The 144,179-nt window shown below is 38.9% G+C and overlaps 2 protein-coding genes across 4 annotated transcripts in view; one reads left to right on the plus strand and one right to left on the minus strand.

Annotated features, from left to right (window-relative positions):
- Positions 1-8,367: 8,367 nt before the first annotated feature.
- LOC124721409 (PHD finger protein 23A-like) lies at positions 8,368-62,282 on the plus strand. Of its 3 annotated transcripts, XR_007006328.1 has the most exons (7): positions 8,368-8,524; positions 10,120-10,160; positions 16,026-16,121; positions 40,911-41,211; positions 47,017-47,067; positions 50,099-50,313; positions 56,606-56,741. XR_007006328.1 is itself a non-coding variant. In XM_047246357.1 (6 exons), exons 1-6 carry the CDS (start codon positions 8,503-8,505, stop codon positions 56,830-56,832), a joined length of 738 nt encoding a protein of 245 aa, XP_047102313.1. In that variant the 5' UTR covers positions 8,368-8,502; the 3' UTR covers positions 56,833-62,280. The 3 variants fall into 3 exon arrangements, 2 of the variants coding, with proteins under 2 accessions (XP_047102313.1, XP_047102314.1); XM_047246357.1 differs by lacking the exon at positions 50,099-50,313 and having other exon boundaries at positions 56,606-62,280; XM_047246358.1 differs by lacking the exons at positions 47,017-47,067; positions 50,099-50,313 and having other exon boundaries at positions 56,606-62,282.
- A 43,854-nt stretch (positions 62,283-106,136) lies between these two features.
- Positions 106,137-144,179, minus strand: part of LOC124721224 (tyrosine-protein phosphatase 69D) — a 459,889-nt gene continuing 421,846 nt past the window's right edge. Inside the window, exons 24-26 of the mRNA XM_047246080.1 lie at positions 128,549-128,709; positions 128,254-128,389; positions 106,137-106,864 (exon numbers count right to left, since the gene is read on the minus strand). Coding sequence (XP_047102036.1) covers positions 106,790-106,864; positions 128,254-128,389; positions 128,549-128,709 — 372 coding nt within the window. The 3' untranslated portion in view covers positions 106,137-106,789. The remainder of the gene's footprint in view (positions 106,865-128,253; positions 128,390-128,548; positions 128,710-144,179) is intronic.

Below are 144,179 nucleotides of genomic sequence, written 5' to 3' on the forward strand. Positions count from 1 at the left end.
TAAGGATGAGTTACAAAAAACAACTGCAAATACACTTTTGGAATCTAAAGCAGAAGCAAACAGCAATACTGCGTCCATTAAAGGACTAATGTGCTTAGCAGATGAACGATATAAAACACATTTCACAAGTTTTGCAGTAGGCGAGGTGGATAACCTCTACACGCTTTCTCCACAGATTAAAAAATATAAAATGCTAAAAATAAAGTACACAGAATAAAATATATAAAATGTTTTCAGGCTACAAGCAGGCAAGCATTTGATCAAGATACAACAAATATATTTAAAATTAGCGGTGCTTCACTAAAGCTTCAGGACTACTTTACTGGGTTCATACAGATTCTAATCACATGACTGTAGCTCATAAGGATGTCTAGACAGCAGTTGGATAGTTTCTAGGCAAATCTGATAGAGTAGGGCTAGCAAAGTGTTCCTCTGACAGGGTTTTATCCTATCAAAATGGACTATCACAAAACAATCTGGTGGTTGTATTACTGCAGTGGTGGGAGAAGTCAAACGTATGACTTGATAGGGCCTTCAAAAGATAGAGTGAATTTTTCTTTAGTTTTGCCTTTCTTAATTGTAGAATTGTGCAATAGCACCCAGTTAGTTGGCTGATATGGAGGCAGTATTGCTCCTTTACATTTCCTCTGCACTTGCCTAGGTGTAGGCTTCACATTTTTATGTTGGACTTGACTCCAGATTGCTTTAAGCGAGTGTGCTAAAGGCCTTATTTCTATTGGGCCTGCATATGGCAGTAACTTGTCTATTTCAAAGGGGGAATTCATGGGACGCTGATAAACTAGATGAAATGAGATATGCCCTGTTGACTTGTGGATTCTGCCACAAAAAGTTGATTGTACGAAAAGAATGTATCCATCCCAATCATAAAGTGCAAGTCTGCCACGGTGACAAACTTGTATGCTGCCATGGATTTGAGCAATAATACAAGTCTGGAGTGACATTGGTATCACCAACTGGCTTCCCAATCGAGTTTTGAGGTACGTTATATCAGAATGGTCAGTGTCTTGAAAGGAGGGTATAAGATGAACATCAACAAAAGCAAAACGAGGATAATGGAATGTAGTCGAATTAAGTCAGGTGATGCTGAGGGAATTAGATTAGGATATGAGACACTTAAAGTAGTAAAGGAGTTTTGCTATTTGGGGAGCAAAATAACTGATGATGGTCGAAGTAGAGAGGATATAAAATGTAGACTGGCAATGGCAAGGAAAGCGTTTCTGAAGAAGAAAAATTTGTTAACATCGAGTATAGATTTAAATCTCAGGAAGTCGTTTCTGAAAGTATTTGTATGGCGTGTAGTCATGTATTGAAGTGACACGTGGATGATACATAGCTTAGACAAGAAGAGATCAGAAGCTTTTGAAATGTGGTGCTACAGAAGAATGCTGAAGATTAGATGGGTAGATCACATAATTAATGAGGAGGTATTGAATAAAATTGGGGAGAAGAGGAGCTTGTGGCACGACTTGACTAGAAGAAGGGAGCGGTTGGTAGGACATGTTCTGAGACATCAAGGGGTCACCAATTTAGTATTGGAGGGCAGCGTGGAGGGTAAAAATCGTAGAGGGAGACCAAGAGATGAATACACTAAGCAGATTCAGAAGGATGTAGGCTGCAGTAGGTTCTGGGAGTTGAAGAAGCTTGCACAGGATAGAGCTGCATCAAACCAGTCTCAGGACTGAAGACCACAACAACAACAACATATCGTCTTCAAGCACAAAACCAGGCATTGTGGCATACTGTTGTCAGTCAATGTGTTCTTCCTGGACATCTTTTGATTCTTCATCTGCTTGGACTACTCGAACCTTTCTATCGAGGGCGTCTGCATTTTAGTGCAGTTTTTCAGGTTTATGATGTCTTTCACTATCATTCTTCATTAGTTTTAAAGCCTAACGCATCAGCTGGCTATTGGGGTCCTTTAAATTTAACAGCCACAAAAACGCCAATTACCATGATAAATTTCCTCTCATATAGGTAGCATTTAAGGTAGTTAACGTCAGACATTAACGCCAACAACCCCCTTTCTGTGCTACTGTAATTGAATTTAACTTTGTTGATGTGGTGAGAAGCGCAACTAATACATTTTCCTTTACCATTGTGCTCTTGGCTCAAAATAACACCGACAGCTAAGGCCAAAGGGTAGCTCAAAAGTATAACAGTTTCACATTCTTTAAGATAATTCTCATTTGCTCTTCGTTCTGAGTTGCAAACTGAACAATAGATCAGAATTATGTTAAACAACAATACAGCTTCTGATTCTCATGAGGCATATATGTTGGCTACAGTGAGTTTCACATTCTGCAGCCCATTCAAAAGTTACTCCTTTCTTTGATAACTTTTTAAGGGCTTAGACGCAGTTACATTATCCTTCACCAAAACGACAATAACAATTAATTAGCCCCAAAAACGTTTGTAATTTCTTTACATTGTATTCCATTCCATTCACTTATAGCAAATGCAGCAACAGTAGAGTAATGATTCAAATGAGTGAACAGTCTCTGTTGTAATTACATAACTGGTTTATTAATTCCATTTTTTACATATTTCATGCAGGCAGACTGGAACAATAAGAAATACTTTTTAAAAGAGTAAGCTGCCATTTGACTGTGTATTATTACATTTATCTTTTGTACTATCCAGATTTCGGCTTTTATGTCATTATCATTGTCGTTGAGAGTTACTTCTTAAAGACATGTGTTAGCCTTGTTTACCTGCTTTGGACAAAATGGCTCTGAGCACTATGCGACTTAACTTCTGAAGTCATCAGTCGCCTCCTGCTTTGGACAGTCTTAACAAATATAACTTAATAATGGTCTAAAAACCTTCAGCACAGTTCTTGAAAATGGCATAAAAGGCGAAATCTGGATAGCACAAAAGATAAATATAATAATACACGGTGATATGGCGGTTTACTCTTTTAAAAAGTATTACATGCCCTAGGCCCAACGCCAGCGAAAACTTTTTAATAAGGAAATAATTGCAGCTCAGACACATGAACCTAGCGAACAGTGGACCTAATATTGCTAAAAGATGAGTAGATTTAAAATACCTGCTTGTTTGACCATTGAAAGCATTAAGTATGGAACCTGGTTGTCATGTAAAATGGTGGAAAACAAGCTTGTCATGAACTACAAGTTAATGTGGGGTATCCCTAAAAACAGCTAAAAAAGATAAACAGGAAATGCGTTTAGCATAACGAATTACGGGAGTGAGGGTTGGGGGGACAGATAAAACATGAAAGTAATAAGAAAGAGGCATCATGTAATTAAAACTCACCCTAGCAGAAGGATGAGCCAGTGTAATGGTAGATACACAATTACAAGTATCAAACTGAATAAGGAAGAACTGGAGTGGCCTTGCCAACTGTAAACATAGGATCCAGCTATTCATTAGAAAATGCAAGGCTGTATGTGGAAGAGACAGAACCTATGCAATTTGATAAAATTGAAGCTCAATCCACTTCTCCTACTGAAATTAGGAAAATAACAAATTCACTCAAATGTAAAAGCTCACATGTAATTGATGGCATTTCCCTCAGAGTACTAAAATCTTGTTCCCAACAGATAAGTAGGATTCTCAGCCACATATGTAGTACCTCACTGGAATAGGGCGTTTTTCCAGATAGACTGAAATATTCCATTGTTAAACCATTGCATTAAAAAGGGTATAGGTCTGATGCCAAAAACTAGTGCCCAATCTAACTTCTCTCAGTTTCATCCAAAGTTCTTAACGAAGTAATGTATTCAAAAGTAGCTTCACATATTTGTAAAAATGAAGTACTAACAAAATGTCAGTTTTGTGTTCAGAAAGGCTTCTCATTATAAAATGCTATATATGCTTTAACTGGTCGAATAATAAATGCTCTCAATAGCCGAACATCACCCATTGGGACTTTTTGTGATCTCTCAAAGACTTTTGACCATGAGACTCAGGAAATGCTGCTAGATAAACTTAAGTATTGTGGTATGAGCAGGACAGTGCACAAATGATTTAATTCATATCCAACTGGAAGAAAGCAGTAGGTTACAATTAATAGTACAGATAGTCTGCAAAAATCTGCAGAGTCTTCTAACTGGGGAGGTATCAAGAACAGTGTCCCACAGGTTTCAGTCCTTTATTGTTCTTAACATATGTTTGTGACTTGTCACTCTATATTCATGAAGATGCAAAGCTAGATCTTTTTAGTCAACATAAAAGTTTTCTCGGTATGGTACCACATCATAATGTATAAAACTACTGCTGCTGGAGAAAACCAACGTTTCGGCTACGGTTGCAGCAGCCTTCTTAGACCCAGCAGAAGGCCACTGCAACTGTGGCTGAAATGTTGGTTTTTCTCCAGCAGCAGTAGTTTTATACATTATGATGGGGTACCATACCTAGAAAACTTTTATGTAGACTAAACAGAACTAGCTTTGCATCTTTATGAATATGGAGTGAAACGTTGGTTTTTCTCCAGCAGCGGTAGTTTTATACATTATGATGCAGTACCATACCCAGAAAACTTTTATGTCGACTAAAACTGGCCACAGAAGCCTACACAATTATACTAGTGCTTTTTGCTGATGATGCAAGTATAGTAATCATACCCACAAACAAGAATTTGCTGAGGAAATTGTAAATAATGTCTTTCTGAAAACTATTAATTGGTTCTCTGCAAATGCACCCTCATTAAATTTCGAGGAAACACAGTATATACAGTTTGTACAGTAAATGGCATAACATTGTTGATAGGGACTTTGAACAGCTAAGGCAGAATATTCAAAATTTCTGGGTGTGTGAAGTGATGAGAAATTTAACTGGAAGAAACACACTGATGATCTGTTGAAAAATTTGAGTTCAGCTACTTGTGCTATTAGAGTTATTGCAAATTTTAGTGATAAACATATCAGTAAATTAGCCTACTATGCCTATTTTCATTCACTGCCTTCATATGGCATTAAATTTCGGATTAATTCATCAATAAGAGAAAAAGCATTCATTGCACAAAAGCGTGTAATCAGAATAAAAGCTGGAGCCCACCCAAGATCATCTTGCAGAGATTTATTTAAGGAACTCGGGATATCCACAGTACCTTCACAATACATATATTCACTTATGAAGTATGTTATGAATAACCCATCCCAATTCAAAAATAACAGCAAAGTGCATAGTCACAACACTGGAAGATAGGATGATCTCCACTAGTCTGGGTTAAATCTGACATTGGCACAGAAAGGGGTGAATTAAGTTCCCACAGAAGTCTTTGGTCTTTGACCAAATAGCATTAAAGGACTGATAGTTAGGCAACTAGCACTTAAAAACAAACTAAAAGAATTTCTAACTGACTACTCCTTCTACTCAATAGGTGAATTTTTGGATATAAAGTAGTAATTGTAAAAAAGGAAAAAATTATAATTATGTCATATAAGGAAACTTTATGTTAAACTGACATGTTGTAGTCATGATCTATGGAACAAATATTAATGCAATGAAAGGCTGGGTCCACACCTTGGGGCCAACATCGGTGCCAACAGTTTTTCTCCAATGTGTGGATTAATGAAATAGCATTGGAACCAACACTGAGCTCACTCTGTCACTTGTCGGTATTTTGACCAAACATCAAAGACACAACCAATAACAACATTTTACGTATATAGACTGAAGCAGAGAGTGAGAATCTGTACCCAGGCCAGGAATCGAATCTGGGTCTCCTGCTTACTAGGCAGGTGCATTAACCACTAAACTACCTTGGCACAGCGGTTCAGACAACTGCATGGATCACTCTAGCACACATTGAGAGAGGTGGCGCAGTGGTTAGCACACTGGACTCGCCTTCAGGAGGACGACGGTTCAAAACCTGTGTCCAGCCATACTGTTTTAGGATTTCCTAAATCGTTTCAGGCAAATGCCAGGATGTTTCCTTTGAAAGGGCAGGGCAGACTTCCTTCCCCATCCTTCCCTAACTCGATGGAACTGATGACCTTGCTGTTTGGTCCACTCCCCCAAATCAACCAATCAACTTTGGCACGCCTCCCTCCTCGATCCAAATTCTCACTGCCACCCCAGTCTACTTTAAATTCCCCCTTACACACGAACAGAACTACCGAGACTTTCCCTGCTCTGGCATAGCACCTCAACATCGAAAGTAAATGGGGGATCCAGTCTGAAATCCAGGTGCAGGTACTTATGCAAATGAAATGAAATAATTTCACAGACTTTACTAATCACGTACAAATATGATTTTATGTATAAAGTCTCAAACAGTGAGTGAAAATTTGCCACTTGGCAAAGCGGTTCACATAACTGCACAAATTATTCTGGCATGCCTCCCTCCTCTATCCAAATTCTCGCCTGCACCTGGGTTTTCAGAATGGATTTCACATTTATATTCGATGCTGAGGTGCTGTTCTAGAACGTGGAGAGCCTTGGCAATTCTGTTTGCCTATAAGGGGGAATTCAAATTTGACTGGGGTGGCTGTGAGAATATGATTCGAGGAGAGAGGCATACCAGGGTAATCCATGCAGTTGCGTGTATCGCTGTGTCAAGGTGGCTTAGTAGCTAACACATCTGCCTAATAAGCAGGACACCTGGGTACAAAAATTTCTTGCCTTGGTACAAATCTTCACTCGCCACGTCAGTCAATATACATAAAATCATATCTGTATGAGACCAGTAAAGTCTTCGAAATTGTGTCATTTCACCAATGTTAAAAGTTAATTCACAGCCCCGTGAAGATCACTGGGAGTGCGAATCTCGTCACAAACGAAATGTAAATAGTATTACTGTGAGTAAAGCAGCTAACCAAAAACTGATATTATAACAGATCTACAAAGTTTTTAAAAACTTTCTTTGCATCTTCTGTAATCTGTTCATTTCACGTATTGTCGGGAACAGAAAATGATCTCTCAGTTTAGCACATACAGGATAAAGGTAAAATAGTATATACTGAAACAATTTGAGATTGAGATACATCTTGGGAAAAATGAAAATACGTCAAATGAACAGTTAGTACTTAAATCATTTGTGTGTGCCTGTCAACTGAAACTTTTGTCTAAATTCCTAAGAATGTCATCGACTCAGATTCATTTTATAACTTGATTTTTATGTGTTATACTGATGCCGCTAATTTTTTAGTGTCTAGTATTAAATCGTGTCAACACAGCCTTTGAAACGTTACGTTTCAGCCCATTTCGTTGGAATCATGTTTCAGGGTAATTTAAGGTGTTTATAACATCATCAAAAATTTCTCGAGAGTTTTCTTTTTCAGTGAGTAACGAAACATGATTGGTTGAGTACTGACATCGAGAGGTGAGTAATTTATGTGCAAGACAGATCGAATTTCTCCTAAAATTGAGCCTGAGGGACTTCTTGTGAAATTGTACTCCATTGAGATGTGCTCTACATGGTGTAAGATGTTGAGATTCTTGTTTTCCTGTTTATCAGATAAGATTTGAGTCACTTCAAAGCATTACCGTACATCTGGTGCCATATCAATCTATTTTTTTTTTTAAAGCAGTATCAAGTGATTCACTGAATCTAATTTTTTATTGAGGTGGCAGGAGATACCTGTTACTTTATTGCTTTTTTTCAGTGATTCAATGAATTCATTAACTGTGTTCATGGTGTTTTTCCCTGTATGGAATCCATATTGAAATAATGTATAAGTTGGTGAAGTACCAATACATCTGTGTTGCGAGTAAATTATAATAATATTGCAATATAACTGTAGTGTACGAGCTTGTTTGTCTTCGTACAGTCTTATATCATTTATAACTTTCACTACTCTGTACGATTGCTTGAGAATATTCACTCACTACGGTACCTTCTCAGGTTCGTAAAAAGGAGGGAAAAGGTGTTTTAACACACTTTAAGAAAATACATTATGTTTCGTATCACATGCAGTGGAAGACTTATTCATTCAGGCAACACTTCGAAAGTAATTACCAATCTCAAACGTGGCGGTCAGCTAGCAATTGTATATTTCTTCGTTTCGTATATCCCGCGTCCGGCCATCCTGATTTAGGTTTTCCGTTATTTCCCTAAATCGCTCCAGGCAAATGCCGGGATGGCTCCTTCCCCATCCTTCCATAATCCGATGAGACCGATGACCTCGCTGTTTGGTCTCTTCCCCCAAACAATCCAATTCAATCCGTTTCGTATATTGTAATGACCATGTAATTTAAAGTTTTTATCTTGCATTATAGTTAATTTGGCAATAACATTAATTTTAATTGGTATATACTAATATCTCAAAATATATATTTCTACCAGAAATTATGTCGAGTATTTCAGCAACTATATTGCATCTGTGTACGTGAATAATTGAATGACAGCGCACGAAAATGTTTTCTTTGACTTTATGAAAAGCAGCGAAGAAATGCAGTTGTATAGTGCCATTCGAAGAGGAAATTGGTGGGCAGTGAAACTTACGGGCTTTAAGTGTTATTTTTGTAGAATTATGCAGTTAGTTGAATATTTTATGTGGAATTGGTAGAGCAAGAATGACTGATATGATTTTAACTGGTATGTATTTTTTATTTATTTACTTTTTTTTTACCACGTTTGTTTGTCAATATTTGGTAGTGTATATTTTTAAGTATGGTATACTACGTACAGTGAGAGCTCTTTATATTTTGCTATACACGTATTTTCATAACTTATTTGAGTCAAGAGAATCAGTTTGGCGCTCGTAAATCCACTTACGTCTATTTTTTTTGCGTGGTATGAAGACCACTTGGAGGAGTATTTGAAAAAGCGTAACAAATGCTTGAGCATTATTTATATGACATTGAGTTAATAGCGTGGTTTTAATCATTCACTCTTTCATGCTGAATGCTTTACTTTCTCCCGAAATACATTTTACTCATCGTTGAATGCGTAATTACTTGGACCGCTTGATTGCCAGTCTTAAAACCGAATATTTGGAATTGTGTTAGAGGAACATTCCACATTATAGTAGCCTGTATGTGAACACGCCATCGTTTCTGAGATAAGATATAACATCTCTTATGACGAATTTTTTTTGTGAAGAAAGTATGGGTTGTGGTATTTCTCTTTGTGTGTTACTGATAATCATGTCGCTCCCATGTACCCATCTGCAACTATCCCAATGTGCAGTAATTTTAGTTCTTTGTTGTTCCCCCCAACCCCAATTCCTTCAATATTTCCCGGCGTCCTTCCACATTTCTCTGTACTTATTGTGTTCATGCTTGTGAATTTTCACCTAAATTTGAGCTGTGGTTTGTGTTGATTCAAACCTCGCCAGATGATTTATTCTTCAATGGTAATTATAAGCATACTTCTCTTTTTGATCACAGCACAACTACTATGTTTTTTTGAAATAATGAAAAGTGTCAACTTATTGTATCATTATCCTCAGCTCTCGTATGATAACAGGTTTAATAAATTTGATCCTCAACTGACTGCTGTTTTGACAGTATCTAGATAAATCATTGTACTTATTATGATGATCAAATATCTTTCACCATTGTTTGTCAACACAGTTTCAAACCTTTAAATATAATGCTTTGTAATATGTGCCTCTCTGGCAATGCGATTTACTTAAAAAGCTGAACAGAACAAAATTTAGAAGAGTGAATATTTTGAAAGGTGTATGTATAGTCTGTGCTAAGTCATGTCTCATAATACTCAGTGCTAATTAGCCAGTCTGTCTTTCTATATTTTGCAATTTTTTTTGAATACAGATTTCCTTTTGTACACAATATTGTCTTTAGCAGGGTAGTTTTTTGAAGTTTATTTCTGTCATTTCATTCCATTATGAGTCTCTCTAAAGCTCACACATACGTTCTCTGAAAATCCTGTCCTCTTCCTACTGTACTAAATGCCACACGGTTATGTCCTAAAATGTAGTAAAAACACACTTATTGTATTTGAGATTTTTCAATGTTACTTTGGAAATTTGGGCAGCTATTGCCTGAAGTTTTGTGCTTCCAGTCAAGTCATTGGGTTCCGTAAGTCTTCCTAAACAATGTGATGAACCAGAAAGTTAATTTGATTAGACAGCCCAAAAGAAAGGTTATTTTCAATCTCTGTGAAACACTTAAATTTAGTAGTGTATTATTTCTAAGAAACTTTACTGAGTCTTTGATCTGTTACAGGTCCTGATGCTCGAAAGACATCTTTTAAAGATGATGATGAGGTTTGTAGATCATTAGAAGTAATTTTTATATTATGTTTATTATTGAAAGCAGAATATAAATGAGTGTGTGAAATTTCTAACACTAAATTTTCTCTCTTAATCAGTCTTAACAAAAAAAAAAGTGTTCTTGTATTTGAAAGTGTTAAGTTTTTGTATTTTTGCTTTAGTAGTATGTAGTAAGCAGTATCATTGCTCTTGCAAATTCAGATTTTTGAATGATTGTATTGTAACTCGGAATACTCAAATTTCTTTTTGCACAGAGGTTATGTAAGAACTACAAATGCCACTTCTAACATTGCATTACTCTTGTCTACTTCTTACTTTGCTCGTGTTAAAAATTTATAGGCCTACTTATTTTATAATGGAAGTTTGATTTTAGCAGTTCCCTTGTTCAGTTATTTGGAAATCTGAAGTTGAACACAGGGTTAAGGACACAAAAACATTGTAGGAGGCGTGTTGTCAAGATGGGCATATGACCATTATGGGATTGAAGGAGGTTTTACTGAGTCTTATAGAACATTCCTCTAGGATCATTTCAGGTTTAACTTAGTTTATGTAACTTTTGAGATAAATTACACAAAGTCATTGTTTTCCTGGGTTAGTTGCTAGTATTGCATTGATGCAGTGCTCTCCTCCCTTCCATGTGGAATAGTGTAACAGTTCAGGAAACACACACACACACACACACACACACACACACACACACACACACACATTCATTTGTACAGCACCATAGGTTCCAGAGAATGAACTTCAGGATACAAATCTGTTCTTTTCTCGCAGAGCATTTAAAAATGAAGTGTTAACCACAGCCACAACATTGTGTGTGTTAAACTGGACACAATTCACCTTCCATTGATTTATGTTTTAAGCCTCATTCAGAGGAGAGTGCCATTTGTGACATGTACAGTTCCATGGCATAGTCCTGGACTCCAGTCTGTTCACCCAGATATGAGAAATACAGCATCCTAATGAATGTGTTCATTGACAGGTGTTAACTTAAAAACTTCTACAACCTAGCTTCTCATAGACTACCTTGAGAATTTAAAGAAATACACTGTGGAGGACTGAGTGCAAAGTGTGGAATACGAAAGCAGGCGATGCAATGATAGTGAAATTTATCTTTCTGAGACACATTGTAGTGCAAATTGCCTTGTTAGGAAAAAGATATGCAATACATTATTGTGTTTAGTGTTCTTTTATCATTAATAAATTGTATAGATATTGTAGTTGAGTGTAGGCCTACATAAAAAGATCTCTGACAGTTGCGTTGGGCTGGGTGCGTCAACTTCACATACGTATCTTAATCCAGTCATCTAACGTAATTGTGTAAATGTCTCTGTGGCATCGCCTCAGATTGTCGGAGCTCTGTAGGCAACTACTGTTTTTGCCTGCAGCTGTTTGCACTTCGCAGTTGAAAGCTGACGACAGTGCTACCAGCTGTTGGGGATCTTATTACACTGATTCAACTATAGAGAGTAAAGTTTCTTAGTTGTAGAATTAGAACTGTAAGGTAGTCATAACTATTTGAGCAGAGATATTGAACCCTACAAGTGTGAGTCGTCTGAAGAAAGCACTATCAACTTCTAGGGGCACAGGATTGTATTCTGAGGCTCTTGTCCACTTCAGCCGTGATATTCAGAATACTCTCATCTCTCTTACTTCCCTCATTTATATTGTCCTCACGTCTGATTAAACATGTAGAACATTTTGTTTTTAGTGTTGGTAGTACTTTATTTCTGTAGATAAATTATAAAGTTTTTAGAAAAAGTGTGATTGCATGACCTATTACAGCACAATGAAGCAACAGGTCTGGTAAGACTGCCAATAAATTAAATGAAAAAATACAAATTGTTTACATGCAAATAAAATACACGTGTGTTGTGTGATGTACCCAAGGCAGTACAATGTTTGACACAGGATTCGTGTTTAGGAATGAGTTTTAATTCCTGTCCAGCCACTCAGATCGAGGGGTTTTTTTTTTTTTTTTTTTTTTTTTTTTTTTTTTTTTTTTTTTTTTAACGATTTCTTTGACTCAGTTCATGTGCAGGACTCTGCTTATTTCCTTTCTCATGCTTGACATTTTGAGATTGCACTTTGTTTCTAATAACTTCCTTGTTGATGGGACATTAAACATGTCTTTTGAGTAAATTGTTAAAATAGCATTAATAATTTTGAATCAGATTAAATAGAAACCGGTTAATTCAGTAATGTGTTCCAGCACAAAACAGAAGTAGTATCATCAAAACTGATTGTTTTATGGAATTTGGAGTGTTTAATAATATAAAGTGAAATAGTGAGTGGGATATTTGCCCTAAATAAAATGGTAGTTGAACCTATGTGGGGCAAAAATAGTTGGAAGTGGGGTCGGACAGAAGCGTCCGATCCCACGCGTCGGCTTTGACCCGTGACGTAAGGGTGTTGTTGTGTGTGACGTCATGACGGCACGGAGTTTGGTTTGAGTGTGGCTGTCTCCAGTTCTGTTTTATCTTATTTTATTTACTTTTCTGATCTGTTCGTTCTATCTCATGAGATTTTTTAAATTTAAAAACACTTATTACTTATTTTAATTATCTGTTTCCTCCAATTTCTGTTTTAGTTTATTATATTTATCTTTCTGATCTGTTCGTTCTATCCCGTGAGATTTTTTTTTTTTAAGACAAAAAATACTAATCAGCTACTGAAGCATCTTTATCTTCTATGGGTTGCAGGGGTTACGACCCCTGGGGAGGTGGGTGGGTATTCATGCATGGCTGTCTTCACTTACGCGTTGTAGCTACGCAAGGCGTCTAAATTTGTTTATATTTAGTTTGCCCCCCACAAAAAACACCCCATTTCCCGCGCTTGTCCCGTTAGTGTCATTAGGCTTCTTGTGGAAAGTGTGTGTGTTTGTTTTTGTTTCCGCCATATTTGTGACATCATGGGTCAAAGCAGACGGGCGGGATCGGACGCTTCCGTATTTCCTTGGAAGTGATCATATTCTGTTTTTAAAGTAATTACAAAACTTTCAGCTCAGTTCCAGATTACTAATGATGGTGACACTCATTTTAGTTCCTGTTGTAACTGTTCTGTGTGTCGGCAAAGCTAACAGCAATTTAGGCTGAATTTTTCTTCATCCTTTCATCTCTTGAAACATTCAATCCCAACGTTAGTTTTTTAGGCTGCTGTTTCTGTTTGCTGTAGCCATCCATGCTTGCAGGCAGTATAGTGTTGGTTTCTTTGTTTTCCCCCAAACCAGTGATTCAGCTGCCACTGAAGTGTTGGTGTTCTAGAAGTATTCTCTTGTAACAAACCAAGGAACTATATAAACAAAATGCTGTATCCTTTGCCAAAATATATGAAGATTTTTAACAGTTACATTAAAACTCTGGTTTGTGTGTGGTCTGTAACAAATGCTTTCAATACAGCGTAAGATGAGACATGAACAGGCATTTGAAAGTATGGCCATACAAGCTTTGACAGAGGAACAGGAGATATGTCATTGTGATAATAGAAAGCTCTCACAAGGGAACCTCCCCATCGCACCCCCCTCAGATTTAGTTATAAGTTGGCACAGTGGATAGGCGTTGAAAAAATGAATCCAGATCAATCGAGACAACAGGAAGAAGTTGTGTGGAACTATGAAAAAATAAGCGAAATATACAAACTGAGTAGTCAATGCGCAACATAGGCAACATAAAAGACGATATGAGCTCTAGAACGACGTGGTTAGCGTGAGCGGCTGTGGAAGGAGAGGTCCTTGGTTCAAGTCGTCCATCGACTGAAAAGTTTAATTTTTTATTTTCAGACAATTATTATCTGTCCGTCTGTCCGATGCGAGGTAACTGCGCCATAGTATGGGGACGCCACACCTAAACAAACATCGAAACACATGATGTCAGTTGACTACAGTGCACGGAAGAGAAAGTATTCCTGCTAACGAGGCTCCCTGGCTGGTGGTTGACTGTTCACTACTTTGGACGAGAGTGCATTAAATACGTGAGATGTATTCCGAGGGCAATATGAATCCAGCAAATATAGCTCGCGACATCAATAACAATCGCACGGTTTTGCGGTGCGGTCGCAAAACACAGGCGCTAAACTTATTACAGTGAACAGAGACGTCAGTGAACGAACGGCCAGATCATAACTTTGCGAAAATAAAGTAAGTAAAATATTCACTTGATGGAAGACTTGAACCAAGGACCTGTAGTATCACAGCGGCTCACGCTAACCACGGGACCACAGCGCTCCTAAACTCACCCTCTCCTTGATGTTGCCTATCTTGCACATGGACTACTCAGTTTGTATATGTTGCTTCCTTTTTTCATAGTTCCACACAACTTCTTCTTGTTTTCTCGATTGATCTGTGTTCAGTTTTTCAAGGCCTATCCACTGTGCCAACTTATAACTAAATCTGAGGGGGTTGCGATGGGGAGCTTCCCTTGTCAGTAAAAAGTAAGACAGCTAGGCATCACACAACTTTAAACCAAATAGATTAGTGTCTGATAAGTACATGTGCCTTATTGTGCTGTTTTGCAACTCTTTTCAAAATGCTTAATGTATAATCCTTTGTAACACATTTCAGATACTTGTAGAACATCTCTCTTGCAGTGAAAAGGAACATAAGGGTTCAGCGTGTCTGTACTCTCGTCCATTAATCGTGTTTTTCTTTTGACTGAGCACCACCCGCAAGGGATTAGTTGATAAGAAGACAATATTGTTTGACCAGCAAAAGCATTTGACTTAATGTTCTTAATTTTTTCCGCAGAAGTATGGGAAATGTTGTGTAAGGCATGCTAATTGAAACTGGGAATAATTGTGAAAATGGAACACAATCCACAAAAGTTTGAAAATGTTGGAAAGTCACCATTACGTTTGTGCCACGAATACGATCAGGCTCGATTTAACCTGTTCATGCCGGGTTTAAATGCAGCACTGGTACACTAGGTATCAGATTTAAATTGGTGTGGTATGGGCAAAAGTGCAGACACGTTTAAAATTGGATGTTGAATACTGTGCATTGAAATTTCATGTGTGTGCTTACCATTTTTGTAAATTTGGACTGGTTTTCTACTGTGGTAGGTTTCAAAACCTGGTAACTGTAGAGGGACAACAATTTTTGCTTTGACTACTTCTTATTGCGCTGCTGTGGCAAACGGCCCATTTTCAGACTCATCGAAAGATGTCATTGAAAATGTTGGCTGAGTAAGCAAGGACACTGTGCCCTGACTGTGTTCCATCCACCATGTCTTGATGATTTACTTGAAACAGGAGTACATAAATCCAAAATGACACATTCAATGACAGGTTGACAAAAAAAAAGTTCCAGTTTGTGAGGCCTGACTTGACTTGTACATAAGAGTATAAAATACACAAGTCTCCATCCTGGATAATAACTAAATGAAGAAATTATCGTTTAACCTTTAAATACACCATTTAACTGATGTTGAACTCTGAGCATTTGCAGAATCAATTTTTTCTCTCTAATAGTAAAAGACAGAGGTGGTGAAGAAGTTCCAGAAGCCAACATGTAGAGTACACTTTAATAGGTCATTCTTTTTCTCTCAGATCCTTAATTTCTCCTCGCATCCAAAATAATTCTGTGCCATTCATATTATTAATATGTAACACATAATAAAGGATTTTTTAAAAGTGTGGACAGTTGCACTGAATATGATAAAAAATGAAATGTGTAAATGTAGGAAGAGTTGCAGTGTCGTCTTATTTCACATCATTTTCTGTGTCCTCCACCCTTACGTCTTCCAACCCTCACAGTAGTTTGATACTGGCTACTCTTGTAAACCTGTAAATGTTGTTCATTTATTTGTGTGTTGTATGGTAACACTTTAACCAAGACACCATAATATGGACCCTTTGTTGCAGTCGTTGCCTGTAGCACCAAAACGTGCAAGAACTTCAGAGGATTTTTATTTGTTCTGCAAATTTATTTTGGAGTATGAAAACTATGAAGATTTCAGGGTAAGTTTTGCACTGCTCCTTGTGAATCTTTTTCTCCCTTGCTATTTTCTGGTGACCTAACTGAAAACTTATCATTACTAAAGCTTAAAGCCATATTGACTATTAATTGACCATTACTGTTACAGAAATATGAAAAGGGTTTTCATAGACTGCTATAAGTAACAAGATTTGGTGACACATTATTTAATGAAGGAAAATGTTCTGTAATATAAGCCTCATCTTCAGTCTAAAATAGCATTACAGAAACATTTAACAAAAGTATACACCAGTATTAAAGTTGTTTAGTTGGTAATATCTGTGTGTACTTTGTTAAATCCCTTTGTATTGTCATTGTAGCCCAAAGATGAGCATATTGAATGGAAATGTCCATTGAGCTCATTCGAAGTACTGTTGCTTACAGAGAATATCATGTACTTTTTAGTTTTCAACACTTTTCCTTATGTGGATGCTACTTGACAGCTTTAAATTTTGTTACTGGTTAGTGAAGTCTATAAAAAGCCTATGGTCGTATAACTGTTTTGAGCCAATGTGTCAATGTAAAGTGCTCAACTGAAACAGAAATTTGTTACAGGCTTTACACATAAATTGAAATAGCGCTTCATTGTTAGTTCAGTGGAACTGGGTGTTTTTTTGTGTTTTTTTTTTTTTTTAATAAAAAGACAAAAAGAAGAGAGATTTTCATTTCTGATGATAGACAGCTCCACATTAATGCTATTTTATTGTCACTAAAATTTCAACTTTTGTCATCACAAAACAGATAAATAAATTTTAAAAATCCAAATGTACATATTGCAGGTACTTGTTGATTCTAGAAAAGAATAAACTTCCCTCAGAATTAGATTTTCTTTCTTCAGGGTCCTAATTGCACCATTAAAAGCTCAGTTTTTAAATTGGCAACAGGTCAGCAGAAAGGATAATTTGCTATCAAAAGATGCCCTCCGGACGTCACCATTTGGGTTGGAGTATGCTACTGGCATTATATACATGTGAATGCCAACAACACAGAATTAGCTCCGAGACAACATTGCAATTGACTTGACGACCATTGATGACAATATGTTGCAGTGTGTCTGATTAAAGTCTGGCTAATGACGGATTGTTGCATAGTAGAGTAACTTCATGTTTATGTTATGTAATATTAATTTATTTAACAAGTTTCTTGTGGTGGCTATTTTCGCAGCAGATGTATACAAATTAAGTTGTTTAAAAGAAAAATGATTTTATGCCTGCTGCACATAAAGTCCTTTATTTAATTTTTGCACTCTGATATGTTTTGCTGTACTCGCAAGACATCTTCATTGGGTGTTAGTTCAGCATCTAATTCATTGGTTATAAGCCAAACAGCTTTTTCTCGTGTGGCAAACTCATTGGAAGCTTGCAGTGTCCTTTGTGGCCACTCTGTTTACAAAATGTATGACTGTAACTACCATTTTTTGTGTGTAGTTAACCACTTTTTGACTTAAGAGGCCAACATCAGATAATTCACATAAATGGAAGTGTTTTCTGATGAGAAATTAGAATACATAACGTTTTGTTGTGCTCTTGAAAACTTGTTCTATTTCTTTTGTTTTTGCCACAGTCATTGTTTGCCCATTTTACTATTTCATGTTGTGTTGTAAAACTGCTGAAGATTTTATGACAATCCACATTTATAAGTAAATTTTGGTATGGTGTGTAAGGATGCATACATTCTTGTGAAAATGACTATTTTCCTGGTTTACTGATGTCACCTTATTCATAATGTAGATATTTTCAGTGTTTTTTTGTTTATGTAATATATTAATAGGTTTTCATAGAAAATCATTAGGCTGTTGTTCACTAATGACTTATGTCTTCCTTCATAATTACAAATAACATTTTGCTATAAGTTTCATTGAATTATAGTCACATCCAGTCAGTATAATAAATCCAAGAAATTAGTTACTGAAATATACAAAAGTTTAAAGAAGAGTTAGTATGCATGCCTGTGACACTTGAAGCTAAAATACTTCATCAAGGGTGAGCACATTATCATGTGAAGTCGAACATTATTATTCTGGCTGCATCAGTATCAAAATAGAGTTTTAGGAAATGAAAAATTTTCATTTGCATAATAGCAAAACTTGGTTTCAAAATAGTCCATGATACTCATTCCAATCTATGCCCCAGTATGCTGACACTCTGATGAGGTAGACCACTTCTATATATGAAGATAGTAACTGTTCTCGAAAGAACAGGTACCATTGATGACCGTGCAGCTTCTCTAGAATAAATGGATAGAGCGTCTGCCATGTAAGCAGGAGATCCCAGGTTCGAGTTCCAGTCGTGGCACACATTTTCAGCTGTCACCATCGAGGTGTATCAACACCAACTGTCAGCAGCTGAGGGTTTCAATTATCATTTAGACCACTTCTGATAGCAAATGCCACTCCAAAGTAATGCTGTTGATTTTAATGTGAAAGTAAGGCAAACTTTGGAATAATCTTCATTGTAAAATTTTGGGTGCAATACAAAAAAAAGTTCACATGTTAGTAAAATTTTCTGAGATAATCATGTTCATTCTTAAGATCTGTTCCCAGAAAAAATATTGAAAATGGACTCTGCAACAACTAAATTTGACTAACAATGAAATTGATTGCAATTTATCAAACTTTACAGGAATTATGCACAATGATGGACCTAAACCTTTTTTAGAATTAAGTGAGCATAGATTCATAGGGTACTGAGAACAGATAGATACAAAGCTTGAAAGACACAGTCTAATATGAAGTCAGAGATGACGCCTATGAGAATTTGAGTTTATTAAGTTATATCAGATTAATTTAAGCAACAGCTTCACAATCTTAGAAATTGAACATAAGACAGTGAAGAAAGGGGCTTGTTATTTAATAAGGGACTTGAGCAAACAGCAATAAATATTGCAGTACAAAGGGAGCAAAAGAAAACCAAAGTTGAAATGGAATGATTTACTAACAAAACAGTTTCAATGAAATCTGAACTACAGCCATTGAGAGAGACACTGGTGCATCCTGAGGGAAGTACATTGACGAATATGGTCAGTGCAACAGCTTCCAGTAGACCGTGTTAGGTTAATGAAAAATTTATGAGCTTCAAGAGCTAATTTGGAAATCCATACCTCGAAAATAAATTTTCAGCAGTCCTAAAAGGGGCTTTGAAATCCTTGAACTGAGAAAGCAAAGAAGAGGTACAAGTCAGTGGACCATACCTGACCTACCTTTTTTGTGCAGATGAACTTCAACAATGAATAATGAAAAATAATAAGTTTGCAAGTAGGTCTCAAAATGAAGTATCATAAGACTAAAATAATATGCAACCGACACATCAGTAATAAAATAGTACAAAATAACAATGAAGTATAGAATCTGTTGGTGATACAGTGTGTTTATTGAAGTGAAAGGTGGATTCTGTGTGCAGCAAAGGATATAAACACAAGAGTACCTGGAGTGCTTTTGCTTAAATGTTTTCAAAAGTAAAGTTCCAGTGTGTCTGAGAAGGAAAGTTTACAGTGAGTGAGTTACCAGTTTTGTCTTGTGGCGGTGATCCTTGAGCTTTTGAGAAGCATAAAAAAGAAAAACTTAAAGTTGACCTATGGGTGTTGAGTTACTAGGGGAGACAGGAAGACAAACAAATAAATCAGGGAACAGACATAATTTTGATGAAAATTATCATGGGGTGAGTGGAAAATGTAACCATACGATTGAATGATAAATGGATGAAGCAACACTCTACTGCATGTGAAGAAGCAATGAAGACAGTGACTTATTGGAAAGTGAGTGGATGACATTAGAAAACATATTGGAGCAATATTGATTACTATAACTGAATTTATTTATTCATGATATAGTGTATCAGGTCATGTGTTTTATACAGGTACAAACTATAGTTTGAAGACAAAAGAAGGTATAAACGTTCAAATAAAAAAGCAAGGAAATGATTAAGTGTTAGTCAGATAGTCTGTGCATTTCATTGCTTCATTGAGAAGTCTGATTGCTGACCAGAAGAAGAGTAAGCTGTTCAGCACCCATAGACACCTTTCCCCAGTGTACCAAGCCAGGTGGTTCAGTGGTTTATCACACTGGGCTTGCATTTGGGAGGACAATAGTTCAAATCTGCATCTGACCATCCAGATTTAGATTTTCCGCAGTTTCCCTAAATCGCTCCAGGTGAATGCCAGGATGGTTCTTTTGATAGGGCATTGCCAGTTTCCTTCTGCATCTTTGAAACATTCTGACCATGTGCTCATTCTCTAATGACATCGATGTTGATGGGAATTGGTAGAATGAGTCAGTCCGTATTTGTGGTACAGTGTTGTTCAATTGAGGGTGGTCCATACTTTCCATTTTAAGTGAAAGCATGGTGTTTTTTTCTGTATACAGAATAGGTTGGAGACACATTGGTTGAGGAGTTTTCCCACTGTTTTTTCCTTGACTTCAATGTACTAAAATAGTCTGTAAGTAGTTTCATGGGGTTTAAGTATGGAGGGTTTCTGGAACTGTCTGACAATTTACGCACTGTTCAACAATTGGAGGTAAGAGGGGCAAAGGATTACTACGTATTTTAGTATATTCTCTGACAAGACCATGGCCCCATTGTATTTCAGCTGAATGTAGGGAGCCCATAGTTGGACATAGATTTTGTTGTTCCAAATAAACACACATGGTGTGGCTTAGTTCTGAATCGACCTTCTTTATATGGATACTGTTAAGCTACACTGGTACACTGTATTCCACAGTATACTACACAAGGCTCGGCTGGCAGTTGGAAGAGTAGTGGCAAAGGATCTCAGTGTGGTTATATTGAATTTTTTTTTGCAGATGATTGTTCGTGATCAAATTTACAGCAGTCTTTATTAGTATTGCATGTTGCTTAGTTATATCCATGGTCACACAAAGGTATGTTGGAGTTCAGTTGAAGAAAGGAATGGTGTTCTCAAAATGTACCTTAAAGCCCATTTTTACATGTGAGTAACTTTCTGGTCAGAATCAGCTTATCGTCATGGGTGCACAACACGGGTTTGCATGTAAATCGGCAGTCATCCATGTTGTGTGTGGGTCACTGACATCAACGATCTGTTGACTCTGCAGACTGCAGAGTTCTCAAATCCTAAGTATGCTGCAGACTGCAAACGTGCAGAAAGGGAGGACTTGTCTGCTAACATCAGAAGTTAATGTAGTCTCCCATGCTCACTAATAGTACTGGATTTTGTTCTGGTGTGTTTTTTAATCTTTATTTTATTGTTTGCTTTGGTTTCGTGGTACTTTGCAAAAGTTACACAAGAAATTGATGTGTAATATTTTTCTTACTAGAGTTCTCCGTAAAAAAAGACTACCGTATTTACTCGAATCTAAGCCGCACTTTTTTTCCGGTTTTTGTAATCCAAAAAACCGCCTGCGGCTTAGAATCGAGTGCAAAGTAAGCGGAAGTTCTGAAAAATGTTGGTAGGTGCCGCCACAACTAACTTCTGCCATCGAATATATGTAGCGCTACAACAGACATGTTTTGCAGGCACAAAGATAAATACTGGCGCCAAAACCTCTTTGTCAGTAAATAAATTTAAAAAAAAGGTGGGAAACGAGCTTTTTTCTCCGCCCCGAGTTTCGACCACTGCGCTTTCATACATTATCCAACGAAGTAAATAGAAATTTCGTATTTTTCATCTTCTAGCAGCATTTCAATGTACTACGAAAATCCGAGTGGCAAGACTGTTTGGGATGTTTGTCAATATGGGAAACTTTACGTCTTGAATTTTTTCCTACCTGTGAGAAGAGATGGTTGCTACTAGGAACTTTTATGAATTGTGAATCACATGCAGTATTCTCTTCACCATAGGAATAATACGAATATAAACATTTTGCCATGTATTCTTTCGTGTTTGCTGCTGTCTCATTTAAATCCTGTCTGCCTAATAAACTACGAAACTAGAGCGAGAGCACAGCAAACACGGAAGAATACACAAATCATGTCATGTTTATATTCGTATTATTCTTATGCCTAATAGTGATACAGTCAGAAATGAAGCACGGCAATTGACTAGATTTTTAAATCTAAGATGACTAATTTCTGTGCAGAATATAATGTACTAAAGAGGCGTCTGCAAACATTTTCAAACGGAGAAAAATGTTCGCTAAACTCTCGTTCAGAACATCTTCCATCATATGCAGTCTATTATTTGGTTCTTGTTGATCATTATCAAAGAAAGCAGCAGTGTAAGTAACCGCGCACAAGAGCAAGCCAAGCCGCGAGCGGCTACAGGCCATAAACACTCATTATCAGAATGCGACAAACAATGCATGACACAGTACAGTAATGCATTTTCAGCTTAGAGTGACGTAAACACATAACGGCACTTATTAGATCAAAGAAAAATAAGCAATCAATTCAAACCAGACGAAGCACGTGAAGAAGGAAGGGTACCCGTATAAATACAGACGGAGCACCTGACGCATAGCAATGGCTACCTGGTAAAGCTTAACTGCTGAGCTTATGACTCGAACCAAACTACTGTAGCTGTATCGTCATTCATTCGACTTAAATTGTCTCTCATATTGCAATGGACCAACTTTGTGTCGATTTGGAGGTGCGGCCTAAAACTTTTATCTCCCCTTGAATTTCGAGTCTCAAATTTCAGGTGCGGCTTAGAATCGGGAAAATTTTTTTCTTTGATTTAGAGTCTCATTTTCCAGGTGCGGCTTAGATTCGAGTGCGGCTTAGATTCGAGTAAATACGGTAAATATGTGAAAGCAGTAAGGTATTTGTTTTGCAGTGTGGGGACAAAAAAGCCTATACTGTGCGTAAATAAAAGAATGTAAATAGAAACATGTTTTTCAACGAAAATGGTTAAATCTCTTGAATAAGAAATAAAATTTTTGATGTTACCTGACTCATAGGAGGCAAACAACACAAAGGATAAAACAAAAGGCACTTTTTACTACCCAGTAAAAATTGTTTGATCTTTATATGTGTGATGTCTGTTCTTTGACATGTTCTAAAGTTGTCTTCATAATCCTGCTGCTGTTTTTACGTGACGAAAAAGAAATTCTGGCATCAGCCAGTCCAGCACAAATTTTCACTTGTTTCCGTTGGATTTATTTTGGTGCCTAATTAAAGCCAATGTTGGAATTTCTCTTTAGTCATTGATGTGTTTGAATGCATAAATTTTCTCAGGCAAAAAACTGTTCACAGCAGGCTAGAGAAATTGCCGTATGATCTTTGTTAATAACAGCCTCCAAGGATTTTGCTTTTGTCATTAATAGATTCTGTTGTCATTGCATTTTCCTTAGTTATATTACTACAGTCAGATTTTTTTGTTTTACAAAGAGGAACAAGCACTTAGCCACAGCAGAACTGGGGACCAGAAACTACCAAGTGAACAGATACATGTCTCTGCAGCAGCCAGTCAATAATGCCTTTATGTATATCTTTGAGCTCTACTTATAGTACTGTGATATTTTGTAGCAGTAATGTTCGAAAATTGGTTTTGTAGGTAGGTGTGAGACTGGTTCAAAAGTTCCACAAGTTTTCAGGCAAATCTCTCTCATAGTAAATGGATTCTTGAAAATTCTCATTGACACCAGAGGATTGTTCGTGTTATAGACTCTGTGATTGATTTGAAGCAGAATGTTTTTTTATGCATGTGAGCACCAGTGCCCATGAAAGAATGAAATTACGCCCTGTTTGCAGATACAAATTTGATAAGAAAAACATTAGAGAACTTTTCCAGAAACACTTGATTACTATGGCATAGGCTTTGAGTTTGCAAAGTACACACATCAAAAAAAGTTTTACATCATCCTGGTTCCCAGAACTCCTGAAGATATATGTTGACTGTGGATATTGTATCACAGACTGTCCCTTTGACTGTTCAGGGATGTCACTAAGTCCACCCAAAGATGTAAACAACCATGCATGAGCCGCGCCTATTAGACGGAGGGGGTCAGACAGCCCATAAATTTGTCATTCAACCAGGAAAGAGGTACACGGCTCATATTGTCTATAGTTCAACCATGCCTAGATGGCAAATACTGCGGTTTGATCGTGTCTGCATTGTTAATTTGTGCCAGGAAGGGCTCTCAACAAGAGATGTGTCCAGGCGTCTCAGAGTGAACCAAAGCGATGTTGTTCGGATATGGAGGAGATACAGAGATCGACAGGAACTGTCGATGACATACCTCACTCTGGCCACCCAAGGGATACTACTGCAGTGGGTGACTGCTGCCTACAGATTATGGCTCGGAGGAACCCAGACAGCTTGTTGAATAATGCTTTTCGTGCAGCCACAGGATGTAATGTTCCAAATCAAACTGTGCGCAATAGGCTGAATAATGCGCAACTTCACTCATGACGTCCATGCTGAGGGCCATCTTTGCAACCACAACACCATGCAGTGCGGTACAGATGGGCTCAACATGCCGAATGGACCACTCAGGATTGGCATCACATTCTCTTCGCCGACGAGTGTGGCATATGCCTTCAACCAGACAATTGTCGGAGATTTATTTGGAGGAAACACTGGCTGAACACCGTAGACACTGTCCAGCAAGTGCAGCAAGATGAAGGTTCCCTGGTGTTTTGAGGTGGAATTATGTGGGGCCGACGTACACAGCTGGTGGTCATGGAAGGCGCCATAAGAGCTGTATGATATGTGAATGCCATCCTCCGACCGATAGTGCAACCATATTGGCGAGGCATTAGTCTTCATGGATGACAATTCGCACCCCCCATCATGCATATCTTGTAAATGACTTCCTTCAGCATAACGACATCGCTCGACTAGAGTGGCCAGCATGTTCTTCAGACATGAACCCTATCGAACATGCGTGGGATAAAAATCTCTCGGTGTAATTGCCGCATCAATTCAGGATAAAACTCCGAGCTTTCGACTACTACCTCCAAGGTCGTCGTCAGAACTAAGACTGACTGCCGTAAACTAGCGAGGCTCCCACTTTTATATGCAAAGGACGGCTTCTGATTGGCTGGAATACGTCATAGCAACAGCGATATGGCGCGTAGTGAAGTGGTGCCCTCTACTTCCATAGATGTAGTTTCTATCCCGCGTTGCTTGCAGGGCCATCCCTTGAATCAAGAGGTAAAGTGCAGGAAGTTTTCCTCTGTGATTTTTCTTTATCCATTGCAATCTTCCAGGTGTTACTAAGTGCATAACCGTTGTCTCTGTTAAAGTTATTATCGCTAAGTCTAATTTAGACTGCTTCCCGGATCACAGAATCCCGGTAATTTGATGCGTGGGCTATTACTCTCATTTCTTTAAATAAAATCTTATGCTTGTTAGGCAGGCTATGCTCAGCCACCGCTGATATTTCCAAATACCTGTATTTCAGGTGGTGCTAATGCTCAATGCAACAATCGGCAACGGTTCTTACAGACTGGCCCACGTAATTCGTGTCGCATTCGCAAGGAGTACTATAAATTCCCAGCACCCTTAAGCCGAGACTGCCTTTGACTGGGCTCAATGTTTCCTTAATTTTCCTATGTGGTCAGAAAACTGGTTTTATTCCTTGCCTCTTTTGGACTCTGCCTATCTTGCTTGTTGTAGCACCGCAAAATGGAAGCCGCGCTATGTGTTGGTCTTCTTCTTGTTTATGGATGGCATCGTGTCTTACTTTCTTGGACAATACTGATTTAATTTCACTGGCAGAATAACCATTCCTCTTGAAAACAGTCGTTAAATGGTTAATCTCGAGACCGAGGTGGTCCTTGTCGGAAATAATCCTGGCTCTGTGTACTAAAGTATTCAGCTTAGCTCTCTTCTGAGATGGATGATGGAAGCTTTGGCTATGCAGATATAAGTCTGTATGCGTTGGCTTCCTGTACATAAATGGCCCAGTCGTCCATCCGGTTTTCGCTCCACCAACACATCTAATAAAGGTAACTTCTCTTCCTTCTCTACCTCGATTGTAAATTTTATGTTTGGATGTACACCATTCAAATGTTCGACGAACTGCTGCAGCGTGTCACTGCCATGTGGCTAGATTAAAAAAGTATCATCGACGTATCTGTAGAAGCATGATTGGCGGAGGTCAGCACTGCTCAACGCTTGTTCTTCAAAATCTTCCATGAAAAAATTCGCTATTGCTGGTGATAGTGGCGAACCCACGGCTGTTCCATCTGTCATTACATAATAATTTCCACTGTATAAAAAGTAAGTGGTCATCAAGATATGCCGGAACAACTTCAAAATTTCTGAGGAAAAATGAGCAGCCAGCAGTTGTAATGTGTCATCCACAGGTACTTCGGTGAACAGAGAAACCACGTCGAGGCTGACAATGATATTTGGGCCTATCTTCATCTGTTTTGTGGTATCAACAAACAGTTTAATATGATGTGGGCAGTGACCAACTATAGGCGCCAACAATTTAGTTAAGTGTTTTGCAAGTCTGTACGTAGGAGAGCCAATAGTGCTGACAATCGGTCTCAACGAGACATTCTCCTTATGCCTTTGAGGAGTGGGACAGTCTGGACCAACAGTGCCTTGATGCAATTGGGGATAGTATGCCATGACAAATACAGGCATGCATCAATGCAAGAGGACATGCTACTGGGTGTTAGAGGTAACAGTGTGTACAGCAATCTGGACCATCACCTCTGAAGGTCTCACTGTATGGTGGTACAACATGCAATGTGTGGTTTTCGTGAGCAATAAAAAGGACGGAAATGATGTTTATGTTGATCTCTATTCCAATTTTCTGTACAGTTTCCGGAACTCTTGGAACTGAGGTGATGCAAAGCTTCTTTTGATGTGTGTAGAAGACTCAGATTGAAAAAGAAACTAATTCCATATTTGTAGAGCAGTGTGCTCCAAAAACTACTAAAGAGAGCATCTACAAAGGAAACTGCTTGAAAAAAATTCTTGTGTCCCATATTAGAATATTGCTTAATAATGCGTAACCCGTACCAGGTACTACTAATGGGGGATATGGAACATATGCAAAGGAGGACAGCACAAATTGTCACAGGTTTGTTTAACTTCACCAAAATGCTGAAAAACATGAATTGGCAGTACTTAGAGAGATGTCAATTATCCAGCAAAAGTCTACTTACAAAGTTTCAAAAACTCACATCAAGTGAAAAATCTAGAGTGCTTTTTCAGCCCTCTATGTATTGCTCCTGTACATACTGCAAAGAACATGTTAGACCAATTACCTGCAAGGAACATGTTAGACCAATTACCTGCAAGGACATTTAAGTAGACTTTGTGCTATTCCTACATAAATGATAGTACGGCAAGTACTTTCTATATGCACTCAGTGGTTTGCAGACTATGGCTGCACACCTTGATGGCATTGTAATAAACGATGACTGCTACCATGATGATTGTCCTGTTGCCTCTGGTATGCTTTCTTTTCTTCCAAGCTTAGAACTAATTTAATGTGGACTCAATACTATGATGCAGCTTGGCTTTTTTCTAGTCAAGAAAAGTAAAAATTTAGCGTTACAGTGCATTATAAACCTCAAACCTGTAGGTTTGTAGAGAAGCATTTACCAGTCAAGTCATGGTGTTATAAGAAGTTAGATTGCCTAAACATAATAGTACTTTGGCATTGGGAGCTTCCTGTAACTTGTTGGTAATATGTATGTAAATAACAAGTATGAGGTTGACAGAGTCTCACTTTCAAATGAAGAAAAGGCAGTAGTAGCTTCCAGTATTGCAATGAATGTACCAACTGAAGATAAAATGAACCGCTGCTTTGATTCATCTGCTTGATTGGTTACCACAGTGTAAGATTATGGTAATGTGACAATAGATTAGATAGCAAAGCATCCCCATTTCTGCTGTGTCTAGGCACTTGTTAAGAAAGATGGTCCCTCATAACCTCACTTTCACCTTTTGGGTGTGCCAAAGTGCATACCAGACCTCTGTCGCAGCCTCTGCAGTTTTGGTGCCAACATGCAAAAATAAACAACTACTCATGACAGGCGAGACTCAATACAGAAATAAAATGTCATGGATGCTGCAGTAACCTCACTTGACACCAGCAATAGACTGAGACCAAAAGGCACTTGTGTAAAAGGGGTTGAAGTGTGTAATTGGTTAGTCTGTTGCTGACCTCTGGTTGGGCTGAAGCTTTTACTGCATAGAAAGGACAGATCAAGGCTTTATCAAGCAGTTCATCTCAAACAAAAGATGATGGAATGACAGTTACTAAAGATCTCCAAACATTAAAGTTTGCATCACCTGTATCTATTACTAATACAAAATAACTGTCAGTTGGCAGGAAAGAAGATGCAAGGAATGTTTATTTGAAGTACACATTTAAAAAGAGTTTGTAACAATAGGTTATGCTTTATAGTCTTGGCCATTAGAGCACACTTCTTCTGGTAGGTTCTTATTTCCTGTCGAAATTGAGTACTTTCCTTGACTGTAACGTGAGCATTTTGAGCACAAACAAAACTATTTCTATTAATAAATTTTCAAATATCTTGAAGTAGATGTGACTGAAATCACTCTGCTTGTTTAATACAAATTTAAAATTTAAAGATAAAAAAATGGCACATACTTACACCGATCGCACAGTTTGTGTGTCAACAGTAAGATACATACAGCAAAATGCTGTGGTCCTAAGAAATACAGGAGCAGTAAATAATACAATATTGAATCCATGGATAAAATAAGAGATTGGAAATGCTTACATGTGGTTCATATTGCCTGTACAAAAATGATATAGTGAAGCCAAGCATAAAGTGAAGACATGATACCAGAACTGGAGCTGATCAGCTAATGACATGCATATCTTAAAGTAGGTCTCAGGGTGGAGGTGAAAGTACAATAAAATAAAATAAAACAAAACAAAACCGTACACAACTATCATTGTCATAAGGTGTAAAAAAAAAGTAAGTAGACTGTCAGCAGCGTAATTAGTAATATAAAAACTGAATGATAAATAAAATAAGTTAATATCAACACGTGGTGCTATGGGCGGGAAACTTGGCAGCTAATATCCAAACTGCTGTAGTCAGGTCAGTAGTATGCTAGTAGGGAACCTGTGAACAAAAACAAAAGTGTAGTACATCGTGGGCCTGGAACTTATCACCTGGATTAAGTGGAGAGAGAATTTTCAATCAGTAGTGAATATTAAGTATCAGAAAGTGACTTTAGAGGAAAAGGAGTGTGGGCACAGGTATAGTGAAACAACTAGTACTGGAATAAATGCAGATCACAAAAATGTTTTGTGAAAGCACTGTATATATCTTTTTCAAAAAAAAAAATACTGGTCGTATGATACTGCAAGTTTTAGAACAAGTCGTTATTTGGTGTAGAAGTGTAGAAGTAAATTGCAGGGCAGCAGGAAATATGCCCTGTAGACAGTGTTGAGGATGGAGAAGCACTAAACGTGATTTAAACAGTTTTATTCCAGGTCACCAGTGTATGTTTCTGAAGCATCAAGCTCGTATCTTGCACAAAAGTAGCCGTTTCTGTCTTTTTGTCTTTAAAAATAGTAATGTCAACTTATATTTTATAGTAAATAGTATCGTGTGAATGATGATACATTCTCAGATTGTCAGTAGACTTACTGCAATTGATTTAAAAATACGAATTAATGTAACAAGTTGTATTCAGTGCTATTTCTACTTCACTTTATATAGGATTACACCTCCGTCATCATCAGATGGATATATTTTAATTAGTAGACCATTTGTATACAAGACATTTTCTGTGCACCTGTGACACTCTTTGTGGCCGTTGATTGTATTTCCAGCCATTCACTGACGGGGAGAAAAGTCCCAACACCAAAAAATAATTAATGTAACATAATGAAATTGTGGGAATACATTTGTCTAGGTAACATGTTTAAGTAATTAACATTGCAAGTTCACAGGTTAATGTAAGCCTGAGAAAAGCTATTGCAAATGTGAAATGCTGGTACACGAATAACTGATGTAACTGCCAGAAAGTTGAATGTAAGCATGCAGACATGTGTACATTGTGTTGCAAAAGTGTCAGATGAAGCTTGATGTCTGTTGCACTTGGTTGGTCAATACAGGGACAGTTAATTCTGGTTGTTGTTGACACTGAAGTTTCACCTGATGATGTCTCATACATGCTCAGTTGGAGACAGGTCTGGTTCTTGAGCAGGCCAAGCAAACTTGTTGACACACTTTATAGCAAGTAGGGTTGCAACAGCTGTATATGGGAAAGTGTTATCCTGTTGGAAAACACATTCTGGAATGCTGTTCAAGAGCAGCAGCACGACAATTCGAATCGCCAGACTGACAAACAGACTTGCAGTCAGGGTGTGTGGGATAACCAGAAGATTGCTCCTACTGTCATAAGAAATTGTACCCCAGACTATAACTCCAAGTGAAGATCCAGTGTGTCTAGCCTTCAGACAAGGTGGTTGCAGGAGCTCGCATGGCCTTCTTCAACCAACATAGGGCTATCACTGGCACTGAGACAGAATCAGCTTTCATCAGAGATCACAACAGACCTCCAGTGACCTTTTGCTTGACACCACTGAAGTCACAAATGTCGGCTGTTTGGTGGCAGGGGAATGCATGCTTACACGGTGTGTGACTCTGAGCTGTCCGTGATTTATAGCAGTTCATTATGTCACTGTGGTGACAGCTGTTACTCGAATTGCTGCTGCAAACTCGGTACGATGTGCCAAAGCAATATGCCGAACATGTCGTCATCCTTCTCAGTGGTGCCACATGACTGTCTGGAGCCCGGTCTTCTTGTTGCTGTACCTTCCCGTGACCACCGCTGCCAGCAATTAGTTATAGTGGCTACAGTCCTCCCAAGTCTTTCTGCAATATCCCAGAAAGAACATCCAGCTTTTCATAGCCCTATTACATGACCTCATTCAAACTTGGTGAGCTGTTGATTATGGGGTCTTTGTTGTCTTACAGGTATTCTTGACAAACATCAATTCACTACATCTAGTCTCGAAGTTAACAGATGATCACAACCGTTACAGTATGTATTTAAAGGAAACCTGATTTTATTTCTCATAGGGGCGCCACTACTGCCACTCTTACGCGACTGTAGCAAAATGTGAATAGACGTCATGTTTCAGATGTAGAAACATACCTGCGAACTGTTGTTTATCTAACACTATTCCTTATTGGTGTTGGGATATTTTTCCTCCCTGACAGTGTATTTACATCATGTACACTTGCCACAAACTACTTACACAAGACTCTTTATAAAAACTGCAGTTTTGTAAAAAGTGTGTGTGTTGTAAATACAGCTGGGAGAGCAATCTGTAACCACTGAAAGAGTGACACAGGTTAGCCAGAAGTAGTTGTGCTTACAAACCATCTAGACCTAATTAATAGAAACAAATCCATGCGATGACAGTGGTATAATCCCCCAAAACACATTGTGAGTTGAATGGTAAATGTGAATATTTACAGTAATTTGTATTTCCAAGTGATATTTGTCTAATAAGTTCCCTCCTCCTTTAGGGGAAGATAATGATCAGGAAACTTGGTAAAACAATGGCAGAAACAACATTGCTGTTGTGTTGGTATTTCTGAATTTCATAAACATTTCTCATTTACTGTCCTTTACAAGAAGATGAAGATACAGTAGGAAAATTTGAATTAGGAATAAGAAATGAGAGAGGAAAATGACTAATTACTTTCTGTAAAGAAAATTCATTAGCAGTGGGTAACACATTATTTGAACACCACAAAATGAGACGTTACACAGGGATGTCAAATTTGAATAGGGAAAGATATGAGTTGGACTACATCCTGATACAAAAAATTTGAAAATTGCCGAAGCTTATCCAGGAGTGGATATAAATTCAGACCTCAACCTAGCAGTGGGAGAAATGCAAGTGAAATTGAAAAAAGTCTGGAGAGGTAAAGCAAAAGAAAGACTAAACATAGAAAGACTCGGAGGTAGGAAAGGCATCAGATTTGGAAAACAGGTTTATGGAAAAATGGGAAAGAGGTAGTGTTGATGAAAGTATTAGTGACAAATGGATAAAAATGAGGAAAGACTCTTGGGCTCTGCCAAAGAAGTACTAGGGATTAGAGCAGGGCTTCACAACATACGTGCTCGCGGAGCAAGCTGTGAGCAGCAAGGCGCAAGCACGGAGCAGCGCGAGCACGCTACCCCCACTCTCCAGAGAGTGGGGAGAGTCACGTGGGGCACACAACAGCTGCCGCCAGTCAATGTAAATCCGCGGCCACCTGCAGGTATATCACTCACGAATTATTACTGTGACAAATGAAACAAATAAAGGTGAATGTACACGTGCCACATAATTTTATTAGCTTAGTGTATGCCTCTACATTTGTATTAATTTGTGAACTGTTACACAATAAAAGGTGTCACTGAAGTGTGGGATTCTCTGTTATCTTGTACTTTTTGCCCTTTACAATTGCGTCTATGTTCGGAGTAATTGTTCTTGTGCATCGTAGGCGCAGCGTGCAGTTTAAATTTCGATCAGACAATGCGTTTCTCAGGTGCGTCTTGTTACATTTCATTGCAGAGAACAGTTATTCACAAACATACATGGAACTGAACATTGATATTATTGTAGCCGCCAGTTTGTGCAAATGAGGAAATCTATCCTGAGGGAAGTGTCTGTAAAATTCCAAAATTTTTTTCTTGTTCTGAAATTTGTCTCTGTATTCTCTGTCACACTGCAGGTCAATAATTTCTAGTTGCAGCTCAAGACGAATCTCTTAAATATTCACTGAATATGGAGAGGAGAACAGATCAGAATCACTGTCTAGTGCTGTCAGATCTTGAAAGCGTTGATCAAATTCTTCCTTAAGGGCAACTAAACTATGTGATAACGTTCAGTCTTTGTGAACATCTTGCATGGATGATAATTTAGGAAAATGAGCTAGATTTCCTGTTTCCAGCTGACTCACCCAAAGTGTCAATTTCATTTTAAAAGCTCGTATTCGATCTATGAAATGAGTAATTAGCAGATCTTTACCTTGTAGTGAAATGTTCAAAGCATTCAGATGGCTAGTTAAATCTGCTAAGAAAGCGAGATCACATTTCCATGAAGGCTCTTTCAATTCAGGAACACACGTTATTTATTTCCATGAACATATTTATCTCATCTAATAGGCAAAAATTCGATTTAATAATTCGCCACGACTAAGCCAGCGGACCTCACTGTAATAAGGCAGGCAACCATACTGGCTTTCTACATCCTCAAGAAAGCTTTTAAATTGTCTATGTTGTAGCCCATGCTTCCTTATATAATTGGTTGTACGAACAACACTCATCACATTTTTTAGAGTGATACTCTTTGCACATAAGTTTTCCTGGGTGGATCACATAGTGAACGCTCCTTATTTCATTTGGCACGGTCAGTTTTTGCATTTTCTCCTTCAACAGCGCAACTAAACCTGATTTTTTTCCCTGTCATCACTGGTGCACCGTCTGTAGACACTGAAACTAAAGAATTCCACGACAGTCCTATATTTTCAACACTTTCTTCAACACTACTTAAAATATCACCTCGGGTTGTGGTGTGCTTCATGGCTACTACATCGAGGAGCTCCTCCCTCACCTGAAGATCTCTATTAACACCTCTAATAAATATGGCAAGCTGCGCTGTTCCAGTGATATCAACACTTTCGTCCAGAGCTAGAGAATACGCCATAAAATCTTTACAGATATTTGCAAGCTGGCTCTGGAAGTCGTCTGCCATGTCCTGTATGCGACGCATAATGGTCATGTTAGATAATGGCACAATCCAAAACTGTTCAGCTTGGGATGGACACAAATGTTCCGCTGCAACTACCAAACATTCTTTTATTAAATCGCCATCAGTGGAGGGCCGCAGGGATTTTGCTAAAAGGAAAGCAATTTTGTAACTCACTCTGAGAGCTGCCTCAGTTGATTTTCCTTCGTCATCCAGATCTTCTCCGAATAGCTTCCTTTTAAGTTTAATAACTTCCTGTGCATTATCTGGTCCATCACATTTTCCACTTCCGTAGTCTTTCGCGTGGTACGACATATAATGTCCTAAAAGAATTCAGCGTTTTGTGACATACTAAACATTTTGCAACACCATCTTTTTCTGTAAACAGATACAATTCCTCCCAATGGGGGTTGAACTGCGAAAGCATGGTTGGGGTTACACAACGGCGACTTGACATGATTCTTAACCAGCGAAGTGACTGTTAGAGCTGATCGTAGTACTTTTAACGTTACACAGTCGGTGCGAATTCGATAGGCACGCTGCGGTCCTAGTCATACGTGCGCGCGCATTTCCCCTCCCTCCCTACTCCGCGACCTTGCACCTGCTCGTGAGCACGTGCTTGAGCAGACGCGAGTACTCGCACTCGAAAACGGCCAGTTGTTAAGCCCTGGATTAGAGTATCCCAAGGTTCCAGGAAAGAATGGAAACAGAAAACATGTTGAAAAAGATGGAAGTGCGGAGAAAGTGGAAAAATGTAGAAACTGAAGAAAGCAAAAAGAGGTACAGGAAAATGAATAATGAATTAAGAAGAGAAACTGAAGCAAGGGTAAATGGATGAAACAGAAATGCATTGAAATAGAGAAAATGGAGAAAGGGAGAAAGAATGAAATGCTGTATAGACTGGCTAGTGAGATAGTTTTTGAACGTAAAAGAAAGAGGGATAACATGGAAATAGAAAAAGCGGGTAGTACTCTAGCAGAACAACAGGAGGTATTAAACAGATGGCAAGAATATATTGAATGTATAAGGGGGATGAAAGACAAAACAAAATTAATATTGAAGAGGAGCAATATGTGCTGGAAGATGGAAAGGGATTCACCATCTTGGAAGCAGAAGTAGAACATGCGCTGAAGGAGATGAAGAGTAGGAAGGCATGTGGAATTATTTGCCAGCAGAATTGTTGAAGAGTCTGGGAAACAAGGTAAAAACAGAAATAGTCTACCTCTGTAACAAGATATATGACAAAGGGGAATGGCTCAAGGACTTCCTTGCAACAGTTACGATACCAATAGAGAAAATGAGAAACGCAAAAAAATGTGGAGTATAGGACCATCAGTCTAATTTCTCATGCAACTAAAGTGGTGCTGAGAGTGTTGAATAGAAGACTATATAGCAAACTGGATAGGCAGGGGAGCAGTTTGGATTTAGAAGAGGAAAAGGAGCAAGAGATACTATTGTCCTGTTAACAATATAGGGGAAAGATATATGGAAAAAGGTAGAGAAATCTTTGCTGTTTTTATAGATTTAAAAAAGGCTTTTGACAGAGTTCAGTGGGACAAGCTGATTGATATTTTTAAGAGGAAAGGGGTAGATTGGAAAGAGAGATGACTGATACAGAATCTATATTTGCACCATAAAGTAAGGATAAGGATTGGAAATGAAATGTCAGAAAGCAGCAGCATTGGACGAGGTGTTAGACAAGGTTATTTCCTTTCCCCACTGTTGTTTAACGCAAACCTTGAAGAGATTATTGCGAAATGCTTAGATGGATAAATAGGAGTATGTATCTGTGTAAAGAGGATAGAATGGACAAGATTTGCTGATGACATGGTATTAGTGGCAGGAAGTGAGCGGACAGTGGATAACATGCTGAGATACGAATGAAGCTTGTGTGGAATATGAGATGCAAATAAACACAGCAAAAACAGTGTGTATGATCATCAGTACAAGATGCACACAGTCCAGTATTAAAATAGGACAAGTTACTATTAGCCAAGTAAGTGCATTGGAAGCACAACTACTGAAGACTTGATGTCACCAGGAGGTGAAAACTCTAGTTGCCGTAGCATAGGAGGCATTCAACAGAAAGAGGAGACTTATGCGGCAAATTAGATAAATGTCTAAGGAAAAGGCAAATGTTTTGTCTGGAGTGTGGCACTATATGGGGCAGCAACATGGACGCTGAGATGAGAGGATGAAAAAAGGTTAGAACCATTTGAGATGTGGATGTGGAGGAGAATGGAGAGGATAAGCTGGATGGAAAGAGTGAGTAATGAAAGAATATTGGAAAGGATTGGTGAGAGATGTCAGCTGAAGATTCTAAGAGAGAAAAAAGAACTGGTTGGGACATTCATTGAGAAGGGAATGCTTGCTAGCAGATGCTTTGGAAGGACTGGTTTGTGGAAGAAGACAAAGAGGAAGGAGGAGTTACAAGATGATAGACAACATAAAGGGAAGAGGAAATTATGCGAACCTGAAGAGGTTGGCAGAAGACCGGACAGCCTGGAGAACTACCATGTGAAAACCAGCCTTTTGCCAAAACACTAATGATGGTGGTGATGTCCCTTACAATTGTATTAAATGAAAATAGCCTCATCAATTTATGTTCTTCTTTATATGTACCTCTATTCATTCATCATGGAACATTTTCAGTGTGTCACAAAAACAAAGACAACTAGTAAAATAAAGCATAAGAAGTTGCGAAATACACTATTATAAGCTTACATAAGTGAGCGCAGTGAAAAAAAGTTAACTGCCTGTGTTAAAGACAATGAGTCTATTCTCCCCATCGGCATAAACGTAAAAACTTCCTTCCGAAGAAACCTTGACATTCAGTTCTGTTCCATTGAAGTCCTCTGTGAATTTGTGCCATTTGAAATGCATTGTGGAATGTTTCGACATTCTGTTCCATCGAATGTGAGTCAACCATTAAATGTATACTGCACTTGTAATCTGATATTTCCCATCAAATTTTACATGCCGTGCTGTTTGTTTGAGATCACCAATTCCATAAACACTGGCTGTGAACCTACCACCATGATGTATTAGGCTAATATTACATAAAATGTTATCACTTTAACCACACCAGGCCCATACAGTATTTAAAAAGTATTAAGAAATACAACTTAACAAATATCAAACTTTGCTTAAGAAATAAAAATTTTAAATTTAATTCTCTTTATGATAGTAGGATAATTAAAACTAGGGAATAATTTACTTTTCTGATAGCTACTTCAAACTAGTCTTTAAAGCTGTGATGGACTAGTACAAGTTATAAAAATGAATTTCCGTACTGAAGTTTTGAGTTGTTGATTATTTGCACACAATATCATTTTCGGTAGAGTTTCCTACTTATGAAGCATAGTTACATTGAAAATATCATTATTTTTGAAGTATGGACTTTTATGTTTTATTGTGGTGGAGTGAGACAATAAAACAAAACCTTTGACATACATTAAAATGTATGTATATCTTACAGTGCAGAAATTAAAACGTATATATTACTAATCAAGTAATAATATATCTAAAAATGAAGATGATGTGACTTACCAAACGAAAGTGCTGGCAGGTCGATAGACACACAAAATTCAAGCTTTCGCAACAAACGGTTGCTTCATCAGGAAAGAGGAAAGGAGAGGGAAAGACGAAAGGATGTGAGTTTTAAGGGAGAGGGTAAGGAGTAATTCCAATCCCGGGAGCAGAAAGACTTACCTTAGGGGGAAAAAAAAGGACACACACACACACACACACACACACACACACACACACACACACACACACACACACACATCCATCCGTCTGTGTATGTGCGGATGGATAAGTGTGTATGTGTGGGGGGGGGGGGGGGGGGGAGCGTGCACGCGAGTGTATACCTGTCCTATTTTCCCCCTAAGGTATGTCTTTCCGCTCCCGGGATTGGAATGACTCCTTACCCTCTCCCTTAAAACCCACATCCTTTCGTCTTTCCCTCTCCTTCCCTCTTTCCTGATGAAGCAACCGTTTGTTGCAAAAGCTTGAATTTTGTGTGTATGTTTGTGTTTGTGTGTCTATCGACCTGCCAGCACTTTCGTTTCGTAAGTCACATTATCTTTATTTTTAGATATATTTTTCCCACATGGAATGTTTCCCTCTATTATATTCTAATCAAGTAATAATATATTTATAAAAACACAAGCACAGAAAATCAATCACAATATACGTTTAAAAAACTTGACTTCTGAAACTGTTGTTCAAGAGATTGCAAGCAGATACCTAGATTTGCATCCACAATTACGAACAAATTATAGTGTTCCCATGTGTAGTTTATGCAATGTAAGCAATGTTCAGCTCTGCTGAAAGTAATTTATCAAATAAAAAAACTATTAATATTTATAATTACATAGGATACAAGAGAAACACCAAAATAAACATAATTTTATACAGTGCTACTCATTCTACAAGTATTTACTTAAAGATTTGCTTATGTAATAAAAAATAGTGTTCTAGAAGAAAAGATTTCAGAATATATTTAAAAATTCTATTGCTTCCTTGGTAACCTTGTAGATTATCAGAGAGAGAATGAAAACTATTTAAGACTGCATATCGAATGTCTTTCTGAATCACTGACGGCTTTCATAAATTTTTTCATCTGGTGCTGTAGCTATGAACAACACTTTTCTTCTGAGAGGGTTACCTTTGTGCTGTAGGTGCTTCTTTCCTAAGTGATGAGTTACTTCCATAAAATTATAAGACACTGAGTGAGTGGAAATAAATTATGTGGTGGTGTATTTGTTTCCCAAACTAGGAGCTGCACGAACCTCCAAAGCTGCTAAAAGTTGTTTGAGAAGCTCAGTAAGCTGTTTTTCTTTCATTCAAGTTTCAATGTATAATGCTAAATTCTGGAGCATTTTACCCTGTTCACTGACTCCAGTTAATGTGCTACATTTTCAGCTTTATTCTGTTTGTTTTTTAAATAAGTGAATGTACAATGTGTTCTTAAGTACAGGACATTATATTGCTAGAGAAACTTGGAAGCCTTGTTGTGCTATCTGTCAGACGGGGGAAAGCAAATTATTATTTGTGGGGACTTCAATGTCGACTCACTGAAAGAGTGTAATAGGAAGAATGACCTGGAAGTCTTGCTTGGTTCTTTCAATTTGACATCTGTCATTAATTTCCCTACTCTGGTGGTAAAGGACAGCAGCACATTGATAGATAACACTTTTATAGACCAAGATAGGTTTAAAAACATTAAATACTTGTCCTGTTGAGAATGGGCTTTCTGATCATGATGCTCAGCTAGTTACAGTATATGACATAGCTCCATTCAGCAATTCAAAACTACCCTCCAAAGCTGTGCATTCAATTAATGACTCAACAGTTAGAAATTTCAGAGAAAATCTTCAGTAGTTAGACTGGGATGAGGTGTACAAGGAACCCTATGCTAATTTAAAATATAACTTATTTCATGATACACTTGTAAGAGAATTTGAAAACCGTTTCCCCAAGAAAGTAGTTAAATGTAATTATAAGAAACTTTGCAAAAAACCTTGGTTTACTAAAGGAATAAAAATATCTTGTAACCACAAAAGGGAACTGTATCTAACAACAAGAAAGAGTAATGACCCAGAAACAGCCAAATATTATAAAAACTACTGTGCTACATTAAGAAGTCCAGAAGCATGTGCATCATGTCTGAGATTAATACCTCTGATAACAAAATCAAAACAATTTGGAATATTATTACAAGGGAGACAGGACAACCAAGAGTACAGGATGACAGCATCATCATCAAAGCAAATGGAAACTCGGAAGTCGAAAACATTTTGAATAATCATTTTTTAAATGTTGTCGAGAAAATAGGATCTAAATGTTCATTAGAAGAAGTGAGACAGTTAATGGAAGAGGCCTTACTGTCACCATTTGATACAATTGAAATTCCAGCCACCTCTCCTTCTGGAATTAGGAAGATGATAAACTCTCAAGAATAAAAGCTCACGTGGAATTTATGGCATTTCCAGCAGGATAATAAAAGCTTGTTCCCAAGAGATAAGTGGGATTCTTAGCCACATATGTAATAGCTCTCTGAAGCGGGGTATTTTCCCAGATAGACTGAAGTATGCCATTGTTAAACCACTGCATAAAAAAGGGGATATGTCTGATGTCAACAACTACTGCCCAATCTCTCTTCTGACTGCCTTATCCAAAATTCTTGAAAAAGTAATGTATTGTAGAGTAGCTTCACACCTTTGTAAAAATAAAGTTTTAACAAAATGTCAGTTTGGTTTCCAGAAAGGTTTTTCAATGGAAAATGCCATTATACTTTCATTAATGAAATATTAAATGCTCTGAGTAACCGGAAGTCACCCGTTGGGATTTTTTGTGATCTCTCAAAGGCTTTTGATTGTGTAAATTGTAGAATACTTCTAGATAAGCTCAAGTACTGTGGTATGAATGGGACTGTGCTCAAATGGTTTAAATCATACCCAACTGGAAGAGTGCAGAAAGTTGAAATAAGCAGTTCACATAATATGCAAAAAAACTGGTGATTTCTCAAACTGGGGAACAATCAAGAATGGGGTGCCACAAGGTTCGGTCTTGGGTCCTCTGCTGTTCTTAATTTATATTAATGACTTGCCATTCTATATTCAGGAAGATGCAAAGCTGGTACATTTTGCCGATGATACAAGTATAACTATCACACCCAACAGACAAGAATTAACTGGTGAAACTGTAAACGATGTTTTTCAGAAAATCATTAAGTGGTTCTCTGCAAATGGGCTCTCATTAAACTTTGACAAAACACAGTATATACAGTTCCACACAGTAAATGGAATGACCCTATTAATAAATATAGACATAATCGAATTAATGATCTTATCTGCAATGTTCAGCCTTATTAAAAGAAATTGACAAGATCCCTCTGCACAGAATAAAAATTGGAGGTATCCAAATCACTGGGGATTATATTGACTCATGGATATTATATCACTGTTTCATGTAGTTCTTTACTTAAAGAACTATTTTATGTAATTGTATCACCATATTTTTTATTTTTTTATTTCAGTATAGATGAATGAATCAGCTGATTGGTGTTATAGCTGTTGTATGTAGCTGTAGAAAAAACTTTATTGTTACTATTGATGAGTATTGGAAATGTGTTTTAAAATCATTGCAGGAAGAATCAGACCAACAGATAATAAAAAACTACACTTCATCACCACTTGGATCTGGAATTGATCAACGTAGTGGAAGGCAGAAAGTCTCTGCAACTCGGGCCAGTAGTTCTAGACATGGTGTTTCAGCGTATAGTTCAGATAAGATTAATGACTATTCAGTTACTGACTCGAGGTCAAATACATCTCAATCACCAAGTGATGAATCTGGAGCCAGCTCTGAGGATAGCCATGGACGTGAAAGGTTTCCTTCAAGATCAAGTAAATCTTCTTCGTCCACCAGTGACTCAGGTGATGAGGAGGGTAAGCTATTTCTTCTCATTTTCACCTCTTGGTCCCACTATGCCATGTTTTGATTTTTTAATTTCTAAGATGATTTTTAGGTTTCCAACCATAGATATCAGTGCTAAATAAGTAGTTGTTCACACTCTTTCTACAGTAGTGTACTTTTTAGACCTGACGTATGGGCATTAAGTTACAGTTACTAGATTTAATGCCTTATAGAATGCTTTGCTGCTATAGCCTGTTGACAGTTGTCATGCCTTCTTATGAACTGTAACATCAGAATGACTGTAGCCCCCCCCCCCCCCCCCCGCCGCCTTCCCCACCACAAAAAAAAAATGGATAAACATTGGCTGGCTAAATCTGTTCTGAAATTGTCAGTTGTTTGGCATGAAGTGTTTAATTTTTGGAGAAGTGAAAAATTCTGTCATTGATAATTCTGGAAATAACTTGTTAGTTTCAGGATGTCAGGGTTGTTTTAAAAAATCTCTCTCTCTCTCTCTCTCTCTCTATCTGTGTGTGTGTGTGTGTGTGTGTGTGTGTGTGTGTGTGTGTGTGTGTGTGTGTGTGTGTGTGTGTGTGTGTGTGAGACCCACCCACTGGGGGGGGGGAGGAGGGGGGGGGTGTTTATGGATCAGTTGCTGTAAATGCAGACTCTTAGCTACATGAGGCCTCGTAGGATGGGAAGCAGCTATCTCAGTGAAAAGTGCTAAGGTTCTGGATTGGAGTTGTAATTAAATCCTGTTGTGTCACACATTAACTGCTGCTGAAAAAGTAATGCAGATAGCATAATTTCTCTGAGAAAAAGTTGTAAAAAATTCACTCCCAAAACCAGAAGATGACATTCTCTGTCAGATACTGTGTTATTTCCCAAAAACAGCCATTTTTGCATTGCAGTGTGCCCAGTGAGCTGTTACAATGCTCCCTTGTGTATTTGGCCTTACATTAATTGAAATACCCCAGTAAATTCATTGCCATTTGTGACCAGCATTTTTCATTCTTTGCAGGAGGCTAGAGTTCGTGCTTTCAGCTTACCTGTGAATGTATATATATTGATCAAAAGCTTTGAATTAGTTGCACTCCTGCACATTTTTAAATTAGAACAGAAGCAAGTACCATTAATGTTATGTTAAAGGTCATAAACCAACAGGCGTCACACAGTCAGTGTCTAAAGTCGTCGTCTTTCTATATGTGGTTGTGGGTAGCAACATTTCGAAAATACTGGACACTTACATCTGTGAAGTATTAATTTTTGTAACTAGTTTCAGCCCATGCAGTATGCCTGTAATGTTTAGACTGTTGTTCTGAGTCTACATCTGACTGCCTGGCCGCATGGTTTCAGAAGTGTTGTCTCTGAACTGCATCAGAAATAAAATACTACTTTCACAAAGATTGCCAGCTTTCCTAAAAACTTGTGAACCAAAAACAAAAGAGTTCATTGTGGCGTAGTTTCATGAAAGTAATTCTGACTCTTTGATGAATTGTGTAGTTGATAAATAGTAAACTGGCCTGGATGTGTCCCTAAGAGAGTTTTGGTGCAAAATAGGAATAATTGAATTTGAAATGTGTTATCTAGGGGAATATATAAGTAAAACATTGTGTGGTGTACCAGACACCAGAAAGGTACAGAAAAATGAGAAAAAATTGAATACCTTTATGTTCAGGCCATTAATTGGGTTCAATTTTTCCTTTCAGTTTATATTCCTGTTACTGGGTTTCTGTGCACTTTGTTGTAAAAATAAAGACTTTCACACAATTTTGTTCTCTCTTCTGTTTCCTGTTCATTGTGCTAGGAATTTTTTACAGCTTTGTAATGTGAGTTTATATCTGGAAGTTGGAGGGACAATTTAAAGTGGTTGGAGCTGTACAAAAGTAATGAGAGAGTGTTGACACATTGTAGTAAATGAAAATCACTATAAATACATTCCCTTTTACATTTTTCTAAGCTACATAAAACATTATGAAGTGAAAAAGAGCGGCCATGAAAACCTATAATATGGGCTGTTGGTAAGCAGTAGATCATGCACCACGCTTAAATTCCAGGCCTGTAAATGCAGACACCACTGGGATCCCCCTTAAATATTATATGATAATTTGGAAAGCTGAATGGGCAGCATGTCAGTCATATTGATAATGCTCACTACTTGAAATGCTGCATGCAGGAATGGCCCAAAACAAGCTGTGGGTCATATACAGCGTATTCCATTTATCTGATGGCTACATGTGCGTTGCAGTAGATGCTGCGCAGTGAGCGCTCCGTTGGCAGGCGATCAGATGCCGTGTCACCCATCTACTGTTACAGTTCAACGTGACTACATTTAAAATATAAGCAAATTAATTTTGTACTCACCCAAGTCATGCAAGGAGATGCTATAACTGCCATTATTTTCCATGCATTTCTGACATCTACTCAAGAAATTATTAATCACACGATGTAATTCTCTCTGAGATATTAAATTAATTGACTCTCAGATATTATCCTTGAGGTATTATATCATGAGAGGATTTGTTGTGTAGACTTTGTCCTACAGCGCACACTACAAATAAAAATTGCATGGAGTTAAATCAGGACTTCTGGTGGGCCAGATATTGTTACTAATCACTCTTTCTGCAAACACGTCATGAGTAGTGTGCAAAGAAACATTAGTTGTATGAGCCCTTGTTTAATCTTGTTGAAAAAATGCGAAGCTTCGTTCTTTCACTCAGTTCATTAAAAAAAAAGGCTACAAATTTTTTTGCACTTATCTTTCACCTACAACTCTGTCATTAAAAAAAATTGGGCCTATTCTTGTGTCACCACTAACTGCGCACCACACCCCCTAGTTCCTGGACATGAAGGGGTTCCTCATGAAGCACAACAGGTCTGTCTTCTCTCTAATATCTACAGTTTTGGGAATTAACATACCCATTTAAATGAAACCAAGCCTCATCTGAAAACAGAATGAGATAAAGATCCATTTGACTGTCATACACTTGTTTTAAAACCCATTCGCAGAACTTAACCCTGTGCGCAGGATCACCATGTGGAAGTTCTTGTACTACTGATACGTTATAGGGTCTTAGCCCGAGCAGCTTAGCAACTCTTTGTACAAGGTTGCAAGATATTTGTGTTTGCTGCGAAAGACGTCTAAGAGACTTTTTATGGAAATTTTCCGGGCAGTATCCAGTGTCATTGAGACAGGCTTCTGCGAACACTGCTCGTCATCTTTTACACCTATTATCTTGAACACTTCCCATTTCACAAAATTTATTCACTAATTTGCAAACTGCGCCATGACTCGGAACTCAAACACTGGGAAAGTTCTGCGCAAACAATCTCCGAATAGTACAAATGGACTCTGTATGCACGTATGAGTCATAAACACACACTCACTTTGGAATTGAATAATTCACTGCTGCCATTGTTGCATTCGCAAACTCCACTGTTACACTTGTGCTGCCTGTTTTACTGCTCGAATGACATTGGCCGATAAGGCGCGTATATCTGTACGGCCTTCAGGCTAAAACCCACAAGAAAGAGGGGGCGGCATTGTGCAGTTCCGCGGATCCTATTCGACTGGCAGGCGTGGCTTCCGTGGAGTGCCTGCAATATCCCAGGCAGGCAGGCAGTCATCAGATGAATGGAAAACCCTGTACGTGAGGTATTATTCCCAGCATACATTGTATTAGCCTGGGGTGTCTAATTTTCTGACATACAGTAGTAGTTAGTTCCATAGCCTTTGTCATTTGGACCTTTGCTACATTTCTTATCTACCATTTTTCACCATTTGATTAAGTCTGACCTGCAGTCATTGATTTCATATACTAAAACTCATAGTGTTCATGCCCTCTTTCCAGCAATTATCAATTTGTTATTGAATTGTCTTCTCAGGATTCTTGTTCAGAAGTGCAACAGTTTTGTATGATGGAGATTCCTTCAACGATCCAGTGCTTTCTAATGATTGTCCCTTTTCCTGGATGTTTATTATTTCGGGGTGTAAAAAAAGTGTAGTGTTTACCTTTCCTGCTTGTTGAAGGGACAGAAACCAGTAATGTCATATCTGGAGAAGCTCCAAAAGCAAATGATTGTAGTCTTCGGCATCTGAAGTCACTGTTCATAACTGTAGCTTGTAGAAGGAACTGTGCAGTGATTAAGCATTTGCTGGAGAATACTGGATGCTAGACATAGTCTTGGCTAATATATATGAGGGTTGGAACTAACTATTTATTTGCAGCTTGTACAAAGTAGATATGTGTTTCAAAGTTTTCTGGCCTTCAAAGTAGTCACCAGCATTGTGTGAAACTTGTTGCCAGCGATGTGGAAGTCGTAGGATACTCTTAGCAGTGCTAGTTGCGTTGACAGTTTGAACGATGTGGTCTATTGCCCGACAAATTTGTAGCAGTTCTGAAGCGAATGCTGTGAAGTGTTTCCTTCAGTTTAGAAATCAAGTTGAACTCACGAGGGCTTAAGTCAGGGGAGTGCAATAGGTGGTATAGCACTTAGCAGCCACAACAGTCAAACAAATCAGTAACAGCTTGCACTGTACGGGCTTGAACGTTGTCTTGCCAAATGATGGTCAGGTCCTGCAGAGAGTATCATCACTTCTCTCTCTAAGCTGGTTGTAGGTAGTGTTCCAAAACTGAACAGCATAGAGACAGAAGTGATGACACTTTCTGCAGGATCTGACCATCATTTTGCAGGACAATGCTCAAGCACATACAGTGCAAGCTGTTACTGATTTGTTTGACTGTTGTGGCTGCTAAGTGCTATACCACCTATTGCACTCCCCTGACTTAAGCCCTCGTGAGTTCAACTTGATTTCTAAACTGAAGGAAACACTTCACAGCATTCGCTTCAGAACTGCTACAAATTTGTCGGGCAATAGACCGCATCGTTCAAACTGTCAACGCAACTAGCACTGCTAAGAGTATCCTATGACTTCCACATCGCTGGCAACAAGTTTCACACAATGCTGGTGATTACTTTGAATGTCAGTAAAACTTTGGAACACACACCTATTTTTTACAAACTGTAAATAAATAGTTGCCACTATTAAAGCTCCAACCCTCGTACAAACAGTGGAGTATGAAAATCTTGAATATGCAAAAACATATATAATATTAATTTCTCAAACATTCCATCATCTGGAATGTTCTGCCTTCAGCTGTGTATCAGGTTGTCTTAAAACACATGTGCCCTACATTGGCCCATTAATATAATGATATAAAACTGTGGCTTGTCACTGAAGACCTTTAAAAGAATGTAATACTTAACCAGTGTTCTACAACCATAGGGGCATTAAATGTTATCTTGTTTAAGGTTCAGGGACTCTGTACCTGTAGTACAGTACATATTTCTCAGACATCCAACATGTTTTTTTATAATTGTTTTGTGATAACTTTCAGTGTGATTACAGAAAGTTCCAGTGGTACCTCGTAATGGCATTTGCAGCAATGTGGTGTAAGGAATTAAACCAGTTGTTTTAGTGATACTGCAGTTAGACTGAGACCATCACCTACCAGCAATGGAGTGGGAGCACATGGGACAAATTAAATCTCAAACTGTGTCAACACTCCCAGAGTTTGTTGTGGTGGCACATTACTGAAAGTGTGATGTGCTTTATGTCTTCCAGTCTCCCACTGTAGGGTTAGTAAGTGCTGGTCTTTGTTTCGCCATTTGACCTGTTGGCAGTCCAAATCCTGAAATTTTTATCTAAGAAGCAAATTATGTAAGCTAATGCTTCATAATTGTTAAACATACACTGAGGAATTCATTATTGCTGTTTCATATTCTTGATAATAAAAAAAAATGTGGGATTTATTTTTTGCTTGGCTGTCCAATTTCAGCCAGCTCTGCCTCAGCCCAAGACCGGATGCGGAAAGGAATTCATTTGTCGGGTAAGGAGTAGCATAACTTCTTACCAGCAACTCTCTCTCTGTCTCTCTCTTTTAGGAGTTTATTGGTTTCTCTTCAAATGGTGTTTGTTTCATTGATTCCTGTGCTCTATGCACATTTTATAGTTCAGTTAAATGCAAAGGAGAGTTATGCATTAGTGTGTTCAGTGCTTTTTATAATATTTCTGTGTTGCTGTAAGTGTTCTCTCTCAGGCACAGAAAGTGTTAAAATTTGTGTTACATGGCATTGTGTATTTTGAGATTTCATTTTCCTCTTCTTTGAAGTTTCATTTATTTTACTTTCTGTGATAAATGGTTTATTAATAACCAAGATGCTTATTTTCTGCAATTTTCTTCCTGTTTTAAAAAAGATCTCAATTTAAAAAAAAATAGTTTCCAGTGAAAAATCCATTGAAACTTAAGATTAACATTCACTCTTTATCCTCTGTGGGCTGTATGATGATAAGTAACCTACATAGGTGCCCTTGCTTAATCTCCATGCTGCTGTCATGTATTTGCATATCTGAGTCCCACTTTTTACTGGCCTTTACCCTTTCTGGACTTTACCCTTTCTGGACTTCTATTATCACCCTCACCCCATATCTGAGTTTATATGCTTTTCCTTCTAGGGTTCCCATGCTCTCCTGGGCCCATCCACACTCTTCTCATGCAGCATTCACTATTGGTTCAGTGCCCTACCTCCCTCTTTGCTCCTCCTTTAGGTTCCTCCATAAAAAGCCCAACTAAAAGGGTTGCTTTACACCCACTTCTGATCACAGTGGTCTTAGTCCCATTCAAGGGCTTCTTTGGACACTCCCACAACCGTACCCTTTGACTATTTGGACCACACCACTTACTCCACTGTACTTTACTAAATTGTTACAGCATACTAAGTCATTGAGAACAGTTAGATTATAGCGGTGACAGTGGTTGAACGGTGCACCATACACTGTGATCCAAAAACAAAAGTAAATTGCTTCTAGGGCCTCATATTTCCACGGAACACTTGTTTGAAATCTTGTCGGATCTACTTTTATGCGAGACTTTCAGTGGAAGTTAAATTACTGTGTATCTAAACTATTATACTCTCGAATCTTTCTCATCAGAAAATTTTCATTTAATATTATCATTGTGACAGTACATGAAATTAAGTAGATTTGATTGCTTCGTATTTAACACTCCATTTTACAGATATCACGACAGCAGAGGTGGTGGTAGCTTGGGGCTTGCATGAGACAGTACTTTGGTATGATTTGCAGAAGGGAATTGCTACAGGAATCAGTGGAATGAATTTTTTTAGTGAGATTCTTATATTAATTACAAATAGAAATTTACAGCTTTGAGTAATATGCTACTTTTGTTCTTTAAAATGAAAAGAGCTAATAATTGCTTCTTCAGCAAATAATAAAAATAATTGTTTGTATTACAAAGAAACTATTTGTTGTGGCAAATTAATGCACAGGTGTTTTCTACTTGAACCATATCCTTACCCTGTGACAAGGTTCATCATAATCAGTGTACTCAGTGGCAGTAGACGAGCAGTTTACAGAGCGATGTTCTTCCATTCCACCACAAACTACTGTTAGGTCTACTCTGAAGGAGAATACTGATTCAGATTTGTGTACTTGGCAAATATTTTGGTTAATGGTGGTAGCAGTCTTCTAAGTTGAACCCATTTGAGTCCCATAATTCAGCATTCATTCAGTCCAGTGCTAAAAACATTTCAGTGTTTGTGTTTTTCTCTGAGGGTGTGCAGGAGCTCTGCTGATCTTGACTTTTGGTGGAGTGTAGGAACATATGTCGTAAACTGACTGTTCATTCACTGTCACTGAGTTAATTTATCTTTAATGAAACTAGTCACAGGGAAGGAGGGTCGAGTGTGGTCACATTTTCTTTTACATTCAGTCTTAAATCATTTGACACGAATTTCTATGCTTGTGATAAATAATTTGAGGTCTATGACTGCATTGTAATGAATAGTGCTGATATAGTGACAACATACTTGCACTCTGCTGCTTCGCGTTTGTACACAATAGCTATTAATTTGTGATTGTGGGTTGGGTGTTTTAGATATTTTCATGTGCATGGATCATATTCCCCATGTATATGATGTAGAATGCCTTTTTATGTATGTATTGTTTTAATATGTACATTTGGAAATGTTGGTTAAATTTGTTTTTAAATTTTGTATCTCAACATGGTTTCCCTAAATTGCTGAAGGCAAATGCCAGAATAGTTTCTTTGGAAAGAATGCAACCAGCCTCCTTACACATCTGGCACTCCATATATCATGGTCTTATTAATGGATGCAACTGTAATTTTTTTTCTGTATCAATATTTTCACTTGTTCAGATGTTTTAAAACAAGAGTGGGGATTGGGAGGAGGTGTTACAGCTGTTGTAAAACAAGGCGTTGTTAAAAATATCCTTAAAGAGCCCAATTCCTTTCACATGTGATTGTCAGTGCATATCTGTAATATTGTATTGTGCCTTTTGATGCTTAGTGGACTTTGTAGTTACATCAAGCTTTCATTTATTTCCTGTATCAGTATAATTGTTGACTTAATTTTATCGAATTCCATTATTAGTGATAGTGGTAAATTTGTGAAGATAGTTTTATTTATTAAGTGAATCATAATGTGCCAAAGGAACAAGGTTTCATGGTAGTTGAAAACTGCATGTTTCTTACGTATATAGGTGGTGCAGTGTTTGCACTGACTAGTGGAACGTGACAACTGCTTACTCAGATGTCTAGAAAAACTTGTGCAAATTATAAATCATGTTATTTTCTAACATGTACTTGTGAATGCCTTTTTTTTGTGAAGAATTTGCCACATTTCAAGAAAGATAAAGTCTAGTTCATGTCATGAGCATTTTTGATGAAATTGCTAGATGATACGAGACAGTTCATATTGGCGTGATCCCATGTAAAACTTAGCCTGAGACTTTTTTAAAACTTTATTTTTAGTTACATTTATGTCATAGTTTAACTAGTCACGAGTTTGTTCTATATTGTATGTCTGCTGTTATTACAGTAACCAGTCCTAAGATTGGTTTGCTGCAGCTCTCCGCCCTATACCCGGGCTGCTGAAACATGTCACATGAGAGCTTGCGTGTAGGTGGCTACACTGTGATTGTGAGGTCACAAAAGCTGCTACCACACACGCCCACAGCTGATAGCTCTGAAGTATGTTTTACACATGTAGGCTACAATCACCGTGCATATAAGTCACGGAATAATAAAGTATATGTAAGTATAAAAAAGAACATGTTTCTGACAATGGGGGAAACAGCTACAGAGTAAAATGTTTGATAGTGTAATATGAAACCATGAAATAACCAACAACCAAGAAGTTGATCCGAATTGTTACTGTAATAGCTGTGTATAAAAGTCATACAATAATGTAAACCTAAGCATAACAAAGAACATGCTATCCGCAATCGTAGAATGAAATAAAGAATGAGGTGCATAGCACAATTCCATCCAGGTCTCCATTACTGTCACCTGAATTGGCACCAAAACCATTGCAATAATAATAATAATAATAATAATAATAATAATAATAATAATCATCTGTTCATTGTCATTTATAACAGTGCTTTATTTATAATACTGCTTCTGTAATAAGTGTACCAACGTGGTCTACTTTTTCCTCCATTAGGTGGTATCTGCAATAGCAAGACCTTCACTTGACAGCTTTTCCACTTCTGTTACAGTCTTATTTATTATTATTTCAAATGTAAACCTTGAAAACATTCCAACGAATTCAGTTGGGTTAAAATAGCAGTGATGAGGCGGTAGCCTAATTACCATATGATCCTGTTCCTTTCAACTTCATCTACAACATATGTAGACATCACAGGCTTATTTTGTTTTACTATTACAAACATTGTCAGGACACTAAACTGTAGCAACAAATTTTTAAATCACCGCAGAAATTGTGGGTGGTCCATATACTAATGGTTGTCACAGGTTTTTCTTGATCGAAAAATTAAGTCCATCATGCACAAAACCATTTGAAGAACCTGTATAGGGACAGTTAAGCTGGCTCCTCTTACCATTGTCTCATGAGTGCTACTATTTGCAGTATCATCTATCCAGCATTCATCAGCTGCCCAGTATTGACCCGGGTTGTATCTGACCATGTAACTGAATGTATATCCTTTACTACAATTTTATGTAAGAAAATACTGTGATCCACAACAGCATGAGAGCTTCTTTGAGCAACAGTTTTCATCGGTCTATCTTTTTATAGCAGAAGCCCATGCTCTTTGACACAATTTTAAGTCATATTTTCCATCCCTAGAAAAGTTTACACATTCTTCTAAAGAACTTCGCTAATGTGGGATATACTTTGCAGCTTCAATATCTGTAAATGTGCTGAGGACCTGCATCAGTTTGGAACAAATAAAGATCTGTAGCTAGATAATGCTTTGTTGTTTTCTTTCCAGAAATACTTAAAAATACACTCTTTTTTCACAGGGGCTTTTTTTCCATGCGGTTTACTTCAGTATCCTGCAGGTTTTGAAGCAGCACCCTTTTCCTTATAACAGTTCTTTGACTAAATCCTAGATTTTTTGAGGCATGCTCTAAAACTTTATCAGCAGAAATTGATGGATGCCCATGAACAGAAATAAATTCTTTTTCTTTGCCATAAAACTCATGTGTTCTTTATAATTCCAAAGCCCAACTATCAACTGTACAGAGGCAGGCAGTTGCATAGAAACATACAGTGTTTACATAGAAGGTGACAACATGGTAGCCAGAACCGGCTTCTGTTGCTCTGCTCTCAACTGTATAGAGGCAGGCAGTCACATAGAAATGTACAGTGTTTACATAGAAGCTGGCAATGTGGTAGCCAGAACTGCCTTCTGTTGCTGTGCTGTAATTAGTGCAGAAGATGCATTGCCTCACATTCCTCATTTATCAGTCATACCGCCAACTGTAAGGTGCTTGTGAAGTGACCTTTAAGTGATATGTTTCAGCAGCCCATTTTTAGTCTTGACCTCCTCCCCCCCCCCTCCCCCCCACTGCTCCCCACATGTGAGTGCGCACACACACACACACACTCTCTCTCTCTCTCTCTCTCTCTCTCTCTCTCTCTCTCTCTCTCTCTGACTTAACAATCAATCTGCCCTATCCACCTATTCCTTTTTTCAGTCATCTTGGGCCATAACTCTCACCAGTGATCAGTACCTCTTCACTGGTTATCTGATCTACCCATCTAATTTTTGACATTCTTTTGTAGCACCTTATTTCTAAAGCTTCTATTCTCTTTCAGTATGTACTGTTTATCATTCCTGTTTCACTGCAAACGCTTACTTTCAGAAAATTCTTCCTAACCCTACAACACACCATCAATGCCACTCATATCAAGTGAAATGGGCTCAGTGTGTTTAGATTATTTAAGATTTTTCCAAATGCTTTTTAAATCCATTTGGAGACACAATACATTTTAATATGCGCAATGTACTATTCGAATAGCACATTATTTTGAGGGTGTGAAAAATGATTGAAAGGGTCTAGAAGCAACCTCTAAGTGATCTGTTGAAGGATCTGACGATACTGTGTATCAGGGAAAACATGCTTCAAATGATCATTCCTGTCATATCCCTGAATACTGATGACTCATCCTGTGACCCCTGCGTACAGAACAACACTAGTCATAATGTTTTGTTATTATATGCATACTGTTGTCTGTACCATGAGCGTGGCTAATGAGTGTGAACCTATTTCATTTTTGTTGTGTAGTGTAATAAGCAACTTAAAGACCTTATGAGACACTGTCTTCCATTATTTAGCCTTACTTAGGCACTTTTGGGAGTGTTCTGTAAACAGTTTTTCTAGTATTTAATGAATACCTTATTGCGTTGTATACATATTTGTTAGCAGATAGATTATTCTTTCCCATTAACTGTTATAATGTATCAGCTGGTTAGGACTTGAAAGCTGTTTGTCATGCAACTTAAAAAAGAAATAGATGTTCGTACTTGACTGACAGAATGTTGAAATGAAGTAAATACTGCATTTACTCGAATCTAAGCCGCACATGAAAAAACGCGACTCGAAATCAAGCAGGAAAAAAAATCCCGTATCTACGCCGCACCTGAAATTTGAGACTCGAAATTCAAGGGGAGAGAGAAGTTTTAGACCGCACCTCCAAATCGAAACAAAGTTGGTCCATTGTAACATGAGACACAACTTAGGTCGAACAGTAGTTTGGTTTAAGTCGTAAGCTTAGCAGTTGAGCTTCACCAGGTAGCCATTGCTCTGTGTCAGGCACTTTGTCCATATTTGTACGGGTACCCTTCCTTTTTCATGTTCTTCATCTGGTTTGAATCTGTTGCTTATTTTGATTTGATCTGATAAGTGCCATTCTCTTCGTTATGCGTGTTTACGTCACTCTAGGCTGAAAATGCTTTATTGTACTGTGTCGTGCATTGTTTGTCGCATTCTGATAATGAGTGTTTACGACCTGTTGCCACCCGCGGCGAGGCTTGCTTTTGTGTGTGCTACCGCCGCTTACAATAAAAAAGGAGAGGAATTGTCTCATTAGACAAACAATGGCAAGAGACTGCTATTTGTTGTTACACTGCTGCTTTTTTTGATAATGATCAACAAGAACCAAATAATAGACTGCGTATTATAGATGATGTTCTGAACGAGAGTTTAGCGAACATTTTTCTCCATTTGAAAATCTTTGCTGATGCCTCTTTAGTACATTACATTCTGCACAGAAATTAGTCATCTTAGATCTAAAAATCAAGTCAGTTGCCGTGCTTCATTTCTGACTGTATCACTACTCTGCACAAGAATAATACGAATATAAACATGATATGGTATGTATATTCTTCCGCGTTTGCTGTTCTCTCTCTCTAGTTTCATAGTTTATTAGGCGGACAGGATTTAAATGAGATAGCAGCAAACACGAAAGAATACATGGCATAATGTTTACATTCATATTATTCTTATGGTGAAGAGAATACTGCATGTGATTCACGATTCATAAAAGTTCGTATTAGCAACCATCTCGTGTCACAGGTAGGAAAAAATTCAGAACATAGAGTTGGCCATATTGACATACATCCCAAACAGTCGTGCCAGTCAGATTTTCGTAGCAGATTTTTAGTGATGACTTCAAATGCAGTGTGTGTTGTTGTTGTCTTCAGTCTGTAGACTGGTTTGATGCAGCTCTCCATGCTTCTCTATCCTGTGCAATGCAGATTAGCAACACTAATAAAGTAAGAATGAAAGTAACTTAGAAATTAAGTGGCGAAATTTAAAACAAAATTTTATTAGGTTTGTAATAAGTCTTACATGAAATGTTTAAAATATCAGTCATGATTCTGAATCACTATAACTTGTTTCTTTGTTGTTTATTTCTTCATACAGAGCATCGTCCTCCGTACCATCTAGTGCATCGAATATCAAACATTTTGTAAATGCTTGTTGCAGTGTCTGATTTGGAACACACTTCCATGCATCATAAATCCATTGGCACACTTCAGACAAACTTGCGCTTTTTACACGTCCTGTTGGTGTCGGTTGTCTGTCGCTTTTCGAAAGCCAGTCTGTGTACATGCATTTAAGCTTGTCCTTAAATGTTTTATTCAAACAGACTTCAAGTGGTTGCAGAATTCTCTAATTTTCATTTTACTGCAGGTGTTGTATGGCCTGCATATGCATCTACTACCAACAAACTGCGTTAACCAAGCATTGTGCCAGGACGGTGATTCCACACACACCTAATCCATTCCAGCACCATGTCCTCTGAAAACCACCCAGTTTTGTTCGTTCATACAATTAGATTTTGGAAACACTTCAGATTTCGCTAAAGTCTTTCACTTGAATGGGGGTAATTTATGTCCATCTGCTATGCAAGCAAGCTTGACGGACATCCGCTGTTTTTCACCCCCTGATGTAAGAACACTTATGTCTTTCTTTCCTTTGACAGCATGTCAGAATTTACAGGAGTTTGGTCAGCATTTCCTATCTGACCAAGAAGGTATTGCATTTCTGTGCGCCGCCTAATCATGAAGTGCTGAAATTCCACAAGTTTTTCTTAATAATTTTTCAGCAGCTTCTGTATATCTGAAGTTAGCCTCTGAAGTGAAAGACCCCAGCGCTTCATAAACAGATCAATCCAGCTGCGACTAGCCTTAAAATTTTCAATTTTTTGCTCTCTAGCAATTTCACGTGCCTTAATTTTTAAAATTTCGGCTTTCACAGGCAGGAATTTCTGACACCGTTCCTTAACAAATTCATTTAAAATCACTTCTGGTGCATGATTTCGGCCACACTTTGGCCCACTAAATGCTTTCCTGCTACTTCAACATTAAATTAATTTGTCTCTCTGCAGTCGCCATCGCCTGACGTTCTCATCAATCCCGTATCGCAGACCTGCAGCACAATTAGAACTTTGTCCCACAAAAGAAATAACTCCCCTCTTGAATTTGGCACTATAATGGAAGCGCTTGATTATGGTTCACTAACACCAACAAGCACTTCACAAAATTCCACAAAGCAATTGGTGCCGCTACGTGAAATCTTAATGAGCCCCAGAGTATCAACTCGTGCATAAATCCTGAAGTCTTGTGCATTGATGATATTTTTGTGCAAAGAAATTTATTTTTGTTTCAATGAATATTTGAAAGACTGCTACATTCGAAGATGAACAATACGGAATTTCTATTTACTTCGTTGGATAATGTATGAGTATGAAAATGCAGTGGTCGAAACTCGGCATAAGAAAAAAGCTCCCCCCTTCTCTCTCTCTCTCTCTCTCTCTCTCTCTCTCTCTCTCTCTCTCTCTCTCTCTCTCTCTCTCTCTCTTTTTTGACGCAGAGGTTTTGGTGCCAGTATTTATCTTCGTGCCTGCAAAGTATGCCTATGTAGTGCTACATATATTTGATGCCAAAAAGTTAGTTGTGGCGGCACCTACCAACATTTTTCAGAACTTCCACTTACTTTGCACTCAATTCTAAGCTGCAGGCGGTTTTTTGGATTACAAAAACTGGAAAAAAAGTACAGCTTAGATTCGAGTAAATACGGTAGTACTATCTCAAAGACAAATCAAAATGCAGAAATGAAGATTTGATTTAGATTAAACAGAACACCTAATGTTTGTAGCAGTGATATTGAAAAATTAGCAACTGTAGGCACACTGAAATAAATGAAATTTTGATGAAACCATTTTGGGGTATCAACCAAGTAACAGCATTGTTTGTCCGATAGACTGATAACCTCAAAACACTCAATAATTGAAATTTTCCAAGAAAGCCTTCATTCTCTTAAAACTAAATTCTTTTTTATTTGAATTGCAGAGCTGTAAGATTTGTTATGAAGCTTTGCTAGTTTTATTAATTGTTGTCTTTGTCTGTAAAATTAATTGGTTATCAATATTTTGCTCTACTGGTGATTGCCCAAGCTCAGAAGTTAGTGATTACTATACTGCCACACTTTTCATTAAAGCTTTCTGCTAGCTTTTGTGTTGGTTGCAGAGTATTAAGTGTTAATAAAGAAAATACTGCTTTTGTTTCAGACAAAAGCTCCTATGGGCTGATAACATGCTTCTGTAGGAGACCTTATGCAGGCAGACCTATGATAGAGTGTTCAAAGTGCCTTACATGGATGCATCTATCTTGTGTGAAGATTAAGAAGTCAAATATTCCAGAAGAATTTTTCTGTACAAAGTGTAAGAAGAATAAGAAGAACAAGAATAGTGGTGACTCGGAGCAATCACGTACAACTTTATCGAGATATAAGTGAAAAAATAAATAAATAAATAAATAAAGAACAGGGTTATAATAAAGACTTGGAAAGCCTCGAGTTACAATTGCTCGACAGGGACTTCTTGTTTTGCAGCTGTGTGTGTGTGTGTGTGTGTGTGTGTGTGTGTGTGTGTGTTTATATGGATTGAGGTACAAATTACTTGTAATTGTTACAAGAATTAAATGGTTTCCACAAATTTGAGGTCCCTTTCCAAGCTGGCTTGGAAACTTGTCAGCTTGGTGATTTTGTAAGCAGATGGTAAAAGTGCTGATCATAAAAGTTATTTTGCGTCTAGGCCATTACCAATTAGGTCTTTCAAGTGACTGGAATGACAAGAATCATGAACACTTAATGTAGCAATAAAAGGAAACAAAAACCTTTATTTGAAATCTGGCTGTGTAACAATGTTGTCATTGTTCTTGTTATTGTTGCAGTTGTTGTTTTTGTACTATTATAAGGATCACCTTTTAGTAAAGAGATTAACATATTTATACCAGCCCTGTTGCTATCTGAATAAAAATCATGTCCTGGGATTTTAAAAAACTGCGAGACTATTTATAACAGCTGCTTGCTGAAGTGATGCACCAGTTACTTTGTTTTCTGGAAGAACTGAAGTGCAAACTTTTTCTATGCTAGTAGTAGGCTATAGTAATTATAAACTTTTTTAACATTGGACCAGATCGTTTGCTCAGTGTATTGCATATGTATATGTATTTTCGGTACTGTTGTTGTATCAGGAAAGTAATGACCTGTCAGTTAGTTGCAAATGGTATTATTATTTGTTTTACAGGGTGCTAAAAGCTGTGAAAATGACATGCATTAATTTACATATGTGTATACCTGAAAATAATGGGAAAGATCAATGTGAGGAGATTGAAAAAGATACTTGAAATGGGGTCTGAGTGGACAGGAGCACCATAGATTTAACAGGAAATGAAGTACTGCAGTCATTATATTTGTTATTACATTACTAAAAAGTGTGCTGAAATTTTAGTAAAACCTCACAGTGGTATTTTGGCCAGTTCAGAGTGATTGGAAGCGAAACTGTCTAGTGTGTGTATAGCAAAATTAATAAGTTAGGCTCAAAATTAATAAATTATGCTGCACCTTATGTCAAAGAGAGGTTGAAATGTGCTAGGCAGGCAGGTATGTACTTTTGACAGTAATTCATTTGACATGATGTGTAAAGATGATTCACTCTACAGTTGATTGTCATATATTTGCAGCTGTAGTTACACAGAGAAACTGCAGAAGTAAAAAGAGAGAACTAAATTATCGGGAACAACTTTTTTTCTGTATGAAAAATCAAAATAATCAGTGGAGAAGGAAAAATATAAATTCTAGAAATAATCAGGTTATAACCATAGTTATATGTCCCAAAAGTATAGTTCAGTAGATTAAACTACAAAACAGGAAATATTCAGCACAAGCCAGAATAATTGCAGTTCTTCAGTTAAATGGAAAACTGGCAAGTAAATATACCAAACACTGCTGTCAACATTGGTAAAAAGTTAAAGGTGTCATCGCAGGTTTCACTCGGGTAGTTTTCTCTAAACTAAGCCATTCAAGCAATGATCTCTACCTAAACTGCAGTTTTCTGAACATTCCTGCCAAAGGTACTCATGATTTATTTCTTGCCTAACTGCAACATGGGGGCCATGTAGTGTCAATAGAATGGAGAGGAAAAAAAAAAAAATAATCTGATTCTAAACCCGTGTGGCTGTTGCAGTTTTCTGCTAGAGACAATGGCCTATCTCTGCACGATTTCAAAACTATTGTGTGCTCTAGACATTGAGTGTCTGATTAGAAAATTAGTTCTGTTGTATTTCACTTATACTTCACTCAGATGTTGTGGTCCTGAAAAAAAAAATGCTGTAGAAAATGCTAAACTTCCTACTATATTTGCCAGATATTTAAGTATGTGTAATTAATAGCATTGAGTGTCATAAATAGTGTAGACTCCTGTTGAATGCTGTTGAGTGTTTGCTTAGACATGCCACTGCAGATCATAAAAACTATGAATTATGCAAGTACTCTTTAAGTATAAACTGATATTAAAACGTGGAGCAACACCTAGCTTGGAATTTAAATTGTATCTGATGTGATGCATTGCCTACCAGCATTTTTGTTTTCACTCTGTATTGCTTTTAAACTTTTGCGTGCACTAGTTGTCACTTGCTCCATCCCACTACAGCCACCTAATGCCTGAGTGCGAAGTACTGTACAGTGGAGTGACAACCAGAGAGCCCTACTAGTCATGGTATGTTGAAGGTAAGGGAAGAGGAGAGGGCAGGTGGACCCAGCTGTCCAGTGTGTTTTTTTTTTTTTTTAAATCTTGTTCAAGAACATGTTGTTCTACATGAAAAATAGTACGTAATTTCAACCTCTTGCACATATACGCCCAATATTATTTTAACAGTATTCTTGGCTTGATATACTGTAGCTATATACACACCTCAAAATCAGAATGTATAAAGCTAAACAACTGAAGAATTATTATGAATTGAATGATATTTGTTTTACAATTTAATCATGACAATCGTATTTAAGAATAGTGCCTCTTCTGAAAATGTACTTCACTTTAACAGAACCAGGCTTAAAATCCAAAGAAAATAATGCGCAACAGTAATAGTCTATCCTGCTTCTTTAATGACACACTAATTCATTTCATTCATTTACTACTACATTTGTGAATGGCAACATAAAAATATTCGAAGCAAAGAGATCTCGGGCACCAGCTAAAGGTGAGAAACAATGCACTTCTACATGGAGAACAAGCATGTTACCAACGTCAGAACAGTATTTTACAAACCTCTGCACTGTACAGTACTTCGCGCTCGGCTATTAGGCAGTTGCAGTGGGGCAGTGCATGTGAAAGTTCAAAAGCTACACTTTTAGAAGGTCATAATTGCGTACTTTAAGAATTATGGTCCGAATTTTTGGCATAGGAGCAATTCCTGGAGCTGACACCTTGCAAGTGTGCTTCTTTTCTCCCTAAAATATGAAGTAAAGTTGGGAATGTTTCCTTGTTAGTGATACATGTGGTCTATTTTGACAACAGATATACATCTGCAAGGTGACAAATAATGGATTCCAGGAATAGTGTTGCAAATGCTTGTCAGTTTCAGACAGGATATGTACTACAGCAAAGATACAAAGCACACACAATATTTCTGGATCACTAAACTTTCTGTTACTATTTACAGTTACAAAACTGTGAGATTGTAAAATTTATACCTTATGTGAAGGTTGGGAGTGTGTCTTGTCAACTACTGTGATGTGATAGTTCCGTGCTTCTGATACTGTTACAGCCAGTTACATAAGAGTTAAAACTGGATATAAGTAAATAATCCTTGATTACAAACAAATTGAATGAAACTTTTCCCTAATTGCAAAATGATGGATGATCAGCAAACAATCTGCAGGCACTTTCTAGGTGAGGCAACTCTCACACCTTCGCACTTTCACCCCTCTCTCACTTCTGCAGATTTCAGTCTCTTGGTCTTCTTGAGTCTACCGAGTGAGGTGGCACAGTGGTTAGACACTGGACTCGCATTCGGGAGGATGACGGTTCAATCCCACGTCCAGGTTTTCCGTGATTTCCCTAAATCGCTCCAGGTGAATGCCGGGATGGTTCCTTTCAAAGGCCACAGCCGACTTCCTTCCCCGTCCTTCCCTAATCCGATGAGACCGATGACCTCGCTGTCTGGTCACCTTCCCCAAACAACCCAACCCAACCCTCTTCTTGAGTCTCAGATATAGTCGAGTCCATTGGCATTTGTCTTTCTTGTCTTTCCACTCTGGGCAATATTCCCAGCTTGACACACTAACCCCATCAGTCAATCCATCCAGCCAATCTGCAGGCAGGTGGAAGTTCTTCACTCTATAATACCAGTGTTGTCCGTCCAAGTTGTTTAGGTATCGTGGCATCCAGGCATCCCTCAAAGACTAATTTGTTACTGAACCACTTTAGTCCTAGATAAGCAAATCTCCACACTGCAATTTCCCTAAAGTGATGATACTCCAGCAAGGTATTCAGGGATCTCTTTGCAGGTAGGAAGAGACAGTACTAATCAACCACAGATGTCCACTGGTAGTAAATGCCCGCTAGTTTAAGTGTTACTGTAAATTGAGGACTATTTTAAGGACATTGTCTGCCATCACACTTTTGATGGCATGCTAAACACTGAACAAAAATACTTAGTAAACAGCATAATTAAAATTAATCAGAACAGCAAATTGGAAGACTTGAGAGGCTGTTGACTTAGATATATTTATTGGTTCCACTGAATTGGACGAAGGATGTGTAATATTGACATTGGGGATTACTTCTGCAGGGAACTGTGAAAAAATGAAAAGAAACCACTGTGGGAAATTATCTGGGGGAAGGGAAGAGGTGTGAAATGGGAAGATGTCCAAACAAAACAAATGTGACGATTAAGCAAGCACTCTGTACTGACAGATGGTGTGAGTTGGGAAATGTGTATATTTGAGTGATGAAATCTTGAGGAAAAGACTTGGTTTCATCAGATTTTTTTAAAGAGTGTTAGTGCTAAGTAGATAAATAATAAAATACTGCCATTAAATGCCGGTTATTTTTATCTAATATGAAGTGTATATCAAAATGTTTTATTAGATCTGGTGTTATATTAAATTTCCAGTTTGAGTAAATTTTGTAGTACATAACAATTTTCATACTGACTATGAAGAGAAGAAAGCTGTCATTAGCAACCTACATCCTGCTTGTTGATGTAATTTGATTTTTATAAGAGACTTAATGATGGAAACTATTTATAGGAGATGGAAAACTGCTAAAAATATTAGTTCAAAACAAAGGCAATAAAAGCATAAAGAATGGAGTACAATCTTTGTAGTTTATAAAGGGGTGCACTATGATGCAAGGGCCGGTTTACCTATTAATTCATAATTTGCATAAATTCAACAGCACATTAAACATTTTAGTAGTAAAGAAAAGATTATTTATTGCAGTAGTTCTGCAAATTTTATTTTGTGTGTGTGTGTGTGTGTGTGTGTGTGTGTGTGTGTGTATGTATATATACTATTTCCCAGCATTTTAGTGTATTCACTCATATAAATATGTATATACAAAGTGATCTCAGTTGGTTTTAAAATTCTGATCATGATGTTTTAAATTTAATTTTATGGCTGTAAAAATATTCTTAACTTCAGATGATGATTACTATTAATACAATTAGATGCTTTTTAAAATGTATTTTATTATAATTTTCCATGAATGTTATTTTATATTAATCATGAATGTCACATTGTATTCATTCTGCACTCCAGAGTGGATGATGACTGTTATCTCTGACAGTGTACATAGTTTCCACTATAAAATGCAGACTATTTTGCTGTAAAATTTTGTTAACATCAGTTTCTTTTCCTGAACCTGGTTACTTAAACAGTAATACAGATATACAAAAACTATATGAGCATGTTTCTGGACCAGTGACAAATGTAGGTGCCATATTTGTCTTTGAATTAACTGAAAACAATTACAGTGGGACATTTGTATGAAGTTATTCCTGACTTTCATATTAAATGCATGGTCTCTCTGGTTCAATGCATTAATTGGTTCACTGGGTTGGAAGACTGTTGCAGATTATTTTGTAGACTTCTACAGTGTATTTGTAAAGTCTCTCACAAGGATTTCCATTGCATAAATTCAACTCAACACTGCACCCTGTGTGGTGAATAGCATTCTGTAGTTGTTATCAGCATAAAAGAAATCCTTATCTGCCAAGACAAGTGATGCAAACAGAACAGTTCTGTGACATACAAATGCATTTCAGGTGCACATGTACATTCATGACCTCTTGAAGAAAAAAAAAAAAAAAAAAACACAAAACACACACACACACACACACACACACACACACACACACACACACACACACACACACACCTAGCAACAACATGTAGTATCTTGAATGAGATTTTCACTCTGCAGCGGAGTGTGCGCTGATATGAAACTTCCTGGCAGATTAAAACTGTGTGCCCAACCGAGACTCGAACTCATATCAGCGCACACTCCGCTGCAGAGTGAAAATCTCATTCTGGAAACATCCCCCAGGTTGTGGCTAAGCCATGTCTCCACAATATCCTTTCTTTCAGGAGTGCTAGTTCTGCAAGGTTCGCAGGAAAGCTTCTGTAAAGTTTGGAAGGTAGGAGACGAGGTACTGGCAGAAGTAAAGCTGTGAGTAACGGGCGTGAGTCGTGCTTCGGTAGCTCAGTTGGTAGAGCACTTGCCCGCGAAAGGCAAAGGTCCCGAGTTCGAGTCTCGGTCGGGCACACAGTTTTAATCTGCCAGGAAGTTACATGTAGTATCTTGTTTTGTCCTGATGCCTCTGGCTATGTCTTCTGTTGTGGAGGGTTACTTGGGACGTAACAGGAGTAATTCTGATCCATGATCTCGAACACTACAGCAGCTCGTGAATATTGGTAAAAGTGATCAAACTGATGGACACTTCATAGCACACGAAGTTAGCTAGAGCTGAAATTTGAACTACTGGCGATGTTAAGTAGGAGCCAATCACATTAGGGTGTGTGTAGCACACAGGTATTGAAGAATTAGCATTTATTTGACACTCAGGATAAGACTGCTGCCTCTGAAATCTAAAGAAAACTGCCATGCCACTTGTAGGACAACAGACATAAGAAAATCCAGTTGACATGAGGTAGAGTCAAGGGTGGAACAACAGTGACAAATACTGTGATGTTACGTTAGTATTGACAGATTTGCTCATATCACAATTTTTCTTGTTATTGCATTAATTTCATATTTTATGGAGGTTAAGTAAATTAAGAGAACAAAAAGTTAATGTTTTAATAAAACTTCTTTACCCTTAAGACACAGCCTGTGGCTTTTCATCACTTAATGTTTTGCCCAGGGGCCTTGGATTTCAATTACATAGTGCATTCTGCAAATAAGGGATTGTATGAGATGGATACTTTTTTCTCGCCTCCAAAGGTCATCACGGATTATTGATGCATGGTCAGGCCAGTTTTCTCTTGTGGTCATTTCGTCTGCCAATACACTTTCAATGAGCATTCTTTTCTGCAAACGATTGCTGACAGTTGTGCAGGTTTCATTTGTGTCTTGCAGCCAGGCTCACCTGATGCACGTCCGCCCAGCTGGATCATAAGACTGTACAGTACAGATAAGAAAAGAGCTCAGTATACTTGTTTTAAACTCACCAGTGAGTTTTAGGGCATAATTTATGAATTTGCCGTCTGTGTCCACGGGGTCAAATCGGGAGTCTCTGCTGCTGCCCATTTAACAGAAAACTCGTCATTTGAGTCTGTCATTGGGTAAAAGTGGATTTGTCCCATGTAGAAAGGAGAGCAAATACACAAGTTTCCAAGTGTAACTGAGAACTTGGAGCATTGTCTGCTACATATGCTACCATTGGGAATGATGAGTGTTATATGCCAATACGACGACTGAACGGTCAGCAGTGTGTGTGTCCCACCCCCCCCCCCACCCCCCCCACCCTCCTCTCTCGAACTGTTACAGTGTTTATGATGACAATTCAAGCAAACCTGATAGGAGTATGAAGTGCATTGTCTAAATTCTGATTATTACACTAAATTTACAATAATCCTCAAAGTTCCAGAAATGAACGATAAGCAATACAAATCACTGTTAGTCCATAAATGCAAGTTGCCATGACCAAAATAGTGCACTTTATGGCTGCAGGGACATAGCAGTAACATTGCTCCGTGCCTAGCTTTCATTTAACAGAGTACATGTTATGTTTTCTTATGGTTGAAGTGAACGAACTAGAGTACAACCAGTTTGTTTGCACTGGATGAAATTTGTATGTTTTTTGACTGAAGTGCGGAGTATAGCATGGAACTTACTCAACACATCTCTCTTCCTCTAATGGAAAACATTTGCAATTGTATGCACCGCATCACTGAATTTTCATCTTGCATCCTACAGTCTCATGAAACGCAGCTTCACTACAGGCCATCTGATCACAACAGTCGGTCATTTCACCTTGGTTGGTTGGTTGGTTTTGGGAAGGAGACCAGACAGCGTGGTCATCGGTCTCATCGGATTAGGGAAGGATTGGGAAGGAAGTCGGCCGTGCCCTTTCAGAGGAACCATCCCGGCATTTGCCTAGAGTGATTTAGGGAAATCACGGAAAACCTAAATCAGGATGGCCGGACGCGGGATCACCTTGTCAGTGCTACTTTACAACAGCAAGATTGTGCACTCAGTTTCCGTACGACTAGCCTTACATTCCCGCATGCTTCAGTGCAAGCATCGCCAGCCTGTCAGGTTAGTTGTACACCTGTGGCCTTTGTTGACTTTGCTTCTGCGTGTGTATGAAAATCCTCTAACATATCCTCCTTTAGTATTGTTTCATTAAATAAGCAGGGGCTGGTTGGCGACAGTTTCAATGACTACTTGAATTCATTTGATACTTCCTTTAATGCCAGTTTATACATTCTTTACCCCCCCCCCCCCCCTTTATGGTGTCTGCATTGGTGTTTTTTAATGATCAGGATAGTATATATCAGAGCATTAACAAATACATAATAACTTCATTCTAGACAGATTCCTCACATTAATTATACTTCTTAATTTCCAAATAAACAAAATCAAGCATACATTGATGGGATTACAGACAGTGAATTGTTGTAGGGTGGAATCCCTGATAACTGCAATGTAAGAAGCTGTTGATACATACTGGTACAAGGAATCGTATAGCATTTTCACCCAGTCAGGTTCATAACATGACAGATACAAGGTGACCTGCAGCACATGCAATAAGCTGGAAAATTTAATTTGTAGGTGGAGGGCACAGCACAGTGAGTGGGTGAGCTGACAGGCTTGCAGTCGGGCCAGCTGTACTAACCTGCTGTTTATGGTGTGGCAGGCTGCATTCGGCTCATGAGCCCAGTGGGATATTCTGTGGCCTGTATGGGACAGCACTTGACATAAAATGGACAAACTGTGCTTGGCTACTACTGGGGCTCCAGCCTTTGCAGCACCTCTTCCTTTTCTGTGCTGCATATCAATACTTCTGCTATGCTTTTTCAGCCACATTGGGGAACTTGTCTGGGATATTTCTGGGAATGTGTTATGAAGTTTTAATAGCCCAACTTCAGAACAGCCCCTCATCTGTCTTTTCTTTCCTTCTTTGTTCTCCATCACACCATTCACCCAGTTCAGCGTTTGAGGTTCCTCTATGCTTCTTCTTCCTCCCTGTGCGCTCCTTGAATACTGGTCTAAGCATTTGACACGTAATGTGTAATTCCCAGCCCTGGGTTGATAGGTAGGGTTCGCATGTACCCCCTGGTGTAGGCCAAGCCCAGGAAGGGGTGATTGCCTTGACCTGTGAACTTACCAAATTGCTAACTGGTTTCTCTGTCAGAAGTTCGGGAGGTGTGAACAATCGGTTAAGGCAGGTGGGCCACACTTCGAGGTCCCCCTCCCCCCAATCAGTTCAAAGGAGTGCACCATTAGAGACACTGTCAATCGTGGGGAATTTTCTCGCAATGAGCCACTCACCTTCATCTCAGTCTCCATCTACTAAACGTAAATGGAATAGGCTACAGATTCAAAGACTCTCCCAGTCGCACCTTGGTTCCTTATGGTATCATGTGCTGAAGATGGTCAGTCCTTTTCTACAGTTAATCCGTTTATTATTCAGAAAGGTGTTGATGCAATTGTTGGCCCTCTGAAATCTTGCTGTCATCTACATAATGGGATTTTGCTTTTGGAAACCAATAGTGATTTTCAAGTCCAACAACTGCTTAGAGCTTCCTCTATGGCTATCCTGTTCATGTTGAGACCCTTCGAACACTGAATTCTTCGCGTGTTGTTGTTTACACCCGGCTGCTTGATGGTCTGACCGAGGGAGAAATCCAAACTTACTTCTCCGATCAGGACATAACTGCAGTACATTGTGTAATGAATAAAGTTGATGCTGCCTTAGTTCCTATGCACACTCTTTCTCTCACTTTTGATTGAGTAGTGCTTCCATTGAAAATCAAAGCAGGCTATGAAGTCACCACAGTCCAACTATACATTCCAAACCTGATACGTTGCTACCAGTGTCAACATTATAACCACACACAGACGACCTGTAAAAACACTGCTAAATGTGTTACTTGTGGCAGGAATGCTCGCGAGGGTGATTGCCTGCCTCCTTCACCCTGCTGTATTAATTGTAATGGAGACCATACTGCCTCATCCAGAAAACGTCCCGTGTATCTTGATGAGTGGGCTGTCCAGGAGATCTGGGTGAAGGGAAAAGTACCTTATGCTGTTGCTCGCGCAAGTTTTTGGCTAGTCGAAAGCCCAGTGTTTTACCATGTGGCATTTACAGCACCATACTTGCGGTGCTTCATTCCACGAAGGTCATGGCCATACAGACTTGCGACCTCAAATTCAGCACTGCAGTTATCAAATCGACCAGTATCACGGTAGCATACCCATCTCTTCCTCTTCTAGCTGTGCACCAAACCACCAAATCTTCACCCCGGACAGTGAAATCCCATGCTTCACAACCAGCAGGCCGGAAAGGACAAAAGGAACACTCCTGCGAAGACTTCTTACATCCCTCTTGCCAAGAAACTTCGGAGTCTTCATCTGCCAATCACAAAGGCTCGTAAAAATCAAAGAAAGACAAACGGTCTTCTCCTTCTGACTCGGAGATCCTCTTCAATGGTGTCTGCACGTGATACACTCACCTGGTCAACTTCCTTTCCGCCATTACACACTGCCAACTGTTATTCTGCCCTGGAATCTGCAGGCCAGCCCAGAGATAATGCCGATGACTCTATAGATCTCATGGAACAGGATCCTACAGCCTCTGCACCCTGTAGCAGTGAGTCTTCGAAGGTTGGCACTCTGCATTTGCCGAAGTGACAAACTTTCATTTTTTCCCCAACTCCACTTTCCATGTCATGACTCTCCTCCAATGAGATGTTCACAGCCTTAGATCTGACAAGAAGGAATTACAACTGCTCTTGGAATTGCAGCATCTACATGTTTTCTGCCTCTAGGAAACAAAATTGTCTTCACGACCACTTTGTACCTTCTCATTTCTTTCTGGTTTGCTTTGATCTTCCCCCAGAGGACGGCATTCCATTTCATGGGAGAGTTGTGCTGCTCGTTTGGGATGACATCTGTAGTCAAACCCTCTCGCTGAAGACCCAGTTACAAGCTGTTGCAGTCCACTTTTTCCTTCTTTGTTTCACCTTTTCTCCTTGTAATGTCTACATCCCTCTGTCATTTGGTGTAACCAGGGCAGACTTCCTCCAGCTTATTGGGCAACTCCCCCACTCCTTTTTGTTGCTCAGTGACTTTAATGCACACCACCCCCTGTGGGGCTCCTCCAGAACCTGTCCGAGAAGTGCCCTCTTGGCTGACCTTCTCATTCGACTTAATCTCATCTGCGTTAAAACTGGAGCACCCACATTCCTTTCGGACTCCAAGCACACCTATTCCCATTTGGACCTCTCGTTCTGCATTGCTCAGGTTGCCAATCGTCTCGAGTGGTCTGTTCTCTCTGACACACACTCGAGGGATCACTTCCCGTGTGCTATCCATTTGCTGTCTCCTACCGCACCTACATGTAAACCCAATTAGAGGTTTTATTCCCCCCTGGCGACCAACACTGAACAGCATTTCCGCAGTTGTGATGCCCAGGTATGCTGCAGAACAACCCATTCCTTGCATTTCTTTTTTACCATGCCATGTCCCAGTACCTTGGTGGGCTGAGGTGTGCTGCAATGCAATTTTTGCATGGAGATGTGCTGTCTGCAGTTTTTAACCATCATCCTACAATGGCGAACTGTATTTGTTATAAACAGTTGCGTGCACAGTGTCGTCACATTCTTCAAGGTAGCTGGATTTAATTTGCTAGTTCTTTCAACTGTTCCACTCCCTCTTCCATCATGTGGGCCAACCTCCGGTGGCTTTCGGGGACCAAGGCCCATTCCCTGATTTCCGGCCTGACCATAGCAGATTATTTCATTGTGGACACCATTGCTCTCTCCAACACCTTAGGCCGCTATTTTGTGGAGATTTCGAGCTCCACCCACTATTACCTAGACTCTCTCCATCACCAACGTGTGAATCATGAATGCTACAACCACTTTTACTATGAGGGAGATAGAGCATGCTATCACTTCATCCTGATCTTCTACCCCAGGGCTGAACAATGTTCACATTCAGATGTTGCAGCACCTTTCTCTTGTGGGCGAGCACTTTCACCTTCATATGTACAATCAGATCTGGGCAGAGGGCACGTTTACCAGATGCTGGCATGAAGCCATTGTCATACCCATACCTAAGCCCGCTAAGAACAAACACCTTCCTTTTAGTTACTGCCCCGTTTCTCTCACCAGCTGTGTTTGCAAGGTGATGGAGCATACGATTCATGCCTGGCTGGTATGGTGGCTCGAGTCTCGCAATTTACCAATCACTGCACAGTGGATTTCGAGCAAGTCATTCTGTAGTTGACCATCTCGTCACTATGTCATCTGCAGAAATACCAGACTGTGGCCATGTTTTTTGATTTGTAGAAAGCGTACGACATCTGCTGGAGGACTGGTATACTTCGTACTCTCTACACATGGGGCTTCCGAGGCCACCTAGCCGCGTTTCCTTCAGAAATTTGTAAAAGATAGTTTTCAAGAGATGTGTGGGTCATGCCTTGTCGGACATCTTTATCCAGGAAAACAGGATGCCTCAGGGCTCTGTCCTCAGTGTTATCCTCTTTGCTATAGCCATTATGGGGGGCTGTAACAGAAAATGTAAACATTTATTTAAAAAATCATTATAGCTGTATTTATTAATGTACAAATCTAAAATTTTGCATGTGTAAAACAAAGGAGCTGTGTTTTAAGGGAAAAATATAATAAAATATGCAGGATTAATATTTTGCCAGAAATTAAAATTTTTAATTTGTCTTTTTTTATAAAAAGCCATAACTCAAATTCTAAGCATGCAATTAATCTGAAAATTTTGTTGTAGTGTCCTGAGAAGGTTATAAGACCACTGAACTAAAGTTACTAATTCATGGTACAAATTGTATCATTCACAGAGTTTTTAATTTTGCACATCCAAAATCAACTTTTTTTTGCCCCCCCCTCTGCATACAATCATCTAAAAATCAGAATGTAATTGCAGGATCTCATATTTTTTAGTTTCAGGGAAACAGCAACACATTGCGAACAGTTCCTGAAAATTTCATAGCATTAGCGTGTTATACTTTTTGAGGAAAGGGTTCTAATAGTGTTAAAAATGTAAAACAGAGAAAAGAGGCTCAAAGATTTTCTACTTATACTTCTACATGTAATAAGCTTACCTTAATTTTAAAATCCTCCATACTGATACTCATCATCTTCCAGGTTTCTCTTCTCTCTTCTTCGAATCTGCCTAGCCTGTATTTACAGGTAAGACATGATCTGTTAGCTTTGTTGACCTTGCTCTCATCGATGGTGTAAAATGCTTTTGTTGTAAACACACCAGGCTGTATACCATCTCCCTTCAGCAGTTCAATTCGCCCATTATTTCCACTATTGTCACATAAAACTGCATCATAGACACCTATTTTGCGTACTTCAAGTCCACAGAATGTCCTTTTCGAGCATCTAATCCAAATTAAATTATTGAGGCTTTCATTTGTTTTTGTGTCTTTCTGTGAAGAAACTTCCTCAATAAATCAGGGTTTGCAAGAAAGCTGAATGTGGGCTTAATTGCATTCCTAAGATTCTGGTAATGAGTGTTTATGTGAATACATCTCATTTCTGTTGTTAAACTTACACCAATTGTCTTTTGGACACAGATTACGCATTGGGGTTTGATCAGTGGATAGTTTGTGGAAAAATATTGCCCGCACAGCACACCTCATTGCCTCTAAATTGTGTGTGTTTTTCCTGATAGCTCTCCCATAAAATAACTAAGAGAACCGGTTTCTTTCAGGGTCAGCCTCCCTCTTCCTCCTAGTGGTTTTCCATCCTCATCTTTCTTCTCTTTCAGCAAGCATCGAAACTTACTACCAAGCCTCTTATGGATGTGGTTAACACATTCCAACTTTTCTATTGTTTTATTGTATGGATTTTTATCTGTTGTAGCTTTGAACAGACGAGTCCCCGTCACCAAGGTATTTAGTATATCAAACACCATATTGGTCCTAAGATCTGGAGAACACCTCACAACTGCAGCAGCCTCCATGCTCCCACTTGAGCCACTATAATTTTTAGAGCATGCTACTGCACATTTGTGGCAGTATTTAGACATAATTTCTACTTCTAAAACTTTACCTGAGTCAATACCAATAACGGATGCAACTCCATACAGAGAAGTGTGGCCCGTTTTCATCCAGGTCCCACCTATCCACCAATTCCTCCACTGCTTTCTTCATAGAAACTTTGGCAGTATCACATACAGCATCAGACATTTCTTTATTTATTTTATCAGACCTTGCACAAGGTGGAGGCATGTTCAGAAAACCACACAATAAATTACCTCCTTCCCTGCCCTGTCCAAGGCCTATCAGAGCATATGCTAACCTAAAATTGCTTTTATAGGCACCAGTGTCAGTTTTTTCAGAAGAGGAAAATGAAAATTTGTAGTCACATGAATTACAAATTAATTTAAAATCACAAGCTATTCCCACTCTTCTTTCTTCAACAACAATCATGCATTCCATATTTTTACAGCCAACACATGAACATGATAACTTTATAGCCTGGCCGAGAAGCTCTAAATCAGTAAGTCTGAGTCCAGTGGAATCCATATCATCATCATCATCATCCACGCACCTGTAGAATTCTCCTGTTCCAAGTTTTGATGCTGTAGCTGAAAGCTTATGTTCTTCATTTCGAGCTGTTTCCTCTTTTTTGTTGGTAAACCGATTTCCCTAAAATATCCGTTTCCTAAACACAGTTTTTACCACCACCCATTATGCGTAAATCTTGATTTCCACGTAAAGGTTTGCGAATTCAACCGTCCACCGACCATTGTGTGTTATTATTGTCAAAATGTAAATAAACCACATGCAAGAAAGTTTTCAGGCGAAGATACAGATTTCAGCAAGAGATATAGATGTCAGTCAAAGATATCGAAAGAAAATAGCTTTCACACTTACAAAACTTCCGCTGAAGCAAGCAGTTTCCCAAATGTCGGAAAAAGGTGGGAGTGGCCACCAGTGCCGAGTTAATCAGTTTAACAATTTAAAGACATTTCTGAAGCTGCTATCGAAATAAAATTCACACACAACATAGATTGAACTGTGTAGATGAAGAAAATAATATTTTTGGATCAAAACCCGTTACATCCTCCCTTAACCCTGTTATGGCCTGTCTCCTCCATGCATTTCTGGCTGCCCTTTTTGTTGAGGATTTTGTAATTTATTGCAGTTCTCCACAGACTTGTCTCCTTGAGTGGCGTCTTCAGCGATGTGTCGATTATCTTTACTTATGGAGCATCGACAATGACTTTCATTTTTCCACTGACAAAACCAGTGTATGAATTTCTGGTGCCACAGTGGGTTTCCTACAACATCTTTACATCTTCAGTCTGTTGCTCTTCCGTTCACTGAAACTACGAAATTCCTGGGGCTTGTGCTTGATTGGAAACTTTCTTGGCCCTCTCACATGTCTTGCCTGCCTGCTGTACCCAGTCACTCAGTGTCCTAAGTGGTACTTTCTGGGGAGCAGATCAGACCACCCTCCTCCATTTGTACTGATCTCTTGTCTGTTTGAAGCTAGACTATGGGTGTTTTGTTTATATATCTGCACGTCCATCCAGCTTACGCCATCTAAAAACAATCCACCATCGTGGAGTCCTTTTGGCCACTGGTGCCTTTTACAGTAGCCTGGTTGAAAGTATCCATACAGAAACTGCCAAACTACCACTGTCAAACTGGCATGAAGTTCTATTCAGCAGATACGCATGCTGTTTGTCTGCCATGTCCGGCCACCCATCCTATTCCTCCTCCTTCAATGACTCCTTTGTCTGCCAGTATGGGGTGCGTCCCATTTCTGTTACCCCTTGGAGTTCACTTTCTGCTATTATTCCAGCAGCTTAACTTCACTCTACGTGTCACTTTCACAATGGTTGTGAACCCGTCACCTCCTTGGCTGCATGTAGCAACCTGTGTTCACCTTGGACTTCACTCACTTCCAAAGGCATCTACTCCAGATTTGATCTAATGCTGTAAGTTTCTTGACCTTTGCTCAGAACTTCCTGATAGTACCTTTGTGTACACTTATGGCTCTCAGACTGACCATGATGTCAGGTGTGCCTTCATCATTGGCACTGACAATTTTTAGTATCAGCTTCCGGAACATTGCTCAGTGTTAACAGGAGAGCTATTCACCCTCAATCAGGCCACGTAGTACATCCAGTAACACAGGCTTTTCATCCGCTCCGATCTTTTCTGTGCCATTTAGAACCTCTGTGTGCTGTACACAGCCCATCCTTTAGTGCTGCAGGTCTAAGAAAGGTCCCACTTGCTCACTCTTGAGGGAGCCACTGTGATGTTTATATGGGTCCCTGGTCACATCAGTCTGATCGGAAATGAGGCTATTGCCAAGGCTGCAGTCCTCCTACCTCAGCCCACTAGTTTTTCCATTCCTTCTGACTATCTCCGTGTTGCCTTCTGTCAGCAGGTGGCGTTGCTTTGGCATCACCACTGGTCTTCCCTTGATGGGAGCAATCTCTGGGGAATTAAACCTCCTCCAATGGCTTGGCCGACCTGCTCTTGCTGTGAGGAGAGTATTTTAGCAAAGTTACATATTGGGCACTGTGGTACCAGTCATCGCCATTTGCTAAGTTGCCCCCACCACTTTGTGCTCATTGTCATCACCCTTTGATGGGTCACCATTTCTTGATCAAATGCCCTTTTCTTAACCACTTATGTTCTAATGTATGTTTGCCATCTGAGTTATCAGCTGTTTTAGCAAACAACACACGGGCTGTTGACCGCATTTTACTTTCTATTCGTCGTAGGAATATGACAAAGGACATTTAATCTTTAGTTCGGAACCTCCATTGTCTCTACAGTGTATTTTGTGGATCTTCCTCGATGAGGGAATCCATGTTCTTAGCGCTTTTTCCTTCCATCGATTGGGCTTAACATATAGTCGTTTTTAACTCCTTTTCGTATTAGTGTTCTAATGTTCTGACATGGGCTTGTATGACCTTAGTTGTTTTTGCGCCCTAAAACAAAACAAACAATAAACAGGACAGATTGAAACCTGCACAGTGCATGACTAGCTGTAAGATGCTTTGGAGAGTGATCCTCGTACAGATTCATCCTACAGGATATGTTTACAAACTGGAATACTATGGCTATATTGGGCGGCACCCAGTTTCCCTCTGATTGGTAGTCAGTTTTCCATACCAGTCAACCTGTAAAATGAAGTTGCATCATCTTTGAAAAAATAATTAGGCTGTGATGTGTTCACCAGTTCATCCTAATTGAATGTTGTTATGCATTAAAGTCCAGTTCTAACATGCCTACAGGAGTCTCGTACATCTAGATATCATCTTATGTGTTGTCAGACAGTGCACTTCAGACTGGTACACTATTCCGCATCCTCTGTCACCATTATTCTTATCGTCCCCAAGACTGCGCCGAGAGCTGATCATGACAGTGGTGGAGGAATCTGCGATGCATTGGTCAGGAAAAGGTGCTGCTTTCTCACCTGGCCCTGGGTTGTGAAGGTGATGGTGACTGGAAACATGCAGCTAACTTTTAGTGAAATATCTATGTTTATAATAGTCCTTTATTCATTTGATACAGACATGTTATTCCAGTAGGTGGGAGGCTGTTGCCTCTCAATGACGCAGTTGACTACAAATGGATCACGTGCTGAGGTCGGCAATTGGTATTCCACGAGACAGCACATTGGCAGCAACAGGCACAAGTGTCAGTGAAGCCATCGAGGGCTAATGCAACTGTGTGATATTGTTGATGTGTGACAGAGACAGCTCCTGGCAGCTTTTCTGCCTCGTGGCTGCAGCATAGCACACCAATAACAGTGTTTAAACTGTAGTTCGCAGCTTGGCTGAAGATGAAGCTGTATGCCCACTCTGGGTGGTTATCAGGAATGATGAGGACCAACAGATATACTGGGAAGCTCCTAGCCCATGCCCAAACATGGGAGCTACAAGGGAGGTGGTCACTTGGCAGGTGATCGAGCAGTGCAAAGGCACCAAGTTGTCTGCATTTGATCCCCAGCTCAGGCGGATGCTTGCAGCTACTCGAGATGAAGTACTTGGAAGGTGACTGCATGCTTCATCTGGCACTGCAGTGTTCTACACCTCTAAGTTAATAGATGATGAAAACAGTTCTGTTTGGCATCGCATACTAACCCTGATATGGTTGTTCCCAGAGAATGTTGGTTAGCCTCTGAGAGTGAGAGTCTGATGTGGTGGGTATTTATGAGAACCTGGCCAGTACTTCTCCAACAGCAGCATTCCCAGCCCAGGAGAGAGAACAGGCTTTAGTGACCAGTTAAACAGCTCCTGCAAGAGCGTAGCCGGAGGTGTAATATTGTCCAGCTTTACCCTTCAGAGGTGCTGGCTAGCTTCTTCTGCTGCTAGCATTTTCCACTTCATCAGCTTTCTGAACAAGTGCTCTTTCTTTCTAAATATGTCTTCTTGTGAAATCTTGTCTTTACTTCAGGCTGATGCTCACTTCCCTCTGGATGACTGTTTTGCTGAGCATTGCAGGAGCAGTTCATCGGACCCAACAGAGTCATGGTGTGACAGTCCTCCACTGGAAGAAATCCATTCTCTGGATTGTGACTTGTTTACATTTATGGACAACAAATATGTGACACAGAAATACAAGAGCTTCTTCTTCATCTACTTCTACATAATTACTTCGCAATTCACCCTTCAGTGCCTGGCAGGAGGTTCATCAAGCCACCTTCATACTATTTCCATTTCGCCAAGAATTCAGTCACTTTGTGAGTTGTCATTGTTCACGTTTGTGACCCTGACATTTGTGCAAACTATTTACCAAAAATACAACACACTAAAATTCAAAGATAACCACTACGAGAACTCGGATATAACAAGGAGAAATGCCTGTAGTCTTTACAGCAAACAACCAACCATCTCCATTCCAGAAGCTAATATGCCTTGATCCCATGTCAGCTACATGTTACCAGCACTGACTGCATCCAAGGCAGCTTATTGCCTGACAAATTACACTGCTGGCACCTCACTGGTCATAAATGTTGTTCCCTTGAAATTGAGTCAAATCCACAGTCCTATTGGTTTCAAAAATCGTGCCTACAGATTCCTATGCTCACTAGATCTCACTACTGTTGCAGTACCCAAGAATAGAAGAGGCCACAAAAATAGAAAGTTCACTCACCACTCTCATATCGTCCAACTGCAACGCAGAGTTGGTGATGACATCACAGTTGAAGCATTCTCTTGACAGATGGCAGCAGTTGACATTGACAACCAGAATGTTGGCATCAGACACTTCTGACACCACGATGTTGGGGCCAAGAGCTGATCATGACACTGACAGAGTAGTCAGCCATTCATAGGTGAGGAAAAGGTGCCACTTTCTCGCCTGATAGTGGATCATGGAGGTGATACTGACTGGAATCACTTGGCTAATCCTTAGCAAAACATCCCTGTTTACAATAATTCTTTATCATTTGATACAGACTTGAGATTGTACCAGGTGGGTGGCTGTTGTCTCTTAATGACATAGTAGACTGCAGATGCGCTGTGTAGTCAACAATTGTTGACTCTGGAGATAGCACATGTTGACAGTGACAGGCAATCGCACCAGTGATGCCACTGAAGGTTGACGCTACCATGTGCCAATGTTCATGTGTGACAAGCGCAGTGCCTGGCAGCTGGCGTGTCTCGTGGTTGCAGCTTACCCCACCAGGACAGTGTTTAAACCCTGATACCAATCATAGCTGAAGTTGAAACTGTATGCCTGCACTGGGCACTGATAAGCAATGATTAAGGCCCTCAGGAACCAGTGTACAGGGCCAGGGAGACCAGGCAGCCACTAGCCAGGCTTGAACATGTGACCTACCAAGGAGTTGGTCACCAGCATGAGAGAGGCACACCCAGCAGATGCCTGCAGCTGCTTTAGGCAAAGTACTTGGAAGAGGACTGGATGCTTTATACGGCACTGCTGTGGTCATCTCAGAGTTAATAGATGATGAAGGTGGTGTTGGGCATCATGTACGCACCCTGGTACTGTCGGGTACAGAGAATGTCATTGATCACCTGATAACATCTGAGAATGAAGGTCTGGCATTGGAGGTATTTATGAGAACCTGGTGGCCAGTATTCCTACAACAGCAGCATCCACACTCCAAAAGGGACAGCAAGCTGTAGCAGTTGGATGTTGCCGCTGGCTGACGACGACTTCATTTGTTCTGATTTTCTTGTTTTGTTAGCTCCTGTAGAAGCTAAAATATTGCCCAGCTTCACCCTTCAGAGGCGCTGACTAGCTTCTCCCACTGCTAGCTTCTTCCACTTAATCAGCTTCCTGAATAAGTGCACTTTTATTCGGAATACATCTTCTTGTGTAACAGCGTCTTTACATAAGCTATCACTCACTTCCCTCTGTATTACATCGTTTTGCTTTGTGCTGCAGTTTGTCACACCCAGTGGAACAAGATGACTGATACGCCAGAAATAGAACTTAGCTGCACAATTTACCAAAAGATAAGTTCTTACTAATTATCACCTTATTGCAGTTTAAGTGTGTTGTTGTGCTTTTTAGTTTACTGTAAAAGTAGCGCCATGTGTGACAAATGTGGATGTATCATAGTTTAGTTAGTATGGGAGAAATATGCCAGAACTGTGGTCTGGTATTCCAGTGATTGCAGCAGGGAAGCCCATAAAGTGTTGGATGAGTCTCTTCCATGAAGTTGTCAATTATGTAGTTGAGACAAGAGAATCGTGGAACAGGGAAGAAAGATTTGTGTCCTTCAGGCAGAATTAGAAATTGCATGTTTTGAATTAGGAAAGTGGAAGGGAGGAAGAGACGGTGGAAGCTGACAAAAGTTGACAAGTAACAGGCAAAAGGAGCAAACCTCAGAAATCCTGTTTCAAATTCCAGTTAGCAATCAGTTTGACTTGTTAGCTGAACTAAGAAAAGTGCCTCAACCAGTTCTTGAGCAAAGTAGGATACAGCAGACCCATAGGACTGACTTTAAAGCTAGGCTGATAGAAAAATCTCATAGAAAGAAAACATTCCTGCTGCTAGGTAACAGTCACAGAAGAGGTGTAGGCCAATTGCTACAGGAAACATTAGGTATAGGATACCAGGTCGCAAGCACTGTAAAACATAGTGTCAACATTAGCCAAGTGACAGAGCACAGAGGGGTTTTGTGCAGAGATTTTGATGGAAAGAATCGGGTACATATAGTAGGAAAAGCACAAAACAGCCTAGCTAGCAACTTAGAATATAGCATTGAAAGCAACCTGGAGGAAATAGCAGCAGCAATAGCTCACTCGTGCAGAGTTTGTGGAGATTTTAGAGTGCTATGACCAGCCCTGAGTTAATATGGCCATCAGCCACATTAACAAAGAGCTGAGAAGACTGCTTTTGACTGAAACAATGTCTCATGCCAGTGCTGTGCCAGTTGCTGCAGTTGGGAGATAGGGTACACAAAACCAAGGCCTGCACCTGAATAAGAGGGGCAAGAAAACATTGGCTGAGTATCTTTCAAAAAAATTTAGGCACGCAAGACAAAATACTTGTTATTACTGGGAGTCAAAGGGAGCACATTCTTTCAGGTTAGAGTCGTGTTACAGATAGAAAATATTGAAAGACATTAGATCAAAACAGGACCATAATATTTATGTAACAGTTTCTAGAAAAATAAAATTAACTTGTTTTATCAGAACATTAGGGCACTGAAAAACAAGACAGATAAGTTTCTTGTATCCCTAGAAGATGTGGAAAATTCTGAAGTGATAGATGTCATGTGCCTCTCTGAACATCATGTAAATGCAGGGATGGAGAAGTTAAATATCAGGTATTATTCACTAGCATCGTTTTCATATAGAGTTAACATGGAAAAAAGGGGGGAGGGGTTGCAACGTATGTAAAAGTTGGATGCACAATCAAAAATATTGAAACAAATAGTTTTTGTGTACATGAGAACCTAGAAGCATGTGCTTCTGTGCTGTTACTGCATATTACTTCTGTGCTAACTGTAATAGTCCACAGAGACCCTCTACAAAATTTTCAGCTCTTTATGAGACATCTAGATGCATTATTGAGCTATTTGTCAGACAAGAAGAAACAGTAGTTTGTGGAGATATCAGTGTAGTTTTCTTAAAATATATGGGCAGAAAGAGAACTAGAATCATCATTCGGTTGTTTCAGTCTCATTTCAATATTCAGTTTTCCAACCTCTGTGCAGCAAGATAGTATGACACTGGCTGATATTTTTACAGACAGTGCTCGGGCTAAAACAATGTGTGACCAATTGTTAATGAGCTATCTAATCGTGATTCTCAATTAATGGAACTAAACAATATGGCATCTTACAGTCCTGAGGCAGCTTTTTACAAAGCAGTGAGCTTATTAATAAACAGGATACAATATTTCAAGGGTAAGTTGAATGAGGTGGTATGGAATGAGGTTATATACTGTAGAAAGAGATGCTAATGTCAAATTCAATTTATTCCATAGTAAAGTATGTCAAAATTTGAAAATTGCTTTCCTAAGACATTATCCAGAAAATCCATTAAGAAGACAAGTAAGCTGTGGATAACTAAGGGAACTGAAATCTCATGTAAGAGAAAGATGGAAATCTATATAAAGGCTAGAACGAGTCAAGATCCGGCACTAATTACATACTACAAAAAGTACTGTAATATTTATAGGAAAGTCATTAAAATGTCAATTAGTATGTACATCCTGACATAAATTAGTAATGTGGACAATAAGAGTAAAACTATATGGGATAATGCCAAATAGGAGACAGGACAGTCAGTCAGTGCACAAGATACTGTAACTATTAAACTAAATGACAATGTTATGATTGACAAGTCACAAGTACTTTTAACGATCACTATCTAAAGGTAACAGCAAAAATTGGGTTAAATGGTTCAGTTGAAGAAGCAAGAGAATATATTTTTAAAAATGTCATTCCACCATACTTTTAGCAACTAGAAGTAGCACCAACATCCTTCACTGAAATTAATAAATTCTAAAAGGCAAAAGTTCATATGGTGTTGATGGACTTACAAACAGAATTCTGAAAAGTTGTTCCAACTTAATAAGTAATGTCCTTAGTGATATATATACAGCACCACTGGCACAAAGAATTTTTCCAGGCAGGTTAAAATATGCAATGTTAGACCTCTTCATAAGAAAAGCGACTAGAAAGACTTAAATAATTATCACAAAAACTTCCTTATTGACACTTTTTCCAAAATATTTGAAAAACTAATGTACTCAAGAGTAGCCTCACACTTAAGTAGAAACAATATATTAGTATATCACAGTTTGGGTTCCAGAAGTGTTGCTCAACTGATAATGCTATTTATACATTCTCACATGTTGAATAGTTCAAACATTGTTGGAAGGACAGAAAATTTTAGTGACTGACGAGAAATTGCAAAGGGAGTCCCACAAGGGTTCCATTGTAGATCCACTCCTGTTACTTCTACACTGATCAGCCAGAACATTATGACCACCTACCTAATAGGTATCTTTGGCACAGATAAAAGCAGCAATGCAGCATGGAAACAATGAGGACTTGGTAGGTTGCTGGCGGGAGTTGGCACCACATCTGCATACACACAAGTCAGCTAATTTCCGTAAATTCCAGGGGAGGGGCAATGAGCTCTGATGCCACATTCAATCTCGTTGCAGATGTGTTCAATCAGATTCAGGTCTGGCGAGATGGGTGGCCAGCACATCAATTGAGACTTCATCACACTCCTGGCCTTGTGAATGGTGCACTCTATTCTTGAAAAATGCAACTGCAAACAGGAAACATGATCGTCATGAAAGGGTGTACGTGGTCTGCAGCCAGTGTACAATACTCCTTGGTTGTCATGGTGACTTGCATGATCTCCACTGAATGTTCCCCAGAGCACAACGGAGCCATGACCAGGTTGTCTCTGTCCCACAGTACAGGTGTCAAGGAGCTATTCCCCAGGAAGACAACAGATTTGTGCCCTCCCATCAGTATGATGTAAAAGATATCAGGATTCATCAGACCTTGCAACACACTGCCAATGTCCAGTGCTGATGGTCATGTGCCCATTTGAATCGTAGTTGCCAACATCATGATGTTAAGACTGGCACATGCATGGGTCGTCGGCTGCAGAGGCCCATCATTAGGAGTGTTTGGTGCACTGTGTGTTCACACAGACTTGTACTCTGTCCAGCATTAAAGTCTGATGTTAGTTTTGCCACAGTTCGCTGCCTGTCCTGTTTTACTAGTCTGCCTAGTCTACAATGACTGACATCTGTAATGAGAGGTGGCCACCCAAACCCATGACGTCTGGATGTGGTTTCGTAACGTGTTGAAGACATTCACCCCAGCACTCCTCAAACACCCAACAAGTCATGCAGTTTCCGAAATGCTCGTGCTGAGCCTCTGGGCCATCACAATCTCTCCTCAGTCAAAATCTGATTGCACACCTTCCCCTTACTACACACGGCCAGCACTCTCGTCGATACTACATGTGCCGTGTGTGTGTCTGACTACCAGTCATTCCTCGCTAGGTGATGCTGCTGTCACCTGGACAGATTTGCATCAATAGTAGGTCGGTGATCATAATGTTCTGGCTGATCAGTGTAGGTATGAATTACCTTCCACTAAACATTCAACGAGCAGAACTGGTACTTTTGCAGACAATAATAGTGTTAAAATAATTCCTATTAGAGAGAAAAGGACAGAAGAGATTGTAAATGGTGTTTTCCAAGGAATGACTAAGTGGTTCTCAGAAAAATGGACTCTTCTCGAATTTAGAAAAACACACTATATTCAGTTCTGTACAACAAGTTGTCATACCAACTATTGACATTGCACGTGGGGAGGAGTCAGTAAATGGAGCAGAATGCTCCAAATTTTTGGGTGTACATTCTAATGAAACCTTCAACTGTAAGTTTCTCGAACAATAAAGTTCAGCTGCTTTTGCTCTTTGTATAATTGCTGATCTTCAAAACAAACTAATTAACTTCCTGACATATTTAGCATATTTCCTGTCAATGATAACTTAAGGAATAATTTTCTGCAGTAACTCGTTACTTAGAAAGAGAGTATTGATTGCACAAAAGCAAAGAGTAAGAATAATGTGTGGTGGTCACGCATGGACATTGTGTAAGTACTTGTTCATGGAGCTAGGTATTTTAACTGCACCTCACAATACATAGATTCACTAATGAAATTTATAATGAATAATCCATCACAATTCAAGAACAACAGTGAGGTCTATACCTATAACAACAGAGTGTAAAAATGACCTTTATTACCCATTATTAAAGCTGTCAGTGGCACAGAAAGGAGTTCAATATGTAGCAACAAAAATTTTTGACAATTCTTCCAGTGTCATAAAATTATTCACAAGTAGCAAAGCAAGTTTTAAATCTAATCTAAAATCATTTCTTATGGACAAATCCCTGATTCCATGGATGAATTTCTCTTTAAAAACTGGCGGCCTACATATAATTAAAAAAATTTAAGGTAGTTGCATGAATATGACTAAAAAGGTGTTCATTAATCAGGTATACATATCCTGTAAAGTGACTCATTCCTCATTTTGATAAAAGAATCATTCAAATGATTTGTAGAACTTGCAACTAACTAACTAGCTCATGAACAGTGTTAGTGCTAGGATTTTCAGGCCCTGGGTAAGCGTTCTTATGCCATCTCCCAAATTTCTTATTTTAGACTTTAGAGTTTTGGATAAAGTCAGAAAATTTTAATGCAAAAAAATTATACACCATCTTTTTTCAAGAAACTTTTTAATGCTTGCAGTTTACATAAATTTGATAGTTTACAAATTTATATTTTCTTGCTAGCATTTTTAGATGCAAATTCTTATTTTTTTATGGTGGTATAATCTAAGAGTGGGCTAATTCTCACACTATTGCCATCTCAGCCAATCCAGCAAGCCACTTTTGCCCCATTGTATTTCTCACACAATTCTTAACTCTTGCAATAATACTGAATGACCAATTTGCCTGGGCACCAGTAACAGGCAAAGTGTAGAAAATTTGTAATGCTAGCATTATATTTGGAAATATGTTATTACAATTGCGCTACATCCATACAATGTATATTGTTACCGGATGAATAAAGAGATAGAACTGAACTGAACTGAACTGAACTCAACTCAACTTATCAAGAGATTGAGGAGGTGCACAGGGGGGAGTGGCTCAGTTACAAAATTAGCAGCATTAAATTTCTTTAACTGCAAAATTTCTTCTTTCAAATCCTGCTTATTAATGACTACATTTTACAAAGATGCCATGCTTTCTTCACACACTGGTAGTATAGAATGTTGTCTGGGCTTACATAGTTCCATAGGAAACCGAATGTGTCCATCATGTTGTGTATGGTGTCATACTTTATAATTAATTTCCTACAATTGTATCTAGAATAACATTAAAAATGTTTACTTTAAAACTGTCCTCTGGGCTCAGGTTTAAATCTTCTTCTGGTGTTTCATCTCTAAAGTGTTTTCTTTTGCCAAATGGTTTCTGGGTGCTGCGAATCATTACATTCAAGTCAGGTGTTAGCCCAATATTGCCTGCTACCTTGAAACTTTCTGTGTAAGTAGTACCCCAATTATTTCTCAGTTAATTGAATTCATCCACTAGGGTCTTAATAGTGACACTATCTACATCTATTTTGGCTTCCATTGCGTGGAGTATTGTGTATCTTTATTGCAGCTAATACTTTGTACCACAATGAAAACATAGAGAGACACTGAAATGATTTCGACTGCTTCCGAAAGCCTTTTAGTTCAGTACATGCTTCCACACTCAAATTTAAAAGCAAATTAAACCACTCTTTGTAATCCTAGCAAATGCTTAGCAAATAAACACACATCATCTATCCACACAGACCACCTCATTCTGATAGCCCATGAAGGGACAATCTCAGGTTTTCTTTTAAAACTTTTCATGTTTGGGGACTGGAATGAAAAGATTGTGTTTCCAAATAATTTCAAAAAAGTGACTACATCCATCCAACTATCTGCAGCATGGACACCACAAAGATTTAATAAATGAGCACTGAAAGGAGAAAAATTGCCAATGAATTTTCTTTTAATACTGTTATATGCACTTGAGCTCCCCGATAGGTGCCAGTCATACAGCTCCCATTGCCATAACCATGCCCACAACAGTCTGAAAGTTGTAAACCATAACTTTTCAGCTCATCACAAATCATTTTAGTGATTGACAGACAACTCTTCTAGTCAGTCAACAAAGTTGAGAAAATATTCTCTAATTCTTTATTGATTTTTCATCAAGGACAATGTGGCACAGTATAAAAACATGTTGCTTTGTTTAGGTTTCATTGGGAGCTCCCAACCATAACAGAAAATTATTTATTACATTTTACTTCTGCTAAATAGTTTGGTGAGCAAAGTCTCCAGGTATTTCAATTAGTTCATTCTTGATATCGTGCAACAGATAATGGACTGTGCATTTTCCTCCTTGTTGTGACACTTTGACTTTCCTTAAATGTTATTTCATAACTGGATCAAACTTCACCAAAAGCTCTACGATGCCCAAAAAATTTCCACTTCTATGATCTCCAGCTAAGTCAGCTACAGAATTCATCTCTCAAAGCTGACTTTTTTCCATAAGGAAAAGAACCACTTTCATAATGCAATGCAGTACTTTGGTCCAATACTACCCTTCTCTAACAGTGTTCAGTCTACAAGTATTTCTGTGGCTGAACTACTAGTTAGCGAATTTTCTAATTTGTGCATTTCACATATGATGTTTTGTGGCCAGTACTGGTTTCATATTAACTTCCTTTATGTTTTAGCTTCTTCCAGACTCTTGGAAATTCCTGACCATAGCCTAGAACCAAATTGGATTTTCAGGCACCTGTACATCACCAAAACAATCAGCAAACAAAGCAGAACAATGCATGTGTTTTTTCTCTCGAACCAGACCAGCCCCCTTTTGAAAGTTTCCCATTTTTTTTTTTGAAAGATGTGCTCAAACACATTCAAGGGGGCAGATTTTTTGGACTTTGCTTAGGTCCTTGCCTAAAAGCTGCTTCTACCTCTCAGCAGCTGAAGTCCTTTTTTTCACACCACAGACTGATACTGAAATCTAAAAAGCTTATCATTCATTGTTGATCTACCTGTTGAAACAGTTTTAGTTTCAAGAATGGTTTTGTCACTGTCACTTGCTCTAGTACTATCACTTTCACTTTTTTGTGTGCACTCCTCCTCAATGCAAATTCCACTTTTACTGTTGCTTCTCTAGTGATTGAGGTGGTCTTATTGCTGCACGATTATGCTACAGATGTTCCTAAACGGTATCTTTTGTCCATATTAATATCTGTAAAATTTTGAAAAAGGCACTAGTTTCTGCATGACAAGGTTGCTCTTAAGTACCTACAACACAACAACTTAAATCAGTTATAAGGGGAGCTGTCAAACTAACAATTCCCCATGTCACCAAGAATCCTGATCCTGCTCACTATCAATTAAGAAAGTCTCAATATCATCTCAAAGCCCATCTGGCTCCACCACACTGCTGAATTAGTGATTGACACAAAGGGTAATGACGTCTGTCTGTTTCTGTAGCATTGTTTTTTTCATTCTTACACTTTCATTTCTGATAACAAGATGCAGCAGAGTAATAATTTTTTCCACTTGGGTCATTTGTTTCCATTATAATAAAACTCTTAAAACTGTGTGATGAGACAATACAAAATCGTAACCTTCTACACAGCCACAAAATAATGGAGAGTGTGCCAAGCTATTCAGCTCAACTGAGTTTTGAGAACTGCTTAAGAGTAATGACAAGCTACAATACAATACAAAACAAAATACAACAAAACAAATTTTTACATGTCCACACTCGCATGAATTTGGTGCTGTAATCTTGGCTTGTCAAAACTCACTTTCAGTTACTGGGCCTCTACAGCACCTCGTAGTAGAGGCCGGACGGCAGCAGCTTGGCCATTTGGCTGTCTTCTCAAGTAAACAAAAATGAAGGAGTTAACCATTTTAAAATGACTGGAACATAAACATTTTTGTCTAGAATGGAATCCTAATGCTCTCAAAGGCAAAAATCATGCTGAAATGATGAAAAGTAGAAAGTATCAAATATAGACTGAGGTGACAAAAGTCATGGCATAGCGATATGCACATATACAGACGGCAGTAGTATCACGTATACAAGGTTAGGGCAGTGCATTGGCAGAGCGGTTATTTGTACTCAGGTGATTCATGTGAAAAGATTTCCAACATGATTGTAGCTGCACGATGGGAGTTAACGGACTTTGAACACAGAATGATAGTTGGAGCTAGAGCAATATGACTTTCCATTTCGGAAACCATTAGGGAATTCAATATTCTGAGAGTCACAGTGTCAAGTGTGTGTTGAGAGTACCAAATTTCAGGCATTATATCTCACCATGGACAACACAATGGCCGACAGCTTTCACTTAATGACCGAGAGCAGCAGCATTTGCATAGAGTTGTCAGTGCTAACAGACAAGCAACACTATGAGATAACTGCAGGAATCAATGTGGGACATACAATGAATGTATACATTAAGACGGTGTGGCTAAATTTGGAGTTAATGGACTATGGCAGCAGATGACCAACGAGGGTGCCTTTGCTAACAGCATGGCATCACCTGCAGAGCCTCTCCTGAGTTAGTGACCACATTGGTTGGACCCTAGACGACTGGAAAACTGTGGTCTGGTCAGATGACTCCTGATTTCAGTTGGTAAGAGCTGATGGTAGGGTTCAAGTGTGCTGCAGACCCCATGAAGCCATAAACCCAAGTTGTCAACAAGGCACTGTGCAAACTGATGGTGGCTCAATAATAATGTGGGCTGTGTTTACTTGGAATGGACTGGGTCCTCTAGTCCATCTGAACCGATCATTGACTGGAGACCATTTGCAGCCATTCATCGACTTCATGTTCCCAAACAATGATGGAATATTTATGGATGACAATGTACCATGTCACTGGGCCACAATTGTTCACAATTGGTTTGAAGAACATTGTGGACAATTTGAACAAGTGATTTGGCCACCCAGATTGCTCAACACGAGTCCCATTGAACATTTATAGGACATAATCGAGAGGTCAGTTTGCGCACAAAATCCTACGTTTTAGGAGGTATTCCATGACTTTTGTCACCTCAGTGTAAAACTTATGGCTGTCAGTTAATTAAACTTTTTATGTATTTGATGTTTTATCTCAGGGGTAAATTAAAAGCTATTCAACAAAAATTCATTTTAAGACACTTCATTCTTTTATTAATGAATATGCTTTAAATGCTTATGTTATTGCCATTTGGTACTAGTCAACAAAAATTTTAAACTTGTCAAAATAAATGCCACAGCCCAATCAGTATGCAAAATCAAAACTTAGCAAGGGACGTGAATTTTAAAATTCGTACATTTGTACTCGTATGTGTTATGTTAGATACATGTTTAATATGGCTATAAAAATACACTTATTTCATAATTAAAATGTTGTCCTCACTTTGATTGTAAAAAATTTCTTATATTTCCTGCTGTGCTCAGGCTTTTTGTTTTGTTTCCTTTTAGCTGAGAACTCAGGACAGCAGGGCCTCGGCTCTTGCTTATAAACCTCCCCCCCCCCCCCCCAAAAAAAAAAAACAACAACAACAACAACCCGACCACTGGCCATGCTCATGAATGACAGAACTCACAAAGTGAGGTGCTTCAGGTATCTGACCTTTAATTGTGTACTCCATTGGCTATTGTAGAACTAATAGTGTGTTTTCAGATGTAACTTCATACGTTTGGCTGTTAGTCTATTTTGCACCACATGCAGGACAATGTCTATCACTGTAAGCTATTTTTATAACAAGATTATCCAGTATGATCTACTTCTGCTAAGGTGGTCCTACAAGGAAGTGATGCAACTTAGTCTCTCTTGAATGTGTTCCGACAGACCTTCAGGTTGAAGCGGAATGTAAGAATGCAATGCACAATTTTCTCATTCTGATAATGGACAGTTACTTCAGCTGTAATAGTTTCGTATGACATTTAATTACAAACATTTACACTTATTTGTTTATTTACATAGTTTACGCCCACATTGGAGCACTAAAATCAAACATAATACAACAGAGTCTATAATTATTAAGTTAAGGTCTTAGCAGTCAGCAATTTGTTCGTATCTCAAAACTTTTTATTGTTATATAAAATTTGGCAGGAACTACCTTGAGTTTTCAGGGCACCCATAATTATTCTTACTATATTTTCCAGATATCGGAAGTGCCACATCAGTGAGCTAATTTCAGAAGATGCTAAAAGAAGCACATGATTTACAGACTATTGCTTTATATTGTGTGAAGCACATGGGAGTTGTTACCTGTGGAAAAGTGTGTGCAGAGTTTTTTAAAAATTTTTGGGCACTAGGAGTAATCATATGGAATCAAATAACACTACATAACCACCCCCATAACACTGGGAACTATTATTAAGTACTGTACCATCTGATGAGGAATAGCTAGGCAACATGAAGCCGGTAATGGGAAAATAAAAATTATAACATCACTAAGAGTCAACTGCTTGCTGTCATTTCTGTAAACCTTTAATAAGCACTATAACTTTTGACCAAAAATGCTGCTGCCCAGTGCCAATAAATATGACTGCCGTAAGAAGTCTACTGCAGATAATTTTTATAAGCTGGCAGTAATGTAGGCTGTGGCAGTTACAGAGAAACTTCTCTATCACCTAAACAGTTATTTGCTGCCTGTGCTAGTGTTTAGTAGTAAGAGAAATGCAATAACTTCCATCCACTGTTTGAGGACACTCACCCCATAAGTTTTTATTATGATTCATTTTGTGTGTATGCCAAATGCAAGTATGTTTAAGAAACAATCTCTCCCCAACATGCCAAAGATAGAGTTCTGCCTAAAAATATTTTTTCAACATATTTCATAGCAACAACCCATCTTTAAACACCTCACGCCCCAGTCCTATTTTCCAGGCATTGGGTGCCAATCGCCACCTAGTTGTTTTCACATTGCAGACACACTTGCTGTCTATAATCTGTAAGTAAACTCATGAGCGAGCAGCACTTTTGGTGGGGAAAGTGGGCTTTCCCAGAATAGCCCCACAATGACACCAGAAATCCATTGCCCAGAACCTGGCTAGCAGTATAGTAAAGTATGTAGGTGTTTACGTTGATTTTGTTTATGTGATTTCATTTAGCAGCATCAGGTATTTTAGTTTGTATGTTTAGTGATATTCTTAGTTATTCATAAGTGATGAAAAAGTATATTACATAGCAAGAAAATTATGTTCTGCATGAAATAGTTGACACATAAAGAACTGGTGGCTAATATTACCAGTCCCAATCCAAGTGCTGCTATTTACACAAAATAGGACACATAAGAAAGGAATGTGAAAATAAACCACATGGTTCACTGAAATCACCTAGAAAGAGCACTAAGAATTTACGGAGGAAACCCACCTTTACAAAGGACTTTACAAAATCGACAATTCGATTAACAATGGAGAACTTTTACATAAAGCAAAACATAGTGCTGACATTGCATAAATTACTTAGGTCCTATTGCTGTAAGACAAGACTTAAATTTTCCTTAGCAGAAAAATATTTTGCACGGGTCACTACGTGAAATGGGGTTTATATGGAAGAGATCTGTAAGTTAAAGAAGGATCCTTGTAAAGAGAACCAATATAATTGACTCGAAATGCAAATACCCAATGCAAGTAAGGAAATCAAGGCAGAAAGGTCTTTTATATCAACAATACCTGGGTGTACAACAATGTTAATTGAAGAAAATGTTGGGTTGACTGTATCATGGACAATGTTACTGGAAGCAAAAGGACAACTGTGGTGAACATTGGATCTAATGTGTTTTTGACTAATGCACAGTTAAGTTATAAACTGGCTTGTACAATAGTGGACTATCACAGCCAAATGGATTACAAAAATTTTCAAATTGGATTTCTACAAATGTAATTTTGAATCTGCCATCCAACAGTGTTGCTGTTATGGACAATACTTCGTACCACAACCCTTGAATAAAAGGGAAATTATATACATCATCAGTGACTTTTCCAATTGTGATTTGGTGATCATTGATAGGCATTTCTCTTAGTTTTGCCATGATTTCATTAGATGATGTGCAGGAGCTCCAGCGTGCTCATCATCTTCAACATCTTGGCGGCTTTCTTCAAAATGCTTGTACCACTCGCACACCTTTGTTTTACTAACAGTGGACTCACCAAAAGCAGTAAGCATCTTGTGATGTTGCTGGGTAGGCAGTGTGGGTACTTGCCTGCTATATCTTGAGTTTACTGACAGACTACAGTTTCTGCTGCTGCACATCACTTAACTATTGTATGATATTTTTCCATTGAGAATATCTATTGTAAGTAAGGTGAATACTGTGCAGTGAACGTTTGATAGAACTGTGAGATCTATAATGGATTCATCAAGAACTCTAGTCAACTGAATGTGAAGCAGTGAAGAGTGAGGAACATTAAAGTATATAATTCACCATCACAATCAAAATTTATGTGAAGAATGAAATAAGTTCCATATTTATTGAGACTAGCGTATGACAATTACTTATTTTATCACAAGAAAAATAACTGCTTGATTAGATTGTGTGAAATGTCAAAGCAGTAAGATGTAATGCACTTTTGGCCTCAAAAAACACAGCCTGCTCACAGTCATATCACGACGACTACCACAAGGCCAATGGCAGAGAGAGCTAAGGTTCAAGCCTGATGCCTGTGTGACTGCTGGTGGCCATATACTCCACTATATTTAGTACAGTATATATTTATATTTCTTCATTTAGTTGACACCAGTGTACAGGAAATTAGGTGCAATATCTTGTTCAATGTTTTGAACTTCACATTTTGCAACCTAACATACCGCCAAAAGATAAACTGTACTAAACAGAATGGAGTGTCTGACCACTGGCAGGCACACCGTGTCAGGCATGAACCTTTGCTGCATCCAGCAGTGGTCTTGTGACAGTCACTTTTCACACTACCACAAAAATATGATGTGTGAAGAAACTCAATTAACAGACTATCCAATGTTGTGGACCAGTCAGTCGAATATTGTACTTATGTTTACAGAAACATGAACTCAAAACTGTGTAGATTGATGCAATTATGAGGGAATGAATAATTCTGCACTTTCAGCCATGTGTACCTCCAGATCTACTCCCAAAGAAATAATACTAATTACTCTATTTATTACTTCCATAATTTGCTAATTTGCACATAAGTGTACAAGTACAAAAAATAGATGAAAATGAGATTATACCACCACCTTTTTGGGAATATCAAAAATATATGTTACAAAAGGGTATGCAGTTATTTTAAATACTTTATAGTATGATTTTGAGCATTTTGGGTTAACATGTATAAGTAATACATAAAACTTTCAGGCGGAAGGCTATGGCAGACTTACACCTCTTATCCATCCATTTTGTAATATGAAAGGAAGGTACATGTCTACATCTTCCCTTCTGACAAATTCCAGGCAGCCATAGGGACATACAGTATTATTGATAGTGCATTACTAGTGGATCATAGAGGTAAGGTACTTAGTGTGGTTCAAGACTCTGTCTGTGAAGTCATCGCACACATTTGCTTTTATTTTAATAAATGCTCTGTCTTATTCTTCATTATTTCAAGTGCATGAGGACTGATTAGAACCAGGAATGAATGGCCTCAGAATTTCTATATGCAGGAAGGTGATGTCACCACTCAATGAGGAGAAACAAGCATGATCAGTCCACGAGATAAGGTTCAATGGAACATTTTTCTTTTGTCTATGTGGGGATTAGTATGTTATTGAAGCAATACTCTAACTCAGTCCCCATCAATTTCAATTGTCTTAATGTGTTTAGACACTTATTTCTCCTCACTAGTTTCAAGTCTAGCTCCCTTATTTCCAATTACAAATGAGGAAAGTCAATGACCATGGGGAAGAATTCTTATGGAAAACTATGAACTGGATAATTTTCAAAAGAAAAACTGGGGAATCTTGTCTACAAGGAATCTTTGGAAGTGACCCAGGGCTTTAAAAGGCTGGGCATTTGGTTGTGATGCACTAAAGCCACACTACATTTTTCAGGCTGTTTCTGCAATCACTAATTCTGGATGTTTTCCATTCATATTATACTACCCCAGTGTAGACAAATGCTGTCAGGAAAACTCTCTCACATGACACAATGGACAACTCAAAAGATCATGAGGCTTACTGAGCTCACTATTGTGAAATTAGCCTGCACAAAAAACTTAATTAAATTTTGGTTTTTGGGTTGCTGTTCATAATATTATTAGATTTCTCAGAACCAACCAGAGCAAAAATAATGAATGAATACTTTCTTCCATGAAATAAAATAGAATGTCTATTAAGAAGACTTCATACCACAAGAATCATCCACTTGTTCCCACAAAACCTCCCAAAGTTTAAAATTGGACATTTGTTATCTTTAGGATAGGATCTATTGGTATCGAAAAGTATAGGTTTTGAGTATCGATCAAGCACATTGTAAACAACCATAGAGAAATCTCCTTACCCTGCGACAGTAGCAAAGGCCTCTTTAAATCCTTTGGGCTCGCATTCACGGGAACAATTGTTCAAACCCGCAAACAGCCATCCTGATTTAGGTTCTCCACGATTTCCCTATATCGCTTAAAGCAAATGCCAGGATGATTCCTTTGAAAGGACACGACTGATTTCCTTCTCCATCCTTCCCTAATCTAAGCTTGTGCTCTGTTTCTAATTACCTTGTTGTTGATGGGGCATTAAACACTAATTTTGTCCTCTTTAAATCTCTCTTGATTTGGTTAGAAAAATAAACAGACTGCTTACCTGGAGAATAGAGGGCAAGATTTTGAAAAATAAATTTATGCACAGAAAAAATCCTAAACCTTAAAACCATTCTTCAAATTTGCAAAACTAAACAGACAGTAAAACTTAATACTTTCCTTGCATATAGATTGTTCAATGAAATTTCAGGTGAAACTGCTCCATGTTTGTGACTCGTTGCCATGGTATTTCAGTGCTGTCTTCAGATGTATACTGTGAAAGTACACTGTGCTCCCCTATTTAGGACCCGGCCAATACGCGCATGATGTACCCAGTTGTCATGCAAATGTAATGCTTGAGTGCACGTGCTTCTGTTGCCAAGTCAGTGTGCTGCACAGAGCGCCCTCTGTCAATAAAATTTGTTTTATCGATATCAGATCAATCATCTTCACACAGTAAAATCACAGAATGATGCTGGTGGCTTCCCTGAGCCTGATGATTCTCTATGACAGGATTCCATGCAGTACCTAGCTGGGAACTAGTGTCCCGATTGATAAGGCGTCAGACAGTCATATTTTCAGTGATTCATTGATGGAGTAGTTCCAAACGTTTGACATATGGGTCACAATTATTGTATCATTGTGTTTCGTTGAATGACCTCTAGAACCACTGTGTTCAGTGCTAGCAGGCTTGGAGGAGGTGGATATGCTACTGGTGTTCCACGATGTGCTGCTGAATAGTGTGTATCATTTGCCCTACATAAAATTTGCCACATTTACACAGAATCCCATAAACACCTGCTTTGCAGGGTTCTAAGTTGCCTTTGACAGATCCCAGAACTGCAGTGATTTTTGTTGGGCAACAAAAGATCACTCTAACTCTAAGTTTTCTTAATACTCTGTCTATTTTTGTGGAAACATTTGCAACTGAAGAATCATTCTTTTCCTTGTTATGTCATTTGTACATCTGTAGTGCTCCCGGTACCTGCTGAGATAAATATATGTTGTTCACAAACACAGTTGGAGGTGATCCAATTCTGCTTGCAGGTTATTGCCACGTGAGATGATGTGGGCTCAGTGAATCGAGGTTATCAGAATGCCCAACGTTTGTGTCATATGGTGACAACTAGTATCCTGTAAGTACAGCTCAAGTGACTGCACACTGAAAACTGCCTACACCGCACAAAGATGGCCAGAAGATTCTGCACCGAAATATTGTGGCAGCAAGTTACAGAAATCTAGCATTTTGCCTGAAATTTCATGGAAAAAAAAAAAAAAGTATCATCAATAGGAAAGGGAAGGGTAAACTGGCAGGGTTGTTAGCGAAACCCATAAGGAGGGACACGAGTACTTATGGATGTACCTCTTTTTTAGACTAATATCAGTGTCTAATGAGAAGTTCAGGCAGACAGGTGCTAAAGAGGTCCAAAACTCACAAGATTCTCACAACAGGAAAGTGAATAATAATGTTACCATATTTAATCAAAATATTGGTGGATTAAAGAAAAAAGTAGATTCTCACAAAAGTAAAGTAAAAAATAATGTTACCATTTTTCACCAAAATATTCCGGGATTGAAGAATAAAGTAGATGAGCTCCTGGTTTGTTTAGATGATATTGAATCTGATATTGTAATAGATATACTATGTCTGTCTGAGCATCACATTGTGTCTGATATGCAAAAGGTAAATATCAGTGGTTATAAACTAGCTGCACATATGAGTAGAGAGAATAAGGTGAGAGGAGGCGTTGCCATATATGTCAAAAGTTATCACTGTGTCAAAAGCTTAGATACAAAAAAGTTTTGTCTAGAGTATCATACAGAAGAATGTGCTTGTCAACTTCAACTGAAGGAGGGCTCTTTTATAATTGTAACAGTATATAGATCCCCCTCAGGAAACATTTATTTATTCCTGGAAAACTTGGATGCCTTGTTGTGCTATCTGTCAGATAGCGGAAAGCAAATTGTTATTTATAAGGACTTCAATGTTGATTCACTGAAAGAGTGTAATAGGAAGAATGACCTGGAAGTCTTGCTTGGTTCTTTCAATTTGACATCTGTCATTAATTTTCCTACTTGGGTAGTAAAGGACAGCAAGCACATTGATAGATAACACTTTTATAGACCAAGATAAATTTAAAAACATAAATTCTTGTCCTGTTGAGAATAGTCTTGCTGATCATGGTGCTCAGCTAGTTACAGTATATGACATAGCTCCATTCAGTAATTCAAAACTACCCTCCAAAGTTATGCATTCAATTAATGACTCAACAATTAGAAATTTCAGAGAAAATCTTCAGCAGTTAGACTGGGATGAGGTGTACAAGGAACCCAATGCTAATTTAAAATATAACTTATTTCATGATACACTTGTAAAACAATTAGAAAAATGCTTCCCCAAGAAAGTAGTTAAATCTAATTATAAGAAACCATGTAAAAAACCTTGGCTTACTAAAGGAATAAAAATATCTTGTAACCACAAAAGGGAACTGTATCCAACAACAAGAAAGAGTAATGACCCAGAAACAGCCAAATATTATAAAAACTACTGTGCTACATTAAGAAGTCCAGAAGCATGTGCATCATGTCTGAGATTAATACCTCTGATAACAAAATCAAAACAATTTGGAATATTATTACAAGGGAGACAGGACAACCAAGAGTACAGGATTACGGCATTACCATCAAAGTGAATGGAAACTTGACAAACAACAAGCCGGAAGTTGAAAACATTTTGAATAATCATTTTTAAAATGTTGTCGAGAAAATAGGATCTAAATGTTCATTAGAAGAAGTGAGGCAGTTAATGGAAGAGGCCTTACCGTCACCATTTGATACAACTGAAATTCCACCCACCTCTCCATCTGAAATTAGGAAGATAATAAACTCTCTCAAGAATAAAAGCTCACATGGAATTTATGGCATTTCCAGCAGGTTAATAAAAGCTTGTTCCCAAGAGATAAGTGGGATTCTTAGCCACATATGTAATAGCTCTCTGAAGCGGGGTATTTTCCCAGATATACTGAATTATGCCATTGTTAAACCACTGCATAAAAAAGGGGATATGTCTGATGTCAACAACTACTGCCCAATCTCTCTTCTGACTGCCTTATCCAAAATTCTTGAAAAAGTAATGTATTGTAGAGTAGCTTCACACCTTTGTAAAAATAAAGTTTTAACAAAATGTCAGTTTGGTTTCCAGAAAGGTTTTTCAATGGAAAATGCCATTATACTTTCATTAATGAAATATTAAATGCTCTGAGTAACCGGAAGTCACCCGTTGGGATTTTTTGTGATCTCTCAAAGGCTTTTGATTGTGTAAATTGTAGAATACTTCTAGATAAGCTCAAGTACTGTGGTATGAATGGGACTGTGCTCAAATGGTTTAAATCATACCCAACTGGAAGAGTGCAGAAAGTTGAAATAAGCAGTTCACATAATATGCAAAAAAACTGGTGATTTCTCAAACTGGGGAACAATCAAGAATGGGGTGCCGCAAGGTTCGGTCTTGGGTCCTCTGCTGTTCTTAATTTATATTAATGACTTGCCATTCTATATTCAGGAAGATGCAAAGCTGGTACTTTGATCAGAAATCGGTAGCTAAGGTAGAATATTCAAAATTTCTACGTGTATGCATTGATGGGGGGTTGAACTGGAAAAAAACACACTGAGGACCTGCTGAAACGTTTGAGTTCAGCTACTTATGCTATTAGGGTCATTGTAAATTTTGGCAATATACATCTCAGTAAATTAGCTTACCAAGCGTATTTTCATTCTCTGCTTTCATATGGCATCATATCCTGGGGTACCTCATCATTGAGTAAAAGAGTGTTCATTGCACAAAAGCGTGTAATCAGAATAATTGCTGGAGCTCATCCCATATCATCCTGCAGAAACTTATTTAAAGAGCTAGAGATCTTCACTGTAGCCTCACAATATTTATATTCACTTATAAAATTTGTTATTAACAATCCGAATGAATTCAAAAGCAATAGCAGTGTATATGTCTACAACACTAGGAAAAAGGATGATCTTCATTACTCAAGGTTAACTCTAACTTTGGTTCACAAGGGGGTAAATTATGCTGCCACAAAAGTCTATGGTCACTTACCTAATAAAATCAAAAGTCCGACAGATAGCCATATAGCATTTAAAAGGAAATTAAAAGAATTTCTTAATGGCAACTCCTTCTACTCATTAGATGAATTTTTGGCTATAGTAAGTGGGTAATTTCCCCAACTCCAACAAAAAAAATATCAAGTGTTATGTAATATTTTGTGTTATGTAATATCTTGTATAGACACCTTTTATTAACCTGACACATTCCACATCATTACGAAGTGTCGCATTCATGATCTATGGAACAAGTACTAATACAATCTAATCTTCCAAAAACCATAAGATGTCATGATGTACCTAATAGATATTTGCCCATCCACTCATTACTAGCACACACTATGGTGATGATTCCCGTATTATATCTATTAGGTACATTATGTACGTAGATTGTGGACTGTGGGTCTCACAGGAAGCATGCAAGGGATAAGTCCCTGCAGTCGCACTATTCATCTGTGTCCTCGGTGGCTCAGATGGACAGAGCGTCTGCCATGTATGCAGGAGATCCCGGGTTCAAGTCCCAGTCCGGGCACACATTTTCAGCTGTCCCCATAGATGTATATCAACACCACCTGTCGGCAGCTGAGGGTTTCAATTAATTGTCACAAAATGAAAAGTTAAAATTTTGGGAGAATTTTATGTACCATTCAATGTCAAGACAGTGATCAGATGAGAATGGCTTATACTCACTACTCTTCAATTTAGTTCTATAAAAAGTGATTAGGAAATGACAAGATGCCTCCAATACCAAATTCACCTCTGTTTCCTAGTGTTTGCTGTTGACACTGCAATACTCCTTTAATAAAGAGGTTCAGGCCAATCTTCTATGTGAACAAGTTCAAATATTTACCTAGCCAGGCTAAACTTCCAAACTTAGAAAAAAAGGACAAAATTACAAAAACTCGCCTGTAACAGATTTAATAAAAATGTCTATCACAAAAAACCAATCTATGACATTTAACAAATTTATTAAAACAGAATTACTTTATACGTATGAAACTATGGTACTTGATGGCAAATTAAAAACAGTGACGACCCAGAAAGCAAAATTCTGGGGGGGGGGGGGGGGGGGGACAAAACACAAAACAAACAAGCAAATTACACAAAAAAAATCACAAATACAACCAGAAAAGGGCAATTGCAAATAGAATATGATAGAATATTCCTCCCCCCCCCCCCCACCCCCTCCCCATGACCCATGGACCTTGCCACAGTGATGTAGCTTGTGGGTCTCAATGTCAGATGTAGATGTAAATGTAACCACATCAGAGAGGTGTCTGTGGAGATGCCATATTAGCATATAATTCCTGAAGAGAGGGTTGGGGTTGGGTTGTTTGGGGAAGGTGACCAGGCAGCGAGGTCATCGGTCTCATCGGATTAGTGAAGGATGGGGAAGGAAATCGGCCGTGCCCTTTCAAAGGAACCATCCCGGAATTTGCCTGGAGCGATTTAGGGAAATCACGGAAAACCTAAATCAGGATGGCTGGACGCGGGATTGAACCGTCGTCCTCCCGAATGCGAGTCCAGTGTCTAACCACCGTGCCACCTCGCTTGGTCCCTGAAGAGAGGCAGCAGCCTTTTCAGTAAATATAGGGTGCAACAGTTTGAATGATTGATTGGTCTGGCCTTGTTATGTTAGTACCAAGAAGGGCTGAAAGCAAGGGAAAGCCACAGCCATTTTATTTCACGAGGACATGAAGCTGTATGATAAATAGTACAAACAAAAAAAGAATAGAAGAGTTGGAAATGTGATGCTACAGAAGAATGGTTAAGCTAGACACTTTCATAGTGAAGAGGTACTGAATTAAATTGGAGAGAAAAGGGTGTTATGACACAACCAAACTAAAAGAAGGATCGGTTGATAGGATACATCTGGAGACATCGTAGAATAATCAATCAGTCAATGGAGAGGGGGAGAGGGGAAGAGGGGGGGGAGAGAGAGAGAGAGAGAGAGAGAGAGAGAGAGAGAGAGAGAGAGAGAGAGAGAGAGTGTTTTAAGTACTTCAGCACTAAATAAATCTGTCTTCACTTCTGGTATATGAGCCATTGGCAGCTGTAGTATCAGATACAACATGTCAAAATTGTGTGTCATCAATTGGTAAATTTTTGAGGTATCAAAGACATCTAAATCACTATTTGGTTTGAACAAAAAATGCTTTAATAGGCATGGTCCTATTGGAGATAGTTTGTTGTTGCCATCGTACAACCTTTGAACTGACCTACCCAGCCAGTTATGTGGACACCTGCAGTTTAACATGGGTGCTACTCTGCATTTTTTGCATTAACAGAGTTCTAAGAAGCGATAAGTAACTAATAAAAATCCTAGGACTAACCAGTGATTGAATCTGAGACCTTTGGAACTGGAATCTGTCACTTTATCAAGCACACTTATAATGTATACAGTAATTTCATATCCACTTTAAAGAACACAGATAAGCGCTGAGGAGAAAATGAAAAAGATGCACAAGACAACAATTTATTTAAAAAGGTACATATTTTGTCCTGAAGTATATCGTGTTATTATGACGACTTAGTACAAGATACCTTACTGCCTTAGCTGTACATAATCCTGTTGCTCCTGCAAGTTGTTTAAGGTCATCTATTGTAATGGATCTGGGAGATGTGTTATTTTCTACCGGATTTGTCGATACCAAATTGTAAATGTTTTCTTATATTTTTGTCAGAATTTTTTTATTGTAATTTGCCTTATTATATGCTAATTTACTTATATTTTTGAGAGTGACAGCATATTGATTACTATTAGTAAATGTGACAAAGAATATCAAAGAGACTGATTACAAGTGGAAGCTTGTGTGTTGTGTAAAATGTCTTTGATGCTGGAGTCGTCTTTGACTGTATTCAGTCGGCAGAGAACTCTTGGTGTGTGTTGACGGTAAAACAATGTGCAGGACGCCGTCATAATAATTTGGAAGTGAACAGGAAAAAATGAATTATGTTACTACTTTTTTTATATAAACTTTAAGAAGGAACCACATTCGAAGAAATGGTATTTGAAGCACCAAAAATGAGGCAAACGCATTGAACCAGGTCATTTCTGCAGCCGACGAAACTGCATTGTGGAATCATACTTCCACTAGACAACTGAAGCCAAGACAAATATTGCCTTGTAAACATTTCACGGAATCTTTATTTTACCAAACACACTCAAAGGCAGTTTTACTCTTTTTTTATATATACACTTCCGGGGAAAAATATGATACACTTAGAAAGACAGCATTGATTTTGATCTGATGACGGCATGTGCCACCTGGGGGATAGTAGATGTACTGATAATGGCTTCATTGTCATCTGCCAACAAATAGTGTAGTGGCATATACACTGAAGTGATAAAAGTCATGGAATAGCAATGTGCACATACACAGATGGTGGAAGCATCACATACACAAGGTGTAAAAGGACAACGAACTGGCAGAGCTGTCATTTGTACTCAGGGCATTCGTGAAAAGATTCCCAATGTGATTATGGCTGCATGGTGTGAATTAACAGACTTTGAATAAGGAATGGCAGTTGGAGCTAGATGCTTGGGGCATTCCATTTTGGAAATAGATAAGGATTCAATATCCCGTGATTCACAGTGTCAAGAGTGTGCCGAGAACACCAAATTTCAGGCCATTACTCCACACGACGGACATCGCAGTGGCCAACAGCCTTTACGTAATGACTGAGAGCAACGGCATTTGCATGGAGTTGTCAGTGCTAACAGTCAAGCAACACTGCATGAGATAACAGTAGAAATCAATGTGGGATGTATGACAAACATATTCATTAGGACAGTATGGCAAAATCTGACATTAATGGGTTATAGCAGCAGACGACCAATACGAATGCTTTGCTAACAGCACATTGTCACCTGCAGCACCTCTCCTGGGCTCGTGACCATATCAGTTGGACCCCAGACGACTGGTAAACTGTGCCCTGGTCACATGAGTCCTGATTTCAGTTGATAATAACTGATGGTAGGGTTCAAGATGACACAGGCCCACAAAGCCGTGCACACATGCTTTAACCAAGGCACCGTGCAGGCTTGTGGCAGATCCATAGTGACGGGGGGTGTGTTTACATGGACCTGACTGGGTCCTCTGGTCCAGTTGAACTGATAATTGACTGGTCATTGTTATGTTTGCCTACTTGGGGACCGTTTTTAGCCACTCAAGGAATTCATGTTCCCAAGCAATGATGACATGTCACCGGGTTACAACTGTTCAAGATTAGTTTGAAAAACATTCTCGCTAATCATTTGGCCACCCAGATTGCCCAAATGAAACCCATCGAACATTTATGGGACATAATCAAGGGGTCGGTTTGTGCACGAAATCCTGCATGAGCAACACTTTCACAGTTAAGGATGGCTACAGAGAGAGCAGGCCAGGGGAGTTCCAACAACTTGCTGAGTCATTGCCACATCAAGTTGCTGCACTGTGCAGAGCAAAAGGAGGTCTAACACAATATTAGGAGGTATTCCATGACATTTATCACCTCAGTGTACACTGCCAGAAACAAAAATTAGTAGAGCTGAAAAGATTATATCAATTTTGATATGATGATACTATATGCCACCTTGCGGATAGTAGCTGTACTAATAATGGTTTCAACATTGTCTGCCAACAGATAGCACCGTGGCATAGCTACAAGAGTGCCAGTTATGTCCACCATTTAACAGGGAATGCTTACAGCCAGAAGGCTTATTGTGGTGCAAATTTCTGAAGCAAGCAGGCAACCATGCCACGGAGACACACTTGTACTTCCTACAACCAACTAAGCGAGTCTGAAAGGGTCAAATTGTGGCCTTCTGGGTGGTGGGATGGTTCTTTCAGAGAACTGCCACACAAGTTGGATGTGCTGCATCAGTTGTGTAACAATGCTGGTATAGTGATCACATGATCATTCTCACACCCGTAGACTAGGTTCTGGATGTCCATGCAGCACAGACACCCAATCAGGACCGTCGTATTGTAAGGGCAGCACTGGCTGACCATACAGCTACCACAGCACAGGTAAGAGGGCTTGTGAGCCCAGACGTGTCAACACGAACTGTTGTGAACCAGTTATTAGCACTGGGACTATGGGCACGTACACCTCTAGCCCGTCTTCCACTCTCGCCACAGCATTGACGTGCATGTATCGACTGGTGCCATCAGAGGATCATTTGGAACATGAAATGGTGTACCTTGGTCTTAAGCGATAAAAGCAGAGTCTGCCTGCATGCAAGTGATGGTCATTTGTGCCTACAACACAGACCTGGTGAACACTGTCTCGTAGAGTGCATTTGTCCAAGACACACAACACACACTGGTCACACCCAGGCCTTATGGTCTGGGGTACAATAATCTACAACTCTCATTCACCTTTAGCATTTCTGAAGGGGATGCTAACCAGCAATTGGTACATGCCGAATGATGTCAGACCCATTCTTTTGCTGTTCTTGCCTCTGAAACTCAATTTGCTCTGCAAGACATGCAATAACTTCCCTGGCTCCATTTGAGCACGTGTGGAATACGATGGGACAAGAAGTGACTCGTGCAACTCATCAATGGACAATCCTTACAAAATTACATGATCAGGCAAGCAGGCATGGCATAATGTATCCCAGGACAGTATTCACCAGCTGTACAATTAACTGGATACCACAGTCAGTGTCTGTATTGCCGCCTGTGGAGGCCATACCACATACTAATATGGGTGTTTCAGCATGGGCCAATAACTGGTACCTCAGAATCGCTTGTGCTATTGGTCTGTAAATGTAATCATTTCATGTGCTCCATATACACTGTTGCATCAGTAAATCTGGAGCGAATTGGAAATATCAAAAAGGGTGCACTTCTTTTTTCCTCTCCCGGCAGTGTATTTTGCTGCCCATCCAGTTGTCGCCTTCAATAGCTTTAACTACAAAAAAAAAAAAAAAAAAAAAAAAAAAAAAAAAAAAAAAAAAAAAAAAAAAAAAAAAAAATCATCAAATGGTTCTATGAATTCATTATTAATTTGTACTACTTAGTTTTTGAGATGTTGGTTAAACATTATTTTAATTGATTTTCATGCGTACTTTAAAATGTGAGCTATTAAGCGGTTCTATTCATTAATAAAGTGTCTCTGGGAACTCCTTGCTTGATTCTTCTTTCACTTCTAAATTAGTAATTAATGCTCACTGCTATTCTACACTATTGTTCAGAATCTGCGCTGTGCTAAAATCACTTATGAAGTGAACTATTTCTTCTGCCTGATTAACAAGTTGACTGCTGTGTGGTTGCTGGTGCCCACAGCAGGTGGCTCTGCTGCACTGCTGGTGGCCTCGTTGCAGTCATTGTGTTAAACTGTAATGCATTTTCTACAAACATGGAGATAAATAGAGCGAATATCTTGTACATTTCAGAGAAGAGGTCTGTAGTTTCTTCTGCGTCTTGTCTTTCTCCGTTTTTGAGTAGTAGAATATTCACAATATTGTTCCAGTTCTGGTGTATTCTCCTCCTCCAGAGATATTCTCTAAACACATTTAAAAGTTTATATTGAAACACTAATTTCTCCAGGAATGTTTCATTCCTGTACACATCAAATGGCTTTATAGCCTCACCTGCAATTATTTGTAGAATTCTGTCCTTTTAATTATTAACTTTGGGTGTTTCTGGTTCATCTCTTGAGCTGTACAAACATTACAAGAAATCCTGAAACTCTTGAACAATTTTCTCTTTATCGACAGTTACTGTGTAGTCTACCATCTACTGATGGTCTGAGGTGTCTACCCAGTGTAAGCCTGTGTTTGGTCTCAGTCATAAACTAAATGTTTTAATTTGTTTCTTTTCTTGCATTTTCAATATATTCCTGCAAATACTCTTCCAAATATTTCTGAACAGTTCTGTTTAACTGAGCATATTCTGTCATGTTCCAATTACTGTCTGCTCTCATCTCCAAGATTTGTATTCAGCTGTGCAGAACATCCTGTTAGTATGTGATTACTGTAAGGTCTACAGTGGTTTAGGACTTACCTTGTGTATAGCTCCATTTTTGTTTGATAAAACATGAGCAGTTTCATTTTCAGTTAAATTTGGTACATGAAAAGTCAATCTCTCATTTTTTTAGTGTATGTGCTGGTGTCTTCTCATACTGGTACCATGATAAAAATTAATCACTGCAGAACTGTTTTTAGTTTTATTTACCTTTAAAATCACCTCTAAAAACTGAAAACAACTAAATGCAGTTGGTATGTATTCCCAACAAAAATTAAAACTTTAATATAGTACATGGGCAAAATGACCTATCAAAGACCATATGTGTGTTGTGTGTGGCTAATTTTTCATCAAAAATAAATAAATATATAAACAACAAATGAAATGGACTGAAAGAATACTGACTTGAGATAAAAGAAGCAAACCAAATGGAATGAAAGTAACTACAATGAATGGCTTTACAAAAGAAAAAATTTATTTTTATTGGAAGTGAAAAAAAAAAGAATGAAAGAATGTGTCAAAGATGTGTGTTAATGCAAAAAATATTTGAAGTGTTTTATTCAGTTACAAGTATCACCAAATACTGTGCAACAAACAGTAGGCCCATTTTATAAAAAATTGTTTAAAACAAAGCACAAACACTGAGTTTCAGACTTTATGTAGCACATATATATGATTTTGAATTACACATTAAATGTCTTTTTTATGAACAGGAAAACTAAACATTCACGATACAGGATCCTTACATGATTCTTTTTTCCATTTCTAAAAGAAATAAGCAGACATTCATAACAGAATAATGAAAACAGCATTTTATGCACAGAAAATCATTCTGGTAATTAGCATGACACATGCTCACCATCAACAACAATCAAAGGAACATGCTGTTTACTATGTGCAATTTATGGATGAAGGTTAATGATTTCAATTTCCAATTCAGTTTGATACAAATAAATACATTTTCAGATTACAGTTCAATTAAGAAAATAGGAAATAATTCACAGCATGAAACTTATTCCTCAGAGGCAATAAAAATCACTTACAGTAAAATTTTTTTTTTTTTTGTGACACCAGTACATTGCTTTGGGTGAGGTGAAAATCTGGAAATCTCTCCAATCTTGAATAATACAAAAAAATATTTTTTCAGTCAAAGTTTATGATTTCCTGATTTCAACATATTTTTTTATAAATACACATCTTCTGTGAACAGTGCTAAGGTCATTTGTAGCTTTTAACAAATTTGCATCCCACTCTTAGATTCAAAAATTATGTTAAGCATGTCAGTTACATTCACAATCATCATACTTCTTTCATTTCTTGACTTTTTTTTTACACAATTTTACAAAAAGAAAGCAAATGTGGCATCTACTCATGATATGGTAGTGCATTATGTCACAGACAATGCAGAGCACCACAGATTGTCTTATTTAACAAAATATATAAAAACAGCAACAGCAGTACTGCGTGCACATTTCACAATTTCAAGATGGTTTTCCATCTTTATTGCTCAACCAACAGAAATACTGTGGCTCACTCTCTTATTTGCAAATAAAAAAGTTCTATAAACCTATGACTTTATCTAGATCTTTGGCAAATATCTTAACAAAAGTATAATGTGTCATTCTTTCCTTTTATGTAATGACAGTGAATTACAAAGCATTGAATACGACAGGAAAGCAAAGTACCTGAATATGCAGATGAGCTCAGACTGTTGAGAATTGTACAGCTTTTTAAATTTTAGGTTTCTCAGAGGAATATTCATTCTTACACACCACATAATGTCTAGAAATATTAGAAGCCAATATAGAGAGCAATCAATTAATTATTGTAGATATATTGCAAGTAACATTAACACTGCAGATCATTTACAAAAAGGGCAGATACTCTTCTTTAATAATGTAATTTAATATTTCTAAGAGGGAAACACATTGTATGTTTCCTTCCCCTTTCATAAATGTTCTGTAGCCACAATCTCACTATTCCAGTGTTTTCTGTTGCTTCTTTCATAAGCATCCAAACTGCTACTATATCACATGATGCAGACATTGACATCACAAGCTTTTCATTGTACATATAACTTTTCATAAAGAAGCCAATGTCCAATATCTGTACAAAATCTTCAGACTGTTCAACTTCATTGCTTAAAAGTAGTTCTTGATATATGTTTCCTCACAAAATGTGCAGTATGTGTGGGGGGGGGGGGGGGAGGGGGGGGAAGAAGGGAAATGAAATAATGGCATGGCCCTTTTCCTCATAAAACAAGTTTATAACTCTCTCCCTTTTTCTTTGAAAACACACACACACACACACACACACACACACACACACACACACACACACACACACAGAGAGAGAGAGAGAGAGAGAGAGAGAGAGAGAGAGAGAGAGAGAGAGAGAGAGAGAGAGTCACACTGCCATCAAATGCTACTGTATACCTACACAGTAAAAATTACATTGTATGCTAAGACAGTTCAATATCCGCCACAGTATTTCAACCTCATTAATTGAAACAAATTTGGCGAAGTATTGTACATATATAGAAGTATAAAATACTGATACTTCCCATTACAGTACCATTGTTACAGTACAAAATAAATATTTTTGCAAATAAAATTATTTTTAACTGAAGAACAGTCCTTGAAACAACATAATATGTTATATATATATATAAAATTTCATAAATTCATATCAAAGTCACAAGCAGTAAAATGCTAGATATTTTACAAAAGTGTTACCTCCACACCAGCAGCTTTCTTTAAATCTACACCGAGGAATTAAAAAAAAAAGCAATGGTATAAAATGGCAGCAATGGATTTTCTACACTTTTTGCAGCAGGTACAATGAGCAAATCATGCTCTGTTGACCAGTTCATGTTTCATCACTCACTAAATTATGCAAGTCAGCATAGTTTACTATGGCACGATGGAGAAATTCATACTGAGCCTGAAATCAATTAACAGATAATCATACAAACAAACAAAATAACAGTGCATAGATTATAAATAGATGTGCAGTTATTTAAAGCTGTAATTCTAGACAATAAATTAACTTGCTTTCAACATAGCCAGTCCAAAATATTATGTTGATTTTCTGACAGATACCTGAGTACAGGAAAGATTCATCACATCTTTTGAAGAGAATACTATTATGTTCTCCAGCAGACACAGTAAGCACACCATTGTCTTTTGAGTACAGTAACTTATTTACTTGCTTACTAGAGTGGCCTTCAGCTGGTGCAAGCCTTTATAGTTCACACCGCTTGGGTGGCTTACGGGTCAGGTGTCTTAATTGTTTTGTGTAGGTGATTGTCATGAGCGTAGTACAATGTAGGGTTACATTCTTGGTATTGTTAATTATGATAATGATTATGATGATGATGACAATGATAGAAAAGTGAAAACCAGTGCTGGCACAGCTTACTCCTCTTGAATAGCACAAAAGGGTCACCAAGTGTAAGGTATCCACCTGATGACAGTTAATGAACAGTGTTAAAAGTTCTCATTCCGTGAGCCACTGCAGAGAGGTTTGGAATTTATTTTAGGACATGGACAAGTCTGGTAATCATGAATTTTATGCCACAGCCATTTCTCCCTTTGCTGGCCAAATATTGGCCTATTTTCACAATCGGAATTTGAAAAACACCGTGGATAAATTCACACTAGGCAAATAACATATTGTCCCGTGGTATCACACGAAACTGAGGCAGCTGAATTGGCATTTACCTACTTCTGTTAAAGATATAAAACTATACCTAAAATTTTTAAAGGTAGACTGATAAGTTTCATTCCTCTCAGAAGTCTAGATTGCTTTTAAGCGACCACATCTGCATTCTTGTTCAATAAAGGTTTTGAAGAGAAAGCATTCATTCTGTTGTTACAAAACCACAGTAACATAGACTGAAACTGTCAAGTTGTTATGTGTCATAAATAATCTTTAATCAGTGACTATCTATCTGACATTTAAATAATATAAAAAATATGTACTCTCTCTTATTTTCCAGGCTATACATGACTGTAACTGAATATGCTCAATTTGATAGGTCATTTGTGTTTCTTCGTGGGTTTCTTCCCTAAAAATATCAATTCCACAGCTATACTTATATTTTTGTATTTCTTTGTTTGCAACCAGTTTCAGGGTTGTCACCGCATTCTCATTCAAACAAGAAAATCTGTCATGCTGCAACCTGGCATCATCACTGCTCATAGTGATGCGAAATGTTTGCAAAATGTTGAAGTCATAATAGCACACTTAACATGTGATGTATCTGCAACAGGTATTTGGTAAATGATTGCTAGTGGTGTACAATTTGAACTGCAGTGATTTTATATGTTTTAAATGAAGGAATTTCTGAAGAAGATAATATTTGCTGATTGTGATATGTGTATGGAGATCTGTGTACGGATACAATTACAGTAATAGAACTGGACAAAACAATTTAACCCTTGCAGTGCTATAGGCAAACTCTTTGCATTCTGTGCTGAGTCTGCTTTTGTTATAGCTGTACTGCTCACCAAATGCTTGCGCCTGTGCTGACTGATGGTGTTCCGACCAAAATGAAATACCTATCATCAAATTTTTCAGAAACTATAAAGTAAAAATATTAAATTTTTGCACATGTTAGAGCCTGATATATTCACTTGATAAAAAATGAATTTCTTTTCATTATATGTCATACTCACTGGGCTGCATCAAATCAAGTGAAACATTGCACGAAATTTTTAAAAGTTGGCAACATAAAAATTGATTGCATAAACTTTGCATATGGTTGATTGTAGCTCACACATTCCAGTGAATGAAATTTACATAATATATCAAAATTTCATTTAAAACTGAAAGAAGAAGGATATCTCATTTTGTTCTCGAGTCATAGGATTTTATATCCAAAGGATGGTTGCAGGCGATACGCTCATTCACATCCCTGTGCATCAGGGATCATGTGGTCATAACAGTTGTCATATCTCACAAATAATTCAAGATATTGAAACAAGGTTTTCTGGAAATGATAGCGCACAATGAGGCACATATTTTGTATGATAAAGACTCGAAACTTTTTATTCACCCAGATATGGAAGTAACTCGTCTGCAGCAGTGAGAGGTCGGAGGCTCAGGACACATTCAGATATCCATTGCACTCTACGAAAATCCAAACAATGTGCGTATACATATCCACAATACCTGGGAAATGGTATAGTTGGATGTGTATACATGCCCACAGCAGTGAAAGGGTTAAGGATGGAATACTGCATGGTTGGTCAGCCTAAAGCAAGACTGATCTCCCTCTTTTAATACAAATGAGGGCATAGAGCATATGAATGTACTGAATATGATAAACAGGTGTATGTCTGAAAGGAAGTTGTATACACCCTCAACATAAGATACATAGCTCCTGAAGTGCAAATCACATATTCAGAACATCAAAAGGCTCTAACAAATCATTTATGAGCTTTGTGCAGGCAAGCATATACCAAGGATAGCAAAAATGGCCATAGCATTTTATGTGTAATTTTATACACTGACCACCTTTGACTTTCTTAATAGTTATAGGATTTGAAGCTCAGAGACAGGACATTAGTTTCCTAAAGTAGTACGATGCATTTCCCATAAAACCTCAAGAAAATCACCTTTGGAGATTAGATTTCCAAGTGCCATCAAATAAAAAAAAAACACTTTGCGCTTATTAATACAGTAACTGGCATATCAATGCAGAACATATAAGTCCCATAATCATAAAGTCACCAGTTTGCATTACAACAGTAGCAACTTTTTTTAAAACTCTATGTTTATTGTCAAATGGAAATGTTTGTTAACAAATACTGAATCATAAGTTTTTTTAGTATAAATACTGTCTTTTTATTTTTAATTACTAGTCACATGAGAATGCAGGTATTCATAACAAATTAAAATTTTGTACAAAAATGTGTGACATTAAATAGAAAATAAAATACTTTATTATTTCTAGAGGCTGAACATTATGACATATATTCTTTGTGTAATAATAAGGCATTTTGCAAGTCTGCCAAATTTTAATTTATTTTAAACTACCACTGGGATTTAACTGTTATTAAAAATGTAATTCTTATTTTTAATCATTATTTCAATTTGTTAACAAACAGATAATTTTAATGGAAATATGAAACGTGGTAACTGTTTGCTTTACGTGAATTTTGTGCTCACCACATCAGTGGTAGGTGTACAATGAGTGCTCCCACTGACGGAGTTGTTCACTTAAATATGCATGTGAATTCACTAACAGCCATTCCTTGAAGCCTTCAGACCACATCATCAGATACAGTGTTTGACTATCGCATATTGTATGGTTTTTCTCCTTTCATATTCATTCTGAACTTGAACTTGTATGTTTACAATGACATTGCTGTATTTTGGACTTTGCACTAAACTAGCTCTCTACTGTGTGTTACTGAATGCTTGGAATTACCATTTGTTCAACAGGTCACTGCAGTACTGTGAGCCAAGTTATACTGAACTTTTGCTACCTATGCCTTGCTTAGTATTCCACCAGCAGACATTCCAATGTAGGCAGATGAGCTGGCATTAATAGAACTGCAGAGCAGTTCGGAAACCTGCCATGGAGGATGCATGGGTCATGTCATATGGGCAGACCCACAGATGGAAGTGTTTACTTGAAGGTAGCAGTAAGCACAGCAGGCCAGTGGTCCAGCAGAGTTGAACCACCACAGACCTAGTTTTGCGCTCATGGCGAAAATTGTCGTGTGCTGTCATTAGCTGCCCACACCAGGAGTGTGCTCAGTATATCATTGTGCATGTATCTATCTGGGGCAAGATACTCCGCTTCCCATAGTCAGTTTGAATGGTGAGCTCATTCCAGTCACGCGGTTCTGTTCCTCAACTGTTACCAAGTCATCATCGTCATGTTAAGTACCCACACTGACTGTGTTTACTAGCAGTGTTGTCATATCTTCTACAAATACTAAGCCAAGTAAGATAGTAAAGTGGCAACAAGGCCATTATTGATGCTGAAATGGAAATGAGAACATTATTTGTTGTGCAGCTATGGATGCTGAGTTTTTGAAGCTGATGCAACAGAAGATGCAACTACAACAGCAGTAACGGAACAGTGGCTTGTCTGCAGGTGTGTTTAAAAAAAACACCCACACACACATTTTCAGGTGGCGGTGCCCCACAGCTCTTATATATTTGAGAAATGTCATATTACTGTCTTGAGCTGCTGGTAAAATACTTTATTTATACAACCAAATTCAGTCTGATCATCATCGGGTTGCTATACACTGAATAAAATAATATGTAAGTAACATTACAGGCTTAAGCTGTTATGAATTTGTTAACTGATGTAAATGTCAACAACAACACACACATAACGGAATGTTATGTACCCACATAAAATAGAGAGAAAAAGTAAAATCAGGTTTGTCACACTTCCACATCTAGGAAAGGTATCTGATAAAAATTAATACATTTTTTGTAAAACTAACATCGCAGTGGCTTTTCATACCAACAACCCTATCAGAAATAATATAGGGCACACCATTGATAAGACATGCCAGTTAGACCAGTCTGGAATGCATAGAATTGAGAGTAGTGACTGTGATAACATTTACATAGGACAAACTCTATGTAAAATACACACCATTTACAAAGAACATAGTTGCAAAAGCGAGAACAATCAGTCCACATTCTCTCAACACAACAAAAACCATTCTGTTTCTAATATAGAGGACAATTTATAATTGCACATAATCAATAAAGGTAGCCATATGGATAGTCTAGAAGAACTTGAAATTTACACACAGTTGCAAAAAAGCCATTGTGCTGTTTTCAATAAAAAAAAAAAATATCTGAAAAAATAGGAATTTCATCTAAAATGTTAGAGGCATACTGCAGACAATGTATTTCTTCCCATAGATATACTAATACACCTGGCCTTAATGGTACATTAGTACCACATTACCCCACTATTTTTCCACATGGTAGGCTCAGTGACCTGTTTTTAAGCATAAAATATCTGTTTTTATAGCCCCAGTATTGTTTTTTATTCATTTTATATGCCCATAAACTTAGCTGCTGTATCTTGAACATTACGTTACCTCGTTGCATACAAGTTAAACACAGTTAGGCTTAGAAGCTTACCGAGTCTGACATACTATTGACATGCCGTCAACATGAGAACTTATTTATGTTGCGATACTGGCAGCTGACCCTAAATAACGAAAAGTGTGAGGTCATCCACATACGTACTAAAAGGAACTCGTTAAACTTCAGTTACACGATAAATCAGTCTAATCTAAAAGCCGTAAATTCAACTAAATACCTAGGTATTACAATTACGAACAACTTAAATTGGAAGGAACACACAGAAAATGTTGTGGGGAAGGCTAGCCAAAGGCTGCGTTTTATTGGCAGGACACTTAGAAAATGTAACAGACCTACTAAGGAGGCTGCCTACACAACGCTTGCCCGTCCCCTTTTAGGATACTGCTGCGCGGTGTGGGATCCTTACCAGGTAGGACTGATGCAGTACATCGAAAAAGTTCAAAGAAAGGCAGGACATTTAGTATTATTGTGAAATAGGGAAAGAGTGTCACAGAAATGATACAGGATTTGGGCTGGAAATCATTAAAAGAAAGGTTTTTTTCGTTGCGACGGATCTTCTCACGAAATTCCAATCACCAACTTTCTCCTCCGACTGCGAAAATAATTTGTTGACACCGACCTACATAGGGTGGAACGATCACCACGATAAAACAAGGGAAATCAGAGCTTGTACGGAAAGATATAGGTGTTCATTCTTTCCGCACGCTATACGAGATTGGAATAATAGAGAATTGTGAAGGTGGTTCGATGAACCCTCTACCAGGCACTTAAATGTGATTTGCAGAGTACCCATGTAGATGTAGATGTAGACCACATGGAAGTGCACGGAGAAACAGTTAGCAGATCTTCATGGCAATGCTCATACACAAAACGAGGAACTAGAATTGGCAATGTAGAAGCGAAATACTTTGGCAGTGAGCTCAGGTACGTCAGTTGGAGCAGATGTACAATGGCAGGTAATCCGTAAGTGAAATTGCGCATGCCACAGTTCCTGTCAGACAAATCAGAGCTATGGTTTAAGATGCTTTAGTTAACATTTGAGCAAATGAGGTAGTGGTTGACACACATGAAGTTTGCTGTGACAGTGAAAGCATTAGATGACAGAGCAGCTGCAACTGGCACGGACATCATTCTCAGGCCCCCAACAGATCAGCAATATATATGTTTAAAAAATGTATTAATCAGCAGAATGTGACAAACACTAAATCAACATCTGCAGCAGTTGTTGAAAAGTAAACAAATGGAGGATAGTATACCTTCTGAGTATTGGTGACACGTGCAAGGTTCATTGGCGAAACAGACTTACAAGATACAGCACTGTGATGCACACGGTTGGCGCAGTTGCCCGGAACGGTCATGGCAGCAGTGGTGATTTGTGAGGAACAGGCTGTCCAAGCATTAATAACAGTGGCAGACAAGTTTCCCCAACGATAGATTATACGCAAGTAGCATGTGTAACGATGGTAGCAGATGGTTGCGTGCACCAAGAAATAGCAGCAATACAGAAAGGCCGACAGGTAGATTTGACAAAACAACTGCAAGAGCTTACAGGGAAAATTACTATGTTGCAAAGGCAAGTGCCACAGTTATTCGAAAGTATGAGGAAGTCATCTATGTGAAAGGCAAGAAACAACAATATTACCAAAGTAGGTCGACGAGTGGATGTGTTGGCATCACCAGCGGTTCAGTGATAGAGTGACAAAACGTACAACACCAAGTGCATACACAAATGGCAGCAGCGGCCGATAGTAGGTGTAAAAGGCTTTGTTATATGAAAAGAGTGCCTTCAGCAAAGGAATGAGCACAATGAGTGACACAGTAATTTGATCTGATTATCTACTCTGTCACAGAGATTGTATGTCAAGGACGTGAGATCACGCCATTATCATCTAACTGACTCAGGATCAGATGCTAGTGCACGGCCACCCGGGGACTGTCAGACTGCAATCGCATCTCTGTGAACACATCTGTTGTTGTTGTTGTTGTTGTTGTTGTGGTCTTCAGTCCTGAGACTGGTTTGATGCAGCTCTCCATGCTACTCTATCCTGTGCAAGCTTCTTCATCTCCCAGTACCTACTGCAACCTACATCCTTCTGAATCTGCTTAGTGTATTCATCTCTTGGTCTCCCTCTACGATTTTTACCCTCCATGCTGCCCTCCAATGCTAAATTTGTGAGCCCTTGATGCCTCAAAACATGTCCTACCAACCGATCCCTTCTTCTAGTCAAACTGTGCCACAAACTTCTCTTCTCCCCAATCCTATTCAATACCTCCTCATTAGTTACGTGATCTACCCACCTTATCTTCAGCATTCTTCTGTGCACCACATTTCGAAAGCTTCTATTCTCTTCTTGTCCAAACTAGTTATCGTCCATGTTTCACTTCCATACATGGCTACACTCCATACAAATACTTTCAGAAACGACTTCCTGACACTTAAATCTATATTCGATGTTAACAAATTTCTCTTCTTCAGAAACGATTTCCTTGCCATTGCCAGTCTACATTTTATATCCTCTCTACTTCGACCATCATCAGTTATTTTACTCCCTAAATAGCAAAACTCCTTTACTACTTTAAGTGTCTCATTTCCTAATCTAATTCCCTCAGCATCACCCGATTTAATTTGACTACATTCCATTATCCTCGTTTTGCTTTTGTTGATGTTAATCTTATATCCTCCTTTCAAGACACTGTCCATTCCGTTCAACAGCCCTTCCAAGTCCTTTGCTGTCTCTGACAGAATTACAATGTCATCAGCGAACCTCAAAGTTTTTATTTCTTCTCCATGGATTTTAATACCTACTCCAAATTTTTCTTTTGTTTCCTTTACTGCTTGCTCAATATACAGATTGAATAACATCGGGGAGAGGCTACAACCCTGTCTCACTCCTTTCCCAACCACTGCTTCCCTTTTATGCCCTCGACTCTTATAACTGCCATCTGATTTCTGTACAAATTGTAAATAGCCTTTCGCTCCCTGTATTTTATACCTGCCACCTTCAGAATTTGAAAGAGTATTCCAGTTAACATTGTCAAAAGCTTTCTCTAAGTCTACAAATGCTAGAAACGTAGGTTTGCCTTTTCTTAATCTTTCTTCTAAGATAAGTCGTAAGGTTAGTATCGCCTCACGTGTTCCAACATTTCTACGGAATCCAAACTGATCTTCCCCGAGGTCCGTTTCTAGCAGTTTTTCCATTCGTCTGTAAAGAATTCGCGTTAGTATTTTGCAGCTGTGACTTATTAAACTGATAGTTCGGTAATTTTCACATCTGTCAACACCTGCTTTCTTTGGGATTGGAATTATTATATTCTTCTTGAAGTCTAAGGGTATTTCACCTGTCTCATACATCTTGCTCACCAGATGGTAGAGTTTTGTCATGACTGGCTCTCCCAAGGCCGTCAGTAGTTCTAATGGAATGTTGTCTACACCTGGGGCCCTGTTTCGACTCAGGTCTTTCAGTGCTCTGTCAAACTCTTCACGCAGTATCGTATCTCCCATTTCGTCTTCATCTACATCCTCTTCCATTTCCATAATATTGTCCTCAAGTACATCGCCCTTGTATAAACCCTCTATATACTCCTTCCACCTTTCTGCCTTCCCTTCTTTGCTTAGAACTGGGTTGCCATCTGAGCTCTTGATATTCATACAAGTGGTTCTCTTCTCTCCAAAGGTCTCTTTAATTTTCCTGTAGGCAGTATCTATCTTACCCCTAGTGAGACAAGCCTCTACATCCTTACATTTGTCCTCTAGCCATCCCTGCTTAGCCATTTTGCACTTCCTGTCGATCTCATTTTTGAGACGTTTGTATTCCTTTTTGCCTGCTTCATTTACTGCATTTTTATATTTTCTCCTTTCATCAATTAAATTCAATATTTCTTCTGTTACCCAAGGATTTCTATTAGCCCTCGCCTTTTTACCTACTTGATCGTCTGCTGCCTTCACTACTTCATCTCTCAGAGCTACCCATTCTTCTTCTACTGTATTTCTTTCCCCCATTCCTGTCAATTGTTCCCTTATGTTCTCCCTGAAACTCTGTACAACCTCTGGTTCTTTCACAGTTTATCCAGGTCCCATCTCCTTAGATTCCCACCTTTTTGCAGTTTCTTCAGTTTCAATCTGCAGTTCATAACCAATAGGTTGTGGTCAGAATCCACATCTGCCCCTGGAAATGTCTTACAATTTAAAACCTGGTTCCTAATTCTCTGTCTTACCATTATATAATCTATCTGATACCTACTAGTATCTCCAGGATTCTTCCAGGTATACAACCTTCTTTTATGATTCTTGAACCAAGTGTTAGCTATGATTAAGTTATGCTCTGTGCAAAATTCTACAAGGCAGCTTCCTCTTTCATTTCTTCCCCCCAATCCATATTCACCTACTATGTTTCCTTCTCTCCCTTTTCCTACTGACGAATTTCAGTCACCCATGACTATTAAATTTTCGTCTCCCCTCACTACCTGAATAATTTCTTTTATCTCGTCATACATTTCATCTATTTCTTCATCATCTGCAGAGCTAGTTGGCATATAAACTTGTACTACTGTAGTAGGCATGGGCTTTGTGTCTATCTTGGCCACAATAATGCGTTCACTATGCTGTTTGTAGTAGCTAACCCGCACTCCTATTTTTTTATTCATTATTAAACCTACTCCTGCATTACCCCTATTTGATTTTGTATTTATAACCCTGTAATCACCTGACCAAAAGTCTTGTTCCTCCTGCCACCGAACTTCACTAATTCCCACTATATCTAACTTTAATCTATCCATTTCCCTTTTTAAATTTTCTATCCTACCTGCCCAATTAAGGGATCTGACATTCTACGCTCCGATCCGTAGAACGCCAGTTTTCTTTCTCCTGATAACGACGTCCTCTTGAGAAGTCCCCGCCCAGAGATCCGAATGGGGGACTATTTTACCTCCGGAATATTTTACCCAAGAGGACGCCATCATCATTTAATCATACAGTAAAGCTGCATGTCCTCGGGAAAAATTACAGCTGTAGTTTCCCCTTGCTTTCAGCCGTTCGCAGTACCAGCACAGCAAGGCCGTTTTGGTTAATGTTACAAGGCCAGATCAGTCAATCATCCAGACTGTTGCCCCTGCAACTACTGAAAAGGCTGCTGCCCCTCTTCAGGAACCACATGTTTGTCTGGCCTCTCAACAGATACCCCTCCATTGTGGTTGCACCTACGGTACGGCCATCTGTATCGTTGAGGCACGCAAGCACATCTAATAGCACATCTAATAGCAGCAAATAGGTCACCAATAAATACTTAAGTGGGTTTTAATTTGGAGGAAGATTTAGGCTTTTAACATAGTTGCAGGTGGTATTTTATGCTCGCTGAGATAACAGAAGCCATATTAAGTGTGGATTTCTTGCGCCACATGAAGACTGAAGTAAATTTTAGCAATGCAAGATTAAGAAAGATTGCTAAGTAGTCATGGGTATATGTGGACGAAGCATGTCTCACCATGGACTGCAAGCATGGTGAGGTTGTACAAGGTGAAAAAAGCAGCACAATGGCACTTATGGTGAATGTGCTGCACAACACAGTGCACCAAATACATACTGCGCCCAGTCATCCGGTATTGCAACAATATTGAAGATTACCCCTGGATTGTTTTGCAGCAGCCATGACTGAATTTGCAGGTTTGCTTAAAGCAGATGTGCTACATTGATCTGACAGACCGTGGGCATCACCACTGCACATAGCAAAAAAGAAAGACGATACGTGGAGGCCTTGCGATGCCCGTAAAAGTCCCAAATTGTTACCCACTACCCAACATCAGGGTTTTCACCAATGAGCTGGCAGGAGCGACAGTATTTAGTGTCATTGACTGAAAAAAAGCATATTACCAGATACCAGTTGCAGAAGGAGACATACAGAAGACAGCTCTCGTAACACCATTTGGGTTATGCGAGTACATCTGGATGCCACTTGGCCTCAAGAACATGGCACAGATGTGGCAGCAGTTTATAGGCAAAATGCTAAGAGGGTTGCAGTAATATTCTGCTTACCTGGGTGACATCTTAGTGTTTTATGAGTCAAAGGAGCTGCAAGGCCATTTTAAGGAGAATTAACAAATTCAGCATAGTGGTCAATGAGGCAAAATGCATGCTCTGACAACAGCAAGTGATGTTTCTGGGGCATGCAGTATTGGCAGATGGAATATGGACCCTTATAGACGAGATGGCCATAACTGAATAAATACTGCTACCATCTGATTACTGACAGCTTAGAAGGTTCTTATGGGCAGTAAATTTCTACTTGCAACACCTGACAAGAGCGGCTGAGGTCCAAGCACCGTCGACAGGAGCACAAGCAGAAAAGAATGCGAGTGGCTTAAGGTCCCTACAGTGGACCACAGAAATGCAGAAAGTATTCAAATTTGTGAAGACATATATACAAAAGGCAGTTCTGTTTGCATACTAAGTGCTGCAGGCAACACTGTCTGCAGTGATCGAAACACAGATTATGTGGAGTGCGTATGACGTGGAGCTCTTGGGAATCTTTGAAGCTATGAAATATTTTTGTGTCTGCATAGAAGCCAGGGCTTTCACAGTTTATACCAACCCCAAACCAATAATGTTCACACTCAGTAAATTGTAGGACAACTGTTCCCCATGACAATTCCAGCAGTTGGAATTTATTAGACAATGCACAACTGACTTGTTTCATATAAAAGGGGCTGAAAATGTTGTGCATGATTTTTGGTTCAGAGTAGAAACAATTTCCCAGACAACCGATTATAAAGAACTGGCAGCAGCACAGGCCACAAACCAATAACTATGATAGTTCCAGCATGGCAACACTACTGGACAGCAGCTTTGGCGGCAAGTATGGCCAGCAGGAGTAAAGGTCAGCATTTGATGTGACATATCTTGAGACAAACCTAGATCCTTCATTCCTAAGGAATCACAGAAGACTATCTTTGATAGTTATAGTGACCAGAATCGGATACAACATAGAGACACTGGCTGACCTGTCAAGGGTGTCAACAGTGAGTCACCAAAAATCACGGGACAACAACAACAGCGATGGACAGCCAAAAGAGACAATGTGGAAGAATGACAAGTCTGGAGAGTGAGCCAAATCGAGAACCTAGATGTAGCAATATCAGGAACAACACACTGATGAGTACAATGAACAACCTGAAAGCACAGTTGGAACACAAATGAGGTCTGGGTTCTTGCGCAGCTGTGTGTGGGATTCACCGTCACGTGAGTGAAGTGCACACAGTGCACATCAGATTGTTCTTTTGTTTAATTACAGCTGCCTGAAGCATATTATTTCATGTGTATATGGAATAAGGCTAAGCAGGATCATTATATGCTGATATAACTATTTGTCCACGATAATGAGCATGTTACGTCTGTTATACTGTATGTATTTAGACATTTTGGCTTGGCATAAATTATATGTATCTGTATGGCCTGTCCCATAAAAGTTACTGTATGATGGAAACAGTATAAATATGAATGTGACAACATAGCTTGTTTCACACTAATGCCAATGAGTACATGTAAGGCAGTACTTGGATGCATTTTGTTTTCTGTCACAGGAATTGTGATCGTAAAATACACAAACTGATATGACTTTCCTAGGTTCTTATCATAGCAGATGACACACAACTTAATAATCATAAGTTTCTAGTAACTATCAATGTACGCAGACATCTACGACCATCTTTGACTCTACCATAAACAGCGATCAGCTGCCCAGTCGCATCTGTGTGGTATGAATCTGTTCACAGTGTTACTGCATATTACAGTTTTAACATGAACGAGTACAACCCCTAGCATAGTTTTATAGATTGACAATGTAATTTATATTACAATATGATAACAAGTAACTCTGTACAAATGTGAACCATTTACATCTTTATGATATGTGGTTTTCATAATGAGTCACATTACTGTGTTATGGCACAACTTTATTTTTGGTGTGTCATTGATGGTTTTATCAGCTGATGTTATAATTTTTTATTTTGCTAACATGATGGTTGTAATACATTTATGTGTGTCCGTAACATCCCATTATGTGTGTGTTTTACTGTTAACATATACATCAGTTAACAGCTTTGTGAAAGTTTAAGCTTTTAATGTTACTTCTGTATTATTTCATTTGGGATATAGGAACCTGAAGATAGTCAGACAAATGAAACTGGTCGTATAAATGAAGCCAGCAGCTCAAGGTGGTACGATGAAATTTTTCAAACAGCAGCAGCAGCAGCAGCAGCAGCATCACCTATACCTCAACTATTCACTTGCTTCAATGAAACAAGGTAGAGTTGGGACATTTGCCTGTGTTGTTCTGTCCTCCATTTCAGTGGAGTCTTATACTTGGCCCTAATTGTCAGAGTGATGTTTTACTGTCTTCCAATAGCAAATTGTACAAAGTAGTTAAAAACTATAGCCAGCCACTCTCTCTTGCTGGTAGTTTGAGTTTCTCCAAAGTTTTTGGTTTGCTGCCAAATTATTATGGTCACTCATATCATAGCAGTTAGGCTGGAATTCGATCAATGTGTTAAGCAAAGCAAGCAGCTGGGACTGCGAACTTTACAGTGTTTAGCACGAAAGTGTAATTTTTCTTGTAAACTGTGAGGTGCACCTTACACTGATTCTCTAATCCATGATGCCATTATAGACATGTCACCACAAAGGTTTTAGAATTATCTGTTCCAACATTGAATGAAATGCTCAAAATTGCTAAAGCTCACAAAGTTACAGCTTCAGCACAAGCTTCCTTTCACAACAGTGTTAGTGTTGAACAGAACCGACCATTGCATTCCAAACCGTATGCAAGAGGTGCATGTGCGGGCCACATTTGAGCTGAGGTTTGGCCTGTCTCAGCTTTATTCAGTCCTTCTCTGAAGTACCCGGTACAGTGCGACATTTCATGTAGTATTACAGTGTGTCACTATTTGGTCAGCCCAATTCTCTTCAATTCAGCAAAATCATGGTGTAACTGCTGTTTACCCTTCACTATCTATTGGTGGTACAAAGACTGTTCATGGGTCCAGTGGGTGTTTGCACAAAAAGATGCTGTCTAGCAATGTATTGTCACAAGCATTTAAATATGAATGGAAATGAAGGTGAGAGGGATGGGAGTTCTTAATATCTATTATGCAGTTGCATAATCGATGGGTACAGCAAATTTGCTATGCAACGACATTACAATACCATGCAGAAAGAATTTAAAAATTTAACTGACACTGAAAGAGCAAAATATTACAATGATCAACAGACGGTATTCTTGTTATGTACATTATGAAGCATTTTGTGCTAAATTTGCAGGCATGGAGCACGAGGAGAAATTTGTGGTACCAAAAGCAAAATTTCTGAAGTTACACACATTATTCCATCATCAGTTGCAAGAGTTTTTGATAGAATTGAATGAAGAGTAAGTATGTTGATTAAGTCAAGGGGCATGTACGGAATGATTTTTTGATTTAAAATTTGCTTTTGTCAAATTTATAAAGGAAAAAGCAATGCAGGAATGAAAATTAGAACATCCAAAACAGATTGCAGGCCTTACATTTTAAGTGGACTTGACTGCACACTGCCCACAATAATAAATCACAAAGTGAGAATTAAATTATTTCTGATTTGATGGGGATGCACTTAAAAAGAAAATCGCATTGTAGTAGGGACAAATTCTGACAAATACAGTCCAGTCCCTTAAGCTCACTGGTGCTAAAGAAAATGCGAGTTTTTATGACTTTATTGTAGCCATGAAATAATTGCAAGGAAAGTTTTCAAAACTTTTGAGTCAGTCTTAAATATGTTTCCAAGGTAATTTGCTGTTTCAGTTGAAAGCGCCTGTGCATGTGCAGATGTAAGTGACTGACCTGCATGATAATTCCCATTTTAAAGACAAATGCTTTTAGGTTAAAAGTGTCCAGGACGTCTACACTGTTTTCCCCAGGTAGAATTTCCACATCCGCATGAACAGTTTGCAAAAGTGCTACAGTATTTCGATCAACATATGTTTGTGTCAGACCTTTTTTCGATAATGAAACTAAATAAGTCACAATTATGTGGCAATCTGAGTACAAAAGTCTGTGAAATTGTCTATGTATGTCTATATCCCAACAGTTTGTACCAGATAAAAATTATACTATGCCTTCAGCATGCCAATTTTTTTTTTCGTCTATGTTGTTGAGAAATACGAAACCAAGTGAAACCCATTGCAGCTGCATTGCTATCTAAATACAGCATATTCACAGTTTTCCCCCTCTTCCTGCTCAGAGAGCACGGTGCAGCAGGCAGCAGGCTCAGTACTATGACACGCGAGCCAAAGCACGATTTGTGAACCAAATTTCTGGTCCACCCAGGTGTAGAATATCTTTCCAGCAGTACACATTGTGTTCTTCAATCTACTGATGACAATCAGTCAATATCATCTGATTCACAGAGCACCTGGCCATCTGGTATGGCAGGGTACAATAGTTACTACAGCAGTTAGCAATACATTCTCCTCATTGTTGGTAGACAAGCATAGAGAAATGTGCTTCATTCGCTATAGTTCTGTCCTAAAGGGAACAACAGCTCAAAAAAATATTTTCTGCCTATCACCTCCTGAAAAGCCAACCCAAATAAGTTATGTCCAGAATGCATCACTAAGTGCCAACAATATCACTGCTCATTCTATGACACCAGTTACTTAGCCTGTGGCATGCACGGACACTTGATGAGTTTTGCTGCGGCCAGAAATCAACAATGCTGGCCACTGCGTTCTGTAAGGCCAATATCCTTGTTGCCATGTAGCCCACTGCTGTAACTTACATTGAGGCTAAACGGCATTGGCATAGAGGTTAATTTCCAGCTGGACTCAGGAGTGGCCATGTCCTTAATAAATCTGGAGACATATCGCCTCACTGGGTCCCAGTGCCATTTGCTGTATATAAGCAAGTTAAGGTAGAATTGGACAGGTTTCAAAATTCACAAGTCATCTCACTTGTATTTGCAAGTCAATGGGCGCCATCACTCATATTCATTAAGGAGCCAAACAGAGCTATTAGATCATGATGTGATTTCAGAGTCATGATAAACGTTAAATTACATGTGGATCTGTATCCAATTCCTAGGCCACAGGAATTGCTAGTCAAGTTGGCCTGGGGCCATTTGTTTTCAAAAATAGATCCGACTGATGCCTATTTGCAGTGTCCAATCAATGAGGAAACAAAATTGATTCAAGTCATTAACACACCTTTCAGCATGTTTAGATACACCAGATTACCACTTGGAGTCACAAGTGCTCTCAGTATTTTTCAGCAGTATCTCCAACAGTTAATTCAGTACATCCCAAATTCTTACAACTTTTCTAGGCATTATTTGATAGGATGCAAGCCAATACACTGCATTTTTTATTCACCAAGTTTTTTTTTCTTTTCTTTTTTTTTTTTTTAACCTATCATTCAGTATCTCAGTCGTAACTTGAGTTTGTAAAAGCAAGCTTCCAAGCTACCAGTCCCAAGGAACCTAAAATAGTTGCAGTCATTTCTCAGGAAAGCAAATTAGCATGCCAAGTTCATTCTGCAAGCAGGGATCAAATTTGTTTGGTTAGAAGAAAACAACAAAGCATTTTTGAAATGAAAGAAATGTCTTCAAACAGCTCCCTCTTTTGATACATTTTCTCCATGCAAATATCTTATTCTGGTGATGGACACTTCAGATTTTGGAATTAGTGCTGTCCTATTGCAAACGCACACTGATGGCACAGAGCTGCCAACTGTGTTTGCCTCCAAAACATTGATCGCCACCCAATATAATTAATCAAAAATTGAGAAGGATGCGTTGACAGTTATTTAAAACATCAAATGTCGTCGTTCTTTTTTTTTTAACACGGGATGAAATTTCATCTAATCAGAAATCAATCTCCTGAAATCACTGTTTGGTCCACCCACATTCCAAGCTCCCAGGTAAAGTGGCACTGCAACTGCTCAGCTTATTAGCAATTATACATACGAGATCCACTACAGGCTTTACACCCAGCAAGCCAATTCAAACACATTCTCTCACCTACGATGGGCACTAGATGCAGACTTTGAAAGGGAAAAAAGTGGTGTGTTTTGGATTAGATGTATACATTAACACATCCTTGACAAGTTTCCGATTACAACATGGGAAGTAGCAGTGGAATGTGTTATCAACTGTACAATGAGGCTGGCTGTAAAATATTCTAAGGAACACAGACTCAGCATTATAAACATATTTTTCTTTGCAGGAAAAGATCTATGTAAAAGACAGTGTCCTCTTACTAGCTACCAATGACTGCAAATGCCGGGCTGTGATTCCATCTAAGATCCATTGTCATATTCTTAAGCTACTCTACACTCCACATTGGGGAATGTGCTGGATAAAGTCATTAGCATGGAGTCACCATTATTGACTTGGCATCAACCCTGCCATTGAACATACAGTTCAGAACTGCCACTTCTACTCTGTATTCCTCAACTCCTGTGTGACAATAAAATTTCTGACCTCATCCTTAGTACCCATGGCAAAGAATTCACATTTTGCTGGACCATCCCACGGATCAATGTGGTTTCTCATTGTCAACGCCCGTCTAACTTCCTTAAGGTTGCACACATGGCTACTACAATAATGCTGGCTATTACCTTTGCTGCAGAGAGGGTGCCCACCACTTTTGTCTCCAACAATGGCCCTAAGTTTACGGCACCCACATTTCAGTTAAGTGCAACATCACTGAACATCTGACCACAGCTCTGTTCCACTCAGAGTGGAGCAGAGTGTGGCTGGTCAGAACATACACAAAATTATGGCAATAGTCATTTAGGAGGAAGCATTCACTAGGTTTCTTGCCACTTATTGGCCCGCCCTCATCAAGGAATGCAGCCTGGCTGAAATGCTACACAAGTTCAGCCCGCTTGCACTATTCGAATGCATATCTTCTCAACTATAGTACTGGTGCTACTGTATGGGTCCATTATTTCAGCTAGAAGCCAGGATGAACCAAGACATCATCATCAGCAGCAGCAGCAGCAGCAATATGGGGAGACAGATGTGATCATGTTGTCTTGCACCAAAACCAGTTCTGATAGTCCACCCGCATCTGCATACATACTTCACAAGCCACCATACAATGCACGGCAAAGGGTACCTTGTATCACAACTAGCAATTTCCTTTCCTGTTCTACTTGCAAATGGAGCAAGGGCAAAACAGTTGTGTACATGCATTCATACGAGCTCCAGTTTTTCTTATCTTGTCTTCATGATACTTATACTAGTGCTCTAAATTTTCTCAACAGTGTTTCACAAAAAGAAAATTGTCTTCCCTCCAGGGATTTCCATTTGAGTTGATAAAGCATGTCCGTAATATTCACATGTTGGTCAGACTTCCATTTGAGTTCATAAAGCATGTCCATAATATTCACATGTTGATCAGACTTACCAATAACATCTCTAGCAGCACACCTCCAATTTGCTACAATGGAATCCTTTAATCACACCTAAAGGGTTTCACTAGTGTTCTATATGCAGCCTCCTTTATAGATAAGCTACACTTTCCTAAAACTCACCAACAAACCAAAGTCAATCATTCACCTTCCCTACTAATGTCCGTATGGGCTTGTTCCATTTCATATAGGTTTGTAACATTACACCTAGAAATTTAACTGATGTGACTGTGTCCAATGGAACACTACTAATACTATATTCGAACATTGTAGGATTGTTTTACCTATTCATCTGCATTCACTTATATCATTCACTTACTTTTTCTACATTTAAATCCCGTCCACATCATCCTGTATCCTTCTACAGTCACTCAATGATAATACTTATCTGTATACTACACCATTATCAGCAAACAGTCACCCATTGCTGCCCATCCTATCCTTCAGATGCATCCCCTGAGGCATTTCTGTTGGTACCTTTGTCTCTGATGAACAGTTCCCATTCAGAACAGTGTACTGGGTTGTTTTACTAAAGGAGTCTTCAAGCCACTCACGTATCTGAGAACCTATTCTAAGGGTGACAAGCAAGAAAGGATAAGGCAAGTTTTCCTTGAGTGTTGCCTTTTAAATCTGTGCTGATTTGCGGACAGAACCTTTTCTGTTGCAATGAAATTTATTATATTCAAATCTAGGGTGGTTTCGCAGGTCCCTTCTCATACAGGGGAGTCACCTGCACTTTTTTTACAGTTGCTTGGCACTTTGTGTTTCATGAACAATTCATGTCAAATGCAAGTTACTGCTAATGTGCCAATGCCAAAGAGCACTCTCTGTGAAACCAAACTGAGATTCCATACAAGCCTGGTGACTGACTTGATTTCAACTCCTTCAGTTGCTTCTCAACACCAGGGATGCCTTTTTCTATGACCTACGTACAGGCATGTGTGTGATAGTCAAACATCAACAACAAAAATATTCTTATCTAAGCTTCAAATTATGCTAGAAGACCTTTGTTGGGAAAAAAATAAAAAAGTTGTAATAGCTGCTGATTTTAATATTGATATCACATGTGATAGTAGTCACACTTCAAGTTTCACTGACTTAGTAAACAAACATGGTTTCAAATTGAATTTCTTTGAATCTACCAGAGACAATGGGCAATCAGCAACATGCATTGACAATGTTCTAACTAATTATGTATTTGAAGATGTGTATAAATATTGGCTGGATCTACGTATTTCAGATCATTGTGCATTGTTCATTGAGCTGCCACAGACAGACAGGAACATTTCACATATGAGAACCCATATGAGCAGGAACTTTAGCAAAGAAAACTTGCTAACATGTAGTGAGAAGCTAAAACATGGCCTTTTGATTATTGTAACTCAAGTGACAAAAACTTTGAGAAATTCCTAAATAGTTTTCTTGGAGACTTTAATGAAACATTTCCACCTAGACTCTGCAGCAGTAAAATAACAAATACAGTAAAGTGGATTACCCAGGGCATAAAAATTTCCAGTGTACAGTAAAGGCAACTGCACAGAGAACTAAAATATAATGAAGATATTGATTTCATTAAATATGTTAGACCCTATAAAACCATATTTAAAAGAGTTGTCAAGGCAGCAAAACAACTGGCAACTAACAGGCTAATTTAAAATCATAAAAATAAGACAAAGGCTGTGTGGTCAGTCATTAAATCTGAGTTAGTTGTTAAAGCCTGTAACCAAGAAATTCCAAAAATTGACACTGAAGGAAACACTATTGTAAATCCAACTCAAATACCAGAGTACTTTAATGAATTCTTTATAAATGTAGCAAAGTCTGATGTAGATGTAACAGATTATCACAACAAAGTAAGTCACTTTGGCCTAGGCAAAAACTGTGAAAACTGTACAAAATTCTCAAAAGTTTCTGTGGAGGATGTAGAAAATACTATTCTAACATTAAGAAACAAAAAATCTGCAGGTTGGGATGGAATACCCACCAAAGTTATTAAAGTGGTACACAACAGAGTTGAAAACCCACTAGCTCAGATAATAAATCAATGTTTTGAAAAGGGCTGTACCCCAGAGGCACTGAAATATGCTGAAGTCAAACCACTCTTCAAGAAGGGATCAAGAGATATCATGGAAAATTATCGTCCTATCTCGATTCTCCCAGTTCTATCCCGTTGCACAAATACAAAACTTCATTGCAAAATATTCTGTTATTCTAAACAATCAATTGGGTTTTCAGAAAGGGAAAAACACCATTGTTTCATTGAGAAATTAAGTACATTGTTAGACAAGAGAAATAGGGTGGCAGGAATTTTCTGCGACCTCACAAAGGCGTCTGATTCCGTAAACCATGCACTGCTTGTTTACAAACTTGAAAAGTATGGCATTAGCGGCAGTGCTCTACAATGGCTTAAATCCTACTTATCCAACAGAAAGCAAAGAGTTAGCATTTCTTCAAATGGCACATATTATTTTTCTGACTGGAAAAAAATATCTCAGGGTGTTCCACAAGGCTCCATATTAGGCCCAGTCCTAGTTCTCTTTTATGTTAATTACTTAGCATTAAGTATCAGCTCCCCATCAGTTCTGTTCACAGATGATATTCCTGTCTTAGTTGAAGATCAGGACTCGGAAAAAATTCCCAAATCTGTGATCAATACCCTCAGTGCGTTATAGTGGAAAAGGAATACACCATTATGCTAATGAATTGGAAAGGGAATTCTAGTGGTTACTTGCTCTAAGATTTTACACTGTCTGACAAACATCATGCTTACAAGATTAAACATATGTATCAAACTTTTTCTTTTTACTCACAAATGTCTGCAGCATTCCATGTCGCTGTGATCTAAGCTTTCGTGTTGTTGTGAAGATATCCACCCTCTTTTCAGTCCTCAGTTGCTGTACCAATATACTCAGTGCCACAAACATAGAACTTCTATCAGATCCACAACTAGTTCAGAGAGAAAAATGATGTTACTTAATGCAGTCAATATACTGCTGACAACTGCACTACTAAACTTACAATGAAGGAGTGCAAATCAACAGACATGGCATTTAATTACAAACATAACATGCTTGTAATCAAGCCAACAAACACAGCTTAACATACCTACAATGCACAACTATGGGAGCACTGCCCCCTTGAGATTCTTGATGGTTTTGAGTTTGGTCAACCAATTCTATGAGACCACGTGTCACTTCCGGTACTTCTCCCTCAACTGTCGGCCACCCATTATATTGGAACTGTGTCACTACAACCGTTTCATCAGTCTGGAAAGAAGAAATATTGAAAATTTTAGTGCTGTACAAAGCTCGGCAATATGAAGATTATTGCCACCTAATGATAACTCTTACAGGCAGCAATGTATTATGAAACTTGACAAGACCAAAGCATTACATAATATAAAAGTCAATTCAAAACATTTTCATGAAAGTCACATAATTTTAAAATTTTATGTAAATTCAAACTGATATGAGATAATAAAACTGGCACTAAATGGTGGTTACAGAGCTTTCAATGATAGATGGAGATTTAATCTATGACATTCTCAATTTTGGATGTTGCACATCATCAGTGTAACACGAACTGACAGTCAGCAAAGTAGCTTACAGTTAATGATTTTATACCCTTACTAGCCAAGTACCTGGTGTTGCCTGGGTATGTATTTATTCCAATCTTCTATCAGTCCATCTCCTCCTTCCCCTGATCCCCCCCCCCCCCCCCACTCCCTGTTCAGCTCCTTCACCCCCACCTTCTCTATCCATCTCCTCCAACCCTCTGTCTCTCTGTCCATCTCTAACTGCCTCTCTCTCTCTCTCTATCCATCTGCTGTCCATCTCCCCCCCCCCCTCCCTCCACTTAATTCCCTCTCCTTCTCTCCCTCTCTCTGTCCATGTCCATCTCCCCCTCTCCCTGTTCATCTTCTCCCCTCCTCCCACCCCTCAGGACAGTGGAGTATAAGGGTATATTACCTCCAATACGTCCATGCCTAATAATATGACACAGTGCTCCCACAGACCTTTAGATTGATGCTTGTTTGATTTACTGATGTAAGTATAAAAATTTAATTTTTATTTCAAATTCTCTGAGCCTGCTTTATAACTACCTTGTTTTATTTTGTCATATTACTATTCTCTCTCACAAACCAAGTAACTATTTATTTAGTTACTGATGCATGCCTCAGTTCTATGGCTACTGATTTGCATCAACAATAGTTGCAGTGTTGGCTGTGGAACTAGAGGTTGCAAGGGCATGATTTTAAGGAGTGTGGCATGTGATAATGAGAATAAGGAAGCACAGTGAGAAGCGGATGAGTCAGTACACAACACATGACTCGCCACAGTGGAGCCAGGTTGTGGACTCCTGGGAGGGCAGAAGTGACCCAGCTGATTGAAGAGGAGAAAACAAGTCACTGTGGCTGGCGTCTAGAAAGGTTAGGCAGTGCAGAGCAAGAATTACTATACCTAGATTCATGGTGTCATCATCAAGTATCGTTCCTGGAGAATTTGTCAGCTATTTATTTTAGAAAACACACATCTTTGTATGCCAAAAGGCTCAGGTTGCAGGGAATCTTGGGTTGGTTTGACTAGAAATGTAGCAATCTAGGTTATGCTCCTCAGCTGTGTCTTAGAGGGCAAATGTACAGCTTTGAGACTAAAATTAACAAGCGTTGTACATCTGGGCTACTACTGTTTTGTACCAAGTAGCCATTTCCTATGTACTTGAACTTATTGTGTGCTCAAAAAATCTAAAACACAATGGCTAATAGCCGTTAAAATTGTATGTTGTGTGGCTGCAGTGGTAGTCCAGTGATTGTTATTTCTGATATTTTAGAAGTTAAATGTTTGGGACCAACATAGCCAGGTGTGCTATTTTAGCAAAGGAAATTTTGAATATGAGCTATTAGCTGATACATGAGTGGCTAGAGCTGCCTAGTTGAAATATTCTCTACTGTTATTATTCTTATTGCCACCTTTAACATGTTCTGGCAGTGCTACCATATGCGCTGATTTAGAGTAATTTGTAGCAGTAAAATGATTTATGCCTAGCCTTCAATTACACCTCTATGTTTAAATTGTTATTGTTGATTACTTTTAAAACCATCCACCCATTATATTGAATGATATGAGGGCTTATTCACTGACAAGTCATAACCTTATGTCTGATTAAGTATCCAGATAATGCCCATATCATTTAATGTGACTGGTTGGACTTATGTGTAACGGGATGTGTTGTCAAATCTGAAGGCTCCGGTTAATATAAGTATTGTTTTCATGTGCTGTGTCAATTGAAGCCTACGTTTGAGGATGTCCTGTTAGACAATTAGCTTTTTAGTGCTTTAAATTTAAACTCTGAAGCACCTATCACTGCGCAGGAAAATTGTTAACCTGCTTACTTTAATGGTTACTAGAGCAGTGAAGTTGTTTTAGAAATTTGTTCTTGGGTATTACATGTGGCCAAGGGTCAGATTTAAAAAAAATTTGGTGTATTCCTGAAGTTAAAATGGCTAGTGCCAATTTTAATTGGTAAATTCATTCAAGACTTTGAAGATGATTAAGCACTGAGTTAAACTTAAAATTTAATCTGCTTGGGTACGCTACTAGTGTAGTTTCAAAATTTAAGAGCCAATTCAAAGTGATAAATTCATCTGAGAATTTAAAGTGGCTAAGTGCCAAATTAAACTTAAAATTTAATCTGTTTGTGTAAGCAGCATGTGTAGTTTGAAAACAGAAATGGCTAATGCCGATTCAAATTGATTCAATAGTGGCTGAGCACCAACTTCAACTTCAAGTTTTTTTTTTGCACAATCTTCGGACCAATGGTAAATTTATCTTATTTTATAGTTTATGCAGTTGGCAATTTAAATGGCTACTGCCAGTTCAACCAGGGAAGTCCGATTAAGTGTATTAAGGTGGCTACATGCTGATTAAAATTTTACTATTTTGAGTGTTGTGTATCACTTATGTAGTTATTCGCATAGAGCAGCTAGTGTGAATTGGAAGTGAGAATCATGAATGATCCTTTTAGGTAAGCCTACTGTGAACTGTGGGGAATATTAAGGTCTTACTGTCTTGTAATTATTTAGTAACGGAAGGCCAGTTAAATCTGGATTACTTGTCAACTTGTGTCATTTGTTTTAAAGGCAGCTTGGACCAGCTGAAACTTACAAACTCTGATTAGTCGGGTCCTGTTGAATTAAACTGAAAACTAGCATGTGTTGTTATGTACTGTGGCCAATGCCAATTGTATGTTGTTTTTATTAATAACTGTGAGCATTGCTCAACTGCTGAAGTACGATTTTGTCAGCAAAGGAAATTTCATTTTTTGTGCTTAGTACCTTTCACTCCAGAACTCTTGTATCTTTGCTACCCCTGTTCCAAAGGATATCCCCATTCCTTGTTTCCATGGCAGGACAAAGGGGGGGGGGGGGGGGGAATTCAGTTAACACTTATTGTCTGCATGTAATTATACAGACTGGCATTAACTTCAACTACTTCTTGGCTTTAAGATTGTCCAAAGCACTCTAAACCTCCTTTTATTACCTTTGTGGCAGTACCATAATCTAATCTCCTCAAACTCATTCTGGTACGTCCTAATATTACTACTTAAGAGGGAGTGAATCATGCCAGCATTCCCTTTATAGTTAGTTCATACTCAATGGACTTTGTGTTTTCTGTCTGCTCCAGTATAATAACTTTACAGAATTTTCCTACACATGATGGGTGAAAATCATCATCCTGGACATACACAACTATGGTCACCTGTCCCATGTGGAGAGCAGATAACAGCCCAGACATTTACTTTTTAGATTGCCACACATTAAGACACATCTCTCAGCCTCCAGACACCTACTCCAGAATACAGTTGTGATCTTTAAAGATTCCATTCTATGGGGAGGATATTTTAGAAGCCTGATAAGAGGTCGTATGAGAGAACATTCGCTGGAGAAGATTGTCAGAGCAAGAGAACATTCTCTGACAAAAGTTGTCATTTTATATGAATAATAAATTGGAAGCATATTCTCTGATGAGGGAGTTCTTTCTCACTGCCTCCCCCCCTCCTCCTCCTCCTCCTCCTCCAAAAGGTTCTCTGCGTGTATCATCTGCTGCGTCAAGCACAGAACACACACATAATCTTACATTTCATTAAACTTGTTCAATTAAGCAAACCATTCAATGTGCAGACATGGAACTGGCATCAGAGTGTTCTGGAAGAATTGCCCTATGTTGCGATTTTAGTTTCATGTGTAGCAACATATTATCAAGATGATCAAAGACAATTTAAGCTGGTTGGTTGGATGCTTAAAGGGACCAAAGCACTAGGTCTCAGCCCCTTCATCCTCGAACAGACAGGTCTATACGACTGTAGATCAAAGATAGCCTACCACACAAAACCCAGGGGAAGAAATCCCCAAGGTCTACCAATGTCAGCAGAGTTGAAGTAAGGGACAAAAAGAAGGAAGGGAGGCAGAGGAAGAAATGCATGAAAGGTGCCCCATGTACGGAGCAGTCGTAAGTCCCTGAAACCAGAGTGCAATGAGGGAACATACATCCTGCAGCTATCGCCACTTACCAGAGGTACTCTACACCAAAAATGCCTTATAGAGACTAGCAACACACACAGGGCTAGAGACGCACAGAGAGACAAAAGGTGAACAAGTCTAACAGACCACACGAGATGAATGAGAATCAAAGACCAATCCTAAAAAGCAATACGTCTCCACCACATTGAGTAGTAGGTCACCTACGCAAAGTCCTAGTTGTGGGTGAATGATACTGTGGGGTCGTGCCCACTTGTCACTTATAGGGTGCCTAAGGGATGCTGCATTCTCGGAATGCTATACAACAATTCAAGCAAATAACACTAGTAGTTTTATTTCAATAAAGCAGACTGACAATACTTAACTTTGAATTTACAATGGTGTCCCAAGCAATGGGTGACATGCAAACAATCAGAGTCCTTTGCTGTATACAAGGTCCATGTAAGCAATTAGTATGGATTACACGTCACTGCTATCGTAGTGCTGTCCTAATACTGTCCTGTGTGAATATTGTCTGGCCAAGGCTAGCAGGAGTGGCACTTCTATTCTCTTCGGCTAGAAGGTGATCCTGTCATGGTGCGGTCCTTGTCAGTGGGCTAATGGCTGATGCCTCACTGCCTTCTTTGCTCTTGCAATCTTCTTCTTTGTGGTGGCACCCGCCGATACGCCGGAACAGATATGATGTCGACAAAAGTGCAGAACGCGAGTCTTCGCAGCAGAAAATCACACACACACACACACACACACACACACACACACACACACTAGAAGAGGAATAGCAGAGGCAAAAGTCATTAGCATACAAGGAGGATGGTACTGAGGACCCCATAGCTGCTGCTAGACCATTGATGGCTACTAGAGAGAGAGGGTCACTCAGTACAGAGCCCTGTGATACCCCATTCTCTTGGATATGGGGGGTACCATAGGAAGCATGAACTCAAACCCAGAATGTATGGTGCAACAGGAAGTTCTGGATGAAAATAGAGAGTGGACCCCAGAGACCCCACTCCTGCAAGGTACCAAGGATGTGGTGTCATAAGCCTTTTGGACGTCAAAGAAGATTCCAGGGAAACCAGATTATCAGTAGTGCAACGGGCTTGGCAAAAACCACCCCAGGAAGGAGCCACAAGACCCTGACACTCAACGACCCAACACAGCTACTGGCTCACCGTGCATTCAAGTAACTTACAGAAAACATTGGTGACACTTACTGGCTGATAACTGTCCATCTTTAGAGGGTGCTTACCTGGTTTCAGTATTGTGACGACGACGCTTTTCACTATTGCAATGGGAACTCGCCCTCGCTCCAGATGCAGTTAAAGATGGCAAGGATATAATACTGACAATCCACCTGTAGGTCCTTGATCGTTTGGTTGCTGATGTGGTCTGGCCCTGGGGCTGTATCAGAGCAATGGGCAAGGACACTGACAAATTCCCACTAACAGAATGGAGCATTATATGGCTCCGGTTCGCGTGTAGTAAAAGGTAATGGCTTTCGCTCCAACCGCTCCTTTAGGACATGAAAAGCAGATTGATAATTCTCAGACACTGATGCTTGAGCATAGTGCAGAGCAAAAGGTTCGACAACGGCGTCTGGGTCAGTGTAGACACTGCCATTCACGGTAATACTTGCAGGTGTCTGGTATCACTTGAGACTTCCGATCTTAGCCCAAACCTGTAAAAGGGAGGTATGTGATCTGATGGTTGAAATGTACCGTTCCCAGTAATCTCACTTCCATCTTTTTATAAGGTGGGAGACCCGGGCATGGAGCCACTTAAAGGCAATGAGGTGCTCCATCGGCAGGGGGAGGGGGTTGCCACTTACAGTGTTGGAATGCCTGCCTACAATCTTGAATGGCCTCTGAGATTTCCAAGAACCACCAAGGTACTGTCTTCCATCACATTGGGCCTGAGGAACAGGGGATCACTAGATCACCTGCTGAAAGAATGGCTGTAGTTATATGCCTCATCGATATCTCCCTGCGGCAGGAAGCCAAGGTAGATAGCAGAGGCAAAAGCATCCCAGTAAGAACTGCTGAGAGCTCATCTGAACAGGGATCCATGGGAGTGACACTGAGGGAGGGACAGGAAGATCAGAAAGTGGTCACTACCACACAGGTTATTGTGAACCCTCCAGTCAATGGATGGGAGAAGACATGGGGTTCAAATGGAAAGGTCTATGGCCGAGAAGGTTCTGTGCACTACTCTGAAGTGTGTGGGGGTACCAGTAGTCAAAAGTCAAGTTGAGCCACTAATTTTGAGTTCTTTACCTCAGCTGGTGACCATGGTGCCACTCTACAAAGAGTTATGTGCGTTGAAATCACCGGAGATTAGAAAAGGTTGGGGGAGCTGAGAAACCAACGCAAACAGTATGTTCTGAGACACTTCACCATCAGGAGAGAGGTAAACCCTGCAGGTGGTAATATCCTGAAATGCCATTACCTGAACAGCCAAAGCCTCCATAGGGTATGAACAGGCATTAGTTCACTATATAGAGTGTCTGGAACATATGTGCTACTCCACCTGACACCCTGTCATACGCACCACAATTCTTATAATACCCCCGCTTCCACTAAGGGCTGGGGTCTGCATTGCTGCAAACCAAGCCTTCTGATCGGCAATGTGGAAAAGTAGGTGATCTGCTTAAAAGATGTCATAGCTCACCCAGGTGGTAGAAAAATCCACTACAATTTCACTGTAGAATAATCTTGTTGATGTACAGTGAGACCAGGAAGGGTCCAAGAGATCAGGTTATGTCTTAGGGTCACCTGCTGCCACTGGTTGAGGGGTTATGGTATCAATATACATGTGTTCTGGGATCCGCTGTGTGGTGTGAACCGGGATCTCAGGTGCTGCTGGACTCTCCGCCTTGGCCACAGGAATGGAACAGGTGGGATCATGTGGTGTAGGGGCCACCAGAATGTTTTTCTTCTTGTTTTTGCTCTCCTTAGAGAATTTCAATAATTGCGAGGGCTCATCTGCATCAGTTTCAGGTAAACATGATGATCACAAAGCTCTGCAACCAACAGCCCGTGGCTTCTTCAGCCACTGGCTGGTGTCCAGTTGTCGGCTGGCAGAAACCTTGAAAGAAAGTGTCCTGAGGGACCTCCTTCCTGGCAAGAGAAGCCAGAGGAAACTGGTTTGCCTTCGGCTGGGAGTTGCGGACCAATGTCCCTGGTGGGCAGGGTGCCTTTGATCCCGTGATGGCTGGGAGGTCCCCTCTTGCTGCTTTAATCACACATACTTTGGGATCAGACATGGTTGAAAAGCCCTGAGGGCCTATTGTAGGAGGCGTAATGGCCAGGAGTACAATCACAAAAGGGGGTGATGTTGTCGTAGTATAGCATATGACATTATTTTACATACTGGGTGAAACCATTTGTACTTCTTCGTGGTGTCTAACCGAGTTTGTCCAGAGTCTTGTATTCTTGAATTTTCTTTTCTCTCTGGAAAATGGCGCTATCTGGAGAGCAAGTAGAATGGTGCTTTCCATAGTCGACACAGATGCCGGGAGTATTGCTCTGCTTGCCGCTTAGTCCTACATTCCTCCTACAGCATAGCCACAGAATTGGACATCTTAGGGTCGTATCTCTCTGCATTGAAAGACAGACTGTTGGGGCTGTATGGCCACCAGTGGGAAATAACTTCATCTACTTAATTTGTGTCTGTGCCACCACGGTGCCACCCACTCCGAACAGAGGCTTTCAGTGCGGGCACCAACAGTGCAATCCCTGTGTCGTCAGAGGCTACCACTGTGCAGGTAATTGACGACCTCGCTTACAACGGGATGGCTACCATGCTGGGTTTTGGATGTATCACTGTATTAAAGGGAAGGGTGTACAGACAGAAAGGCACGAAGGGGGAGCACACACTGCACTGGGCAACATTCCCTACATAATCCGCACTTCTGGAGAATTTTGAAAATTGGGAGCAGGTCAAACCCAACAGTGGGGACCATGTGTTTATTTGATGAAAAGTTGTAAAATATGTCAGAAGTGGAAATTCGAGGCCCAATCATAAACCAGGTCCAAACAGGGTCAACACCAAGAACACCATCTGATGGAGAGGCAGAGGGAGAAACGGATCGTGAAAGCATAAGTACACAGCAAAGGCTGGAGCCCATTGGTAGCCAAGCACCCACTCCCAAAAGAGTTGTGAGCCCGTGGGTGGACAGACAGTTTACAAAAATGCATTTTCTGACGATGTGACTGAATTTTCGACACGTTGCAAGTTTTTTTTTGGTTATATGAACACATTATGTGAACAAAATCTTAAGAATTTTCATCTACTCCAAATTGGAACTCACTCAGACTTTTCTCACATTAAATAATTTTTTGGTAATCCCTCAATGACTGTGGGACAGCAGCCAGACATAAAGTACTTGAATAATAGTAATTAAATCCAACAGCTGTATTATAATCCAACATTGTTTATTCAAAACATATCTACCAGTTTCAATGTCAAAAAGTGTTATCTTCAGGCGCCAAGTGTAATCTGTCATTAACATATGAACCACAATGACAAAGACCATCACAGTCTTTAAATGGAAACAGTACAACTTATTAACCAGCATGTGCAACCAACAAAGTTGAGTGCAGCAGGGCCAAAATAAACTGGATTTTGTATCTTCATAGCAGTGGGCTTGTTACTGCTACAAGGATATGGAATCCAGTTGTTGTTGGCCCTGTTGCACTAGACTTCATTGGTTGCACATGCTGGTGTAACAAGCTTAATATTGTACTGTTTCGATTTGAAGACTCCTTTGGTCTTTGTCACTGTGGTTCATACACTGATGACAGATTATGCTTGGGACATGAAGATGACGCTTTTTAGTGTTGAAACTGGTAGCATCTTTTGAATAAATGACGTTGGATTACGATACAGCTGTTAGTTTCAATATCATTATTCATGTATTAAAAGGTTTTAGTTAAATATGATGCATAATGGTCCACTCGCGTGTCAAGTACTTAAGTGGTCACCCGTGTGGTTTTGTTACAGAAACTGATCACTAGGTTTGTAATAAACCAGTTATTAATTTTTCTAGTCCACCTACTTTTGAACATAACAAAATAAGAGATTTATGCTGTGAGACAACATGATAATGAACATTTGAAAATGTCAGTGAGCAAGCGAGGTGGCACAGTGGGTAGCACACTGGACTCACATTCAGGAGAACGAAAGTTCAATCCTGTGACTGGCCATCCTGATTCAGGTTTCCGGTGATTTCCCTAAATCGCTTCAGGCAAATGCCGGGATGGCTCCTTTGAAAGGGCGTGGCCGACTTCCTTCCCCATTTTTCCCTAATCCTCCCCCAAATCAATCGAACCCAACCCAAAATGTCAGTGATAACATTGTCTGGTTTATACCCAAGTCTTCTCTTCCTATCTGAAAACCTACATCTGCCAAATAGCAGAAAAATGGTTTCATGTTTGCTTTGTTTGAAAGGTTACCGTCCCTTTGTTCCTGATATTCAGAAAGGAAGTTCACTAGGCAAATGGTTTTATTTGAGGTTGAATAACAGGTACACTGTTTTTGTTCTACTGACCAGTACAACAAAAACAGTGTACCTGTTACACCCCCTTAAGTATGGAATTGTTCAACCAAAAAGTAATGGAAGAATTCGTAAGTGTTCTCTGGGTTACATACACCTTTTTTTTGCTTTGCACGCAACATAAGCTCAAAGTATGCTACAGAGCTCATTTCAAAAAATGGAGAATGTTCTTTGTATTGAGCAAATTCCTCCAGCCTTTTACTCAAGATGAAAAGATCCTCAGGTGAAGTATATTCTCTGACTTGTTTTATTCATGTGAGCCTGAGAATGTTCTCCAAACTTCTAAGAATGAAGTACATTCTCTGTTTTATCCCTACAGCCCAAGCTCTGTCTGATTCTCAACTGGTATGTACACTCACCTTATTACAAGGTGCCCAGATTACAGAATACCTACATTTGTGAAAATCTAACATTGTGTGAACATTTTGGCATCCAGTAAGATAAATTTCACATCAACATGATGCTCTGTAAAGAAATACATACAATAAACTGAATTTCGCTTTTAAAGATTTCGTCATCTTCATCTCCATGTCAGCCAGACATTCCCCAGAGTCTTGTGTTGGCATGTTGACACTACAACATGACAAGCCAAAAACTGCTGTACAACAGAAAGGAATTTGATCATTTTTATAAATAAGCCACAAAAAGCTGCATTAGGCCATTCAATTGTCCACCCGGCAAAAGCTTCTGAGTGATAGAGCTACACATTTATTAAGTTTTACTAAGTTTCACAGTCACCCCAAAAACACCACCAGTTGCAAATTTTATTAGTGTTTTGAAACATATTATGGCTCCATTCTTGATGAGCAGACTTTGCTGAATGAGGAACTAGCTTCAGGCATGCCACAAGGATCATGAAATGGTGGGAGCTCCATGAAGCTATTATGGGTGATATGTTATATATAGGGAAGTTACAACTCAATTTAAAGTGTAATTACCACATAAAATTCGCTGTGGGAAATGCATATGTCAGACTATTATTCACCAGAAGAACATTAAGGACATTCAACTCCACTACGTGGGGATAACTATCTTGCAAGACCATTGTTTGATCAAATGAGTATCAACAATCATTTGTCAATCTTCTTACCTGGTAGGATTAAGAAAGGGAACAGAAAAAGTTCTAAGAAGAGCTGCAGATTTCATCTCAGATTTGTTTAATTGGTATGAGAGTGCCATGGAGGTTTTCTTCCAGCTTCGGTGAAGATACTACAAGAGATATGTAGTGCCTCACAGAGTGGCTTAGTGTTAAAATTTTGAGAGCACATGTTCCAAGTAGTAGACAAAGAACACATTTACTTCCTTCACTTGTACAGGGTAATTATCAAGTTCAAATTCAGAGAGAGAGAGAGAGAGAGAGAGAGAGAGAGAGAGAGAGAGAGAGAGAGAGAGAGTGTCCCTGGTTGCTGAAAATGGCTGTGAACCATGCAAAAAACCATTGTGTGTGTTAGAATTTGCCTGTTGCCAATCAGTAGTGAGTGTGCAAAGAGCTTCCCATTGCAAGTTTTACAAGACACAACAATCGGTATACAGCTTAGAGCAGTGGTAAAGAAAATCAAGGATTATGGTTGCGTGTGTGATGCAAAATGTTTGGGCCGAGCATGCATGTCAGAATGGACAGCAGATTATTTGAGGGACATGATGTTGCAGAGTCCCACAACTTCTGCCTATTGACCTTATGCAAACTTGAACATCCCTCAGCCAACAGTGTGAATAATCCTTCATAGTGATTTAGGGTGAATCCATACAAATTAGATTCCTTGCAAGCCATGCAACAAAATGACAAATTGCATAATATGCATGCCTACACTGGCATGCAGAACCATCTCAAAAATGACAACTTCACAAGTAAATTAATTTTCACTGACAAAGACACTTTTCTTCTTTCCGGAAAGATGAATCAACACAACACACATATATAGGGGACACAGAATCCACATACAACTGTCAAACACATCTGGGATTCTTAGAAAGTTGATGTGCCCTGTGCCACGACCAACAAGACAGTCTATGGACCCTCCTTCACCGAGAGAACTGTCAATAATATCACCTATCTCAATATGCTGAAATTGTAGATTACGCTGTAACATGAAACTGACAGCAGGGATTTCATCTTTCCACAAAAAAGATGGCATCCCTCCACATTTCCACAACTGTGCGAGATTACCTGAATGAGACATTGCCAAGTTGGTGGATAGGTCATATTGTGGTCACTGACCTGGCACTATTCGTGTGGCCACCACTGTCGTTGGACCTTGTGATTTTTTTCTTGTGGGGTTACATCAAGGATACCAATAACATTCCACCTCTACCGCAGAACTTTGAAGATGTGAGATGTGCATCACAGCCACTGTTCTCACCATCACTGCTGATTTGCTGGGTCAGGTATGGGGAGAAATGGACTACTGATTAAATGAGTGTCATATAATGAAGGCTGGACATATAGAACATTTATGAACTCTGCAAATAAATGCTGAGAGTTTGTCCTTTACATATTTTATCACACAATGGTATCTTCATCCACGGATAGAGGAGGAAGTGGCTAGGTACCACACTGTGAAAATATGACACTTGACATGAAATTTGATAGCTCACAGCTACGGTCGCAGGTTCGAATCCTGCCTCGGGCATGGATGTGTGTGATGTCCTTAGGTTAGTTAGGTTTAAGTAGTTCTAAGTTCCAGGGGACTGATGACCACGGATGTTAAGTCCCATAGTGCTCAGAGCCATTTGAACCATTTGATAGCTCGCAGAAGCTGTAAATGTGACTGTGTCCTGTGCAGAATTAGCTGGGTTGTTGTCCTAGAACAAAAATAACCCATTCAAGTGTTTTCCATGACACTCCATTTTGACAGCTTCCCGTAACCTTGTGAGGAAATTTCATTAGCATAGTTGCGATGGTTTGCCTCTTGTAAGCATAACATGTTAGCATCACACTATGGTAAGCCCAAAAAACACTCGGCATCATCTTTCCTGACAGTGGTTGGGTCTTTGCCTCTTTTTGTGGTGCTGAAACTACATGTTTCCATCGCTTGCTTGCTTGCTTGCTTTTCTCCTTTGTCTTGGGTCATAGTGATACACCCAGCACTCACCCATGGTAATTAGCTACCTGAAGTAGTCAGTTGGCTTGACCCAACACAGCTGCAATGTTTCTATGAACCTCCTGCATGACACAGGAAAAAAAGGCTTAGCAACTCACTTCCATTAAAACTATTATTTGTAATTCTGTCAAAGTTGCGATGACAAAAATCCTTTCTTTGTGGTGAATAGTTTCAGACATGACACTCATTATCAAACCATGACCTTCATCATAAGTACTAACATTTAATAAAACCAGTACATTTGCAAACAGCCAAAATCAGCACTCAATCAGGAGTAACACATACAAATTCATTTACAGTTTTGCAAGAACCATTGATAATACACTGTAGACGAATCTCTCTACAGTTTGACAAGAAGCACTGATAATACGCTGTCAATGAATTTGTACGTGTTACTCATGATGTGCTGACAGTGGCTATTTGCAAATGTACTGATTGTATTACATTTACATTACATTTATCATTTTCCATGGATCCCTCAGAGAAGAGTCTCTGAGGTGTGGAAAGTGTGTCACTGCTTACTATGGAGGCGATGGTTTGATAATGGACATCATCTCCGATGGTTTGATAATGGACATCATCTCCAAATCTAGTCACCACAAACGAAATATTTTTCTCACTGCAACTTCAACAGAATTACGAATAATAGTTGCAACATTTATGTCACTTATGACACACAGAGTGTGAAACCAGGCCGCTTTCAGAGTAACGACAATTCGACTGTCAAAATGTTACCATAAATTGTGGACATGTTTATATCACAGTTTCTGAATTTACTGCCCTCCTGGAAATTTCTTGCACTCAAATTATTCTCCGGACTGAGAGCTGGCCAAAACCTGAAGTAGAAAGCTCCCAGATATTCAGTGATTCATGGAATATACACTGTTCAAAAGAATTAGGGAAACGTGACTTTGGGTGTCTGCCACACTCCCCTGAGCAATAACTGACACCTGGGTATGTTTACAAATCATACTTTTACCTTTCAGAAATTGAGTACACAACAAAACATCATTACATCCTCAATCATTTACATAAAAAGCCTTAAATGTTTGACAGGTGTCAAACACAAAGAGGAAACAATCATTCTTCCCATCATCCTCCTTGCTTTTCATTGGACACTGAGAGCTTCAATAGCTCGTAAGCCTTCCATGAGCATTTCTCACTACCTGACAGCTGCATGGCATGCTCTAAGGAGGTCACCCATTGGTATCCATTCCCATTCTTCAATGAGAGCCCCTAAAAATTCTTGGAGGGCCTGTGATAGAACAGGACAACCATGAACACATTTGTCAAACATGTCTCATACATGTACGATTGGGTTTAGGTTGAGACTCACCGCCAGCCGCTCTATTATTTCAATGTCCAGATTTCGCAAGACATCCCTGTTGACACCTGCCACTTAGGCTTAGGCATCAGAAGGAATTAAGGGCCACCATCTTCGTGATAGAACAGGACAACCATGAACACATTTGTCAAACATGTCTCATACATGTACGATTGGGTTTAGGTTGAGACTCACCGCCAGCCGCTCTGTTATTTCAATGTCCAGATTTCGCAAGACATCCCTGTTGACACCTGCCACTTAGGCTTAGGCATCAGAAGGAATTAAGGGCCACCATCATACGCAGCAGTCACCACATGGTCCAATAAGGTCTGTTCAATGCACAGCTCAGCAGTAAGGCGACCATGGACGTCAACAAGATCTGTATGGCTGTCAACATTGAGGCCTCACAGCAACATCACAGAACCTTGGAAATTTGTCGATTTCCTGGCCAACATTTGGCAGGTATCACACATTACAGGTTTCGGTACATGAGCATGGCTATCATCTTGTGTCAGAGGTTATCTGAACTCATCTGTGAACAACATGTTTTGCCACTGAAAAAATTGGCAGTTGACATGGGAACTGCAGAACTGGAGGTGAGCTGCATGATGTTGTCAAGAGAGATACTTGAACAGAACATCTGGGTCATGTGGTCCTTTCTCATAAACTGTTCATTACAGTTTGACCGGACACAGCAGCTCCTGTGGTCCTTCCGAGATCGTCTCACAGTACACTCGCAGTGTCTGTATGACACCATAATGCAGAGATGACTAGATACTGGTCTTCACGTGTAGTAGTAATGTGTTGGTGACCTTGTCCAACTTGCCTTTAGTGCTGACCTGTCTCCCTGCAGCATGTCCACAACTTATGGATGACACCTGGAGAAGCATTGGCATCTGGAGCAACACAACAAAACCCATCCTTTTCAAATAAAGAAGAGTTCCTTTGCAAATTGCACTGCATTATGATGTGGCATTGCAAGTGTTTAATGGAAGACAATATCCATAAATGATGATGACATCTGTGTACCTCACTAGAAAACCCTGGGACACTGGTACACTTCCTTCTGAGAGGTCACCTGACACTATGAGCATAACACAGCCAACAGATGACGAATGATTTTAATTAGCGCAATTTTAGAAAGCATTGCCTGTGTGAAACTTGGCTTGTCCATTTCTCACATGACATGTTGCAAACTACAGGTGAAGGGCAACCGGCAGATT

Source organism: Schistocerca piceifrons, chromosome X (genome assembly GCF_021461385.2).
Source record: "Schistocerca piceifrons isolate TAMUIC-IGC-003096 chromosome X, iqSchPice1.1, whole genome shotgun sequence".
Lineage (NCBI taxonomy): Eukaryota > Metazoa > Arthropoda > Insecta > Orthoptera > Acrididae > Schistocerca > Schistocerca piceifrons.

Coding starts and splice junctions, on each gene's coding strand:
- LOC124721409 (XM_047246357.1), top strand. CDS start 8,503: ATGACTGATATGATTTTAACTG. Junction 16,122..40,910: donor AAAACTATGAAGATTTCAGG/GTAAGTTTTGCA, acceptor AAATCATTGCAG/GAAGAATCAGACCAACAGAT. Junction 41,212..47,016: donor TGACTCAGGTGATGAGGAGG/GTAAGCTATTTC, acceptor GTCCAATTTCAG/CCAGCTCTGCCTCAGCCCAA.